Source organism: Nerophis ophidion, linkage group LG10 (genome assembly GCF_033978795.1).
Source record: "Nerophis ophidion isolate RoL-2023_Sa linkage group LG10, RoL_Noph_v1.0, whole genome shotgun sequence".
In the NCBI taxonomy this organism is placed as follows: domain Eukaryota; kingdom Metazoa; phylum Chordata; class Actinopteri; order Syngnathiformes; family Syngnathidae; genus Nerophis; species Nerophis ophidion.
Genome location: NC_084620.1, coordinates 2438087 through 2557980, shown reverse-complemented (window position 1 = coordinate 2557980; position 119894 = coordinate 2438087). Strand labels below are relative to the sequence as shown.

Genomic DNA, 119894 nt, shown 5'->3' with positions numbered 1-119894 from the left:
AAATTTTTAAATGAATTAAACTGTATTTCTAAATGTGTCCACTGGATGTCGCAATAACAATTCTTTGTATCTTTGTAGATCATGGGTGTCAAACTCTGGCCCGCCGTGTAATTTAATTTGGCCTTTGAGGCAATATCAATTTAGCATTAGAGCTGGCCCGCCAGTATTATACAGCGTCGGTGCCGCAGTAACACCGCATTCACCGCTAATACTCATACTTGCCAACCCTCCTAATTTTCCCGATAGACTCCCGAAGTTCAGTGCCCCTCCCGAAAATCTCCCGGGGCAACAATTCTCCAGAATTTCTACCGATTTCCATCTGGACAACTATATTGGGGGCGTGCATTTAAGGCACTGCCTTTAGTGTTCTCTACAACCTGTCGTCACGTCCGCTTTTCCTCCATACTAACAGCGTGTCACATAATATTTGTGGCTTTTACACACACACACACACACACGCACAAGTGAATGCAAGGCATACTTGGTCAACAGCCATACAGGTCACACTGAGGGTGGCCGTATAAACAACTTTAGCACTGTTACAAATATGCGCCACACTGTGAACCCACACTAAACAAGAATGACAAACACATTTCGGGTGAACATCCGCACCGTAACACAACAGAACAAATACTCAGAAACCCTTGCAGCACTAACTATTCCGGGAAACTTCCGGCAAACTGACCAATAATTAACGTTTTATTCATGCATTTTCTCTTGCTACGTCAAGGCTTGAATGTTTGGTTCATTCATTATTATTTTATTTTCAAATTTAGTATTAGCCTGTGATATTTACCTCAGAAGATTGCAAATTTTATTTGATAAGCCATTGATATTCTTTTAATTATTATTATTATCATTATTATTTGAAACTGGATTTTGCATGTCACTAAAGTTATATAAGCCTTGCTTGTTCAATATTTAATGCAAATCTTGTTTGGGTCCTTATTAAAAGGTTAATTTGTTCAACCTTGGCCCGCGGCTTTGTTCCGTTTAAAATTTTGGCCCACTCTGTATTTGAGTTTGACACCCCTGTTTTAGATGATGCTACATATATACAAAATAAACCACATGATGTTGGTGCACCAGTCGAGGAGAATGAGCAAACTACAAAAATAACATCCTGTAATTAGATTTTGATAACATTCTTTAATCTTGATGGATTGAAAATTAACACCAATGAGTTGACTGATGAACATTATCACATCATTTATTCAGAAAATATAAATAACGACAAATAAATTATTAACCGCAACATGTAAGTGTAAAGTAACCACAACATCATTATGATTTGTATATTTTTGCTTGTTCTATTTTAAACAAAGAAAACAATCTGAAGTTGTCTTTATTTTGAAGTTATCGTGCCGTGATTTTTACCAGTCCGGCCCACTTGGGAGTAGATTTTTCTCCATGTGGCTTCCGATTTCTAAAATGAGTCTGACACCCCTTATCTAAATCTAACGATCTAAACTAACTAAACAGGAGTCTGTTCCAAGTTAGTATTGCTATGCTTTTATTTTATTTTATTTGTAATCTTATTTTTGCATTGAACAGAAAGGGATTTTTTTTTATTGGTGAGTAACTGGGCAGTAGGTATGCCACGGCTAAGCGATAAACAATACGATAGATAGATAGATAGATAGATAGATAGATAGATAGATAGATAGATAGATAGATAGATAGTACTTTATTTATTCCGTCAGGAGAGTTCCTTCAGGAAAATTACAATTTTCAGCACAATCCCATTCAAGATCAGACAAACATTACAGGGAGACAGAACAGGATCGCTGACGGGTCTGCCGGCTTCCAGCGCCCCTTACAAAAAAGATGACATACAGGTAAACAAGGGGGGTGGGAGGGGGGGAGAAAAAAATAGAAGATTAAAATAAAATTAAAAAATCGGTCTTAGCCTAGGCCCTGGAGTGGGGGTGCAGACTGAGGCCAAGGGAAAAAATAAAAAAAACCAACAACTAGACATGTAACGATTACTCCTAATAATGATAAACCATACTAGCCAAACCTCCCGATTTTCCCGAGAGACTCCCGAATTTCAGTGCCCCCTCCCGAAAATCTCCTGGGGCTAACATTCCCCCGAATTTCTCCCGATTTCCACCCGGACAACAATATTGGGGGTGCTTTAAAGACACTGCCTATATCGTCCTCTACAACCCGTCGTCACAATTTATGTGACACACATAAGTGAATGCAAGGCATACTTGATCAACAGCCATACAGGTCAGAGGGAGTGTGGCGGTACAAAAAACGTTAACACTGTTACAAATATGCACCACACTGCGAACCCACACCAAACAAGAATGACAACCATATTTCGGGAGAACATCCGCACCTTATCACAACATTAACACAACAGAACAAATACCCAGTACCCCTTGCAGCACTAACTCTTCCGGAACGCTACAATCTACACCCTTGTTACCTCCAAACCCCGTCCCCGACCACAACCACCGCCAATTTCCCGAATTCGGAGGTCTCAAGGTCATACTTGCCAACCTTGAGACCTCTGATTTCGGGAGGTGGGGGGCATGGTCAGGCGTTGGGGGAGGGGTGTGGTTGGGAGCGGGGTATTGTTGGGGGCGTGGTTAAGAGGGGAGGAGTATATTTACAGCTATCCATCCATCCATCCATTTTCTACCGCTTATTCCTTTTGGGGTCGCGGGGGGGGGGGGGAGGCGCTGGTGCCTATCTCAGCTACAATCGGGCGGAAGGCGGAGTACACCCTGGACAAGTCGCCACCTCATCGCAGTATGTGTAGAAATCTTTATTCATAATTGAATCCATTGTTTATTTTTCAACAAGTTTTTAGTTATTTTGATATCTTTTTTCCAAATAGTTCATGAAAGACCACTACAAATGAGCAATATTTTGCACTGTTCTACAATTTAATAAATCAGAAACTGATGACATAGTGCTGTATTTTACTTCTTTATCTTTTTTTTTTCAACCAAAAATGCTTTGCTCTGATTAGGGGGTACTTACTTGAAATAAAAAAAATGTTCACAGGGGGTACATCACTGAAAAAAGGTTGAGAACCACTGCTCTAAAATCCGTAGATGTTTTTGTCATATATGCATGCACAGTAGATGGCAATATTGTCCTGCATTCGGGCGGAAGGCAGTGTACACCCTGGACAAGTCACCACCTCATCGCAGACCCAACACAGATAGACAGACAACATTCACACTCACATTCACACACTAGGGCCAATTTAGTGTTGCCAATCAACCTATCCCCAGGTGCATGTCTTTGGAAGTGGGAGGAAGCCGGCGTATTTTTGTAGTCTTTGGTATGACTCGGCTGGGGGTTTGAACTCTCGACCTACTGATCTCAGGGACACTCTAACCACTAGAACAGTGTTTTTCAACCTCTTCTGAGCCAAGGCACACTTTGTTCATCGGAAAAAATCCCGAGGCACACCACCAGCAGAAAACAATGAAACTCAGCAGCCGATATTGACAGTAAAAAGTTGTTCTCGCAATTGTTGGATATGAATTTAAATCATAACCAATCATGCATCACTATAGCTCTTGTCTCAATGTAGGTGTACTGTCACCTCCTGTCACATCACACTTATTTAGACTTTTTTGGTGTTTTCCTGTGTGTAGTGTTTTGCACTCCTATTTTGGTGTTGATTGTCATGTACGGATGTACTTTGTGGACGCCGTCTGCTCCACACGCTGTAAGTCTTTGCTGTCGTCCAACATTCTGTTTTTTGTTTACTTTTCAGCCAGTTCAGTTTTAGTTTGGTTTTGCTTAGCCCTCCCTAAGCTTCAATGTATTTTGTTTATTTTTGGTTTAAGCATTAGATACCTTTTTACCTTCGCGCTGTCTCCCATGTCGTCTGCGAATTGTGATCACGACAAACCATGTTCCCGACATCTACAAAGCAATTAGCTACCTTCTGCCACCTACTGATACGGAAGAGTATTACACGGTTAAACGGCCAAGCTCTTGACAGCACAGACAATAATTACTGGTTTGCAAAAAATATTTTTAACCTAATTAGGTGAAATTTCATAATTTTCCACCGCACACCAAACAATATCTCACAGTACACTAGTGTGCCGCGGCACATTGGTTGAAAAACACTGCATTAAGCCACTGAGTAAGAAAAAAAAGTTAGACAACCACTGATTAAGACCGGTCGTCATCTGTGAGGCGCAGGACTCATCCATTCTACTCAGGTTCATTCACAGTAAAGCGTCATATACGGGGTTGTTCCCACAGAGTCGAACCCGGGTCACCTGACGGCGAGGCGTAAGCGCTCACGTGCTGCCAGCAATGAAACCATAAACCATTTAGGGCAGGGGTTTCAGACACGCGGGGACGATATTTTGCGGCCCGCGCCATGATATAGTGGGGCAAAAAAGTATTTAGTCAGCCACCGATTGTGCAAGTTCTCCCACTTAAAATGATGACAGAGGTCTGTAATTTTCATCATAGGTACACTTCAACTGTGAGAGACAGAATGTGAAAAAAATATCCAGGAATTCACATTGTAGGAATTTTAAAGAATTTATTTGTAAATTATGGTGGAAAAATTGTATTTGGTCAACCATTCAAAGCTCTCACTGATGGAAGGAGGTTTTGGCTCCAAATCTCAGGATACATGGCCCCATTCATTCTTTCCTTAACACGGATCAATCGTCCTGTCCCCTTAGCAGAAAAACAGACCCAGAGCATGATGTTTCCACCTCCATGCTTCACAGTAGGTCTGGTGTTCTTGGGATGCAACTCAGTATTCTTCTTCCTCCAAACACGACCAGTTGAGTTTATACCAAAAAGTTTTATTTTGGTTTCATCTGACCACATGACATTCTCCCAATCCTCTGCTGTATCATCCATGTATCCATTTTGGGATAAACTCAACTCGTCGTGTTTGGAGGAAGAAGAATACTGAGTTGCATCCCAAGAACACCATACCTACTGTGAAGCATGGGGGTGGAAACATCATGCTTTGGGGCTGTTTTTCTGCTAAGGGGACAGGACGATTGATCCGTGTTAAGGAAAGAATGAATGTTGCCATGTATCGTGAGACTTTGAGCCAAAACCTCCTTCCATCAGTGAGAGCTTTGAATGGTTGACCAAATACTTATTTTCCACCGTAATTTACAAATAAATTATTTAAAATTCCTACAATGTGAATTCCTGGATTTTTTTTTCACATTCTGTCTCTCACAGTTGAAGTGTACCTATGATGAAAATTACAGACCTCTGTCATCATTTCAAGTGGGAGAACTTGCACAATCGCTGGCTTACGAAATACTTTTTTGCCCCACTGTATGTAGATTTAGTGTTAGTGCGAGTTTTATATGAATGCCGCTTGACAGCGTCATATTTGTCATACTTTCTATAATTACCAACCCTCCCGAATTTTCCGGGAGACTCCGGAATTTCAAGGCAATCATTCAAGGGTAATCATTCCCGTGAACATCTGTCAGTTTTCACCAAAACAACAACATTCAATGGGTGCCGTGTTGACACTGCCTTTGACGCCCCCTACAACTTGTACTACCAGCGTACCATTCCAGACATTTCTGTATTTTGGCTTTTATGAACACAAGTCATAGCATCCACCTTCTCATCAAACATACAGCATACAGTCTCAGCCACATGTTCTGTAAGGATTCTGCAAACACGTGTCAGTGACTGCAAAACATACTTACAGGTCACACTGAGGGTGGCTGTATAAACAAGTTTAACACTGTTACAAATATGCGCCACACTGTGAACCCACACCAAACAAGAATGACAGACACATTTCGGGAGAACATCCACACTGTAACACAACATGAACACAACAGAACAAATACCCAGAATCCCATGCAGCCCTGACTCTTCAGTGCTACAATATACACCGCGTCGGTCGAGGTGGAGAGTTAGGGCTGCAATGTGTTCTGGGTATTTGTTCTGTTGTGTTTATATCTTGGTACAGTGCGGATGTTCTCCCAAAATGTGTTTGCCATTCTTTTTTGGTGTGGGTTCACAGTGTGCCGCATATTTATAACAGTGATAAAGTTGTTTATACGGCCACCCTCAGTGTGACCTGTATGGCTGTTGATCGAATATGTCTTGCAGTCACTCACGTGTATCCACCAAAGTGTCTTACCAGGCCGGCACACTGTTAATATGGTGTTAAGTCGAAAGCGATGGCATGTTGACTGGGTGAAAATCAGGACAAATACTTGGTCAACGTTTACCCCGGGTAATTGTCGGGAGATGCACTTAAATTCCGGAGTCTCCTGGTAAAACGGGGAGGGTTGGCTAATATGCTGCTGGGGTGGGAACGCCGTTCAAAGAAGGTGAATTCATTAAAAGGTGCATGTTAGATTCTTTAAGAAATATTTTCTTGCAGCCCAGCCTCACCCAGTGTCTGCACCTTGTAGCCCCCAGGCAAATTGAGTTTGAGACCCCTGATTTAGGGCAAAGTCAATGCTTGGATGAGTTTGGTGTGGAAGAATACACCCCACACACACACACACACACACACACACACACACACTCCACGTTTACACTTCCTGGGTCAATACTTATGTCTACATGTGACACACTTCACGGTGGAAACACGGTTAGTGCGTCTGCCTCACAATACGAAGGTCCTGCAGTCCTGGGTTCAATCCCAGGCTCGGGATCTTTCTGTGTGGAGTTTGCATGTTCTCCCCGTGACTGCGTGGGTTCCCTCCGGGTACTCCGGCTTTCGCCCCCCCTTCCAAAGACATGCACCTGGGGATAGGTTGATTGGCAACACTAAATGGTCCCTAGTGTGTGAATGTGAGTGTGAATGTTGTCTGTCTATCTGTGTTGGCCCTGTGATGAGGTGGCGACTTGTCCAGGGTGTACGCCGCCTTCCGCCCGATTGTAGCTAAGATAGGCGCCAGCGCCCCCCGCGACCCCAAAAGGAAATAAGCGGTAGGAAATGGATGGATGGGTGACACACACACACACACACACACTTACAAGCCTTATCTATACTTGTGTGTGTGTGTGTGTGTGCAAAGTGAAAAAAGAGATGACGTCTTCGCCTGCAGCCATTCACCCCTCCAGAGCTTATGTGTGTGTGTGTGTGTGTGTGTGTTCATTCATTAAAACACACACTGGCAGCCTGGCAGTAGTGTGTGTGTGTGTGTGTGTGTGTGTGTGTGTGTGTGTGTGTGTGTGTGTGTGTGTGTGTGTGTGTGTGTGTGTGTGAGAGAGAGAGACAAGCCGCTTGATGCATTATGGTTTGTAAAAATGTGTGTGTAGGTGGGGGCTGGGGGGAGGGGGGGGGGGGTAAGCATCCTTGGCTATTGTCTCAAGTGCATTACATCACCCCCCCCCCCCCTTTTCCCCGCAATGTCACGCACGCACACAATCACCTTGAGCGTCCCACCGAGCACAATGTAGGTCAATTGCGCGCGACACTCAGACACACAAACGCGGGCACAGCTCACCTTTTCTCCCTGCGCGTTCACGAGGCTGACGACTGCGGCTTCCACGTACTCGCCCCCCACCACAAAAAAAAAAAAAAAAAAAAAAAAAAGGGTCTGCCCACCACCACCTCTCCTGCCCCCGCGGTGAGACAGTCGGTCAGTCAGTCAGTGGTGGGACCGCGCGGCCCCCCCGCGTCACCGCCGCCGCTGCAGCTGCTGCTGGCATGGTCGCGAACACGCGCGCGCGCCCGTGCGCCACCAAGCCCACGACATTTGGTTTCCGGTGCTGCGCGCACGCGCGGCGGTCACGGCGTCATGGCGCGTTCGGTGCGCTGGAGGAAGGAGAAGAGGAGGAGGAGGAGGAAGAGGAGGAGGACTAGCCGGGAAAGACCATCGAGGGGAGCAGCGTGGGGGGGTGGCGGCGAGGGAGGGGCGTCTTAAAGTTGCAGCTGAGCCTTTTTTCCTCATTAAAGCCGCCACCAATCAGGGGGAGGAGCTTAAGCACACCTGCGCGCGCTCATCCCAAACTAAAGGCCTACTGAAAGCCACCACGCAGTCTGATAGTTTATATATCAATGATGACATTTTAACATTGCAACACATGTCAATACGGCCGCTTTAGTTTACTAAATTATTATTTTCAATTTCCCGCGGTAGGGGTGGGCAATATCGCAAATTACCGGCCAGTATCGCCGATACCGATACCGATACCGGACGTTTCGTCATCTGATGGGGGTGGGGGGGACTTCGGGGTATCGATACTTTTGAAAAACAAATTTGTACTTTTGCCTTTATTAATTGACTATGATAATATTACAACACAGGACGACGATTTAAGTCCAAAAATAAAATATTTATTACAAAAGTAATATCAATAGCAATAAAGTAATGCAAATAAGGTGCAAACAACTACTGAACCTGGCTTGTCGCCTCAAAACACACAAACACTTAAGGTAAATAACAAAACTCTAGTTATTGAACAAAGTTGTGAACATGAACACAAAACAAAAGAACTGAGAAATTCAAATAAAAAAGTAAATAAATAAATGATAAATGGGTTGTACTTGTATAGCGCTTTTCTACCTTCAAGGTACTCAAAGCGCTTTGACACTACTTCCACATTTACCCATTCACACACACATTCACACACTGATGGAGGGAGCTGCCATGCAAGGCGCTAACCAGCACCCATCAGGAGCAAGGGTGAAGTGTCTTGCTCAGGACACAACGGACGTGACGAGGTTGGTACTAGGTGGGATTTGAACCAGGGACCCTCGGGTTGCGCACGGCCACTCTACCACTGCGCCACACCGTCCCTAATTGATAATATCAATTACAATAAAGCAGGGGTCAGGAACCTTTTTGGCTGAGAGAGCCAAAAAGCCAAATATTTCAAAAAGTATTTCCAAAAGAGCCATCTAATATTTTTCTTAACACTGAACACAACTAAACGTGTGCATAAGTAAGACCAACATTTCTAGGGTATAAGAGGTCTCCTATTCTTTGTAATAACATTGTTATTCTGAAGCTAATTCTGGAGGGGGCGTGGCCTGCGGGCCTGCAGCGAACTGGGGTGTGCCAGGACAGGCCTCGAAATCAGCGACAGGTGTGTAGATGGTCCACTTGGGCCTTGTTATCTAATCACCTGTCGCTCTGTTATAAGCAGCAGCCAGTAGGAGAGACGGGGTTGGGGCTGGAGCCAGAGCGTGAGCGAGAACGAAAGACAAAAAGACAATTGCTGCACACCAACTGAGAGACTTATTGAAAAATAAAACAATATTGTAACCCTGAAACAGGCTCTCATTTTGGTGCTTGGTGGTCTGATGAACCCCCAGAGGGGTAAGCCCCACACTAACCAATAGTAAATAAATAACTTCTTACCATTACGCAACTTTTTGAACAGGTGCGGTAGGAAACGGATGGATGGAATAAAAATTCATGAGAATGTTTTATATTTTGAACGTTATTTTTAACACTGATTACAAGTGGAATTATTCATTACTTATCGTGTTAAGCAATGTTAGTTAAGATTTATCCGAGAGTCAGATGCAGTCATCAAAAGAGCCACATCTGGCTCTAGAGCCATAGGTTCCCTACCCCTGCAATAAAGTAAATAGTGCAAATAAGGTGAAAACAAATACTGAACTTGGCTAGTCGCCTCACAACACACAAGAACTTAAGTAAAAAAGAAAACACTAGTTATTAAACAGTTGGAAAAATAAACACAAAACAAAAGAACTGAGAAATTCTTATTGTTATTTTAGTGCAATAAAATACTTTACAGTTTACAACCAACACATTAAGTCGCACTGGAAACGCACGCGTGTGTGTGTGTGTGTGTGTGTGTGTGTGTGTGTGTGTGTGTGTGTGTGTGTGTGTGTGTGTGTGTGTGTGTGTGTGTGTGTGTGTGTGTGTGTGTGTCCGAGTGAACCTCGGAGCGAATTATACTGATGTGTGTGCGCGAACGCACCAAGCGTCATGTTAATTGTATTTATTTTATTTTATTTTGGGTTGAAGATGAATTTTTAAAGTGTTTTTAAATCTGGTCCGCGAGCCATCACTAGGGAGGAGGGTGGAGTGGTGAGGAGCGCTGCGCTGTGCTCACATTTTTTTTTAAATCGGAGTGATTCGCTTAATTTGGTGAAGTATCGATACCATCAAGCCAGTATCGATACCATACCGATACTCACCAAGTATCGATACTTGGTATCGATACGCCTAGCCCTATCCCGCAGAGTTCCTTGTTGAAAACGTCGCGGAATAATGATGTTTGTGACGTCTCGTGTTGTAGCGGACATATTAGCCCAGCACCACACACGGCTAAAGGCAGTCTGTTTTTATCGCATAATTACACAGTAATTCGGACATCTGGGTTGCTGAATCTTTTGCAATTTGTTCAATTAATAATGGATAATATAAAGAATAATGCTGTTGGTGGAAAGTGGTGGATTGCAGTTGCCTTTAGCACCGAGACACGGCCGGTGTTTCTTTGTTTGTTGTGAAGCTTTCAATCAATCAATCAATCAATGTTTACTTATACAGCCCTAAATCACTAGTGTCTCAAAGGGCTGCACAAACCACCACGACATCCTCGGTAGGCCCACATAAGGGCAAGGAAAACTCACACCCAGTGGGACATCGGTGACAATGATGACTATGAGAACCTTGGAGAGGAGGAAAGCAATGGATGTCGAGCGGGTCTAACATGATACTGTGAAAGTTCAATCCATAATGGATCCAACACAGTCGCGAGAGTCCAGTCCAAAGCGGATCCAACACAGCAGCGAGAGTCCCGTTCACAGCGGAGCCAGCAGGAAACCATCCCAAGCGGAGGCGGATCAGCAGCGCAGAGATGTCCCCAGCCGATACACAGGCAAGCAGTACATGGCCACCGGATCGGACCGGACCCCCTCCACAGGGGAGAGTGGGACATAGAAGAAAAAGAAAAGAAACAGCAGATCAACTGGTCTAAAAAGGGAGTCTATTTAAAGGCTAGAGTATACAAATGAGTTTTAAGGTGAGACTTAAATGCTTCTACTGAGGTGGCATCTCGAACTGTTACCGGGAGGGCATTCCAGAGTACTGGAGCCCGAAATGAAAACGCTCTATAGCCCGCAGACTTTTTTTGGGCTTTGGGAATCACTAATAAGCCGGAGTCCTTTGAAGGCAGATTTCTTGCCGGGACATATGGTACAATACAATCGGCAAGATAGGATGGAGCTAGACCGTGTAGTATTTTATACGTAAGTAGTAAAACCTTAAAGTCACATCTTAAGTGCACAGGAAGCCAGTGCAGGTGAGCCAGTATAGGTATATATGTATGTATATATGTATATAAAAGTATATACAGTATAGGTATATATGTATGTATATATGTATATAAAGGTATATACAGTATAGGTATATATGTATGTATATATGTATATAAAGGTATATACAGTATAGGTATATATGTATGTATATATGTATATAAAGGTATATACAGTATAGGTATATATGTATGTATATATGTATATAAAGGTATATACAGTATAGGTATATATGTATGTATATATGTATATAAAGGTATATACAGTACAGGCGTAATGTGATCAAACTTTCTTGTTCTTGTCAAAAGTCTAGCAGCCGCATTTTGTACCAACTGTAATCTTTTAATGCTAGACATGGGGAGACCCGAAAATAATACGTTACAGTAGTCGAGACGAGACGTAACAAACGCATGGATAATGATCTCAGCGTCTTTAGTGGACAGAATGGAGCGAATTTTAGCGATGTTACGGAGATGAAAGAAGGCCGTTTTAGAAAGCTTTAACACAGAGCGGTCAAGCGAACATGTTTCTCTACGTCAACAAGCAAGTTTTTGGATGGGAAAATTGTGATATTAAGTCGGCTCTTACTGGAGACCTCAGTGGATTACGCGACCTCCTCCTGCAGCTCAAAAAGGCAGCTGTGATCTTGGCTCCTCGCAGAGACACTGGCGTTCACCGCAGCCATCCGACTTTCAGGTATGACTTTACAATCTCATTAAAACACTATTAAAACAATAAGCAGATAAGGGATCTTCCAGAATGATCCTTGTAAATGTGTCTAATTACATCTGAAACGCCGCCTGGAGCCGTCGCCTTTTCTTTTTTTTCCTAGTACTTCACTCTAAACCAGGGCTCGGGAACCTTTTCGGCTGAGAGAGCCATGGAAGCCAAATATTTCAAAATGTTTTTCCGTGAGAGCCATATAATATTTTTTTAACACTGAATACAACTAAATGCGTGCCTTTTTAAGTAAGACCAACATTTTAGAGTATAGTAAGTTTCTTATTCTTTTTAATACAATTGTTATTCTAAAAGTTAACCAATAATAAATATGATACTTCTTAACATTAACATCTTGAACAGGTGCGATAGAAGTGAAGTGAATTATATTTATATAGCGCTTTTTCTCTAGTGACTCGAAGCGCTTTACATAGTGAAACCCAATACCTAATTTTTACATTTAAACCAGTGTGGGTGGCACCGGGAGCAGGTGCGTAAAGTGTCTTGCCCAAGGACACAACGGCAGTGACTAGGATGGCGGAAGCGGGGATCGAACCTGCAACCCTCAAGTTGCTGGCACGGCCACTCTACCAACCGAGCTATACCGCCCGGATGGTTGGATTAAAATGCATGAGAATGTTTTATAATTTGAAGGTTATTTTTAATTACTTATCGTGTTAAGCAATGTCAGCTCAGATTTATCTGAGAGCCAGATGCAGTCATCAAAAGAGCCACATCTGGCTCTAGAGCCATAGGTTCCCTACCCCTGCTCTAAACGTCCTCATCCACGAATCTTTCATCTTTGCTAAAATTAACGGGGAAATTGTCGCTTTCTCGGTCCGAATCGCTCTAGCTACTGCTGGCCATGATTGTAAACAATGTTCAGATGTGAGGAGCCCTACAACCCGTGACGTCACGCGCATATCGTCTGCTACTTCCGGTAAAGGCAAGGCTTTTTTATTAGTGACCGAGGCAAGGCTTTTTTTTATTAGCGACCAAAAGTTGCGAACTTTATCGTCGATGTCTCTACTAAATCCTTTCAGCAAAAATATGGCAATATCGCGAAATGATCAAGTATGACACATAGAATGGACCTGCTATCCCCGTTTAAATAAGAACATCTCATTTCAGTAGGCCTTTAAGTTTCTTTCGAACACGCAAGCATACAACATAATACGTCACAATTTCCAGTTTCTCTTTTCAACATGTTTGAAAAGGAGTAGGATGAAGCAGAGTTTATTTAATCCTGCCCCTATTTGGAAAAATACCGAAAAACTTTTGGTACTGGTACTAAAATATTGGTATCGGGACAACACTAATACAGACACCCCGAGCACCTGCTGGCAACCCACTGGCAGAAATGTAGATCGGCGTCTATGGGCTGAGCCAATCCGTGGCCACGATACTAAACAGCACTCTTTTGTCTCATCCAGGGGCCAATACTACCTTAGTATGGATATTTTTAGACCGTTTGTATGCTTGAAATGCTTGATTTAGGGCAATAATATTTAAATATGTTGTTAAAAACTGTGATTATGGTAAATGGGTTACACTTGTATCGCGCTTTCTATACTCAAAGTGCTTTGACACACTATTTCCACATTTACCCATTCACACTGATGGCAGGAGCTGTCATGCAAGGCCCTAACCAGGACCCATCAGGAGCAAGGAGGAAGTGTCTTGCTCAAGGACACAACAGACGTGACGAGGTTGGTAGAAGGTGGGGATCAAACCAGGAACCCTCATGTTGCTGGCACGGCCAGTCTCCAAACTGCACCACGCCGTTCCCTATTAGGGTGAAAGGAAACTGTACACAAAGAAAATACAAAGAAAAAGCAAAACAAAGTCACCCTTCTCGATCTGTGTTTTTTCTAGTGAAGTACTGGAAAAAATAAATAATAATGAAGTACTTCCTGTAGTATATTTTCCAGTAAAGTAACGAGTAAAAAAAAGCATTTTTGGTCAAAAAGAAATATGGGTCTACAGCTGAGGGCTTTTCTCTTTTAAAATAGGCTTGAAGACCTTTTTATTCAGAAAGATATATGATGATTGCTAATTACTTTAGTATAGTTTTTAATCTTGTTTTTTTGTTTGTACTGAGTATGTTTGTCTCCTCTTTTCCCTTTTAAACTTTTTAACTTTGAAACAGATTGAGACATTGTTTGATGTAAAGGGCGTTAGAAATAAAATACAGTGTTATTATTATCAATCAATCAATCAATGTTTATTTATACAGCCCCAAATCACAAATGTCTCAAAGGACTGCACAAATCATTACGACTACAACATCCTCGGAAGAACCCACAAAAGGGCAAGGAAAACTCACACCCAGTGGGCAGGGAGAATTCACATCCAGTGGGACGCCAGTGACAATGCTGACTATGAGAAACCTTGGAGAGGACCTCAGATGTGGGCAACCCCCCCCCCTCTAGGGGACCGAAAGCAATGGATGTCGAGCGGGTCTAACATGATACTGTGAAAGTTCAATCCATAGTGGCTCCAACACAGCAGTGAGAGTTCAGTTCAAGTGGATCCAAGACAGCAGCGAGAGTCCCGTCCACAGGAGACCATCCCAAGCGGAGGCGGATCAGCAGCGTAGAGATGTCCCCAACCGATACAGGCGAGCGGTCCATCCTGGGTCTCGACTCTGGACAGCCAGTACTTCATCCATGGTCATCGGACTGGACCCCCTCCACAAGGGAGGGGGGGACATAGGAGAAAGAAAAGAAGCGGCAGATCAACTGGTCTAAAAAGGAGGTCTATTTAAAGGCTAGAGTATACAGATGAGTTTTAAGGTGAGATCAGTATTATAATAATCATTATTATTATAATACAAACTCCTCAGGATAAAAAACAAACGCAAAAGACTAATGCTGCAAATGGGGAAAAGGAAAAAAACACCCTATCAGGTGACTACCTCTTGAAGCTCATCGAGAGAAGGCCAAGACTGTAATCAGAGCAAAGGGTGGCTATTTTGAAGAAAAAAAATTTTTTTTTTTTGTTAAGTACTAAACTCCACATGTGTTCATTCATAATTTTGATGCCTTCAGTGACAATCTACAATGTAAATAGTCATGAAAATTTAAAAAAACACATTGAATGGCCTGTACTGTATAGCCATCCATACATTTTCTACCGCTTGTACATTTTGGGGTCGCTGGAACCTATCTGAGCTGCATTCGGCGGAAGGCGGTGTACACCCTGGACAAGTCGCCACCTCATCGCAGGGCCAACACAGATAGACAGACAACATTCACACTCACATTCACACACTAGGGACCATTTAGTGTTGCCAATCAACCTATCCCCAGGTGCATGTCTTTGGAAGTGGGAGGGGCCTATCCCCAGGTGCATGTCTTTGGAGGTGGGAGGAAGCCGGAGTACCTGGAGGGCCTCACACACCATAATGCAAACTCCACACAGAAAGACCCAGAGCCCAGGGATTGAACCCTGGACATTGGTATTGTGAGGCACATTAGTAACCCCGGTTTCACCGTGCGGCCCAATACATACAGTATATATATGTTTTACAGGCGTACTGAAACCAACTACTACCCACCAAGCAGTCTGATAGTTTATATATCAATGATGAAATATTACCATTGCGACACATGCCAATACGGCCAGTTTAGTTTACTAAGTTGCAATTTTAAATTTCCCGCTCCTCCATGGCTTCCCTCAGAGACACTGGCGGTCACCACACCCCTCCAGCTTTCAGGTATGACTATATAATCTCACTAAAACACTAGTAACACAATAAGCAGATAAGGGATTTTCCAGAATTATCCTAGTAAATGTGTCTAATAACATCTGAATCGCTCCCACTGCCCGTGTCTCTTTTTTTTCTTCTAGTCCTTCACTCTCACTTTCCTCATCCACGAATCTTTCATCTTCGCTCAAATTAATGGGGAAATTGTCGCTTTCTCGGTCTGAATCGCTCTCGCTGCTGGTGGCCATGATTGTAAACAATGTGCAGATGTGAGGAGCTCCACAACCCGTGACGTCACGCGCACATCGTCTGCTACTTCCGGTACAGGCAAGGCTTTTTTATTAGCGACCAAAAGTTGCGAACTTTATCGTGGATGTTCTCTACTAAATCCTTTCAGCAAAAATATGGCAATATCGCGAAATGATCAAGTATGACACATAGAATGGACCTGCTATCCCCGTTTAAATAAGAACATCTCATTTCAGTAGGACTTTAAAGGTGTCCATGCCTGGCAAACTTATTTAATAATAATAATAATAATAATAATAATGGATTAGATTTATATTGCGCTTTTCTATTGTTAGATACTCAAAGCGCTCACAGAGAAGTGGGAAGCCATCATTCATTCACACGATGGTGGTGGTAAGCTACATCTGGAGCCACAGCTGGTAGACTGACGGAAGCGTGGCTCCCAGTTTGCACCTACGGCCCCTCCAACCACCACCAATCATTCATTCATCATTCATTCACTGGTGTGAGCGGCACCGGGGGCAAAGGGTGAAGTGTCCTGCCCAAGGACACAACGGCAGCGATTTGGATGTCAATAGGTGGGAAGCGAACCTGCAACCCTCGGGATTCTGGCACAGCCGCTCTACCCACTACGCCATAGTTCCTTCAACATAAAAACATTTCTCTAATTTCTGGTGCTTGTTTTTGCAATTTGCAGCATTTTCCTTTTGCATTTGTTTTATGGCACGTGTGTGTTAGGGTCATTTCTGTGTTTGGAGCCCGGCTATCATAGTTATGAAATTCAAATATGATTTTATTTCTATAAGTTAACAAAATCATCAGTTATTTTGACATTCTTTTCCCAGCGTATATATTCTTAAGTTCTCCCTGTAGTGCCTTTTAGTACCCCCGGGCGCTCACTGAGCTAAAGTCTTACGTGATTTGCTGACGTTTGGACTCCAAGTTTTGTTTTAGTTCCTGCAATTTTATCTGATTTACTTTAAGACACGTCTGTGTCCACATGTGTGTGTCCAGTTGCCATGGTAACCACCCGCTGACCAGCCAAAATGGTTTGAGCTTGAAGACAAAAAGCAGTGCTTGTGTGTGTGTGTGTGTGTGTGCCACTGTCCGTGGTGCTGAAAGCTACATGCTAACACTATTAGTTTGACACATTGGCTAACTCAATGCAACCAAATGATTTTTGTTGACATTAAAGTTGTGTTTACACCCACTCATCACAGTATTTGGTACATAGGTGTCTCCATACTCACACCAACTTTAATATACATAAAGAGAAAATGTGTTGCATAGTCTGTGTACCTGCAAAGACTTTTTGTATGCCATGTTTTTCAACCAATCTTGCTCCAATATTTCAAACGTCCATCCATCCATCCATCATCTTCCGCTTATCCGAGGTCGGGTCGCGGGGGCAGCAGCCTATTTCAAACGTGCACAGTGTATATTGCGTTATTTCTTAGTTAACATTGCATATTCTGTCTTTTTTATTCTACTCATTTACATTTTTTAAATGGGAGTATTTTATATATATTTTCCCCCAACACCTTTCCTTTATTCTTCACTGCTTAATTAATAAGCATATTTCTTTATATATATATATATATATATATATATATATATATATATATATATATATATATATATACACAGTGTAACAATATTTAGGGATATATTTTGTTACTTTCTGATATGATTAGCATTCTATTCATTCATTATTTACTCATACCTACTGATTTTTTTTTAATCTTAATTTTAACATTTAGGGACGGCATGGCGCAGTGGAAGAGTGGCCGTGCGCACCGAGGGTCCCTGGTTCAATCCCCACCTAGTACCAACCTCGTCACGTTCGTTGTGTCCTGAGCAAGACACTTCACCCTTGCTCCTGATGGGTGCTGGTTAGCGCCTTGCATGACAGCTCCCTCCATCAGTGTGTGAATGTGTGTGTGAATGTGGAAGTAGTGTCAAAGCGCTTTGAGTACCTTGAAGGTAGAAAAGCGCTATACAAGTACAACCCATTTATCATTTATATATATTTCTTTATATATACAGTGTAACAATATTTAGGATACATTTTGTTACTTTCTGATATGATTATTTGTTAGCATTCTATTCATTCATATTTTATTCACACCTACTGATTTTTTTTCAATCTTAATTTTAACATGTTCGTTGCTTTTTAAGGGGCGGTGTGGCGCAGTGGAAGAGTGGCCGTGCGCAACCCGAGGGTCCCTGGTTCAAATCCCACCTAATACCAACCTCGTCACGTCCGTTGTGTCCTGAGCAAGACACTTCACCCTTGCTCCTGATGGGTGCTGGTTAGTGCCTTGCATGGCAGCTCCCTCCATCAGTGTGTGAATGTATGTGTGAATGTGGAAGTAGTGTCAAAGCGCTTTGAGTACCTTGAAGGTGGAAAAGCGCTATACAAGTACAACCCATTTATCATTTCACGTATCATTGCACATAATGTATTTTTTAAATCAACTGTTGTATCTATTTTACTACAGTAGTTAAGACTTATTTTTTTTAAATTGATCAATAATTACATTTATTCTTAAGTATATTTTCATCATCTTTGTTTCAACTTTATTTTTGAAACTACTAATTAAGTACTTCCTCTTTTTTCAATCCTTAATGTTTATGAATAGTGCATTCGTGTTAAAATGTTTACTTCAGTATTTTTTATTTATTTCTTCTATATATATTTAATATACAATACACAGGTTGTTTTTCGTAACATTTTTATTTGTGTTATTCCTTTTTTTGGATTGCTTTTAAAGGGTCTTTGTCGGAATCTCAAGTTTTGTCGACTGCTCGTCAGCCAGCTGGTAATCAAAGAGAGAAGGGGAGTGTTATTGCTGCTGGATCTAATAGAAACGTTATACTATACGTGCTCATTGCAAATATCGACATGAAATCAGAAGTGATGGCGTTAACAAAGGGGGGCTGTATGTCCCTAAAAAGTGTACGCACAGGAAATAATTAAATTAATTAAAAAAATTTTTTTAAAAAGCTGACAAACTACATCCTTTACAGCTGACATTTCCACAGGTAAAAAGAAAAAAGGGCTAACTGTGCAAAAGGCTTTGGAGTCTTGATGAGCTTGGACTGGAAACAAAGCAGCATCTTCACCAGGTTTCTTACGATAAGAAGACAAGCTCAGGTACAACTCCTGTTGCATGTGGTGCTCCTGATTGGCCGGAGCCGGGTTCCAGTTGCCAGGCAACCATGCAGCCGGGGCCTCTTGTCGACAGACGGACGTTAATGAAGGAAAAGGGTTGGGCCGGGCCGCTTTTTTTTTGTTTTCATGCCTCGCACGTCCTCCTGCCGCTGCGCACAGGTACATGCATCTAGAGCCCTTGTACTTCCTCCTGCATGTGTGTGTGTGTGTGTGTGTGTGTGTGTGTGTGTGTGTGCAGGAGACAAGAGCTCCCGCCGGGAGCATTGATGCAATCATGTCTCATCGAGGCCGACCCCCTGCTCTGAGTGGGGATGCAAAGACGCACACTGCAAACTTGATTGCCGCTTAGTTGGTAAATACAATCTGCTATTTTGTACGCGTCTGACCAAACAGGTGGGAGTGAGACATTCTGACGCCGCCGTGTGTCATCAACACACATCAATAATTCACACGATGCTCCATTCCAGCAGACAACTGGTTATGAGAAGAGGGGTTGGGGTGGGGAGGTATACCTAGGACAAGTCACCACTTTATCGCATGGCCAACATAGATATCAATCAATCAATCAATCAATCAATGTTTACTTATATAGCCCTAAATCACTAGTGTCTCAAAGGGCTGCACAAACCACAACACAAACCACTACGACATCCTCGGTAGGCCCACGTAATTAATAATATATCCATTTTCTACCGCTTATTCCCTTTTGGGGTCGCGGGGGGCGCTGGCGCCTATCTCAGCTACAATCGGGCGGAAGGCAGGGTACACCCTGGACAAGTCGCCACCTCATCGCAGGGCCAACACAGATAGACAGACAACATTCACACTCACATTCACACACTAGGGACCATTTAGTGTTGCCAATCAAACTATCCCCAGGTGCATGTCTTTGGAAGTGGGAGGAAGCCGGAGTACCCGGAGGGAACCCACGCAGTCACGGGGAGAACATGCAAACTCCACACAGAAAGATCCCGAGCCTGGATTTGAACCCAGGACTGCAGGACCTTCGTATTGTGAGACAGACGCACTAACCCCTCTGCCACCGTGAAGCCCTATTAATAATATATAATTATATATAATTAATTATATGTAATTATGTACAACTAAATAGTATAGGAAGTACATATAATTATATATACTTCATTATATATAATTCATTATATATAATTATAATGAATTATATCATGTAATTATATACAATTAAAATTGGAAATGATTTAAAAAAAGGATAGTTATATTTGTATTACCTTTATAATTTTTTTATTTTCAAAACTTAATTTCAATTTGTTTATTGTGTCTTTTTACCCAACATTGTCTTTTACAAGCTCCTGTTTTATCTATTTTACTTCTTAAAACATTTGGTAAATTATTTTTTGATTTGTATTTATTCATATTTCCGAATCAGAATCAGAACCATTTTTATTTGTCCGTTCCAACATGTACAAGACACATCAGAACTGAAATTACATTTTCGGCACAGTCCCGCTAAGAGCAGACATACGTTACAGGGAGGGGGGACAAGACTAGACCGCCGACGGATCAGCCGGTTACAGCGCTCCTTAAAAAGATAAGAAAAGGGTGACATTAGGAAAAGGGGGGAGTAAAAAAATATCAGTCCAAGGCTAGACCCTCAGCAGAGGTTTAGTCTGAGTCCAAGGAAAAAACCTCACATAGCATGGCACACATTAAACATTCATATATCACAGCAACTTGCAACAGAGGGAGGGGTGGGTTTGAGGAGGCCCGCTGTCGCTCTGTGGCGCCGCTCAGCCATTTCACAACCCCAGAGGAGATAATCGTTGGTGAGGGTGTTGATTTAAGGGTCGGGGTCATGTGTGTGTGTGCGTATGTGGCCAATTAACGTTTGTTTTAAATACAAAAATAAATCTTATTTTACCTTTTTTTTTAACTTAACTCTGTTAAGCATGAGTACTGTTTTATTTGTTTTACTCATTCAAACTTTAAAAATGTTTTATTGATGTTTCTATTTATTCTTATTTTTTTCATTTAAATACAAACCCTGTTTCCATATGAGTTGGGAAATGGTGTTAGATGTAAATATAAACAGAATACAATGATTTGCAAATCCTTTTCAACTCATATTCAATTGAACGCACTACAAAGACATGATGTTCAAACGTATAAACTTTTTTTTTTTGGGCAAATAATAATTAACTTAGAATTTCATGGCTGCAACAAATGCCAAAGTAGTTGGGAAAGGGCATGTTCACCACTGTGTTGCATCACCTTCTCTTTTAACAACACTTAATAAACCTTTGGGAGCTGATGAAACTAATTGTCGAAGATTTGAAAGTGGAATTCTTTCCTATTCTTGTTTTTTGTAGAGCTTCAGACGTTCTCCGCTGTCGTATTTTACGCTTCATAATGCGCCACACATTTTCGATGGGAGACAGGTCCGGACTGCAGGCGGGCCAGGAAAGTTCCTGTACTCTTTTTTTACAAAGCCATGCTGTTGTAACACTGGTCTTGCTGAAATAAGCAGGGGCGTCCATGATAACATTGCTTGGATGACAACACATGTTGCTCCAAAACCAGCATTAATGGTGCCTTCACAGATGTGTAAGTTACCCATGCCTTGGGCACTAATACACCCCCATACCATCACACATGCTGGCTTTTGAACTGTGCGCCTATAACGATTCGGATTATTATTTTCCTCTTTGTTCTGGAGGACACCACGTCCTCTGTTTCCAAATATAATTTGAAATGTGGACTCGTCAGACCACAGAACACCTTTCCACTTTGCATCAGTCCATCTTAGGTGAGCTCGGGCCCAGCCAAGCCGGCGGCATTTCAGGATATTGTTGATAAATGGGTTTGGCTTTGCATAGTATCAATCAATCAATCAATGTTTACTTACAGTATATAGCCCTAAATCACTAGTGTCTCAAAGGGCTGCACAAACCACTACGACATCCTCGGTAGGCCCACATAAGGGCAAGGAAAACGCACATCCAGTGGGACGTCGGTGACAATGATGACTATGAGAAACCTTGGAGAGGACCGCATATGTGGGCAACCACCCCCTCTAGGGGAACCGAAAGCAATGGAAGTCGACCGGGTCTAACATGATACTGTGAAAGTTCAATCCATAGTGGATCCAACACAACCGTGAGAGTTCAGTCCAAAGTGGATCCAACACAGTAGAGAGAGTCCCGTCCATAGTGGAGCCAACAGGAAACGTAGTAGAGTTTTAACTTGCACTTACAGATGTAGCGACCAACTGTATTTGCTGACAGTGGTTTTTTGAAGTGTTCCTGAGCCCATGTGGTGATATCCTATACACACTGATGTCGGTTTTTGATGCAGTACCGCCTGAGGGGTCAAAAGTCCGTAATATCATCGCTTACGTGCAGTGATTTCTCCAGATTCTCTGAACTTTTTGATGATTTTACGACCGTAGATGGTAAAATCCCTAAATTCCTTGCAATAGTTCGTTGAGAAATGTTGTTCTAAAACTGTTCGACAATTTGCTTACAAACTGGTGACCCTCACCCCATCCTTGTTTGTGAATTACTTAGCATTTCATGGAAGCTGCTTTTATAGCCAATCATGGCACCCACCTGTTCCCAATTAGCCTGCTCACCTGTGGGATGTTTCATATAAGTGTTTGATGAGCATTGTTCAACTTTAGCAGTATTTATTGCCACCTTTCCCAACTTCTTTGTCACGTGATGTTGGCATCAAATTCCAAAGTTAAAGATTATTTGCAAAAAAAAAAAAAAAAATGTTTATGAGTTTGAACATCAAATATGTTGTCTTTGTAGCATATTCAACTGAATATGGGTTGAAAATGATTTGCAAATCATTGTATTCTGTTTATATTTACATCTAACACAATTTCCCAACTCATATGGAAATTGGGTTTGTATATGTGATGTAGTTTTTTATTCTTATTAAATTTGCTAAATAAAAAAACCTTTTCACATGGTCATCCTGAGGTATTGTCGGTAGAATTTCAAGGAAAAAAATGAATGTATTCCATTTTGTAACATAAAATGTGTAAAAAGTGAAGCACTGTGAATACTGTGTTTGTTTATGAACAGCACAGTTCTGTTCAAATGTTTACAGCAGAGTTTAATCATTTATCTTCCATTTGTTCTTTAGTCATTATGTATATCCATCCATCCGTTTTCTACCGCTTAATCCCTTTCGGGGTGGCGGCGGGCGCTGGCGCCTATCTCAGCTACAATCGGGCGGAAGGCGGGGTACACCCTGGACAAGTCGCCACCTCATCACAGGGCCAACACAGATAGACAGACAACATTCACACTCACATTCACACACTAGGGACCATTTAGTGTTGCCAATCAACCTATCCCCAGGTGCATGTCTTTGGAAGTGGGAGGAAGCCGGAGTACCCGGAGGGAACCCACGCAGTCACGGGGAGAACATGCAAACTCCACACAGAGAGATCCCGAGCCTGGATTTGAACCCAGGACTGCAGGAACTTCGTATTGTGAGGCAGACGCACTAACCCCTCTGCCACTGTGAAGCCCTCATTATGTATATATATTTTTTAATTTATTTGAACATTTTTCTTTAAAATGGCACAAGTTGGGCTTCACGGTGGAAGAGGGGTTAGTGCGTCTGCCTCACAATACGAAGTTCCTGCAGTCCTGGGTTCAAATCCAGGCTCGGGATCTTCCTGTGTGGAGTTTGCATGTTCTCCCCGTGACTGCGTGGGTTCCCTCCGGGTACTCCGGCTTCCTCCCACCTTCAAAGACATGCACCTGGGGATAGGCCCCTCCCACCTTCAAAGACATGCACCTGGAGATAGGCCCCTCCCACTTCCAAAGACATGCACCTGGGGATAGGTTGATTGGCAACACTAAATTGGCCCTAGTGTGTGAATGTGAGTGTGAATGTTGTCTGTCTATCTGTGTTGGCCCTGTGATGAGGTGGCGACTTGTCCAGGGTGTACCCCGCCTTCCACCCGATTGTAGCTGAGATAGGCGCCGGCGCCCCCCGCGACCCCAAAAGGGAATAAGCGGTAGAAAATGGATGGATGGATGGATGGATGGCACAAGTTATGTACAGTTATCTTTTACTCATACCTTCCTGTGAATAATGCTAAATTGTACATTACATTAAGAATATAATAGAATGGATTAACATGTAGACATATTCATCCTTTAAATCTATAAAAGCCAACAATACATATTCTGTTATTCATCTGCTTCTTCCTTCTTCATGACAACATGGTGTTAACATTGTCCAAAAAACGCAAAACGTAGACTCCGAGGTGACTGTACCTTTTTGGAGCTTGGAAAAGGTACAACATGCTCCAAACACTGTGCATCTCCGTGGCAACAAATATAATCCAACAAATACCCATCCCACTCAGATCCACAGGTGCAAGCCTTCAGATTGCCAATGACTCTTCCTGTGAAGAACATAACAGAAAAAAAAAAAGTCAATAAGACGACAAGAGAGAAGCTAACAGCGCCGTTTGTCCAGCTTTCCGACGTTCCTTCCATGTGTGTTGAGCTGCTCCATGACTTATTCATGGTGACTTCCTGCTGGAGACACAGGAAGGAAGACCCGGGTGCAGATCGATTAAAGCCGGAGGGAAGAAAAGCTTTGCGTCTACCGGACTTTTATTATTTATCTCTTTTCATTCGTGGAGAATCAGCACCTCCAAGTCCGAGTCCATGGTTCTCGCCCGGAAAAGGGTGGAGTGCCATCTCCGGGTTGGGGAGGAGACCCTGCCCCAAGTGGAGGAGTTCAAGTACACAAGTGAGGGAAGACAGGCGGATCGGTGCGGCGTCTTCAGTAATGCGGACGTTGTATCGATCCACTGTGGTGAAGAAGGAGCTGAGCCGGAAGGCAAAGCTCTCAATTTACCGGTCGATCTACGTTCCCATCCTCACCTATGGTCATGAGCTTTGGGTTATGACTGAAAAGACAAAATTACGGGTACATGCGGCCCAAATGAGTTTCCTCCGTCGGGTGGCAGTGGTTCTTAACCTGGGTTCGATTGAACCCTAGGGTTTCGGTGAGTCCGTCTCAGGGGTTCGGCCGCGGAGGTCAAGACACACCCAACTCATCGTGTGAATAAAAACTTCTCCCTATCAGCCTATTATGGATACACCCAAACAATGTTCTCTCTGTTTTCCATCTACTTTGCAGGTGTGTAATTTGTTGTGGTCCATGCACAGTTTGACACGATGGCGAGGCATAATGGATGCCTGTTGCTACCCCAGGGATGCAAGAGGACCAGGACAGGCAGGAGTTGCAGGTAAGATTAGATTTAATACAAAAACAAAAATAATACAGGTACAAAATGCAAAGAAAAGGCGTGCCGAATGCACGGAGAGCTATGCTAATAATTAGCAACGAGAGCAGAGTATCAATCAATCAATCAATCAATGTTTATTTATATAGCCCCAAATCACAAATGTCTCAAAGGACTGCACAAATCATTACGACCACAACATCCTCGGAAGAACCCACAAAAGGGCAAGGAAAACTCACACCCAGTGGGCAGGGAGAATTCACATTCAGTGGGACGCCAGCGACAATGCTGACTATGAGAAACCTTGGAGAGGACCTCAGATGTGGGCAACCCCCCCCCTCTAGGGGACCGAAAGCAATGGATGTCGAGCGGGTCTAACATGATACTGTGAAAGTTCAATCCATAGTGGCTCCAAGACAGCAGTGAGAGTCCCGTCCACAGGAAACCATCTCAAGCGGATCAGCAGCGTAGAGATGTCCCCAACCGATACAGGCGAGCGGTCCATCCTGGGTCCCGACGAGCGGTCCATCCTGGGTCTTGACTCTGGACAGTCAGTACTTCATCCATGGTCATCGGACCGGACCCCCTCCACAAGGGAGGGGGGGACATAGGAGAAAGAAAAGAAGCGGCAGATCAACTGGTCTAAAAAGGAGGTCTATTTAAAGGCTAGAGTATACAGATGAGTTTTAAGATGAGACTTAAATGCTTCTTAAATGCTTCTACTGAGGTGACATCTCGAACTGTTACCGGGAGGGCATTCCAGAGTACTGGAGCCCGAACGGAAAACGCTCTATAGCCCGCAGACTTTTTTTGAGCTCTAGGAATCACTAATAAGCCGGAGTCTTTTGAACGCAGATTTCTTGCCGGGACATACGGTACAGGAATAGAGGTGCAGAGCGCACGCTAAGCTAAGGCGAGACTTAGCAATAGTGATTACAAAAATAAGAACCAACGTGCGTGTTGCAAGTAGCAAACAAAACAGCCAGGAGGAACTAAGGTAGCAGGTGGTCTTAAATACAACACAAATAATTCAAAACAGGTGTGTGTAATGAGTCCATGCAGGAGGCGTACTTAGGTTGCCATGGTGACAATACAAAACAAGGAAGTGCGCTAACAAACGGGATCGGTAGAGTCCAAAACATAGGACAATACAAAAAGGACATAAACATGCTAGAGATGTGTGATCCGGAAGCCGGATCACAACACAGTTCATTTTGTGCACCAGTAAAAAAAAACATAAAACTCTTTCTTGAATTTGAAAAAAATTTTTATTTTTATTTTGTGCTAAAGAAGGGGTTCAGTTAATGCGCATCTGAAACTGGTGGGGTTCTGTACCTCCAACAAGGTTAAGAACCACTGCCTTAGAGATAGGGTGAGAAGCTCTGCCATCCGGGAGGAACTCAAAGTAAAGCCGCTGCTCCTCCACATGGAGAGGAGCCAGATGAGGTGGTTTGGGCATCTGGTCAGGATGCCACCTGAACGCCTCCCTAAGGAGGTGTTTAGGGCACGTCCAACCGGTAGGAGGCCACGGGGAAGACCCAGGACACGTTGGGAAGACTATGTCTCCCGGCTGGCCTGGGAACGCCTCGGGATCCCCCGGGAAGAGCTAGACGAAGTGGCTGGGGAGAGGGAAGTCTGGGTTTCCCTGCTTAGGCTGCTGCCCCCGCGACCCGACCTCGGATAAGCGGAAGATGATGGATGGATGGATGGCATTCGTGGTATTGGCTGAGCGTTTTCTGTGTGGTGCAGTAACGAGCAGTCATCTGTTTGCGGGAGCAACGCCTGAGCTAATTAGAAGTCCGAAAAACGGGGGGTTTAATGTGTACTTTTCTCGTAAAGTTACATTCTAAAACACACAAATATCCCAAAAATCCTTTGCCAGTTAGCGTGTTGTTAAAAATGTTGTTTTTTCAATTGGAACCCAAATAAACAGGAAACTGGTCATTAAAGGCCTACTTACACCCACTACTAGCGACCACACAGTCTGATAGTTTATATATCAATGATGAAATATTAACATTGCAACACATGACAATACAGCCTTTTTAGTTTACTAAATTGCAATTTTAAATTTCCCGCGGATTTTCTTGTTGAAAACGTTGCGGAATGATGACGTGTGGGCGTGACATCACGGACTGTCAGGACATACTAGCGCAGCACCATTTGCGGCTAAAAGTCGTCTCTTTTCATCACACAATTACACAGTATTCTGGACATCTGTGTTGCTGAATCTTTTGCAATTTGTTCAATTAATAATGGAGAAGTCAAAGTAGAAAGATGGAGGTGGGAAGCTTTAGCCTTTAGCCACACAAACACACGGTGATTCCTTGTTTAAAATTCCCGGAGGTGAAGCTTTACTATGGATCAGAGCGCTCAAGTGAACATGGATCCCGACCACTTGTCAACCGGCAGGTTTCGGTGAGAAAATTGTGGTAAAAAGTCGCCTCTTACCGGAGATCAGCTGAGCTTGTGCCGTCCATGCAGCTGCCGTCGACTTCCCTCAGACACTGGCCTCAAGACACCCGTGGACACACCCCTCCGACTATCAGGTACTATTTAACTCACTAAAACACTAGCAACACAATAGAAAGATAAGGGATTTCCCAGAATTATCCTAGTAAATGTGTCTAAAAACATCTGAATCCGTCCCAATGCAATCGCCTTTTTTTTTAAACTTTATTTTATTTTTTAAATTTTTTTTCTAATCCTTCGCTATCAATATCATCATCCACGAATCTTTCATCCTCGCTCAAATTAATGGGGAAATTGTCGTTTTCTCGGTCCGAATAGCTCCTGCTGCTGGAGGCTCCCATTATAAACAATGTGAGGACGTGAGGAGCCCTCACACTTGTGATGTCATCGTCTGCGATTTCCGGTCAAGGCAAGGCTTTTTTATCAGCACCAAAAGTTGCGAACTTTATCGTGGATGTTCTCTACTAAATCCTGTCGGCAAAAATATGGCAATATCGCGAAATGATGAAGTATGACACATAGAATGGACCTGCTATCCCCGTTTGAATAAGAACATCTCATTTCAGTAGGCCTTTATTAACCAGTAAAAAGGAGTTAAATTGTATTTTTCAACAGGAAGTGACCATCAAGGCGTCGCCCTACAAACAAGAGCAATCACGGCAGCTGGTGATTGACAGGTGTATGGACGAGACAGACGCAAATTGATTGATTGCAAACAAGGAAAGGCGATGGCGCCCGCCCCGTGGGGGCCTCGTTTTGATCCGTCGTAAATCGTGGCGGACGTAATGGCCCTTTAAATCACCCGAGGCCGCCGTGTGTAGTGTCAGCGCGGACGCCAAAGCCTCAACTCCATCGTAGCCCGATGAGCGTCGCTTTAACAATGGCCGCACATGCACGGCGGCTGCTAGGGAGGGGTTGCCTAGCAACTAGTAACGGGCCGAGGTGTTTATCTTTACCCGCCGAACACGAGAAGAAGCTGGGGCCTTTTCTTTAATTGGCTCTTCAAGTGAAGATACTGCATCACGTAAATCAAGACGCCTTGGCGACTTTACACTCCCAGCGCCGCCTGATGGTGATAAAACTCCACAATCGATCAGCACCTCATCATTTATAACATATTCCAATCCAAACATGGAAGACGGACGGCTTCATGTTTTTTTTCATACACTATTCAGACAAAAGTATTGGGACATAACTCCAAATCAGTGAACAAGTGGTATTTTTTTTTTGTTTGTTTAACTGCTGCATGGTCCTTTTTTAAATGCCGGATTTTGCTGCTGCTTTTGAAAAAAGTTAATTTAAAAAAAAGAAATGCACAAAATCTGCGATGAGGTGGCGACTTGTCCAGGGTGTACCCCGCCTTCCGCCCGATTGTAGCTGAGATAGGCGCCAGCGCCCCCCCCGCGACCCCGAAAGGGAATAAGCGGTAGAAAATGGATGGATGGATGGAAATGCACAAAATTTCGACAAAGCTAACAAAAAAATGCTTCATCTGCACGGACGTGTGCACAGTTTGGAAAACCAATATTGATGTTTACTCGTTTTATTAATTGGGAGTTGTTAGATACCGGTAATTGACGCACAATCTTCTTGCGAGTCAAAATCCAGCACTCCGTTCAACGGGTCCTGTTCCCTCGGCGCGGACGGTCTTCCCGGCTGCTTCACCGACGCAGGCTCTACTCAGCTGGATGGTGACGCAATTAGCCTAGTCCTAAGACCAAGTCTAAAACCCCCAGATCCCGCTGTATAATGATAGCTCGCCTCTAATCTTGGCTCTTGTTACTGACTAGGTTAAATTCCAGGGCCGTGGAAAGGAATAGCCTTTCAGGACATATTGAGTGGACTGCATTAGAGTGACCCTTCAGAGCTAGATGTTGGAGACATATAAGTCCTTTCATTCATTCAATGTTTATTTATATAGCCCCAAATCACAAATGTCTCAAAGGACTGCACAAATCATAACGACTACAACATCCTCGGAAGAACCCACAAAAGGGCAAGGAAAACTCACACCCAGTGGGCAGGGAGAATTCACATCCAGTGGGACGCCAGTGACAATGCTGACTATAAGAAACCTTGGAGAGGACCTCAGATGCAAACCCCCCCCCCCTCTAGGGGACCGAAAGCAATGGATGTCGAGCGGGTCTAACATGATACTGTGAAAGTTCAATCCATAGTGGCTCCAAGACAGCAGTGAGAGTCCCGTCCACAGGAAACCATCACAAGCGGATCAGCAGCGTAGAGATGTCCCCAACCGATACAGGCGAGCGGTCCATCCTGGGTCTCGACTCTGGACAGTCAGTATTTCATCCATGGTCATTGGACCGGACCCCCTCCACAAGGGAGGGGGGGACATAGGAGAAAGAAAAGAAGCGGCAGATCAACTGGTCTAAAAAGGAGGTCTACTCAAAGGCTAGAGTATACAGATGAGTTTTAAGATGAGACTTAAATGCTTCTACTGAGGTAGCATCTCGAACTGTTACCGGGAGGGCATTCCAGAGTACTGGAGCCCGAACGGAAAACGCTCTATAGCCCGCAGACTTTTTTTGAGCTCTAGGAATCACTAATAAGCCGGAGTCTTTTGAACGCAGATTTCTTGCCGGGACATACGGTACAATACAATCGGCAAGATAGGCTGGAGCTAGACCGTGTAGTATAATACTTTATATCAAGGACGAGGTGGTACAAAGGGGCTTTAAATCTTCTTTCTTTATATGGTGCTTTTTATTGCAGGCTCGATGGCATAAGCATTGCACAGCGACAATTAATCATTCACAAACATGAAAAAATATAACTGAAAATACCGTAATGATGTAATAAATGGCTAATCAATGTGTCTCTAATTCAGTTCAAATGGGTCTTACTGTGCAAGGTCCTTTATGTCATGATCTGCTCCTCGGATCATGTCATATTCTGGTTTTGATTCCGTTTTGTATTACATCTGGTTAGTGTTTTTCTTCCTTAGTTCCTGGTGGCACTTCCTGTTTGTTCCGTTTCCATAGCTACGCATTGGTGTCTCCTGCCTTTTGTTTTTGACGCGCACCTGCCTGGTAATTATTCTCCTTATTTAAGCCTGCCTTTTCTGTTGATTCGATCTCGCATCCTAGTAGTTTCTGTTCTGTGCAACAGGTGACGACGCTGTTTCCAAATTGTGGTCAAAAACTATTTCTTGTACTTGCTAGCTTCCACGCTATGCTTCTTTGTTTGTTCCCCAGCTCACATGCTAGCTTTTTTAGTTCCTTCTAGCTCCCATGCTAGTTCTGTTTTTTTGCCTTTAGCGCCTTGTGCAAGTTTTTCTGTTCCTAGTCTGTTTTTTAGAGTATAAATAAATCATAAATCGTAAACCGAAAACCGCACGGTCTCAAAAATGGGAAAAGTACAAAAGAAAACCCGAAAATCAGACTGCCCCAAAAAGGGGGAAAAATGTAAAAGAAAACACGGAAAAAAAGGAAAACCAAAAGATCCCAAAAAGGTCCCATGCTAGTTCTGTTAGTTTTGCCTTTAGTGCCTTGTGCAAGTTTTTCTGTTCCGAGTCTGTTTTTTAGAGTATAAATAAATCATAATTTCTTACCTTCACGCTGCGTCCAATCCGACTGCATCCTTGAGAGAACAAACCCGCACCACGATGCCAGCTCACCGTCACAATTTGGGGGATGTTCCCAAAAAGAGGAAAGCTCGAATCGGTTCCAAAAGCGGAAAAACATCAAATAAAACACGGTAAACCGAAAACCGCACGGTCCCAAAAATGGGAAAAGTACAAAAGAAAACCCGAAAAATTAGCTGCTTTATTTTCATGTACATTTTGAGTGTCCCATTCAGTAAAAAACTGTAAAATTCCATTACGTTTTTTAGGTGGTCTGTCATTACTTTTTTAGAATTCTATTAGACATTGTGACATTTGGTATTAGTGTTCCTGAAAAAAAGAGACCCCAACACACATGTACTGTGTTGCACAGCAGATTTTTACAGCTAAATGTGTCTATATCAGTTATACACACATAAACATTGGCCCCCACAGACACGTTTTTTTCTCTCAATTTGGCCCCCGAGTCAAAATATTTGCCCAGTTCTCTAACATCACATTGTCAAAATAGTGTTTAATAAAAACAAACACCACCAAAGGCTCTCTTTTCGCCCGCTGTGTGCTCTGTCGTCCACAAGTTGCAGACATTCTCCAGGTTTGCAAAGTTCCTGTCCATCGTCAACTTTCATTTATGTTGCATTCATTCAGGACATCGCGGAACTGTTGAGCTTGATTTATGGCGGTGATTTTTGTCACTAAATGAAAGACGATGAGAGATTATCATCACACTTGGAGCTCTCTAACATGAGACAAGAAAGTGCTAAATGTTTATATAGTACATTACCCAGAAGGCTTAGCGCTGTGGACAAGCAGGGGCAGCTACGAAGAACAGGGGGGGGGGGGGGGGGGGGGGGGGCTTAGCCCCCAGGAGGTTCCTGTGATGCTCGCACTTTCACTTGCAAGATCTTTTCGCTCACAACTTTTTGGCACTGGATTAGATTTACACAACACTGAATACATCAAAATAGTTGATAGTGGAAGAAAGCTTTAGTCCTCTTTAGTGAGACACATACTGTAAGTCCAAACACATAAGGACAGTGTTGTTGCATGGAAAAGCTGGCAGGCAACTTGCAAACAAGGAAACATTGCAGAGATGATAGCAGTGTAAACCACCTTGCACAGCACTACAGAGTTGACCTGAAAACATAGGCGGTTCTGGTGGAAAGAAACTTTCTTGCCTGGAAAACAGGGGCTGGATGTCCACCCAAAGATACAGTGGGGCAAAAAAGTATTTAGTCAGCCAGCGATTGTGCAAGTTCTCCCACTTCAAATGATGACAGAGGTCTGTCATTTTCATCATAGGTACACTTCAACTGTGAGAGACAGAATGTGGAAACAAAATCCAGGAATTCACATTGTAGGAATTTTAAAGAATTTATTTGTAAATTATGGTGGAAAATAAGTATTTGGTCAACCATTCAAAGCTCTCACTGATGGAAGGAGGTTTTGGCTCAAAATCTCAGGATACATGGCCCCATTCATTCTTTCCTTAACACGGATCAATCGTCCTGTCCCCTTAGCAGAAAAACAGCCCCAAAGCATGATGTTTCCACCCCCATGCTTCACAGTAGGTATGGTGTTCTTGGGATGCAACTCAGTATTCTTCTTCCTCCAAACACGACGAGTTGAGTTTATACCAAAAAGTTCTATTTTGGTTTCATCTGACCACATGACATTCTCCCAATCCTCTGCTGTATCATCCATGTATCCATTTTGGTATAAACTCAACTGGTGGTGTTTGGAGGAAGAAGAATACTGAGTTGCTTCCCAAGAACACCACACCTACTGTGAAGCATGGGGGTGGAAACATCATGCTTTGGGGCTGTTTTTCTGCTAAGGGGACAGGACGATTGATCCGTGTTAAGGAAAGAATGAATGGGGCCATGTATCGTGAGATTTTGAGCCAAAACCTCCTTCCATCAGTGAGAGCTTTGAATGGTTGACCAAATACTTATTTTCCACCATAATTTACAAATAAATGCTTTAAAATTCCTACAATGTGAATTCCTGGATTTTGTTTCCACATTCTGTCTCTCACAGTTGAAGTGTACCTATGATGAAAATGACAGACCTCTGTCATCATTTTAAGTGGGAGAACTTGCACAATTGGTGTCCGACTAAATACTTTTTTGCCCCACTGTGTGTTGTCTGTGCACAACCTCTTTGACTCAGAATGTTTGCACACACAATATTTTTTTTTTTTGCTTACAATTTGTTTGTTTTTTACTTTATAAGAACTAAACAGAAAATATTGAAGAAATCGTAAACTAATTTAAGGCATTTAGACCACAGGTGTCAAATTCAAGGCCCACATGAAGGCCACACCTGGCCAGTCGGGATGGGTGATATGGACTATCTCAATAACCTGCCATTAATGGTGAAAATGATAAAAGTGAAGATAAAAAACACCCAAAGAACTCCACCTTTTTGACTATGAGTCTGTCAATGCATCCAGTTTTTAGAGCCCCCAAAACACAACTCTAAAATAACTCTAAAAGGCCTACTTACACCCACTACTAGCGACCACGCAGTCTGATAGTTTATATATCAATGATGAAATATTAACATTGCAACACATGACAATACGGCCTTTTTAGTTTACAAAATTGCGATTTTAAATTTCGCGCGAAAGTATTATGCTAAAAAGTCGCGTGCGCGTGACGTCACACATTGTAGAGGATATTTTGTTCCAGCACCGTTCACAGCTATGAGTCGTCTCTTTTCATCGCATAATTCCACAGTATTATGGACATCTGTGTTGCTGAATCTTTTGCAATTTGTTTAATGAATAATGGAGACGTCAAAGAAGAAAGCTGTAGGTGGGAAGCGGTGTATTGCGATCGCCTTTAGTAACACAAACACAGCCGGTGTTTCATTGTTTACATTCCCGAAAGATGACGGTGAAGCTTTACTATGGAACAGAGCGGTCAAGCGAACACGGTTGGATTGGACCACACACACAAAGTACAGTGTATTATGTGTTTTAATAAAAAACAGAGTACCATTCTGTACTCTGAAGGCTATCTATGTCATGTGCTACTCCAGCATCAATTTGCGTCCTCCTGACCGTCAGCGTCGGGTTCATAGCAGTATGGCTCTATCCCTTGTTGCGGTTGGGCCTGGCCAAGTGGTCACGCCACCCCCACGGCTGCCACAGCGCCTCTCACAGCATCTTACCTATCTGAATCGCTCCCTCGCTGCCCTCTTTTTTTTTTAATATCTATTTATTTTTCTAGTCCTTCACTCTCACTTTCCTCATCCACAAATCTTTCATCCTCACTCAAATTAATGGGGAAATCGTCGCTTTCTCGGTCCGAATCGCTCTCGCTGCTGGTTGCCATGATTGTAAACAATGTTCAGATGTGAGGAGCTCCACAATATATGGCAATATCGCGAAATCGTCAAGTATGACACACAGAATGGACCTGCTATCCCCGTTTAAATAAGAAAATCTCATTTCAGTAGGCCTTTAAACTACATCCATTAGTTTAAGTAGCGGTAGTAGAATGCTTTGCTGATCATACGGTATGGAAGTTATTTTTCTGTCAGCAATATTATACACAGTATTATTATTAGTTTTACATTACAAATCAATCAGATACTGTTGTGACGCGACTTCAGTGTGAACTCTCCCGCACTCCAGTCGCATAATAGAGAATTAATTGAAATAGTGGGATACAAAATAATTAAATGGTAACTGGGTTATGCTTGTATAGCACTTTTCTACCTTCAAGGTACTCAAAGCGCTTTGACACTACTTCCACATTCACACACTGTTTGCGGGAGCTGCCATGCAATGGCCTGACCACGACCCATCAGGAGCAAGGGTGAAGTGTCTTGCTCAAGGACAAACAGACATGACTAAGTTGGTAGAAGGTGGGGATTGAACCAGGAACCCTCAGGTTTCTGGCACGGCCACTTTCTTAACTGCACCACGCCGTTGAGTTAGTTGACTTATTAGCAGAAACAGGCGAAAATAATGTTTAAGGAACTCACATCAACCAACGTTCCACCACTGATCCCCAACACGCTCTTCAGAGCAGACATCGAGGCAAATATCCCAAAAACTGTGGGAGACATCTCCTTTCATAATCTTCTCAGTGGTTCAGAAAATGTTGAGTTTGATTGCACAAAATCCTAAAAATTTCCACAAACGCGCCAGTACTGAGACGACTAAAAATGAAGCAGGTTTACTTCAGTTTACACTGCAGGATGCGCAACGTCATGACGCCACGTCTGTATTCGGGTCAGTTTGCATTCACATTTGAGTCTGGACACATTTTTTGTAATGTGAACGACTTCATAAAAAGATCAGATTTGACCCAAAAAATCCCACATCTGAGGTCCTCTCCAAGGTTTCACATTGTCATCCCACTGAGTTGATCTTTTCCTTGCCCTGATGTGGGATCTAAACCGAGGATGTCGTCATAGCTTGTGCAGCCCTTTGAGACACTTGCGATTTAGCGTTATATAAATAAACATTGATTGATTGATTGATACTTATGGAACGGATTGGATAATACACCCTGACAAAATGTCTTTTAATGATTTATAATCATAATGAATAATGACAGATTATATCATTATTTATTCAAACTCATATTCCTGCACATCCATATCAAAAGAAAAAACATAAATCACACAAAATTATCTAGGGGGGCTTTAAAATAGGGCTAAAGACACCAATGGTTGTGTCATTAGAGCAGATCTGGGCAAAATACAACCAGTAACAATTTTTGTTTCCAAATACTTTTTTTTTTAGACCTTTAACGTTAAAATTGTAGTGGGCATTATGATGTGCAGTACAGTTTTAAACTTAAAGGCCTACTGAAATACAATTTTCTCATTTAAACGGGGATAGCAGGTCCATTCTATGTGTCATACTTGATCATTCCGCGATATTGCCATATTTTTGCTGAAAGGATTTAGTAGAGAACATAGATGATAAAGTTAGCAACTTTTGGTCGCTAATAAAAAAGCCTTGCCTGTACCGGAAGTAGCAGACGATGTGCGCGTGACGTCACGGGTTGTGGAGCTCCTTACATCTGAACATTGTTTACAATCATGGCCACCAGCAGCGAGAGCGATTCGGGCCGAGAAAGCGTCGATTTCCCCATTAATTTGAGCGAGGATGAAAGATTTGTGGATGAGGAAAGTGAGAGTGAAGGACTAGAAAAAAAAAAAGACTAGAGGGCAGTGGGAGCGATTCAGATAGGGAAGATGCTGTGAGAGGCCCAGTGGCAGTCGTGGGGGTGGCAATACCACTCGTCCAGGCCCAACCGCAACAAGGGATAGAGCCATACCGCTTTGAACCCGACGCTGACGGTCAGGAAGACGCTGCTGATATTGAAGCTGGAGTAGCACACGACATAGATTGCCTTCAGAATACAGAATGGTAAAATTGTATTTATTAATACACATAATACGATGTACTTTGTGTGTGTGGTCCAATCCAACCGTGTTCGCTTGACATCTCTGTTCCATAGTCAAGCTTGACTGTCATCTTTCGGGAATGGAAACTATAAAACACCGGCTGTGTTTGTGTTGCTAAAGCCGGCCGCAATACACAGCTTCCTACCTACAGCTTTCTTCTTTGACGTCTCCATTGTTCATTGAACAAATTGCAAAAGATTAACCAACACAGATGTCCAGAATACCGTGGAATTTTGCGATGAAAACAGACAACTTAATAGTTGGGCACGATGCTGGCAAAAAATGTCCTCTACAATCCATGACGTCACGCGCAGGCGTCATCATACCGAGACGTTTTCAGCAGGATTTTTCGGCGGTAATTTAAAATTGCACTTTAGTGAACTAACCCAGCCGTATTGGCATGTGTTGCAATGTTAATATTTCATCACTGAAACTATCAGACTGCGTGGTCTGTAGTAGTGGCTTTCAGTAGGCCTTTAACATAGGTCTTTAAATATAAAAAGTATTTTAGTGGTTGGAATCTGAGCTTTTGAGTGATGTACAGGTTAGTACGGTAACATATGGTAGATAGCAAACGCAATCAGGGACTGGTTGTCAATGGCAACTCCCCCCCCCACTATAAATACATTTTATCGCTTATAATTTCTTAGAGACTTTCGGAAAAAAGATCACATTTTCCAACTGCATGATTTAGTGTTGAGTGACTGATGTGTACAATTAGAACAGGGGTAGGGAACCTATGGCTCTAGAGCCAGATGTGGCTCTTTTGATGACTGCATCTGGCTCTCAGATAAATCTTAGCTGACATTGATTAACACGATAAGTAATTAATAATTACGCTGGTAATCACAGTGTTAAAAATAACCTTCAAAATATAAAACATTCTCATGCATTTTAATCCATCCATCCGTTTCAACCGCACCTGTTCAAAAAAATAACAATGTTATTAAAAATAATTAGAGACTTATTATACTCTAAAAATGTTGGTTTTACTTAAAAAAATGCACGCATTTAGTTGTATTCAATGTTAAAAAATATGATATGGCTCTCACGGAAATACATTTTAAAATATCTGGCGTTGATTGGCAACACTAAATGGTCCCTAGTGTGTGAATGTGAGTGTGAATGTTGTCTGTCTATCTATGTTGGCCCTGTGAGGAGGTGGCGACATGTCCAGGGTGTACACCGCCTTCCGCCCGATTGTAGCTGAGATAGGCGCCAGCGCCCCCCGCGACCCCAAAAGGGAATAAGCGGTAGAAAATGGATGGATGGATGTTGTTCAGGGCTTCACGGTGGCAGAGGGGTTAGTGCGTCTGCCTCACAATACGAAGTTCCTGCAGTCCTGGGTTCAAATCCAGGCTCGGGATCTTTCTGTGTGGAGTTTGCATGTTCTCCCCGTGAATGCGTGGGTTCCCTCCGGGTACTCCGGCTTCCTCCCACCTCCAAAGACATGCACCTGGGGATAGGTTGATTGGCAACACTAAATGGTCCCTAGTGTGTGAATGTGAGTGTGAATGTTGTCTGTCTATCTGTGTTGGCCCTGCGATGAGGTGGCGACTTGTCCAGGGTGTACCCTGCCTTGCGCCCGATTGTAGCTGAGATAGGCGCCAGCGACCCCGAAAGGGAATAAGCGGTAGAAAATGGATGGATGGATGGATGGATGTTGTTCATGGCTCTCTCAGCCAAAAAGGTTCCCGACCCCCGAATTAGAAGGAAAAAGGAGCACTACACAGCTGGAATTGAAAACAGGCAACACTGCCCTCTTGTGCGTGTCCAACAAACTGCAGCCGGCTTGCAAAGACAAAACAAATGCAAGAATCAGCCACAAAAATAGGATTTTGTTCATTTCTTTCATGCACAATAACATGAATGGAACTGAACAAAAATAAATCAGCCCTTCTTCGACATTTATAGTCACGTGTTTTGGTTTCAGCGTGTTTTTCCTAACCCTTTGTGGGCTCTCCAACATGAACTTGGCAAGCTGTGTTGTTGTGAGGCTGTAACTCGCCGGGAGGGGGGGGGGGGGTTAGGGGGCACAGGTCACCCACTTGTCCCAAGTCCCGTGATGCAGGAATGCAGGCCTCTATGCACGCACTAATACTGCGCTACGGTCCAGAGATAAAAGTAGGAAGGTGTACTGTACTTGTATGAGTGTTGGATATGAACACGCTGTTGTGATGGAATGAAGCTGACATGCATTCAATGGTCAGATATGGGGAGGGGGGTGGGGGGGGAAAGGGACAAGCAATGGTGGGGTCTCGCTGGATCTCTTGCTGGGTTTCACGTTTGTGCAGCTGCCTCCACATCAAGGCCCCCTCCCCTTTCCCTTCTTCTGTGCACAAAACAAGTAAGCGTCCAGCCTATAAACGAGCATAATTACTGGGAAGACTGCTGGCTTTGTTACCCCTTTTGGGTCAGGGTGGGGCGTCCAGGCAGCCAATCAGAGAACGAGGGGGTCTTTTGGTGTTTTTGCTAGACTTTCCTTCCAGCGCAAGTTTCCAAAAGAGGCAGTGAAATCCAAAGGAGGAGGTTGCATACTAATTGAGTAAAGTAGGGGGTCGTTTGGGGGGGGGGGCGTGCGGCGTATACGACCGGGACCAGGATGGACGTGAGGCAGGCAAAGGAGGACGGCGAGCCGCAAGCGAAGGAAGAGGAGGCGGTGCACCTGCGCAGGGAGATCGGTCTGGTGCCCGCCGTGTCCTTCGTCATCGGCACGGTGGTGGGCAGCGGCATCTTCATCGCCCCCAAGGGGGTGCTGATGAACAGCGGCAGCGTGGGCCTCTCCCTGCTGGTGTGGCTGCTGTGTGGCGTGCTCTCCTTGTTCGGTGAGATACTCCATCCATTTTCTACCGCTTATTCCCTTCGGGGTCGCTGGTGCCTATCTCAGCTACAATCGGGCGGAAGGCGGCGTACACCCTGGACAAGTCGCTACCTCATCGCAGGAGATACTTTATACACTTCTCCTTTGGCTTGTCTCACTTCCTGTTTACTTTCCGATTGTGATGGCCGCCCGTTTAGGCGGCAAACTCCAATATTGTAGTTGTGCTTGTGGTTAATTGCACACTTCTGCTATGTCCTTATTAACACAAACTGCACTGAACTTCACTCACTTCCTGTTTTCTGCTAAGTATGTATTTGTGATTTCAGCCCGTTTAGGCAGCAAAGTAATTATCTTTGCATCAACTGCGTTTTCTGTTTGCTGAAAGTTGCGAAATGTATTACGCCTTCATTTACAAACAATTTACGAAAACAGCCACGTACAAAATTTCTGTCGCCTTCTGTTCATGTTTTGGTTTCAGCTGCAGCCTTTTTGGGCAGCAATTTACAAGGATTAGACAGGTACTGAACTCTTTTACCCCTCTTTTCGGCAAACTGTCTGTACAAAAAAAACCCAGCATAAGACTTTTTACACTTTTTGTTCAGGATTTCATTTCAGCTGCAGCCCGTTAAGGCAGCCCTTTAACAAGATTTGACCCTCAGCCGGTTGTTGACAAGTACTGAACTCTTTTACCCCTCTTTTAGGCAAACAGTTTGTACAAAATAACTCAACATCAGACTTTTTTCACATTTTGTTCATGTTTTTTTTAGACTGGCAACCCGTTTAGGTAGCAGACTAGCAGAAGTAGATCCTGCGTCGGTTGTTGACAAGTATTGAACTCCATCATCTTTCCTTTTAGACAAACATTTTGTAGAAAGCAACCAAAAACAATATTTCCTCTTCATGTTTTTATTCCAGCGGCATCCCGTTTAGGCAGAAATCTAACAGGATTTGAGTCACTTCCGGTTATTGACAAGTATTGAACTCTGTTACCCTTCTTTTAGGTAAACTGTACGAAACAATAACTATACTTTTTTCATTTACTCTTCATGTTTTTATTTCAGTGGCAGCCCGTTTAGGCAGCTAAAAACAGGATTTTGCCCTTTCTGCCGGTTGTTGACATGTACTGAACTCTGTTACCCCTCTTTTACGCAAACCGTACAAAACAAATCGACATAATACTTTTTTCATTTTTTGTTCATGTTTTTTTTAGACTGACAACCCGTTTAGGTAGCAGACTAGCAGAAGTAGATCCTGCGTCGGTTGTTGACAAGTATTGAATTCCATTATCTTTCCTTTTAGACAAACATTTTGTAAAAAGCAACCAAAAACAATATATCCTCTTCATGTTTTTATTCCAGCAGCAGCCCGTTTAGGCAGAAATCTAACAGGATTTGAGTCACTTCCGGTTATTGACAAGTATTGAACTTTGTTACCCTTATTTTAGGTAAACTGTACGAAACAATTACTATACTTTTTTCATTTACTCTTCATGTTTTTATTTCAGTGGCAGCCCGTTTAGGCAGCTAAAAACAGGATTTTGCCCTTTCTGCCGGTTGTTGACATGTACTGAACTCTGTTACCCCTCTTTTACGCAAACCGTACAAAACAAATCGACATAATACTTTTTTCACATTTTGTTCATGTTTTTTTTAGACTGGCAACCCGTTTAGGTAGCAGACTAGCAGAAGTAGACCCTGCGTCGGTTGTTGACAAGTATTGAACTCCATTATCTTTCCTTTTACACAAACATTTTGTAAAAAGCAACTAAAAACAATTCTTCCTCTTGATGTTTTTATTCCAGCAGCAGCCCGTTTAGGCAGAAATCCAACAGGATTTGAGTCACTTCCGGTTATTGACAAGTATTGAACTTTGTTACCCTTATTTTAGGTAAACTGTACGAAACAATAACTATACTTTTTTCATTTATTCTGCATGTTTTCATTTCAGTGGCAGCCCGTTTAGGCAGCTAATAACACGATTTTGCCCTTTTTGCCGGTTGTTGACATGTACTGAACTCTGTTACCCCTCTTATAGGCAAACTGTACCAAACAAATCGTCATAATACTTTTTTCACTTTTTGTTCATGTTTTTATTAGAGTAGCAACCCGTTTAGGTAGCAGACTAGCAGGATTGGATCCTTTGCTGGTTGTTGACAAGTACGGAACTCCGTTACCCCTCCTTTTAGGCAAACGGCTTGTACAAAACAACCCAACACAATACTTCCTCTTCATGTTTTAATTTCAGCAGCAGCCCGTTTAGGCAACAATCTAACAGGATTTGAGCCTTTTTCGGTTGTTGACAAGTATCGAACTCTGTTACCCTTCTTTTAGGCAAACTGTTTGTACAAAATAACCCAACATCAGACTTTTTTCACATTTTGTTCATGTTTTTTTTAGACTGGCAACCCGTTTAGTTAGCAGACTAGCAGAAGTAGATCCGGCGCCGGTTGTTGACAAGTATTGAACTCCATTATCTGTCTTTTTAGGCAAACATTTTGTACAAAGCAACTAAAAACAATTCTTCCTCCTCATGTTTTTATTCCAGCAGCAGCCCGTTTAGGCAGAAATCTAACAGGATTTGAGTCACTTCCGGTTATTGACAAGTATTGAACTTTGTTACCCTTCATTTAGGTAAACTGTACGAAACAATAACTATACTTTTTTCATTTACTCTTCATGTTTTTATTTCAGTGGCAGCCCGTTTAGGCAGCTAAAAACAGGGTCTTGCCCTTTCTGCCGGTTGTTGACATGTACTGAACTCTGTTACCCCTCTTTTACGCAAACCGTACAAAACAAATCGACATAATACTTTTTTCATTTTTTGTTCATGTTTTTTTTAGACTGGCAACCCGTTTAGGTAGCAGACTAGCAGAAGTAGATCCTGCGTCGGTTGTTGACAAGTATTGAACTCCATTATCTTTCCTTTTAGACAAACATTTTGTAAAAAGCAACTAAAAACAATTCTTCCTCTTGATGTTTTTATTCCAGCAGCCCGTTTAGGCAGAAATCTAACAGGATTTGAGTCACTTTTGGTTATTGACTAGTATTGAACTTTGTTACCCTTATTTTAGGTAAACTGTACGAAACAATAACTATACTTTTTTCATTTACTCTTCATGTTTTTATTTCAGTGGCAGCCCGTTTAGGCAGCTAATAACAGGATTTTGCCCTTTTTGCCGGTTGTTGACATGTACTGAACTCTGTTACCCCTCTTTTAGGCAAACTGTACAAAACAAATCATCATAATACTTTTTTCACTTTTTGTTGATGTTTTTATTAGAGTAGCAACCCGTTTAGGTAGCAGACTAGCAGGATTGAATCCTTTGCCGGTTGTTAACAAGTACTGAACTCCGTTACCCCTCCTTTTAGGCAAATGGCTTGTACAAAACAACCCAACACAATACTTCCTCTTCATGTTTTAATTTCAGCAGCAGCCCGTTTAGGCAACAATCTAACAGGATTTGAGCCTCTTTTGGTTGTTGACAAGTATCGAACTCTGTTACCCTTCTTTTAGGCAAACTGTTTGTACAAAATAACCCAACATCAGTCTTTTTTCACATTTTGTTCATGTTTTTTTTAGACTGGCAACCCGTTTAGGTAGCAGACTAGCAGAAGTAGATCCGGCGCCGGTTGTTGACAAGTATTGAACTCCATTATCTGTCTTTTTAGGCAAACATTTTGTACAAAGCAACTAAAAACAATTCTTCCTCTTCATGTTTTTATTCCAGCAGCAGCCCGTTTAGGCAGAAATCTAACAGGATTTGAGTCACTTCCGGTTATTGACAAGTATTGAACTCTGTTACCCTTCTTTTAGGTAAACTGTATGAAACAATAACTATACTTTTTTCATTTATTCTTCATGTTTTTATTTCAGTGGCAGCCCGTTTAGGCAGCTAATAACAGGATTTTGCCCTTTTTGCTGGTCGTTGACATGTACTGAACTCTGTTACCCCTCTTTTAGGCAAACTGTACAAAACAAATCGTCATAATACTTTTTTCACTTTTTGTTCATGTTTTTATTAGAGTAGCATCCCGTTTAGGTAGCAGACTAGCAGGATTGGATCCTTTGCTGGTTGTTGACAAGTACGGAACTCCGTTACCCCTCCTTTTAGGCAAACGGCTTGTACAAAACAGCCCAACACAATACTTCCTCTTCATGTTTTAATTTCAGCAGCAGCCCGTTTAGGCAACAATCTAACAGGATTTGAGCCTCTTTCGGTTGTTGACAAGTATCGAACTCTTTTACCCTTCTTTTAGGCAAACTGTATGAAACAACAACTACACTTTTTTCACTTCCTCTTCATGTTATTATTTCAGAGCAGCCCGTTTAGGCACCTAATAACAAAATTTGGTTTTGTTGCCGGTTGTTGACAAGTACTGAACTCTATTGTCTGTACAAAAGAACCCAACACAATATTTTTGTCACTTACTGTTCATGTTTTAAGTTCAGCAGCCAGTTTAAGTAGCAGACTACATGAGATCCTCTGCTGCTTGTTGACAAGCGCTGAAATTCCATTACCCCTTTAGTTACGCAAAATGTGCAAAAGGATCCAACAAAAAATGTTGCCCATTTCCTGTTTATGTTGTGGTATCAATGGCAGCCCATTTAGGCGGAAAACTAGTAGAGTTTGTCTCAATTGCACCATCTGCGTTGTATGTTGACAAACGTATTGTGCCTCAATTTACGAACTATTTGTACAAAACAACCCCTCACAAAACACCTGTCATTCCTTGTTGTTGTATTGGTTTCAGCAGCAGCCCATTTAGGCAGCAAACTAGCTGGATTGACACTTCTGCTGGGTGACAAGTACTGAACTCTATTATGTCTTTATTTGCAAAAACTGTTTGTACAAAACAATCACACGCACAACCTGTTTTGGCTTCATTGGCAGCTTTTTTAGGTAGCATACTGTGCTAGTAAAACCCCTGCACAAAAGATGCTCATTAACTGTTAATTGTGTGTTAGTTTGATTGACAGACAATATAGGCAGCAAACTAGGAGGGTATGGATTGATTATGTCCCCTGATGGTTGTGAAATAGTTTATTGTCTGAATTAAAAACTATTTGTGCAAAACAACTTGGCGATAAAATTATCTCCTAGCGTTTGGATTTCAGCAGCAGCTCGTTAAGGCAACAACTAGTTGGATTTGTATCACTTGTGCTCTCTACCAAGCCATGAAACCTGTTTTGTTCTATATACATAAAATATTTGTTCATCACAAATCTAACAAAACATGACTCTGTTTCGATCTGTTTTGGATTTAGTGACAGCCTGATTAAGCAGTTAACTAGTTGGTGTTGAATAAGTTTTACCATCTACCAAGTCATGAAACCCATTTTCTTATACCGTATTTCCTTGAATTACCGCTGGGACGCTAATTAATTTAAAACCTCTTCTCACTCCTGCGATTACCAAAGGCATGCGGTAAAAGTAAGCATGCGCTGATTATTTTAAAACCTCTTCTCACTCCGGCACTTACCAAAGGCATGCTGTAAAAATTCTAGTGTGATGTAAGGATACCATCATAAAAAGCACATTTAATAAAAAAAACATTATTATGGTTTTACCTTTACTTTTAAATGAAGTCCATGCCAGCTCCTTCTGATCAAAAGCATCGATAACTTTTTTATAGAAGTCTTCCTTATCTTTCTTCAGTTTTAAAAGTCTCTCTGTCTCGATGGAGATCTTCCTTTATTACCTCCTGCTTTGATTGAAAGTCCAGTTTAGAAAACTGCTATCAGACCGCTGCTATCAGTTAGCTCGGCTCCTCCTCAAGTGCGGGCGACAACAGAATTATCCTTGTACAACTCCCCTTCCGTTCTGCTCTGTGGGTGATCTCTTTATCCCACCGCTGCCACCATGAAGTGTTATTGTATAAATAATACACTGGGTATTTAGGACTGGAACATGCTTTATTTCAGCCACGTTGTTTACAAAGCCAGTATAGGAGGGTTACATCTTAAAAGGTCCGCCGTGCACCCCCCGCGTCATATCCGTCCCAGCACATATCACGTCACTCATTGTCACTTTTTCTGCAGCCGAGTAGTAGCAAGAAGGATCACTAGCGCCCTCTACCACCAGGAGGCAGGAGTCATTTAATGACTCATATTTGACACACGCAGCTACGGTATGTTAATAAAACATAGCTGCTTACTGTTCTTTTTAGCAAACCGGTATTCAATAGCTTGGACTTTAAATCCTACTGAACAACTCTTAATCTTCTTCCCTTTTATGCGATTTCAAATTACCGGTAGTGAAATCAGCCTCCTCCATTTTGAAAATGATGGCTGGGGAAGTGTCACTCGTGACATCATGTGTTTGACCCGGCGGTAATACTAAGCATGTGCTAATTATTTTAATTATTAATTCAAGGCAGGCGCATACCATATGCCAGGCGGCAATTCAAGGAAATACGGTATTTCCGGAAAGTATTTGCGTACGAAAATCTCACTCAAAACGTTGCTCTGTTCTTAAAGGGGAACATTATCACAATTTCAAAAGGGTTAAAAACAATAAAAATCAGTTCCCAGTGGCTTGTTGTATTTTTTTTCAAAATTTTACCGGTCCCCGAATATCCCTAAAAAAAGCTTTAAAGTGCTTGATTTTCGCTATTTGCGATGCGACTATCCATTTCCCTGTGACGTCATACAGTGCTGCCAATGTAAACAAACAACGGCGAATACCACAGCAAGATATAGCGACATTAGCTCGGATTCAGACTCGGATTTCGGCGGCTTAAGCGATTCAACAGATTACGCATGTATTGAAACGGATGGTTGGAGCATAAAAGTATTGAAGAAGAAACTGAAGCTACTGATCGAATAGATATTGACGCTATTCATAGCCATAGCATGGCCGAATAGCTGCGTTAGCATCGCCGGTAAAATGTGCGGACCAAACGATCAGGACTTTCGCATCTTTTGACACTGGAGCAACTTAAACCCGTCGATTGGTAAGTGTTTTTTTCGCATTAAATGTGGGTGGAAGGAAACGTAATATAGTTGCAAATGCATCTATAGGTTATCCATACATCTCTGTGCCATGTCTGCTTTAGCACCGCCGGTAAATAGCATGTTAGCATCGATTAGCGTAGCATGTTAGCATCGATTAGCTGGCAGTCAACATCAACAAAACTCACCTTTGTGATTTCGTTGAATATCGTTGCAAATGCATCTGCACGTTATCCATACATCTCTGTGCCATGTCTGCCGGTAAAATGTGGAGACACTCTGGTACATTCAATGGGGGTCTGGCGGCAGACACTTTCGCATCTTCGGGCCAGTGGTGCAACTTGAATCCCTCCCTGTTAGTGTTGTTACACCCTCCGAGAACACACCGTCGAGGCATGATGTCTCCAAGGTTCCAAAAAATAGTCGAAAAAACGGAAAATAACAGAGCGGAGACCCAATGGTTACAATGTGTTGAAAATGAAAATGGCGGCTGTATTACCTCGGCGACGTCACGTTCTGACGTCATCGCAAAAAGAGCGATAAACAGAAAGGCGTTTATCCATCCATCCATCCATCCATCATCTTCCGCTTATCCGAGGTCGGGTCGCGGGGGCAACAGCCTAAGCAGGGAAACCCAGACTTCCCTCTCCCCGGCCACTTCGTCTAGCTCTTCCCGGGGGATCCCGAGGCGTTCCCAGGCCAGCCGGGAGACATAGTCTTCCCAACGTGTCCTGGGTCTTCCCCGTGGCCTCCTACCGGTTGGACGTGCCCTAAACACCTCCCTAGGGAGGCGTTCGGGTGGCATCCTGACCAGATGCCCGAACCACCTCATCTGGCTCCTCTCGATGTGGAGGAGCAGCGGCTTTACTTTGAGTTCCTCCCGGATGGCAGAGCTTCTCACCCTATCTCTAAGGGAGAGACCCGCCACACGGCGGAGGAAACTCATTTGGGCCGCTTGTACCCGTGATCTTATCCTTTCGGTCATGACCCAAAGCTCATGACCATAGGTGAGGATGGGAACGTAGATCGACCGGTAAATTGAGAGCTTTGCCTTCCGGCTCAGCTCCTTCTTCACCACAACGGATCGGTACAACGTCCGCATTACTGAAGACGCCGCGTTTAATTCGCCAAAATTCACCCATTTAGAGTTCGGAAATCGGTTAAAAAAATATATGGTCTTTTTTCTGCACCATCAAGGTATATATTGACGCTTACATAGGTCTGCTGATAATGTTCCCCTTTAATTGTTTTGATATTCAGCGGCGGCCTGACTAGGCAGCAAACTAGTTTGTATTGGATTATTTGTGCCCTCAATTGGTGTTTCCAGGTACTGAGCTCCAATGCATAACGTAGCTTAATGTTGCTAACTTGTGCGTGGTGCCACGTGTAACTTTAGGCGCGCTGTGCTACGCTGAACTGGGCACCACGTTCACCAAATCCGGGGGCCACTACACCTATCTGCTGGAGACTCTGGGGCCCCTCCCGGCTTTCTTACGTCTGTGGGTCGAGTTCCTGTTTGTCAGGTGGGTCTTTCAAATTGCTGCATTGCGGGTCGCACGAACTAAACGTCTCCGCTCATGTCCAGGCCGGCCGTGGCCTCCTACGTGTCGCTGGCTTTCGGGCGCTATGTGGTGGAGCCATTCTTCACCCCCTGTGAGGCCCCTATGGCGCTCATCAGAGTGGTCAGCCTCCTCGGAGTAAGTGAGTAGCCCCAACCCCAACCTCGCTTCCATTCTATCCCCATGCAAAGATGCTTTTAAGGTTGCACTGTTGTGTAACCCTGCAGCCTTCGTTGTGGCCATCAACTGCTGGAGCGTCACCCTGGCGTCTCGCACCCAAGTCACCCTGACCTTCATCAAGACCTTTGCCCTGGTCCTCATTATAGTTCCTGGCATCATGGCGCTGACCAAAGGTGGGCTGCAAATGTCCAACACACCCTGACATCCTTCAAAAAATGTGGTCTCCTCGGCAGGGAAGACGGAGAACTTTCAGAATGGCTTTGAGATGGAAGCGCTAACTCTGGATAGGCTGCCTTTGGCATTCTACAACGGCCTTTATGCATACGGTGGATGGTGAGCGACCTTAAAAAACAAAAAACTAGCATAAAATGTATACTAATACCTTCTTTTTAGGTTTTATCTCAACTTTGTCACAGAGGAAGTCATCAATCCAAACAGGTACTCATTTTAGATCCTTTTGAGACCTTTGAAAGAATCTTAAAAGTCTTACATTGCGGCTCAGGACCATCCCGCTGGCCATCATTTGCTCCATGGTGACGGTGACCGTGCTCTACGTGCTCGTCAACGTGTCCTACTACACCGTGATGACCCCCGCCGAGCTCCTGCTGTCGGACGCCGTGGCTGTGGTCGGTGAAGACACTTTGCTAAAGCACACATGCACGACCCAGACCTAAGAAACACTACGATAACTTAGATGAGGCAATGTCAGTGGTAATTGCATGTGATTGCTCTAATGCTGAAGCTGAACTGAAATATAGAACAAATGGTAAAATTGTTTGAATGCTGAAGAGCTGACGCAGAATTGAATTGCTAGTAATACGTGAAAATGTTTTTAATGTTTAACATCAGAAGCTCTGCTGAAACGTAGCTTTAATATTGTTCGATGAGATACCTCATGTACTGCACAGCGGGGTCTCCTTCGGATTGTCTCTCTTCCTGTTTACGTTCCGATTTAGATGGCAGCCCGTTTAGGCAGCAAACTACAGTACTGCAGTTGGGCCCGGGTTAATTGCACCTTTCTGCTATGCCACTATTAACACTAACTGAAACATAGCTTGAATCTCGAAACAGTAAATGTATTTTCTAATGGATTGAAATTAACAAGCCACATAACTCTTAGGTGTAATGCCTGCAGAATTAGCTTAAAAAATGAAACATACTTCCAAGAGTCCGACCGTCCCAAATAACGAAACCTGTGTTTTTAGCTTTAAAAGTAAAACATTACAAAAATGCAAACATTTTAGCATAAAATATTAGCATGCTAACAGGGGATCAGTTAGCATATACACAATTCATAATTATTAGGTTGAAACATAAATAATTAGCTAAAATACTAGCATTAAACGTTAACATGCTAGGGTTAGCTTGCTAACATGAAAACAGTTGCCTTGGGGCATTCACACAATATTGCTTCCAGACAACCAAAATGTATCCATCCATCCATTTTCTACCGCTTATTCCCTTTGGGATCACGGGAGGCGTTGGTGCCTATCTCAGCAACAATCGGGCGGAAAGCGGGGTACACCCTAGACCAGTGGTTCTCAACCTTTTTTCAGTGATGTACCCCCTGTAAACATTTTTTTAATTCAAGTACCCGCTAATCAGAGCAAAGCATTTTGGGTTGAAAAAAAGAGATAAAGAAGTAAAATACAGCACCATGTCATCAGTTTCTGATTTATTAAATTGTATAACAGTGCAAAATATTGCTCTTTTGTAGGGGTCTTTCTTGAACTATTTGGAAAAAAAGATATAAAAATAACTAAAAACTTGTTGAAAAATAAACAAGTGCTTCAATTACAAATAAAGATTTCTATACATAATCATCAACTTAAAGTGCCCTCTTTGGGGATTGTAATAGAGATCCATCTGGATTCATGAACTTAATCATAAACATTTCTTCACAAAAAAGAAATCTATAACATCAATATTTATGGAACATGTCCACAAAAAAAATCTAGCCGTCAACACTGATTATTGCATTTTTTTTTTCAGTTTATGAACTTACATTCATATTTTCTTGAAGTATTATTTAATAAATATATTTATAAATGATTTTTAAATTGTTGCTTTTTAAAAAAAATCTCACGTACCCCTTGGCATACCTTCAAGTACCCCCAGGATTACGCGTACCCCCATTTGAGAACCACTGCCCTAGAAAAGTCGCCTCCTCATCACAGGGCCAACACAGACAGACAACATTCACACTCACATTCACACACTAGGGCCAATTTATCCATTTAGACCAATTCTAAATCCAGACTGTGATCCTAATCACCCCAAAATTTAACTACTTGTTTCTTATTCAATTTCTGACACTTCCTGAAAGTTTCATTGAAAACTTCAACTTCCATTCACATTCATGGACTGGAACTGGAATTTGGGAAATATTCTCGGTCGGCCAGTCTGTTCTCATGAGGTGTACCTAATGTTGAGTCCGCCGTGTTGTTCCTCTGCAGACGTTTGCCAACCGTGCGCTGCAGGGCGTGTCTTCTGTCATCCCCCTCCTGGTGGCGCTGTCCTGCCTGGGAGCCCTCAACGGGGGCTTCTTCTCATCACCCAGGTCTGCTGTTGTTAAACATGAATATCAGCACAGGACAGATGGAGGAGGGTCTTACATACATGTTGTGCTGCAGGATGCTGTTTGTGGGGGCCAGAGAGGGTCACTGGCCCCCCATCTTCTCTATGATCCACATCCGCAGACACACACCACTGCCTGCTGTGTTGCTACTGGTAAAAGCACTTTTAATCCTTAGGAGTCCAAAAACCGGTTTATCTGGGTTTGTCTTTTATTTATTTTTTTGGACATCCTTTAAAATAACCCAAACACCTTAAATCTAACTGGTGAATATTTTAGATTAGATAACATGTGTAAATAGGCCTTCTTATTATGGAGGATCAAATGGGACATGAATAAATAAATTGTTAAATACCTGATAATGTGTTTTCAATTAATCAAAATTGGAAAAAAATAAATACATGTGGTATTCAACATACCATTATAGATATATAATCAATCAACATACAAAATACATGTTTTCAATATTTAATTATGTCACAATTTTCTTTTCCCCCACAATTCAATAACTTGTTTCATGACATGATTATTTTACGATTAAAAAAAATATTCAATACACCTGAGTGTCAGTGCTTTATGAATGTATTTTATCCGTTAAACTTACCCATCAAAGTCCATGGGCTGGGCTAACTCAAATATAGTCGCTATAGTAGTTGGAAGGATAAAATCAATTCTTGGAGGCCACAAATAAAAAAAATCATGAAATAATTAACGAAAGTGTGAAACAATTAAATCATGACCTAATTAATTAAACCATGAACTCATCAATAAATAGTGAAATGGTTAAATCATGAAACAATCAATGAATTAAAACAAACTAGGGGTTAGTGCGTCTGCCTCACAATACGAAGTTCCTGCAGTCCTGGGTTCAAATCCGGGCTCGGGATCTTTCTGTGTGGAGTTTGCATGTTCTCCCCGTGAATGCGTGGGTTCCCTCCGGGTACTCCGGCTTCCTCCCACCTCCAAAGACATGCACCTGGGGATAGGTTGATTGGCAACACTAAATTGGCCCTAGTGTGTGAATGTGAGTGTGAATGTTGTCTGTCTATCTGTGTTGGCCCTGCGATGAGGTGGCGACTTGTCCAGGGTGTACCCCGCCTTCCGCCCGATTGTAGCTGAGATAGGCGCCAGCGCCCCCCGCGACCCCAAAAGGGAATAAGCGGCAGCAAATGGATGGATGGAATAATTATTGAAAACATGAAATGATTAAATAATTAATTAAATAGTAAAATAATTAAACTGTTAAATAATTAAAACGTTCTAATTATAGTCGTAATATAATAATGACAAATGTAATTACATATTTATCAAAAAAAATGTTCAATTTTTATTAATTAATAATACATTTCAATCATTATTTAAAGATTTATTTCTGAGACTTTTTTTTGACTCTCCATATCTTTTCAAGTTGCATTTATAAAATGTATTATTTAAAAACTCATGCACAGACTAAGCAAACAAAGTTAAATGGAGACAAATAATTATAATAATTTTAACTTCAAAGCCTGCCAAGGCTACTTCTCAACAAATATGTCCTCTTTAATGAAAAAATAATACGAAAATAAAAGTTTTTGTCCACTTGATGGCAGTTTTGACTTACCTTCCACTTCCTCTCTCTGCAGCCAAACAGCCTCTAATGCTTTGATTGATGGCAAGTTTTATCCACCAATAGGAAGTTGCCATTCCTGCACAAAGAGCAAATTGAAATTAGAAGAAACATAACAACAAAACCAAGGCGACTACAATTGCTCGTTTCTGGTTTTACACCATTTAAAGACTCCTTGACTTTAGACGAGAGTTGAAAGGTAGCATCTGTGTAGCTGCGTCATCATTGGACTCCTGAGAGCTGAGAACAAAAAGCAGATCTATGAGAAGTATTATGACGTGTCTCCAGTACCCTTTAGTGGCGCTCATGTTGATCTCTGGAGAGATCCAGCATCTCATCAGCTTTGCCTCCTTCGCTCGCTGGTTCTTCATCGCCCTGGCGACGCTGGGGATGCTCATCCACCGATACCGCTTCCCCTTGCTCACTCGGCCTTTCAAGGTGAGACCGCTTTGGCACTGCGTCATCATCCAGAACTTAGCCGTCACCTTTTGACACTCCAGGTCCCCCTGGTCATTGCCGTCACCTTCACCGTGGTCTGCTTCTTCATCGTGGGCTTGTCTCTGTACTCGGACCCTTGGAACACAGGGCGCAGTTTCGCCCTCACGCTGACCGGGGTCCCGGTGTACTACATGACGGTCCACCGCCGTCGCTTGCCACCCAAGTGGAGACGGATATTCAGTGAGTGGTTTCGTACTATTGTGTGCAGGGGGAGCTAATACAGAGTAAAACAACCAATACCGTGGTACAAGCTTACATTTTTTGGGGAGGTTACGAGCCACCCCACTGCTATTTGAACAATGGATGTCACAGTAAACCCTGAAAGATCCAGCCAAAATATATTCCATATAATTATCTTATAGCTCGAGATTGACATAACTATGTTTTTCCAACCATGGGAAGAAAGAAAGTGAGTAGGCACTGTAAAAAAAAAAAAAAAAAAAAAAGTGTGAAACTTTACGGTAAAAGCACATTTTTACCATAAAAATAACAATAGTACCATTTTTCAATGTTCTGTGTATAAACCATTGAAAGTTTTAAACAGGTAAGATCTCAGTTTTGTTGTAAAATTATAAAAAAAAATACCCAAGACCTATTGTGACATCAACACATTGTTTTGTTCATGTAAATATCAATGACAGTGCTGAAAAGAAGTGTTTTTTATATATTGAATTAAAGAAAGACATAATTTTGGGGAGGTTACGAGCCACCCCACTGCTATTTGAACAATGGATGTCACAGTAAACCCTGAAAGATCCAGCCAAAATGTATTCCATATAATTATCTTATAGCTCGAGATTGACATAACATTGTTTTTCCAACCATGGGAAGGAACAAAGTGAGTAGGGACGGCGTGGCGCAGTGGAAGAGTGGCCGTGCGCAACCCGAGGGTCCCTGATTCAAATCCCACCTAGTACCAACTTGGTCACGTCCGTTGTGTCCTGAGCAAGACACTTCACCCTTGCTCCTGATGGGTGCTGGTTGGCACCTTGCATGGCAGCTCCCTTCGTCAGTGTGTGAATGGGTAAATGTGGAAGTAATGTCAAAGCGCTTTGAGTACCTTGAAGGTAGAAAAGCGCTATACAAGTACAACCCATTTATTTATCATTTATAATTAAAATCATTACAGTCTGTAACTAGCTAAATTGGTAAAGCAGTTGGAGCATAACACTGTTAGTCTGCACCATACTGAAGCAGAATGAGTCGATAATGCTTAAAAGAATATCTAAACTGCTGACATTTATCCGTTATATGGAAAAGCCGCTGATGGTGTGTTTGACGAAAAAGCAGCAGGAAGGGGATGCCGCAAAGATCCACTCTTGTAGGGAAATCCTGTACATTATTAAGTTACTTCATAAAAACTCTGTAGTTGTTTCTACTAAATTGTATTGTATTGTTTTTGTACAATATTTCTTATCTAAAAGTTGTTCTTTATCAAAAGGCAAGTTACATGGTAAAATTGTGCTTTTTGGGGGGTGCTAAGCATAACTTTCTTGAGGGATACCATTTTGATGAATAGTTGTGTGATGCAGTATGTACCCCAAGGTACCATTGCATGTATGTTATAAAAATCAAGAGGACATGAATATAAAGATTAGATGCGCTCACAGTTTTCCGCTCTCTTTGTTCCCAGATTACTGCAGCAAGCAGCTTCAGATCCTACTCGAAGTGGCTCAGCAGGAGGTGAAGACCTACTGAGGACACAGAAGACACAATCATTTTTATTGACAATACATTTTCTTTGACATTGAAATTGTTAAATGTAAAAAAACAACTGTAAATTGGCGTTATGCAATCCCACAAGCCACCATTAACGAACACGACACACAATTGTGCTTGAAAGCGCAGACGCCAACACATTTATTGTACGACGTTTAAAAAACAAAGGACAGAATTATTTAGTGTTTCCAGGTGTCACTGCATGGATTGTTGCACTAGTACGAGTCTGTAAGTGGAGTTCTGTTCTGTCACCCTGTACAATGGGTCTTAATTTTCAACGGGTTCGTGCTGAAAATTAAATCTTGTTGTACTCGTGCACTGACAATAAAAGATCCATCTATTGATCTAACCATCCATCTATTGCTAATATATTATAATATGTAGTAGTAATAGGAGTATTTTCTTTTTTAAATATCTTCTTGCTAACAAACCTGCACTGCCTTCTAAAGTCCCATTCCAGAACTGACCCCTGGAAGCATCGTGCTGGTTTTTTCACACCATAAAGAAACAGAATTAAATAAGACCGTGTGCAAATTAACATACATCCATTCATTTCCTACCGCTTGTCTCTCTCTGGGTCGCGGGGGTGACAATTACACAAACTATATCCTCTATTGACAAAGGAACAACAAAAAAGTGTCATTAAGGCAGTTTTCCCCCCAGACAAAAAGTGACTAAAGGTTGAACCACAAGTGAAGAAGAGCAAAGCTGGAAGCATAAAAGTTAAATATGGATGACGCGACAGTTATGTATTATCGTCTTTGCGGTTCTTCGTGTAGTAAGTCAAGCTACTTGAGCTGAGGGATGATGTCTGACAGGCTGACGTCAGCCAACTGCAGGTTGTCGTCCTCCAGGCCAAAGCTGAGGTCCACCAGGATCTTGCTCAGGCTGTCATCCATGGTGTCCAGGATGAGACCCTCGGTAAGTGAGCATTTGGAAGGCGTTGCGCCGCCGGCCAGGAGCAGCTCTCGGGAGCAGCCGCTTTCCCGGCACTTGCTCGGCGAGGTGGCCGGGGAGCAGAAGATGCCCCAGTCCTTAAAGGGGGTGCTGTTCAGGCTGAAGGTGGTGTAGTCGTGCATGGGCGTGACCGCGGGGCCGATGGGCGTGCGGATGGGGCTGAAGTCCAGAACACTGCAGCCTTCTTTCCCCAAGGGGGTGACCTTCCATGGCTCGGCTTGGACGCCGGAGGGGGGCTTGCTGGGCGTGGAGGAAGTCAGGCGGCTGCGGCTGATTTTTATGGGGGTCTTGTAGGAGAAGTGCCGGTCGGGACTGCGATGCTCCTCTGGGTCTGGATCGGCGTCCTGCTCGTCCAGGAGGGTGGGCGAGGTGGCGATACCGGAGTCAAAGTCAGAGCGTTCCGAGTAGATGAGGACGGGCTCGTCGTGCAGAGAGTGGACAAGATGTTGCTTCCGTCTGGACACCTTTGCAGGTTTCTCTGCCAGCGCTTTGGGACCCTTTCGCTTGACGGCAACATTCAGCAGCTCAGTTATCTCCTCTTCTCCGGACACTTTGCTGCATGGAGCGTCGCCATGGTTGCTCTGCGACACCTGTTGGTCACATCAGTAATCACATCATTGATGATTACTTGAACTCTTGCAGAGAAAAAAATTCACCTTGGGAGCTTTTCTTGAACTCTTGGCTTTAGGAGGACTATAAGGAGGCGGCGTGTGTGCTGTCGAGGAGGAGGAAAAGGTTTTGACAGGGAGCTGGATGGGGACTATGTTGGAAGGTGTTGGAAGGGGCAGAAGCTTCATCCGCCTCTCTGAATGTATACGGGGGGAAAAAATCAGAGCGAATATACATTTAATAAATAAATACGTATATTTCTCTTAGTACAATACAGTAACAATGGATGTGTTTGAAACATAGTTACCGTAATTAATTTGTAAACTGTGATTAATAATTTTTTACATTACAATTTGACATCTTTCATATTTTTCACTGATGTCACTTGACTCACCAACGCCAGTCTGGCATCTCCTGTCCTCATCAACTGTTTGCTGCCATGAAACAAAACAAACAACCAAGCAGCGTGCATTACTTTTTACACTCGACAAAGGAGGGATGTTCACATCTTTAATACGACAATACACCACTTTAACAAGAGTCCATCCATCCATCCATTTTCTACCACTTGTTCCCTTTGGGATCGCAGGGGGCGCTGGTGCCTATCTCACCTACAATCGGGCAGAAGGCGCTGTACACCCTGGACAAGTCGCCGCCTCATTGCATGGCCAACACAGATAGACAGACAACATTCACACTCCATTCACACACTAGGGCTAATTTAGTGTTGCCAATCAATCTATCCCCAGGTGCATTTAACAAAAGTCATATAAAGCAAAAAAGTATTGTCTTACCTGTTGGGGGAATGAAGGCATGGGCCTGGCATAAGGGGTGGGCACAGGGGCACAGCCGGGCTGCGGGAGAAACGGTACGGAGGTCAGCGTGAAGCAAATGACAAGACAGGACATTTTATTCAACATTGGAGGATCTTACAAATATCACCAGTTTTTAAGAACACAAAGTACAATCGCTCCTCGCCAGATCACGCGCCAAGGTTTGCATCTTGACTCATTTGCAGATATTCTAAAGCATTGTCTACAAAATTATGCATTTTTAATTATGAAAAAAATAGGAATCAGAGCGAGCTGATCATCATCTCGGCTACTGATTGGCTCAGCTTCAGGTAGCAAATCCATATTGGCTTAAACGGATAAAAAGAGTGTAAAGCTAACTAAGTGGGTGTTATTTCATGTCCGGATGGATCTCATAACGTAAATAGTTTAAAAAAATACTTGAGCTATGAAATATTAAATATATAATTAATATTTCCTACTTTGCGTAAATTCCTGTTAATCAATTAACAGTGATGAATGAGGGTTCTTGTTCTTAGGGGCGGCATAGCTCGGTTGGTAGTGTGGCCTTGCCAGCAACTTGGGGGTTCCAGGTTCGATTCCCGCTTCTGCCATCCTAGTCACTGCCGTTGTGTCCTTGGGCAAGACACCTTACCCACCTGCTCCCAGTGCTACCCACACTGGTTTAAATTAAAGTTAAAGTACCAATGATTGTCTCACACACACTAGGTGTGGTGAAATTTGTCCTTTGCATTTGACCCATTGCCTTGTTCACGCCCTGGGAGTTGAGGGGAGCAGTGGGGAGCAGTGGGCAGCAGCGGTGCCGCGCCTAGGAATCATTTGTGGTGATTCTAATTCACTTCACTGTAATAAAAAAACAAGACTGATGATGTGGGAGATGGCGTTGTTAATTACTTCGTCCAGTGGAGGTTGATTAGTACAAAAGAGTAAAACTACATTTTAAAAAACAGTATTTTTAATTATTAAAACAATTATTGTATACATTTTTAAAATACAGTCCCTCCAAAATTTTGCGGTCTTTTTTTTTGGATTGTTGGCCTAAAATACCTGAACTTGCGGCAAGTTTTTCAAAAAGTTGCGGCAAAAGTTGCAGTCTTTTGAGGCTTACTTTTTTAAATATTTCATTAATTTATTATCCTTATATTGTAACCTTGACCTCAAAAAGCACAGAATTGCAACACAAATTGGAAAACAAATACTGTACTCCATTTTGCTCGTTTTATACTGCACACTTAAAAGTAAACACTAGATGGCAGTAAAAGCAAATACTCAGGGCTGAATGTGAAATTAATGTACAGTAATTTTCTAAACTAAAACTAGTACTAATTATTTAATATTACAGAAAGAAGCAGCACCGAAGACATCCTTTGGCGGTGCTCTGCTTGGTCTTCCAAAAGTAGCAGGCATTCTCCATGTTTTACATTTTAAAAGTTTTTATCGATCTTTAACATTTATTGATATTCCATATATTCACCACAATGCATTAAAAGCATTTGTGAACTGTTGAAAGTGATCTATTGTGTTATTTTTTGTTGGTAAATGAAAGACAATGAGAGATTATCATCCCACATCAACAACTCTGTCTTGTAAATTGTTTCTTTTGTCGGTCAGCATCGCAAATGAAAATCTGTTCCTAATTGCCTAATTCTGCAAAAGGTAAGGGATAAATAAACATTTTAGAATCTGTTTACTTTTAACAGTCCTCTTTCAATGCACTTTGCTTTTTGTTATTAATGCAAGTTGTTTTTATTGTTGAGCCTGTCAAAGGAGAAATTCTGTATGTGTTGGAACAGACAATAAAGTGTATCTATCTTTCTAAACTTGGAAATCAACAGGCCAGTGTGTGGTTTAATGTTTCTATACTACATTACCTAGAAGGCTTTGTAGAGTCGTTGACAGAAACCGGATGTGCAGTAGGTCTGAGCTATTGAGAGGGCGACAATTGTGCGGCTTAACTTAGTCGTAAAGAGATGATATATTGTTCTATGTTTTTGTTCTTGCTTTGTTTACACAAGAAAAAAAGATGAGTTTTGATTAGAACATTGATATGCTCGTTTGAGAAGACCTTAGAGGCAAATTCAATTGGCGAAAATTGGCTAAAAATGTGCGCAAAATTGGATGGGACAAAGTAACGAGGGAGCTTATCATTTGTGAGAATTGGTGCGAAATTCTGTAGGTACTGAACGTAAATATCTCTAAAAAGAAAATATTCTTAGATATATTCTAAATAAAACAAAATGTGCCAAACTTGTTGCACCAGATTAAAAACATGCATGTAGAAATACACTGTGTGCACATTGACTTGGCAAATGAGTATTATGAACAAATGATTTCTCCACCTGTTTTCCAACTCCAGGCTGTAAAAGTTGAATGAATATTGGGTTTAATATGGAAGTGCTTATGTGTGACGAGGGAGGGCATGGCCTAACAAGATCAACACCCTACATCAGTGTCAAACTTAAGGCCCGGGGGCCAAATTTGGCCCGCCATATTAATTTATGTGGCCCGCGAAAGCCTGGAAATAATGTGTTAATAAAATGCCTAACTTATTCGGTGGCCTAGTGGTTAGAGTGTCCGCCCTGAGATCGGTAAGTTGTGAGTTCAAACCCTGGCCGAGTCAAACTAAAGACTATAAAAATGGGACTCAATACCTCCCTGCTTGGCACTCAGCATTAAGGGTTAGAATTGGGGGTTAAATCACCAAAAATTAGACCCGGGTGCGGTACCGCTGCTGCCCACTACTCCGAGCCCTCACCTCCCAGGGGGTGAACAAGGGGATGGGTCAAATGCAGAGGACAAATTTCACCACACATAGTGTGTGTGTGACAATCATTGGTACTTTAACTTAACTTTAACTAATCTTTTCTCACTAAATATGTTTGTTATATCCCTTTTGACATTAAAAATCATGCATCGCATGCAATTGCATATCTTTTAAAATTCAATATTATCATAAATCTAAATATTATTTTATCATGTATCCCAAAAATAAATGTAAATATCTTCTTGACTTATGATTCCAAAACAAGTTATCAAATTGTCGACTGTAAAATAGACAATACATTTTACTGTTAAACTCCGCTGACTGAGTTTTTTTTACCATAAAATCAACTTTAGTAGTGTTTTTTTTCCATATGGAGTAAGACACTAAAACACTAAAAAACAAAAAAAAAACATTAAAAAAGATTTTACGGTAAAAAAAAAACCTGTCATCTCTGATGATGGAATTTTACCGCTTAAAACAGTGGTATTGTTTTACATTACATTCCATTTAATACATTTTTTTTATATGCTGTAAAAACCCACTGCTTTTACTGTAAAATTCTGGAGACTGAGCTGCCAGTTATTTAGGTAAAATGTTTATATTTTTTGCAGCCTATGTAAAAAAATATATTGTTATTGTATTTTATATATATATATATATATATATATATATATATATATACACATGTATATTCATATATTAGTCATTGTAAAACGTGGCCCTCTGAGGGCAACCATAACTGCAATGTGGCCCTCAATGAAAATGAGTTTGACACCCTTACCCTATATCGAGGTGTACAGAATTGTTTGAGATTCATTTCCTCATGCTAAAAATAAGTGGAACCTTTGATTTTGCCGACATTTACCAAACCATATAAAAGGTGGGCTGCACAAAAACTGAGTCACTACTGTGTGACTCTGCCTACATATTCTTCCGCTGCGCACACGGAACTAAAGTTGTTTTCACTTTTTACAGTGTAAATAATTTGTGAGAGTGCATTTTTTACCATGAAACCCCACAACACAAGGTCTACCTGTATGTCATTGTCCATTTAGTGTGTCTACCTTGTACACCTGGTTCAGGGTGAGACCTCTGTTGGCTTCCGGCCGAATGGTCCAGAAGGAAATTTTGCCGTTGGGCGTGGGCTTCCGTAGAAACATGTTGTGAATGGAGAGGTTGTGACGCACGGAATTCTGGAAAAAGCAACACAAAAACTGAGTGAGTGCTTCAGACCACTAATTCCTCGTTATAGAAGTTGTCACTCACCTTCCATCCGTGCATCCGAGTCTCATCCCTAAAGAAGAGGAAATGATCCTGGAGCCACTTGTAGATCTCGCTCAGCGTCATGCGTCCGTCCCTGCGGCTGTTTATGGCAAACTGGATCATGGTCATGTAGGAGAACGGTGGCTTCTCGCACTCGGGCTCCTCGGGGGCGGCGTCTGCATCCGAAAACTGTGGGAAGACAGGAAGTGGACACGGTGGCGTCATCAGTGTCTTTCTTAACAAGCACACTTAGATCCCACAGTTGACCTGAAGAGTCTTTTGGTTTTCTTTATTGACATCCGTAGCGTCATGTCCGGCTAGAAAGGCATCGCTCCTTTCCAGCCACTGCATGCTAGTAAGGCTGTCATCAAAAGGGACGCCACCCTCTTCCTTTTTAACTGCAACACAACAAGAAGCAAACATGAATGCGACAAGCTTGAGCGTGCCAGAAATGAAGCAATAAAGTCCCTACATTGTTTGATTTCAATGGAAGCAGTACCATGCGTGGAGTTTAGTCCACTTTGTTGCTGTTTGGCTGCACTCCCCGTAAAGTCATCCACCGTCTTAGCCTGGTAAAGACAGCCACTGTCCAGGGCGCCACTCTCCCCCAGAAGAATGAACTTGTTACGGCCCTGGGCGCCGCGCTCTTTGCCTTTCAAAGTGAGAGCCTTGATGACGCTCTGCAGGTCAGCCCTTTTGGGAATGATCACCACCTGCGTGTTGGGCAGGCTGGGGTGATCCAGGATGCGGATGCCGTCAGGGAAGGGCTGAGTGGAAGGTAACTTTGCCGCCTCCTTGGGGCTTCTTGATGGTGGGTCATTTTGCTGAAAGGGCAGCTTTCTTCTTTTGAGGATCAGGGGTCTTCTGGGGCTCCGTCTCATTGTCAAAAAGCTGCTCAAAATGTCGCTGGATGTCTGCAACTGTTCCCAATTAGCTTGCACACCTGTGGGATGTTCCAAATAAGTGTTTGATGAGCATTCCTCAACGTTATCAGTATTTATTGCCACCTTTCCCAACTTCTTTGTCACGTGTTGCTCGCATCAAAGTATACAGTTAATGATTATTTGCACACAAAAAAAAGGTTTATCAGTTTGAACGTCAAGTATGTTGTCTTTGTAGCATAGTCAACTGAATACGGGTTGCAAATTATTGTATTCCGTTCACATTTACATTTAACACAATTTCCCAACTCATATGGAAACGGGGTTTGTAAATGAGTTTAATTGTCTCCTAATGACGAGCTAGTCTGCCATAAGAACATATTACATACTATTCGTATATAAACATTGCTAGCTCGCTCGCTAAGCGTCTGGCATTTATAACGTCACTTAAACATTGTGTTTGTTGTAACCACCATGCTATTATGGCACTAATCACACAGGTTCAGCCATTTATTAAATATGGTACTCATTATTAGTTTCGGCCTTGTTGGCGTTGAAGTCAAAGCAGAGTTTAGCTAGATAGAAAGCTAGTATGCTAACCAACCGCTAAATATTAAGACAAACCTTCATATATCCGTGATGGCCGCGTCTCCTGGCTGTATTCTTGCGAATCCTTTCGTCGGGGAAATCATATTAGGTGCAAAATAAAACAAAAAAGTCGCAGTTTTTAATTAAACGTATTTTGAATTTTGGCGCTGCGGGTGCAGTGCCTCTGATGTAGCACCTGGTCACGTGGAAGAAACTAACCAATGGTAGCAAAGCCTCGGCGACATGCTAGCCAATCGGGTGCATGACTGACGGCAACCAGGAAGTATATTGTTCGAAAACTCCGGAGAGAGTCAACAAAAGCAGCTTAAAGACAGCAAAACAGAAAGTAAATGTACATTATAAGCATGTAACACTCACGATGTTACAAAAGAAGACCATATTCAAGGTGAGTTGGTGATTACGTATAAATATCCTCTGAAGAGTGTCGTTCTTTCACAATATGTGTACCGGAAGTGTGCAGAACAGGGAATACAGTATTTTCTTGAATTGCCGCCTGGGCGCTAATTAATTTAAAACCTCTTCTCACTCCTGCACTTACCAAAGGCATGCGGTAAAAGTAAGCATGCGCTAATTATTTTAAAACCCTTACTCACTCCGGCACTTACCAAAGGCATGCAGTAAAAATTTGAGTGTGATGTAAACTTGGACCTTAAATCCTACGGAATACCTCTTAATCTTCTTCCCTTTATGCCATTTCAAATTACCGGTATTGAAATCAGCCTCCTCCATTTTGAAAATGATGACAGGGGAAGTGTCACTCGTGACGTCACGAGTTTGACCAGGCGGTAATACCAAGCATGCGCTAATTATTTTGCGAAGACAGTTTGACCCGGCAGTAATTCAAGGCAGGCGCATACTATAGGCCCTGCGGCAATTCAAGGAAATATGATTAATGTACTAACAACATGACATTTGCATCCCGACAGGTCTTCTAATATGATTTCCATTAATGCCACGCAAAAACTCAAAGACAGCGAAGCCTCCGTTGCTGTTCGTGGAGCAGCCTCTGTGCGACGCTGGACTGCAGTCTGGTCCTGAGGTGCGGGCTGCCATCCATCCTAAGGAGTATTTCACAGAAGAAGGCAACCGCAGCACACATCTGCACTCTTGGGTAATGTTGTGACATGCATGCATCCAATCGATGTGCATACCAGCAGAATTGTGTGTTGGTCCATCCATGCGGGACTGGACGCTGGCCGAGAGTTGGTGGGCGGCCGAGGACGGAGTCGACTCTCTTGGTTGCTTTGTTGGGTCTGCTTCTGTCCATTTCCTAATGAAACGCTTGGCCTTTCTCAGTGAGTCTGGACTGAATATTTTATTTAATTTTTTTTGTCTCTTACCCATACTTTTTGCCAACCTTGAGACTTCCGATTTCGGAAGGGAGGGTGGAGGGGCGTGGTCGGGGGTGGGACGGATGCGTGGTTGGGGACGTGGTTAAGAGGGGAGGAGTATAATTTACCAACTCGAGTATTTCATATATACACTGTATATATAAATATATATATATGTATGAAATACTTCATCCGTCCATCCATTTTCTACCGCTTATTCCCTTTGGGAACGCGGGGGGGTGCTGGTGCCTATCTCAGCTACAATCGGGCGGAAGGCGGAGTACACCCTGGACAAGTCGCAATCTCATCGCAGGGCTTACACAGATAGACAGACAACATTCACACTCACATTCACACACTAGGGCCAATTTAGTGTTGCCAATCAACCTATCCCCAGGTGCATGTCTTTGGAAGTGGGAGGAAGCCATAGTTCCCAGAGGGAACCCACGCATTCACGGGTAGGACATGCAAACTCCGCACAGAAAGATCCCGAGCCCGGGTTTGAACCCTGACTACTCAAGACCTTCGTACTGTGAGGCAGACTCACTAACCCCTCTGCCACCGTGAAGCCCATGAAATACTTGACTTTCAGTGAATTTTAGCTATATATATTTATTTTATTGTATATATATAAATAAAAGAAATAGTTGAATTTCAGCCGGCACCTATCAAATAAACAGTAATACAACACAGTTGTTCTACTAACTGTACTGTGCTTGCTGGTTACTAAAAAAACCACAACACTTACCTTTCACTATTTGAGTAACCAATCAATAAAGTACAGGGATCAATAAAGTACATTCTATTCTATGCACAGTAGATGGCAGTATTGTCCTGTTTAAGAGGGTCACAACATTGCTGAGTCAGGTAAGCATGGAGCTGGAGGCGGCGTGGCTTCCAGCTCCGCCTGAATTTGAGGAGATTTTCGGGAGAAAATTTGTCCCTGGAGGTTTTTGGGAGAGGCGCTGAATTTCGTGAGTCTCCCGGGAAATCCGGGAGGGTTGGCAAGTATGCTCTCACCCCTTAAACTCCCACACCCCCTTTTTTTGTAAAGGGCGCCGGAAGTTGGCACTCCCGTCTGCGATCCTCTTCTGTCTCCCTGTAATGTTTGTCTGCTCTTTAATGGGATTGTGTTGAAAATCTTAATTTCCCCTCTGGGATTATTGAAGTATTTCTGATTCTGATTCTGATAATAGTACATCCCTGCAGCCTCGTTGTTTACTCTTTTTTTTCTTTAAGGTCACCTCACAGTTTGACACTTCAGTCGCACCACGAGGGAGAAGGAGGAGGAGGAGGGGGAAGTGCAACTCAGTCACCAGCATTCTTGACGCTTGCAGCCAACTGCATAGGAAGACTAGCAGCGTGTGCAAGTTTCCCCCGTTGTCGTTCAAGTCCGGGTCAAAGGGGCAGCACCGCGCTCAGCAGGCCGCCAGCAACGCGGCGGTTTTCGAAGGAAATGGTTTGGAAAACACTGCAGCGTGCCAGAAGATGACAAAGAAAGCGGTGACAAAAAGGAAGAATGTGAAGGCTACTTTTGATGGTGGCGCTTCCATGGACAGCATCTGCACGCCACCCCATGTGAACACTCCTAAAGTAACGCGAGAAGACAATCGCTCCTTGTCGTTTACTCCTTCTGTGCACTGGATACTGGCTCAGCCGCACTCTCCACCACGTCGTCAAAAACCTGACGTTCTCGTGCCGGACACGCCGGAGCGGCACTACGGCGTGAAAGTGACATGGAGGAGAAGGACAGATCTGATGTCGTTGCTCAAAGAGCGAGGCCTGCTGTCAGAATGTGACATGCTTATTGGCGGCTAAACCATCTGGTTACTTTTGTACAAAATTATTGGCTTGACACGAAATGGAGGATTTGTTTTGGTTCAATTTATTCATCATGTGTGATTTTGAGCGTGACACTGCACATCCATCCATCCGTTTTCTACCACTTAGCGTCTGGCAAAACCTAATGATTGATAAATCAAGTGTATAGTTAAAGTTTTCTGCAAGTAACATGGATTTATAATTATGAGTCACTGTGTAACATCAGTGTAACAATAAGTTGAACATTTATCACATTTGTATCATGTAAACAACATGGAATAAACCCACTTTGCATTACCAGGAATTGATTAACGTGGACCCCGACTTAAACGAGTTGAAAAACTTATTCGGGTCTTACCATTTAGTGGTCAATTGTACGGAATATGTTTAGTTTAGTTTATTGTTCTTCGGTCAATGGTCAACAAAACAAACAAACAGTTGTACATTCATAGATTGAAAATAAAAGGTTGCAGACCGAAAGGGTTTAGGCTGAAGTTGAACACTTATTGCGCCTAACCCTATAAACCAGGGGTGCCCACACTTTTTCTGCAGGCGAGCTACTTTTCAATTGACCAACTCGAGGGGATCTACCTCATTTATATATATCATTTATATTTATTTATTTATGAAAGAGACATTTTTGTAAACAAGTTAAATGTGTTTAATGATAATACAAGCATGTGTAACACATATAGATGTCTTTCTTTCACAAAGACAAGAATATAAGTTGGTGTATTACCTGATTCTGATGACTTGCATTGATTGGAATCAGACAGTAATGATGATAACGCCCACATTTTCAAATGGAGGAGAAAAAAAGTTGTCCTTTCTGTACAATACCACATGAAAGTGGTTGGTTTTTGGCATCTAATTCATCCAGCTTCCATACACTTTACAAGAAAAACATTGGCGGCAAATTCCGTAGCTTGCTTGATTGACATTCACGGCACCCGAGGGTCTTGTGAGATGACGCTGGCTGCTGCCAGTTCATTATTATGAAAAAATGACAGAGAGGAAGGCGAGAAACACTTTTTATTTCAACAGACTTTCGTGCCGTCCCTTCCGTCAAAACTCTAAAGGCCGACTGCACATTTCCTATCTTCACAATAAAAGCCCTGCTTCATCCTGCCTGCGCTAACAAAATAAGAGTCTCGGAAAGCTGGCGTGCACAAGTGATGTGCACGCCAGCTTTCTGAGGGATCGCTTGTGCACGCCAGTTTTCCCAGACTCTGTATTTAGTTAGCGCAGGCAGCATGAAGCAGGGCTTTTATTGTGAAGATAGGAAATGTGCAGTCGGCCTTTAGAGTTTTGATGGAAGGTACGGCGCGAGAGTCTGTTGAAATAAAAAGTGTTTCTCGCCTTCCTCTCGGTCATATTTTCATAATAATGATCTTGCAGCAGCCAGCGTCATCTCACAAGACCCTCCGGTACCGTGAATGTCATTTAAGTGACGTCTTGGTGAAGCTTGATGATCACTCATTTTTAGGTCTATTTTTTTTAAAAGCCTGGCTCGAGATCGACTGACACACCCCCCGCGGTTGACTGGTAGCTCGCGATCGACGTAATGGGCACCCCTGCAATAAACAATGTCAAGTACAAAATGAACTTCCGAAAATTATGAAATGTCCTTTGTACAACATATTATGAATACACATTACGCACAACATGAACGTAGTTCAATTATATGCACAGTAAAGGAATGTGAAAAATCCTTGCACATGCATTAAACCTTTGCACCAATTATATACTATATATACAAACAATTATACTTCCATTATTATTTATATCCCACGGTTGGTTTTTAATTGACATTAATCATAGTATTAACTACAATGTTGATTCAAGAGTGATATATTTTTTCACGACATTGGTCTTAAAGTGTTTTTTAAATGTGTGAATGGAACTGGAACATTTTAAGGAATCATCCAAGCTGTTCCACAGTTGAACTACCCTAACAGAAACACATCTACTTTTTAAGCTTGTTCTTATTTTTTCTTTCTGAAAGAAACCTGAACCTCTGAGGTCATAGGGATTCTCTCTGGGTTTGAACCTCACCTGTAGACACCCAGGCAGCATGTGGTTATGAGCTTTGTAAGTCACAATAGTAGTATTGAGGTCAACAAGATCGTGCAGTTTTAATGTTTTTAATTTAATGAACGGATTTAATTAAAGGCCTGTTGAAATGAGATATTCAAACGGGGATAGCAGGTCCATTCTATGTGTCATACTTGATCATTTCGCGATATTGCCATATTTTTGCTGAAAAGATTCAGTAGAGAACATTGACGATAAAGTTCTCAAATTTTGGTAGATAGTAAAAAAGCCTTGCCTGTACCGGAAGTAGCAGACGATGTGCGCGTGACGGCACGGGTTGTGGAGCTCCTCACATCCTCACATTGTTTACAATCATGGCCACCAGTAGCGAGAGCGATTCGGACCGAGAAAGCTACGATTTCCCCATTAATTTGAGCGAGGATGAAAGATTCGTGGATGAGGATAGTGAGAGTGAACGACTAGAAAAAAAAAAGACGAGGGCAGTGAGAGCGATTCAGATGTTATTAGACACATTTACTAGGATAATTCTATAAAATCCCTTATCTGCTTATTGTGTTACTAGTGTTTTGGGGAGATTATATAGTCATACCTGAAAGTCGGAGGGGTGTGGTGACCGCCAGTGTCTCTGATTGAAGCCACGGAGGAGCCAAGAAAGTCACAGCTGCCTCTTTGACAGCTGCAGGAGGAACAACACAATCGCCGCTCATGTTTACGGTAAGAGCCGGCTTATTACCACATTTTCTCACCGAAACCTGTCGGTTGACATGAGGTTGCGTAATCCATTCAAGTCTCCGGTAAGAGCTGACTTAATATCACAATTTTCCCATCCAAAAACTTGCTGGTTGACGTAGAGAACCATGTTCCCTTGACCGCTCTGTTCCATATTAAAGCTTCACAACAAACAAAGAAACACCGGCTGTGTTTGTGTTGCTACAGCCGGCTGCAATACACCGCTTTCCACCAACATCTTTCTTCTTTGTAGTCTCCATTATTAATTGAACAAATTGCAAAAGATTCAGCAACACGGATGTCCAGAATACAGTGTAATTATGCGATTATAGTAGACGACTTATAGCTGGGATCGGTGCTGGATCAAAATGTCCGCTACAATCCGTGACATCACGCGCACTCATCATACGCGTCATCATACCGCAACGTTTTCAACAGGATACTTAGCGCAACATTTAAAATTGTAATTTAGTAAACTAAACCGGCTGTATTGACATGTGTTGCAATGTTAAGATTTCATCATTGATATATAAAATATCAGACTGCTTGGTCGGTAGTAGTGGGTTTCAGTAGGCCTATAAGCAGATAAGGGATTTTCCAGAATTATCCTAGTAAATGTGTCTAATAACATCTGAATCGCTCCCACTGCACTCGCCTTTTTCTTCTTCTAGTGCTTCACTCTAACTTTCCTCATCCACAAATCTTTCATCCTCGCTCAAATTAATGGGGAAATCGTCGCTTTCTCGGTCTGAATCGCCCTTGCTGCTGGTGGCTATGATTATAAACAATGTGACGATGTGAGGATCTCCGGTACAGGCAAGGCTTTATTAGTGACCAAAAGTTGCGAACTTTATCATCGATGTTCTCTACTAAATCCTTTTAGCAAAAATATGGCAATATTACGAAATGATCAAGTATGACACATAGAATGGACCTGCTATCCCCGTTTAAATAAGAAAATCTCATTTCAGTAGGCCTTTAATGTACTGTACTGTGCAATCTACTAAAATAAAAAAAATCTTAGTGAACAAATGATGCATTGCAACACAATAAACATTAGAAAAAATACACTATAACAATCTGAAAACCTTTGATTTATCTCACAGCGTCAAAAAAACGTTATCTTTGTGACTGAGAAACGATTAAAAAAAACATTAATGCAAGCACTTTTACGACAAAAAAAAAACGCGCACCGAGCCCGCCCCCTTTGGGTAACATCCACCAATCATACGCGACGTAGCTTGAGCGCCCACCAATGGCGGCGTGCCTTGTTGGTGTGTGTGGTAACTAAGGACGGCGTTGCTGAGTTTTCTCGGCGGAAAAAAAAGTGGACGGGAGGATCTTCCTTAGCAACCGTGGATAAACATGAGTTATTACAGCATCAGGTGAGGGAAAACACTTTCTTTCTAATCACTTGTAATATGTAATAATCCTCCTTCGTGTGTATTGTTAAACAAGAAACTCGTCGCCGAGGCTCCAAGCTTCACTTGGGACCCCAAAAAGTTGTCCCGTCGACGGTAACTTTTAGCCCCGGGGGGGGGGGGGGGGGGGGGGCTAGCGCTAGCTGCTAACGGTAACAAACTAGCTTATTGATTAATTGAAACTTGTATTAGTAGATAGCACAGTTCAGTACATATTACGTACAATTGACCACTAAATGGTAACACCCCAATAAGTTTTTCAATTTGTTTAAGTCGGGGTCCACGTAGCTAACAACATTACACAGCGAACAACATCCATCCATTTACTACCGCTTATTCCCTTTGGGGTCGCAGGGGGCGCTGGTGCCTATATCTGCGACAATCAGGCGGAAGGCGGACTACACCCTGGACAAGTTGCTCACCTCATCTCTGGGCCAACACAGATAGACAACATTCAAGGCCTACTGAAATGAGATTTTCTTATTTAAACAGGGATAGCAGCTCCATTCTATGTGTCATACTTGATCATTTTGCGATATTGCCATATTTTTGCTGAAAGGATTTAGTAGAGAACATTGACGATAAAGTTCGCAACTTTTGGTTGCTAATAAAAAAGCCTTGCCTGTACCGGAAGTAGCAGACGATGTGCGCGTGACGTCACGGGTTGTGGAGCTCCTCACATCCTCACATTGTTTATAATCATAACCACCAGCAGCAAGAGCGATTCGGACCGAGAAAGCGACGATTTCCCCATTAATTTGAGCGAGGATGAAGATTTGTGGATGAGGATAGTGAAGGACTAGAAAAAAAAAAGGCGAGGGCAGCGGCGATTCAGATGTTATTAGACACATTTACTAGGATAATTCTGGAAAATCCCTTGTCTGCTTATTGTGTTACTAGTGTTTTAGGGAGATTATATGGTACCTAAAAGTCGGAGGGGTGTGGCCACGGGTGTGGTGACCGCCAGTGTCTAAAGGTGGGAGGAGGTAAGAGAGTCCGCAGCTCCGCTCATGTCTACGGTAAGAGCCGACTTATTAGCACACTTTTCTCACCGAAACCTGCCGGTTGATATGTGGTCGAGAACCATGTTCGCTTGACCGCTCTGTTCCATAGTAAAGCTTCACCTTTGGGAATGTAAACAAGGAAACCCCCGGCTGTGTTTGTGTTGCTAAAGGCAACTGCAATACACCGCTTCCCACCTACATCTTTCTTCTTTGATGTCTCCCTTATTAATTGAACAAATTGCAAAAGATTCAGCAACACAAATGTCCAGAATACTGTGTAATTATGCGATTAAAGCAGACTTCTTATAGCTTGGATCGGGCTGGAAAAAAATGTCCGCTACAACCCAAGACGTCACGCGCACATGTCATCATACGCGTCATCATACCGATGTTTTCAACAGGATACTTCGCGCGAAATTTAAAATCGCAATTTAGTAAACTAAAAAGGCCGTATTGGCATGTGTTGCAATGTTAATATTTCATCATTGATATATAAACTATCAGACTGCGTGGTCAGTAGAAGTGGGTTTCAGTAGGCCTCTCACACTCACATTCACACACTAGGGACCATTTAGTGTTGCCAATCAACAACTTGAGTTAATAACTGAAAAATAACCCCCACACATTCTTAAAAAGAACAGTTTACAGAAAGACTGTAAGAACTAATGTAAAAACAGATTCTACAGCATAACGTTATTAGAATTTACATCTTGTGTTTTTTTTCCCCATCCATTTCCCGTTTGTTCACATTAAGTAACCAATGTTGCACCACACTACACTAAAGGGGGCATTGCAACGTTACAGTAAATAATGCACGTTTGGACTCGCTCTTCTCCTATGTTTTGCTTCTTTCTACATTCCGATGGAACTTTGTCATGAATCAACGTGCCTAAAAGTCCATCTGTGCATTATTCAAAGACTTTAAAGAAATTAACATTTCTATTGTATATATATATATATATATATATATATATATATATACACACATATATATATACATTTCTACTATATATATATATATATATATATATATATATATATATATACCGGGTTTTCCACTCATTTATTTGTGGCAGCCCGCCACGAAAGAATTACGGCCGCCACAAATAAAAAATAATTATTATTATTATTTTTTTTTTTTTTCGGCTTTTGACTCGCTTGACCGCTCATAAAAGCAATGGCACTTTGTCTGTGAATGGAGCTTGTAGTTACATATTACATAAATATGTAAATATTATATAAATATGTATAAAAATATGTACATAAAGTGTTGTAATTATATTCCAACTCCGCGTTCTTCTTGGTCATATATATATGGGCTTCACGGTGAGAGAGGGGTTAGTGCGTCTGCCTCACAATACGAAGGTCCTGAGCTCAGGATCTTTCTGTGTGGAGTTTGCATGTCCTCCCCGTGAATGCGTGGGTTCCCTCCGGGAACTCCGGCTTCCTCCCACCTCCAAAGACATGCACCTGGGGATAGGTTGATTGGCAACTAGTGTGTGAATGTGAGTGTGAATGTTGTCCGTCTATCTGTGTTGGCCCTGCGATTAGGTGGCGACTTGTCCAGGGTGTATATGCCTTCCGCCCTATTGTAGCAGAGATAGGCACCAGCGACCCCAAAGGGAATAAGCAGTAGAAAATGTATATATATATATATATATATATATATATATATATATATATACATATATATATATATATATATATATATATATATATATGTATATATATATGTATATATGCAGCTGAGATAGGCTCCAGCGACCGCCCGCGACCCCAAAAGGGACAAGGGGGAGATAATGGATGGATGGATGGATGGATATATGTGTATGTATATATGTGTATATATATGTATTTGTGTAATTATGTATGTATGTAAATACTACATATATATACATAATATGTATGTATGTATGTACACATACATACATACATACATACATACACACACATTATTAGTAATACAGCTGTGGCAAAATGAATTACATGTACTTCTTCCTACTCCTTTTCGACATGTATGCGTCACTGTAATCCTGGGTTTGTCATGTCTGACACATCCATTCATCCATCCATTTTTCTACCGCTTGTCCCTTTTGGAGGTCGCTGCTGCCCACTGCTCTACTCACCTCCCAAGGGGTGATCAAGGGTGATGGGTCAAATGCAGAGAATAATTTCGCCACACCTAGTGTGTGTTTGACAACAATTGGTACTTTAACTTTTTAAGTAGGTTTTAAGGGCTATGGAAATAAACTTTGATTGATTGATACAGTGCAGTAGCCTTCAGATGATACTCATAAGCGTATCAACCAATAGCTTGATACCCCATTAATATTACATACATAAAACAGTTTGCAATGTTACCAGACTGGAATGATACTCTGTTGGCCATCAGACTCCTCCGCCCAGATTATCATCTGATGTTCAACTGCCTGTCTGGTATTGCCAATGTGAGCAGGACAGGTGGTCTAAAAGCCTGTCTTTGACTGCCTGCTTGGTATGCACAGTGTTAACAATATTTACTGTCATGCCCCCACATAGTGTTTTGCACTTGATCATATTTACAGTATTTGTAAATTCCCACATACTGAGGATGCAGCGGGCTACTTTGATATTTTTCTCAATCAATCAATCAAAGTTTATTTATATAGCCCTTAATAACAAGTGTGTCAAAGGGCTGCACAAGCCACAACGACATCCTCGGCTCAGATCCCACATCAGGGCAAGACAACCGGGAGGTTATATGATGCCTTGGTCTGTTAGACAATCTTCACACTGCAGGTCAACTCTGATTTTTTTTTACATCCAAATGTGACCTGTACAAGATTATGCCAATGCAAACTGCAAGCTACAATTACAATGTTTTCAAATCCGACTCATGCAGCTGTAAATCGGATTATATATCTGATTTGAATGCCGCCTGACCATTCTGGTCGTGTTCATCGAGCACACGTGTCAAACTCATGGTCTGGGAGCCAGATCTGGCCTGTCCCCATGGTTTTTATGTGGCATGCAAAAGCCTGGAAATAATGTCCATCAATAAAGTCCTTTTTTTTTTTTTAACATATTTTTTTTGTTTTTTTTGACAGAAAAACATGCATGTGCTGCATAAAATTGCATATTTCTGGATAAAAACAACAACAACAGTAAAAATGAAAAAAGAGCAAAACTTGTGATGCAATGACAGAAAAAAGCTGACAATTTGATACTAATACTTGAGGGGTGTCCAAACTTGCTTACTGAAAAGTCAAAGTATGTGGCGACCATTAAAAAAATATATTTGGTAAATAAATAAAAAATACTTAAAGACAAATGTTAGGGTCAGCTTTGTGTTATAAATGACAGCGTATTATTATTATGATTAGTTATTAGTATCAACATCTCAGCCTTTTCTCATGACAATATATATTTTTGCTCTTTAAAAAAACAAACAATTTTATTGTTTGAACAACTATATAAAACATTAGATTTCACAAAAATCATAACCTGCATGAAGAATGTAGCCTTAGCTAGTTAGCAAAGTAACTCAAAAAGTTATTGGCGGTTTTTAATTCATCTTTAGGGAAATGTCAGAAATGGGATAAGCTACACATACCGGTAATTAGAATTTGGGGGTGATGTAAATGATTTCTACCATGTTCCCTTGCATTTTAATATATTCCCTTGCATTACGCTACGAGACTCCTCTGTGTGTTTATGCTCACATACCCCCCCTCCACCCACAGATACAAAGACAGTGGATGGTACGGGTCACTTTGTTTATTTCATTTCGCTCTAGCTCCAAAACATAACGGTAGATTTTAATGAAACTGTTACTTTACACTGATGGGTAAACTTCTTCACTCCTTTTCAAGTATGTAAAAAAAAAAAAATAGTCCAATGCTCATTTGTTTCCATTTTTATTCTCCATTGTTTTCATTTTGTTATAATGGCTGTTAAGTCAATAGCACTGTATTGGATCAGGCTTGCTCTTGTTTTTTTGCATATTTGAAATAAGAATATATCGATCAATCAAACTGTTAGAAAATGTTTGACATGGGATAATGGGACAAGTGATTACATTTTGAGGGTAATCCAAATCACCATTTGCCTTCAGGATTTTTTAAATGGTTAGTTAGTTTATTGGGAGTTAGAGCCTGGCAGATGTCTGTGCTCTCTCAGGGTGTTTTCTTGTTATATATATTTTTTTGTCAGGTAAAAAGATAAAAAAAAAAATTAAAATGTTTTATCATTAGTATCAATATTTCAGCATTTTTTTTTTTTTTTTACATTACAATTACTGCAAATGTGTCTATTATTACTCTTTCTTGTCCGCTCCTTTCCGTCATTTGTTTTGGATTTACTTCAGCAATTACTCCCACCGGTGAGGCCATTCCGCTCCCTTGCTGTTCATCAGCCGACTTTCATGTCATTTGTACGCCATCCCCGAGGACAAACACTCACAAACAGGCTCCCACGTTGTCGCTCTTACGCGTGAAGGAAACTAAAATAGAGGACAGAAAGTTCTGGTTTCCTAGCACCGAGCTTGCTGTCTTTTTAGAATAGGAATCATACAGGTGAGTGTTAGTTGGAACATCTCACTCACAGCCGGTCAGTTATGGAGGCTATTCCAAACCCTATGGGCTGTCAACATAAAGCAGTCATCGAGCATCTTTGGATAAGTTGTAGCAAAAGTAGTCAGGAACAGGAAGTCCAAAAATTCTTCCCTGGAGAACATCCACACCTTGACTTTTTCTGGCCGAGCATTTGTGCATTGTGTGAAGTCATGGCAACGACCCCCTCCCCCGGGTGGGACCTCGCGTACTAGCTGTCGCCCGCATACGAGCGAGGGATCTCTCAGGGAGAAAACTCTGGAATGAGGATGGAGTCGATGAAGAATGGTGCCTCACAGCCGGTCTACAGCCGCTGGTCTTACAGGTAGAGCGCATCATCTCATGCGCTTGAAAGAAGCGCTTGTTTTGATTTTGGGGCAAACTGGGTTGTCAGTAGCATGCATCAGATTTTCTTAATGCTGTCAAGTGAATTATGTGAGTAAAGATGAGTCGACGTTTGTTGCTTTTAACTGTTGTAAGCTCAGCTTGCGCTTATGTCTCTCATTGTGGCAGCGATATCTTTTTCTCCAACTGAGAATTAAGGATGGAATCTAATTTTATGGCCTGCAGCAGACCTTTGTCACTTACGCGCCATTGTGAATTAATTAAACCGCCAACAAAGAGACCTAACAGGGAATTTAACAGTACTAATATGACCAAATCTGCCTTTACGAAGATAACGCTTAATTTTGACTGTATCATACTGAAAAATGTTTTCTAATTGTTTTTCATTATTTAGCTGTGCGAATAGAATACATGAAAACAAACATCCGTCAGATGCCCAGGAACTGTGACAGTCTTTGTTCTCATGGTTTTAGTTAGTGTTGGTCCAAAACTGTACAAGCCAAAAAAAGTAAATGTTCAGCTTTGTCGCAGCACTCGTATTAGACCGCAGGTGTTGGACTGCTCACGATAATTGGACAATCTGTGATCTTTGGCGGCAAAGTGAGAAGGCGTCCAATTACAGAGCAGCTAAAAAAGCGTCTAAGCCGTTGTTAATTGTTTCTAAATGAGCCGGAGCGGCAATCTCCATGGTTACCTCTGACCGTTTTCTCACCTAAGCTTTATGAAACATTGATTAGCCAAGCCTGTGATCATGTGTTGTTTCACCAAACTCTCTACCTTCTCTTCTGCTCTTCCCTCCGACACCAAATTGCGGTTTTCCCCCAACCACGAAGACCCCCCAGCTCCACCAGCTTCTCGTCCAGCTCGACAACAACAAGGTAAACAATGACAACACCTTTCCTTCAACCCTTTCACTTTGTCACCAGCACCTGTTCTTACCATAGTCCTTAGGCGAGAAGCTGTCGTCTTCAAGTACAAATTAATCAATGTTGTCTTAACACAGTTGAATATGTGCAGTAAATACAAACGCTAAAGCATGTCATGGAAGAAGAGTCAACATCAGAGCCCTTACACCCTGCTGTTGACCTTCTGACCGTAACCAAGCAACACATGGCCTCTTGCCCTCTTGCCCTCTGAGAGGCGTCCACCAAGAATTCCGGTCAGCATTACCTGGTACAGGCACTCGCGTGCCCCCCATTCTTAATACCATTTGACTTAAGAAAAGTGCTATACAAGGAAAATCCAATTACTATTTACCCGGGCTGTGAATTTTTGGGCACCACACAATTTGATTCGATTCTTTGAGGGTAACAATTAAATTCAGAATCAAGTCTTGATTAATAAATGAATAAATAAATAAATAAATGGGTTGTACTTGTATAGCGCTTTTCTACCTTCAAGGTACTCAAAGCGCTTTGACACTTCTTCCACATTTACCCATTCACACACACATTCACACACTGATGGAGGGAGCTGCCATGCAAGGCGCTAACCAGCACCCATCAGGAGCAAGGGTGAAGTGTCTTGCTCAGGACACAACGGACGTGACGAGGTTGGTACTAGGTGGGATTTGAACCAGGGACACTCAAGTTGCGCACGGCCACTCTCCCACTGCGCCACGCCGTCCCACGAAAATCAAATCAACTATTTATGGAGCAAACGATTCAAAACGATTCTCGATTCAAAATCAATACTTTTTTCAAAAACACTGGATGCCGGTTCTATAATTAACTACATTCCTTTATAAAATAGATAAACAGCTTTGATCAATTTCTACATCACCGGTACTTAAAAGAAAACTGGTTTTATCTCATAAAATTCTACCCAAACATTTAATAAAGTCAAATAAAAAATAAGGCAACATGACAAGTATCCAACACTTTTCTAAAGTAAATCTCTACAGCAAATATGGGCATCTACAGCAACAATCTAATTTGCCTGGTTGGACTGGAGAGATTACAAAAAAAAACAAAAAAAAAACTATTTAACAAATGTTATTAGATTTTTTTGTAATCGATTACATATTTTTACAAATAAGCATTGCAATTCATTTGAAAATCTATAATATATGAGAATCAGCACCTCCAAGTCGGAGTCCATGGTTCTCGCCCGGAAAAGGGTGGAGTGCCATCTCCGAGTTGGGTGGAGACCCTGCCCCAAGTGGAGGAGTTCAAGTACATAGGAGTCTTGTTCACGAGTGGGGGAAGAGTGGATTGTGAGATCAACAGGCGGATCGGTGCGGCGTCTTCAGTAATGCGGACGTTGTACTGATCCGTTGTGGTGAAGAAGGAGCTGAGCCGGAAGGCAAAGCTCTCAATTTACCGGTCGATCTACGTTCCCATCCTCACCTATGGTCATGAGCTTTGGGTCATGACCGAAATGACAAGACCCCGGGTACAAGCAGCCGAAATGAGTTTCCTCCGCCGGGTGGCGGGTCTCTCCCTTAGAGATAGGGTGAGAAGCTCTATCATCCGAGACGAACTCAAAGTAAAGCCGCTGCTCCTCCACATCGAGAGGAGCCAAATGAGGTGGTTCAGGCATCTGGTCAGGATGCCACCCGAACGCCTCCTGAGGGAGGTGTTTAGGGCACGTCCAACCAGTAGGAGGCCACGGGGAAGACTCAGGACACGTTGGGAAGACTATGTCTCCCGGCTGGCCTGGGAACGCCTCGGGATCCCCCGGGAGGAGCTAGACGAAGTGGCTGGGGAGAGGGAAGTCTGGGCTTCCCTGCTTAGGCTGTTGCCCCCGCGACCTGACATCGGATAAGCGGAAGAAGATGGATGGATGGAAGGATATATATATATATATATATATATATATGGGGATAGGTTGATTGGCAACACTAAATTGGCCCTAGTGTGTGAATGTGAGTGTGAATGTTGTCTGTCTGTGTTGGCCCTGCGATGAGGTGGCGACTTGTCCAGAGTGTACCCTGCCTTCCGCCCGCTATATATATATATATATATATATATATATATATATATATATATATATATATATAGTAGGTGTGTGGGAAAGGACACGTTGGAAAGACTATGTCTCCCGGCTGGCCTGGGAACGCCTCGGGATCCCCCGGGAAGAGCTAGACGAAGTGGCTGGAGATAGGGAAGTCTGGGCTTCCCTGCTTAGGCTGCTGCCCCCGCGACCCGACCTCGGATAAGCGGAAGATGATGGATGGATGGATGGATGGATGTGTGGGAAAAAAATCGATTCGAATACGAATCAAATACGTTGTGCGATTCGGAATCGATTCTCATTTTAAAAAAATCCAACAAACCACTACACAGCAATACCATAACACACTGTGTCCAATATTTTTACAAAGATAAAATAAGTCATATTTTTGGTTCGTTTAATAATGAAAACAAATTTACATTATTGCAATCAGTTGATAAATCATTGTCCTTTACAATTGTAAAAGCTTTTTTAAAAAAATAATCTACTATTCTGCTTGCATGTCAGCAGACTGTGGTAGATCCTGCTGAAATCCTATGTATTGAATGAATACAGAATCGTTTTGAATCGGAAAAATATCGATTTTGAATCGAGAATCGAATCGAAAAAAATCAATATATTATCGAATCGTGACCCCAAGAATCGATATTGAATCGAATCGTGGGACACCCAAAGATTCGCAGCCCATATTTATATATCCATCCATCCATTTCTACCGCTTATTGCCTTTTGGGGTCGCGGGGGGGCGCTATATGTATATATATATATATATATATATATATATATATATATATATATATATACATATATATATATATATATATATATAAAAGCTTAAGTATGTTTGGAATAAAGATACTCTAAAATGTATGAACTTTCTGAAAGATTTAAATTACTATTTTTCATGATAATGTCTAATTCTAAGAAACAGGAATGGGCAATAAATGCATTTTCCTAGTGGTCCAGGCAGTTTAAATTAATGTTTTACATTATATCAATGACATCAGATCAATGTATAAGATGTAAAAAAAACAAATGTTATACTTAATTTTATCATGTATCCATTTTATTTCCCAGGGAGGCAATTGGCACTGATTTGGTAAAATGGCGCAAGTACAACGTGTTGACAGCAGGTGCATGATGGGAATGTTTCTTCTCTGTCCTGCAGTGGATTTGAAGATCACAGCAGCATCATGCAGCAGAAGCTGGAAAAACAGGTGTGGAGCTAATACCGAACTCTTATTAAAACTCTACTGGGCTGACTGAAGAGAACTAGTAGTTAGTTTGGTGCAAGTATTTGCTACAGACTGGAGTAGCAGAATGTGTTATAAAATACATTTTGGTGCCACAGAGGTCTTTGCTGGAGCAGAAGCAGCGGAGGAAACGTCAAGAACCCCACATGGTCCAGCCCAACACGGAGGCCCGGCAGCGGCTGTCCCGCATGCGGCACGGCGAGGAGCAGGCTCCGCTGGTGGACTCCTATCCTCGCAATGCTGGCGACATCAACGTGGACGGTAATCGCAGCACAGCGGACAACTGCAGCTGGGAACAATCCGATTTGTAAACTGTTTCTGTCCTCGGCAGTAGGTATTGATGGACCGGCAGCTGTTCTGGGACCCAAAACTCCCAACAAGGGAATAAAAACCAAAGTCGCGTTGGTGAACAAGGCCCAGTGTCTGTCCTCGCAAAAGAGCCAGCCCCCTCCTCCTCCTTCTCCTACTTCAGCGGCAGGGGAAGCGGAGAAGGTCGCAGACAGACAGACGTTGCTGGAGCCCAAAACGGTCATCCATGAGCTACTGCTGAAACAAGGTGAGGCTTGGAAACTGCTGGGCGCAACCATCTAACAAGGACGTGGAAAGCCTCTGTGTAAAGTTAGCAGTCACGACACAAAGACGAAGCTCTGTTGTGTTTGCGACACTACAATCGATTTTTAAATGCTTTCTAATTCAGACATGGATAATTATAAAATCATTTTAGTAATTGTCAATAATCGATAAATCATTTATTATTGTAAAAGTAGTGCAGGCAATTCTAAAATTTGGCTGACTGCAGCGAGCCACCTCAGCGAGAGGTCGGACCAGCTCCTTTATTATAGGGCACTTATGTTCAAGTTTTGCACACATTTCGATGAGCTTAATAAATGTGATGGGAATTTTTAATTACATTTCTGTTTTTAAAACTTGGAAGTGATAAACGCTTACTTAGTGAAACCTAAAAACGGCATCAATATGTATATATTAAAGATGCATAAATAATAGATTTTTAATCGGATCGTGGCTCCTGAATCATATCTAATATAATCATGATGTGGCCAAAGGTTCCCACTTCTAATGCAAACCATGTAGGATCAAGATGAAGTACCAAGTACCATATTTTCCGCACTATAAGGCGCACCGGATTATAAGGCGCACCATCAATGAATGGCCTATTTTAAAACTTTGTTCATATGTAAGGCGCACCGCATTATGAGGCGCATAGAATAGATGCTACAGTAGAGGCTGGGGTTATGTTATGCATCCATTAGATGGAGCTGCGCTAAAGGGAATGTCAACAAAACAGTCAGGTCAGTCAAACTTTATTAATAGATTACAAACCAGCGTTCTGACAACTCTGTTCACCCCCAAAATGAATAAACAGCAGTTTTATTATTTTCCCCGGTTCAATAAACACGTAAAAAACAGTCAGATACTGTTACGGTAAATCAAACGTTAGTGCAATCACAATATAGTAACACTCGAAATAGTGCAAAGCAATAATATATCAATAACTCAACGTTGCTCAAATGATAATGTCACACAACACAACACACAAAATAAACACGAAAAGCTTACTTTAATAAATTATTCCTCATCCACGAATCCCTCAAATTCTTCTTTTTCAGTGTTCGATTCAAACAGTTGGGCGAATACGGCATCCGTCTCGTCGAAGTTGTCATTAAACGAGTCAGTGTCCCTGCTGTTAATGTTAAATTCTCTCGCTGCTGCTCTATTCCCGTGTTCTACTTTGTGACTGATCGCCTTGAGTTTAAACACTGCGTTGTAAGCGTGTCTCTTAATAGTAGCCATTTTGGGCTCTTTACATAAACACACAGAAAAGGCACGCCTCATCTATCCCAGCATGCACCACGCGCTTCTTCTTCTACGAGGGAAAGTGATGTCGACAGCTGCTTACAGTAGTTGCGAGACCTGTTGTGGCTCAATATTGGTCCATATATAAGGCGCACCGGATTATAAGGCGCACTGTCAGCTTTTGAGAAAATTTGAGGTTTTTAGGTGCGCCTTATAGTGCGGAAAATATGGTAGTGCAGCGTTGGACTGGGAGCTGTACATAGAGGGCTACTCAGTACATACATACACATTTAATTTTGGGTCGTAAAGTAATCATTTTCATGCATAAAAATGAAGTGAAATATATTAATATAGTGCTTTTCCCTAGTGACTCAAAGCCATTTACATAGTGAAACCCATAATCTCAGTTACATTCAAAACAGTGTGGGTTGCACTGGGAGCAGGTGGGTAAAGTATCTTGCCCAAGGACACAGCGGCAGTGACTAGGATGGTGGAAGCGTGGTTGGGACCTAGAACCCTCCAGTTGATTGCACAGCCTCTCTACCAAACAAGCCACGCCGCTCGGCTATATTTTTTTGTTTATTCAGCCGCAAAAATAGCAATACAACAACCACTAAATGAGACCAAACCCAATTAGAGCACGATGTTCAGTATTGTGGTCACTAATTAGTTCAGCTTCATTTAGATTTTCCTGAAGGAACTCTCCTGAATAAATCAATAAAGTACTAGCTATCTATCTATGCAACATTACTATATTGGATTGTAATTGTGTAACACTGTAAAGGGGACTAAAGGATGTTATTCCATGTCTAGAGCAATGGTTTTCAACCTTTTTTCAGTGTTGTACCCCCTGTGAAAATGTTTTTAATTCAAGTACACCCTAATAAGAGCAAAGCATTTTTGGTTGAAAAAAGAGATAAAGAAGTAAAATACAGCACTATGTCATCAGTTTCTGATTTATTAAATTGTATAACAGTACAAAATATTGCTCATTTGTAGTGATCTTTCTTGAATTAGTTGGAAAAAATATATAAAAATAACTAAAAACTTGTTGAAAAATAAACAAGTGATTCAATTATAAATAAAGATTTCTACACATAGAAGAAATCATCAACTTAAAGTGCCCTCTTTGGGGGTTGTAATAGAGATCCATCTGGATTCATGAACTTAATTCTAAACATTTCTTCACAAATAAAGAAATCTTTATGGAACATGTCCACAAAAAACCTAGCTGTCAACACTGAATATTGCATTGTTGCATTTCTTTTCACAGTTTATGAACCTACATTCATATTTTGTTGAAGTATTTTTCAATAAATACATTTACAAAGGATTTTTGAAATGTTGCTGTTTTTAGAATATTTAAAAAAAAAATTCACGTACCTCTTGGCATACCTTCAAGTACCCCCAGGGGTACGCGTACCCCCATTTGAGAACCACTGGTCTAGAGCACTCTCATTTGGTTAAAACACATATTTAGAAGGTTGTAAACAGGTTGTTTACGTTTTAACTATGAAAATATTTTATTTATAATAAATTATTTGTACTTCACAGATATTCATTAATCAAAGTTATATTTGGAACCAATTGACAGCAATAAACAAGGGACGACTGTAGTACTTTACAAGCATTTACTTATTTGTGTCCGCCTGCCATAGATACATTTAGACCGCTACGAACAAATTTGGCCCTGTCTGAGTGGCTTGTAGTTACAATTCAAGACAGCAGATGGCATCATTGCTCCGCATAATCAGAGGTTTGTTTGAGGAAGGTGGTCTTTAATTTTTGTGAGCAGTCCTTTCCGGCTGTGCTCACAAGTGTTCCTCCTGTGCTCGCTCAGGGCTGTCAGGCAGCATGAACTTTGACGAATCCAGCGAGGACAACGAGGACGAGCGTCCGCAATCACCGACTCCGAACGTGGACGCCATAAGGCCCGCCTCTGCCTCCAGCGCCAAAGACTTTTTCCCGGAGGTAGCTGGCAGCTCGCCTTCTTCCCGCAGTTCGCCTCTGGAGGTGACAAATTTAGAGGAGTTTGTTTTGGTCCCAGCCCCGCGCGGCGCTACCGTCAAATGCCGCATCAGCCGCGACAAAAAGGGCATGGACCGCGGCCTGTACCCCACGTACTACATGCACATGGAAAGGGAGGACGGCAAAAAGGTAACCGTGCGGCACATTCGGTCGGCATTCTGCTGCTTGACTCCACAGTCTTCTTTGTCTCGCTGTCCTTAGGTGTTCTTGTTGGCGGGCAGGAAGAGGAAGAAGAGTAAGACGTCCAACTACCTCATCTCAGTAGACGCCACCGACTTATCACGAGAAGGAGAGAGCTTTATCGGCAAACTGAGGTATGACTCAACGAGGAGTTGATTAATCGCATTCTCGGTTGGTAGAGCGGCCGTGCCAGCAACTTGACGGTTGCAGGTTCGATTCCCGCTTCCACCATCCTTGTCACTGCCGTTGTGTCCTTGGGCAAGACACTTTACCCACCTGCTCCCAGTGCCACCCACACTGGTTTAAATGTAACTTAGCCATTGGGTTTCACTATGTAAAGCGCTTTGAGTCACTAGAGAAAAGCGCTATATAAATATAATTCACTTCACTTCACTCTAAAGCAGTGGTTCTCAAATGGGGGTACGTGTACTCCTGGGGGTACTTGAAGGTATGCCAAGGGGTGCGTGAGATTTTTAAAAAATATTTTAAAAATAGCAACAATTCAAAAATCTTTTTAAATATATTTATTGAATAATATTTCAACAAAATATGTATGTAAGTTTGTAAACTGTGAAAAAAAAATTCAACAATGAAATATTCAGTGTTGACAGCTTGATTTTTTGTTGACATATTCCATAAATATTGATCTTAAAGATTGATTTTTTTGTGAACAAATGTTTAGAATTAAGTTCATGAATCCGAATCAGAATCATACATACATTATTAATCCCCAAGGGGAAATTAAAATTTCCAGCACAATCCCATTCAAGGTCAGACAAACATTACAGGGAGACAGAACAGGATCGCTGACGGGTCTGCCAACTTCCGGCGCCCCTTACAAAAAAGGTGAGATACAGATAAACAAGTGGGGGGGAATGGGAGAAAAAAAAAAAGAATAAAATAAAATAAAATAAAAAAATCGGTCTAAGCCTGGGCCCCTGGAGAGGGGGTCCAGACTGAGGCCAAGGAAAAAAAAAAAACTCATAGCCATAGTACACATCCCTCTTACATGTGTGTAATGAATCCAGTGAATCCAGGTGGATCTCTATTACAATCCCCAAAGAGGGCACTTTAAGTTGATGATTACTTCTATGTGTAGAAATCTTTATTTATAATTGAATCACTTGTTTATTTTTCAACAACACTACAAATGAGCAATATTTTGCACTGTTATACAATTTAATAAATCAGAAACTGATGACATAGTGCTGGATTTCACTTCATCTCTTTTTTTAAACCAAAAACGCTTTACTCTGATTAGGGGGTACTTGAATTAAAAAATTGGTCACAGGGGGTACATCACTGAAAAAATGTTGAGAACCACTGCTCTAAAGTGCTTCCTGTGGGTTCCCCGCCAGGTCCAACCTCATGGGCACCAAATTCACAGTGTACGACAACGGCACAAGTCCCTGCAAAAACCCTGCGGCGATGGTAGAGGGTTGCAGCACTCGACAGGAGCTGGCCGCTGTCTGCTACGTGAGTGACACACGCAGGCCAGATTGTATTCACTCACTCTCCATCTGCCTTCTCTCCACCGCCGTGTAGGAAACCAACGTGCTGGGATTCAAGGGACCCCGTAAGATGACCGTGGTAATCCCAGGCATGAACGCCAACTTTGAGCGGGTGCCCGTTAGGCCCCAAAACGTGAGTACGCCGCCCCCTTTTGTGGACTCCCATTTTTCTCTTTTGCATTTGTACTCTTGGTGCAGGAGCAGGAGAGCCTGCTGAGCCGCTGGCAGAGTCAGTCCCTGGACAACCTGATCGAGCTGCACAACAAGAATCCCGTTTGGAACGACGACACGCAGTCCTACCAGCTCAACTTCCACGGGCGCGTCACGCAGGCTTCCATCAAGAACTTCCAGATAGTCCACGACAATGACCGTGAGTGTCCCTCGCAGATGTTTAAAGGCCTACTGAAATGAGATTTTCTTATTTAAACGGGGATAGCAGGTCCATTCTATGTGTCATACTTGATCATTTCGCGATATTGCCATATTTTTGCTGAAAGGATTTAGAAGAGAACATCCACGATAAAGTTCGCAACTTTCGGTGTTAAGAGAAAAGCCCTGCCTCTACCGGAAGTCGCAGACGATGATGTCACATGTGTGGGGGCTCCTCACATATTTACATTGTTTTAAATTGGAGCCTCCAACAAAAAGTGCTATTCGGACCGAGAAAACGACAATTTCCCCTTTAATTTGAGCGAGGATGAAAGATTCGTGTTTGAGGATATTTATAGCGACGGACTAGAAAAAAAAAAGATAAAAAAAATAAGTAAAAAAAAAACGTGATTGCATTGGGGCGGATTCCGATGTTTTTAGAGACATTTACTAGGATAATTCTGGGAAATCCCTTATCCTTTTATTGTCTTGTTATTGTTTTAGTGAGTTAAATAGTACCTGATAGTCGGAAGGGTGTCTCCACGGGTGTCTTGACGCGCAGTGTCTCAGGGAAGTCAACGGCAGCATGGAAGCTCAGCTTTTCTCCGGTAAGAACTGACATTTTAACCACAATTTTCTCACCGAAACCTGCAGGTTGACATTTGGTAGGGATCCATGTTGGCTTGACCGCGCTCTGATCCATGGTAAAGTTTCACCTCCAGGAAATTTAAACAAGGAATCACCGTGTGTTTGTGTGGCTGAAGGACAAAGCTTCCCAACTCCATCTTTCTACTGTGACTTCTCCATTAGTAATTGAACAAATTGCAAAAGATTCAGCAACACAGATCTCCAAAATACTGTGTAATTATACCGTTAAAGCAGACGACTTTTAGCTGAGTGCTCATATTTCCTTAAAACCCGTGACGTCTTGCGTACACGTCATCATTACACGACGTTTTCAAGACGAAACTCTCGGGAAAATTAAAATTGTAATTTAGTAAACAAAAAAGTCCGTATACGCATGTGTTGCAATGTTAATATTTCATCATTGATATATAAACTATCAGACTGCGTGGTGGCTAGTAGTGGGTTTCAGTAGGCCTTTAAGTCTCCAACAGCTGAACGTAGCTTCACCTGTCTTCTCCCTCCGCTTTCAAAAGTCGACTACATCATCATGCAGTTTGGCCGAGTGGCCGAGGACATCTTCACTCTGGACTACAACTACCCCATGTGTGCCCTTCAGGCCTTTGCCATCGGCCTGTCCAGCTTTGACAGTAAGCTGGCATGCGAATGAACTGCGAATCGGACGTCGCCTCCTCCCAAGACAGGCTAGGTGACACAGGCGGGTGAAGTTACGTTGTCACGCTAACTAACAATGCTCGTCCGCCATATATTTGTTCTCATGTACGCGACTTCAGCAAGTCAACACTTTTAAACAATTACCACCACTGTGTGAGGGTGAAATTTATCAACCTGACATCGCCCGTCAAGAGGAACAGTCGGAGACACCACTCTGGTAGCATCTCACTAGTATCGTAATGTTTTCATATCAGTCTAGATTTTACCACCATTTTCTCTTGTGTGGGAAGTGCATTATGGACTTTTTTCTTTTACCTTGCGACTTACAAGACGCCATTGCAAAATTGCACATTGATAGATGAAACATCTTGTGAATAAAACAGCTCAGCATTATATTGCCTTGCAAAGGACACACATTTCAAGGATTCAAAAACAACAATAAATCATTTGGAACAACAGCGACTTTAATATAGTCAGTAACTTACATGTTTTTTGCTTTGTTTTTTTAACACGTGCAAGCAGTGTATAAAATAGCTTTTGAAAATAAAAAAAGTGCATTATGAAGAAAAGTTTTATGGAAATGATTTTGTTTCCATGTGCAAAAGAGGTCAGTGAACCCAAGTACTTTTATTTTTATATCACTGATACAGCCTGAAATAAAATGTCCTGTACATTAAAGTGCTTCACAGTACATAATTGTACCTCAGTGTACAAGTTTAATTGCTTCTGTGACCCAGGTCATACCTCAAAAATGTGTATTACGAAACAGCGTCGCCCAATAAAATTTATTTGATAAGAACTGTATAAAAAAACAATAGAACAGGGGTCACCAACGCGGGGCCCGCGGGCACCAGGTAGCCCATAAGGACCAGATGAGTAGCCCGCTGGCCTGTTGTAAAAATAGCTCAAATAGCAGCACTTACCAGTGAGCTTTTTTAAATTTTATTTATTTACTAGCAAGCCGGTCTCGCTTTGCTCAACATTTTTAATTCCAAGAGACAAAACTCAAATAGAATTTGAAAATCCAAGAAAATATTTTAAAGACTTTGTCTTCCCTTGTTTAAATAAATGCATTTATTTTTTTACCTTGCTTCTTATAACTTTCAGACAGACAATTTTAGAGAAAAAATACAACCTTAAAAATTATTTTAGGATTTTTTTAAACACATATACCCTTTTACCTTTTAAATTCCTTCCTCTTCTTTCCTGACAATTTAAAATGTGAAGCCCACCAGGCTGCACCAAACTTTTGGTGCCTTGTTGACACAGAAAAGTACAGTGGTTTATGCGCAGCAGCTAAGAAGGTTGCAAGCCTGTTTGCTTCAACTTATCTTTGTGAATTAGCCTTTTTTGACATGAACTTCATCAAGAACAAACACAGAACACGCCTCACTGATGCACATCTTCAAGACTCACTCAGAGTGGCAGTGTCAAGTTACACAGCAGAGTACAACACACTAGTTAACAGCATGCAATGCCAGGCTTCCCACTAACTGACAAAGAAACAGATAACAGATTTGGTGTCCAGTTCAAAGTGTGACATGATTTATTTAAAAATTTGAGAGTTGACTTTTGTATTTTACATGAGTTATTATTTGTACAAACATGGTGCAAAGTAATTCATGATTTGTTAAAAGATGTTAGTGGTTAGCTAGTTAAAATGTGATACTGTGATTTCACAAGACTGTCTTAGAAGTGATCATTTGAAAATGTTCAATTTGAAAAATGTGCACTTAGAGAAAATATAAAAATAAAGTGTTGCATATTGATATTTATCTGTTTCTATATATATTTATTGTGAGAAATCATTAAGATGATCAGTGTTTACACAAAGATAAATATCATTAATTATGAATAATAACAGAGTTAAAGGTAAATTGAGCAAATTGGCTATTTCTGGCAATTTATTTAAGTGTGTATCAAACTGGTAGCCCTTTGCATTAATCAGTACCCAAGAAGTAGCTCTTGGTTTCAAAAAGGTTGGTGACCCCTGCAATAGAAAGTATTACAAACAACTACATTAGTGCATGTGCCTCACAATACGAAGGTCCTGAGTTCAATCCCGGGCTCGGGATCTTTCTGTGTGGAGTTTGCATGTTCTCTCCGTGAATGCGTGGGTTCCCTCCGGGTACTCCGGCTTACTGCCACCTCCAAAATCATGCACCTGGGGATAGGTTGATTGGCAACACTAAAATTGGCCCTAGTGTGTGAATGTGACTGTGAATCTTGTCTATCTGTGTTGGCCATGGCGACTTGTCCAGGGTGTACACCGCCTTCCGCCCGAATGCAGCTGAGATATGCTCCAGCACCCCCCACCACCCCAAAAGGGATAAGCGGTAGAAAATAGACGGATGTATGGATACATTAGTTTTCTGAAGTAATGTACTAACAATGTACAGCATTTACCTTGCAGAGTGGACTTCTACAGTACGTCTTCAGGCTGCTTCTACGTCAAACACACCATCAGCAGCTTCTCCATGCTTTCATGGATAAATGTTCACAGTTTGGATATATTGTCGTATTGGCTGGCGTGATCTACTCATTCCACTTTAGTATGGTGCAGACTGGCAGTGACCCGCTCACACTGCTGCTTTTCATGATTTCGTTCCTTATTTCAATGATTATCTTCCACTTCTTCTCAGCTCTGTCCTTCACTCTTTTTTTCTTGACCATGGTTGAAAAAAGCAAGTCATGTCCATATCTAGCGATGAGCTAATGTTAGCCAGTAAGTCCGGCTGTTTTTGTCGAATCTTACGAGGTTCACTGTGGCATTCGTGACGCCAACTAACGGTTGATTTGTACATTCTGAAAATGTACAAATCATAATGTTGTTGTTTTTACACTTACACTTTGCGGATAATAGTATTCCATCTTTAGTGGTCTTTATACTTTCTGATGGTTTGGCTTCTCCAAGTTAGGAGTCCTTTATTTTTTTTGACCTAGGCTCCTCCAGGGAACTGCAGACCTGTATAATGAGGCTTGCTTGTTACAAAGCAACTTTTGGTTCAATTAAGCGTCTCCGACGTCTTCTTTTGATGCAGCTACACTGCCGTGGCATCCTTTTGTCCGGACGAGGATGACAAGACCAGAAATACACTTCAGCAGGCTTGCTTAGCTTTTAGTTTAGTTAGACTGACCAGACGTCCCCTATTCCCCGGACATGTCCTCCATTGCGGGTCTGTCCGGGGTAGAGATGCGCGGTTTGCGGTCTCCTCCGCGGAGTCCGCGGGTAAACCGCGGGTCGGGCGGTTGACATCACGAAAAAATAGATTTTAATTAGATTCGGGCGAGTGGGGGTTGAACCATCCGGAAATATTTGATATGCATGGTTCTGTGATCGGTATCCTTTGCCATTCAAAGTGCCATTCAAGACCCGTGTCATAAAGCGAAGAAGACAATAAGAGACGCTATTATTCTCCTGAATGACTGCCGGTAGTCACCCAGATAATATGTATTAGTGCGTGCTATGAAGCCATTGGCTTTGTCGCCTACTACAACATGTACGACCTGCTTGTCAGTCCAGCATCATGTTGTGTGTGGCTTCCGCGGCAACACGCACACGACTGCAAGGCATGCTGGGTGACACAGAGTACACTAATGGTTGTGATATAAACAATTGTAACACTCTTAGTAATATGCGCCACGCTGTGAAGCCACACCAATTAAGAACGACAAACACATTTCGGGAGAACATCCTCACAGTAACACAACATAAACGCAACACAACAAATACCCATAATCTTTTGTATTCATGACACTTCCTGACTATTTTATACACCCCGCTAGCAGCAAACCCCACCACCCCCCATGCGTCGGTAAGGTGGGCGGGGTTGGGGGCGCAGGGGTGTAAAATATATTCAGGCAGTTTCACGGATACACAGGATTATGGGTATTTGTTGTGTTGCGTTTATGTTGTGTTACTGTGAGGATGTTCTCCCGAAATGTGTTTGTCAATCTTGTTGGGTGTGGCTTCACAGCGTGGCGCATATTAGTAAGTGTTAAAAGTTGTTTATATCACAACCGTCAGTGTACTCTGTATCACCCAGTATGCCTTTCAATCCTGAACGTGTAATTGCGGAAGCTGCACACAACAGGGTGCCGGACCAACAATCAGTTCGTACATGTTGTTGAAGGTGTCTAAGGCAATGGCTTCACAGCACGCCCATATTCTTGCAAATAGGATCAACGTTATTGGATAGTTGCGGGAGCGATAGCGGCTCCAATTGTCATCATTACTCTGTGAAACAGGTTTAAATAGCTCTGTGAGTGGTAAAGGTGGACAACCTCTGATGTATTTCAGCGGGCGGTTGGCGGGCGGGTACGGTCCTGATAAAATGTTGGTTCGGGTGGACGGCGGGTGGATGACGACGTTGGTGATGCGGATGATATGATGCCTATCCGCGCATCTCTACCGGGCGGGGTTTCTTAAATGCCTCGAATGTCCGGCGTTTTGTGTCAAGGTTGCGCGTATTTTCAATGTTAAGAGGAGTTCAAATCAAAACAAATTGTGAAGTTGTGCGCACACGGCAACATTCGGGAAGGAGGGGCAGAGATAAAAGAGCGAGAGACAGAGGTAGTTAATTGAGTGTTAATCAAGGCATTCTTGGTCAACAGCCATACAGGTCACACTGAGGGTGGCTGTGTAAACAACTTTAACACTGTTACAGTTACCCACTACACCCTACCCCATGTCCCCAACTCAACCCCGATTACGTCACATCAAATATTCCACTTTGAAAAATACTTTTGGTGGAAGATTTTGAATATTTTGTGTTTGCCATAAAAAAAATGTTGTTTGACAAAAAAGGGCGGAAAACAAAAATAAAAAAAATAACATATTGAAATGAAGAATAGATCTGAAGTTGAGGTAGACTCCAGAGATTTAAGCGGTAAATATAAGATGCATGTCTGCCCTGGCACACCATTATCATCATTTCATGACCAAAGCAAAACAACTTTTTCACTTTTTACACTTTCATACTGAATAAATAAATCTACAACTTATTAAATAAAAACACAGAACAAACTACCAGCAGCGGTAAAGTTTAGATCCATGAAGGAAAGAAGAAACTGAATGAAGGTTTGTAACTGAATACATTTACATATGCGTACAAATTTGTCTTTTTTTATATAATTCTTTTTTTAATGAATTAAGTAACGTGTATGACAACCTTTTTCCAAAACAACATAGAATGTGAGCTAACAGGAAAATGCATACGTTTATCATGTTTTCAAAACTCTTACAAAAAGGTGGCACCCCAAAAATTTACTGTGGGACCCCATTTTTATGACTTGATGGGGTCCATGGGACCCCATTTTGAAAATTTAGCGCCAAGACTGCTGTCAACAGAGGAGAAAGATTGTAAGATACATCCTCAGATGCACGTGTGTCCTCTTTTTGGGATTTAGGAATATGGTAAGCCTAGTTTAGTCACAGCAAACACCCCATAGCCCCAAAATGGTTTCATTTACTGAACTTTGATCAATTTTGGCAGTGTAGCGTTGAAAGTTCTGCTAGCGTTTAGCAGGCGCGGCTAATTAAATCTAATAACTGCAAAGCGCAAGGTCTTAGAGCTTGATGACGATTAAAGACAGCAAAGGGTGGACTTCTTTATGAAAGTGGGCGAAGTCTGTCTTTAATGCTGTGTAAATGCTAGTTTTTTTTCATCTTATGTATTATTTTACTCGCTTTTTTAGTACAGTAATGGATTAAAAAAAAAAACTTAACAGACTTGGTTTAGGGCATAATATTGTCTAATGCAAAGGACCCATCACTTATCTCATGTAGAAAGTCCATTTTCTGGCTTGCCAATAGCCAAGGATCCATCCATCTATTTTCTACCGCTTATTCACCTTTAGGGTCACGGGGGGCGCTGGTGCCTATCTCAGCTACAATCGGGCAGAAGGCGGGGTACACACTACATGAGGTGGACAAGTCACCACCTCATCGCAGGGCCAACACAGATAGACAACATTCACACTCACATTCACGCAGAAGGAAACTGACCAAAATATATTAAATATCCATATTAGATAATAATAGTCTTTTGCTACATTATATGTGTATGTGTGTATATATATTTATATATATATGATAGACACATGTATACATACATATACATACAAACCCTGTTTCCATATGAGTTGGGAAATTGTGTTAGATGTAAATATAAACTGAATACAAATGATTTGCAAATCATTTTCAACCCATATTCAGTTGAATATGCTACAAAGACAACATACCGTATTTCCTTGAATTGCCGCCGGAGCGCTAATTAATTTAAACCCTCTTCTCACTCCTGCGCTTACAAAAGGCAGGCGGTAAAAGTAAGCATGCGCTAACTGTTGAAAACCTCTTCTCATTCTGGCAATCACCAAAGGCATGCAGTAAAAATTTGAGTGTGATGTTAGCTTGGACCTTAAATCCCACTGAATAGCTCCTAATCTTCTTCCCTTTATGCAATTTCAAATTACCGGTATTGAAATCAGCCTCCTCCGTTTTGAAAATGATGACAGGGGATGTATATGTGTGTGTGTATGTGTAAAATGTGTACATAAAACATTGATGTTTTGAAGTTGTATAAAAGGTCTTTGAAGGTTACAAATGGTCACGGCCCTTAAACGCATCTTGCAAGCGTTTTAATCTTTAGGATCCTCCAAAAAAATAATACATCTGTTCTGGGGATAGGTTGATTGGCAACACTAAATGGTCCCTAGTGTGTGAATGTTGTCTCTCTATCTGTGTTGGCCCTGCGATGAGGTGGCGACTTGTCCAGGGTGTACCCCGCCTTCCGCCCGATTGCAGCTGAGATAGGCGCCATTGATTAACGTGGACCCCAACTTAAACAAGTTGAAAAACTTATTGGGGTGTTACCATTTAGTGGTCAATTGTACGGAATATGTACTGTACCGTGCAATCTACTAATAAAAGTATCAATCAATCAAAAGCCCCCCGCGACCCCAAAAGGGAATAAGCGGTAGAAGATGGATGGATGGATGGATGGATGCTTGTGCCTCATAAGGATTGTGTAACAATAGGCACAATTCCAAAATAAGTGCATTTAAAAACAATCCATATATTTGATCAAACTGGCACTTTGCAATACTTTTATAATTGACTTCATTTTATACTTACTACAAATACATCAAAATATAAATATTACATTTTTGTATATAATAGTAGAATTTTATATGAATTTAAATACAAAAACAGTTGAATCTTTTTTTATATAAATTTAAATACAAAGTCGAGTATTAATGTTTTCAATCAATACTCCCAACAGTCAGTTTTTGTAGGTGCATCAGTAACGTGCAGTTAATGATATAATAGTAAAAGTCTTGAACTGAAACTTGTAAGAAGTACTTAAGACAGTGGTTCTTAACCTTGTTGGAGGTACCGAACCCCACCAGGTTCATATGCGCATTCACCGAACCCTTTAGGTAAAAATAAATTTTTTTTTTTTTTTTTTCAAATTCAAGACAAAGTTATGTTTTTGGTAACACTTTAGTAAAGGGAAAATATTCTAAGCAACAAAGAATTTTGTCATGATCTGTGGTCTGGATCATGTTTTTATTTTTTGGACTCTTAGTTCCTGTTTGAGCTCCCTTGTTTTGTTTGGTTACCATGCCGACTTATGATTTTCACCTGCCTCTGGTGTTCGGACCACACACCTGTTTCTAATCAAGACCCTTATTTAAGCCTGTCTTTGCCTGTCAGTCGGCATGGCGTCATTGCTTGTTTTCATGCGATACCACAGTTTGTGTTGCTCGATTCATGCCGTGGCCACGTAAGTCTAGTTTATTTCTTGCCACAGTTTCGTGTTTGTTCGAAGCCATAGTTTATGTTTGTATGTTTCATGCCACAGTTTTGTGTTTGTTCCACGCCATAGTTTGTTTGTTTACCTCAGGGGTGTCAAACTCAAATACAGAGCGGGCCAAAATTTAAAACTGAACAAAGCCGTGGGCCACGGTTGAACAAACTAACCCTTTAATAGGGACCCAAACAAGTTTTGCATTGAATATTGACCAAGCAAGGCTTATATAACTTTATAGTGACATGCAAAATCCAGTTTCAAATAATAAAAAATATCAATGTCATATCAAATTAAATAAAAACACAAATTTAATGCCTTTTTTCGGCGGCGGGTTTGAGTTGGGGCGGGGTTTGGTGGTAGTGGGGGTGTATATTGTAGCGTCCCGGAAGAGTTAGTGATGCAAGGGATTCTGGGTATTTGTTGTGATGGGTTTATGTTGTGTTACGGTGCAGATGTTCTCCCGGAATGTGTTTGTCATTCTTGTTTGGTGTGGGTTCACAGTGTGGCGCATATTTGTAACAGTGTTAACCTTGTTTACACGGCCACCCTCAGTGTGACCTGTATGGCTGTTGACCAAGTATGCCTTGCATACACTTGTGTGTATGAGCCGCATATATTATGTGAGTGGGCCGGCACGCTGTTTTTATGTAAGAAAATCGGACGTGGCGACATGTAGAGAACGCCTAAAGCAGTGCTTTTACGGCCTGCCCCCAATATTATTGTCCGGGTGGAAATTCGGAAGGGTCACTGAACTTCGGGAGTCTCCCGGGAAAATTGGGAGGGTTGACGAGTGTGAGTATTAGCGGTGAATGTGGTGTTACAGCGGCGGGCCAGCTATGTTAATTTGATATTGCCTCAAGGGCCAAATGAAATTACACGGCGGGCCAGAGTTTGACACCTATGGTTTACCTCATGCCCTGCAAAGATTTATCGAGTTAATAAATATGTTCCTACCCGCAAACTTTGTCCAGAATAGTCCGTTTGCATCCCGGGAGAACAAACCACTGAGTAAGCTGCGACCCCTCCGTCATGACAGAATGATCATAAGTCGACATGGTAACCAAGCAAAACAAGGGAGCGCAAACAGGAACTAAAAGAGTCCAAAAATCTAACAAAAACATAATCCAGACCACAGATCAAGAGCAATTTAGAGTTATTTGGACCCAAGGGCAGAGGTAGGAAACCTATGGCTCTAGAGCCAGATGTGGCTCTTTTGATGACTGCATCTGGCTCTTGGATAAATCTGAGCTGACATTGCTTAACACGATAAGTAATGAATGATCCCACTTGTAATCACTGTGTTAAAAATAATGTTCAAAATATAAAACATTCTCAAGCATTTTTAATCCATCCATCCGTTGCCTACCGCACCTGTTCAAGAAGTTGCGTTAATGGTAGGAAGTTATTTATTTACTATTGGTTAGTGTGGGGCTTGCCCTCCTGGGAGTTCTTCAGACCACCAAGCACCGACATGAGAGCCTGTTTCAGGGTTACAATTTTGTTTTATTTTTCAATAAGTCTCTCAGTTGCTTTCCAGCAATTGTCTTTTTGTCTTTCGTCCTCGCTTGTGCTTTGGCTCCAGCTCCAACCCCGTCTCTCCTCCTGGCTGCTGCTTATAACCGAGCGGCAGGTGATTAGATAACAAGGCCCGGATGGGCCATCTACGCACCTGTCGCTGATTTCGAGGCTGATCCTGGCAACACCCCGCTTCGCTGAAGGCCCGCAGGCCACGCCCCCCTCCACAGTTAGCTTCAGAATAACAATGTTATCACAAAAAATATTATATGGCTCTTTCAGAAATACATTTGAAAATATTTGGCTTCTTGGCTCTCTCAGCCAAAAATGTTCCCGACCCCATATTTTAAGTAATAAAGACTTAATTTAAAGTTATTTGGTTAAGGTTAGGGTCAGGGTTATAATAAGGCCATGCCAAATAGGGATTAATAAGTACTTGATGATATGTTACTAATTTGCATGTCAATAAGCAACTAAATAATGGTGAATATGTTCCCCATACTTCAGTGTTACCATGTTTTTTTTTACTGGTACACAAATCACCTTGTTCAAACAACAAAACCAACACAGTGCATAAACTCACAACAAATTACACACCTGCAAATCAGTCAGCTGTTGTCGTATCCGTAATACACAGATAGGGAGAAGTTTGTATTTACACGATGTGTCGGGTATGTTTCGACCTCCGCCGAACCCTTGAGGCTGACTCACCGAACCCCTAGGTTTCGATCGAACCCAGGTTAAGAACCACTGACTTAAGACCTTGAAACAAGGCAAATTGAGCTAGGTACTCAAAAAGTGTCGACAATGACTTTCACTAAGACTTCAACAGGCTCCAGCTTGATGGGGCAGCGCTGACAGCCCACCCAGAAGTAAGGGTACAGCCTCTCTGTGGGGACAAAGTGGAAGGTGTAGATGTGGGCTTTGTTATGGCCGTCGAAGAAGGACACGCACCCGTTGTCGTAGTCCAGCTGCACGCGGATCTTGCGCAGGTTTTTCTTCAGCGAGAGTTTGGTCAAGGGGGACGTGCCCGCTATGTACATCTGCTGGTAGAAGTAGAGCGTCAGGTAGCCGTTCTTCAGCACCGGCGCCTCCTTCTGCTTACGCTTGACCGACTCCTTAGCCACGCCCACCACCCAAGCAATGTTGGCGCCCACGTTGACGTCCCACACGTGTTTTCCCGACGTGAAGCCCTGGCGGCCCAGCACCACAGTGTCGGGGTCGAATCTCTCCGGGGTGTCGGGCAGCATCTGGCGCTTGTCGCTGTCGCTGACGCTGGTCAGGTCGTGGGAGAGGACGAGCCAGGGGGCGGCCGTGTTAGGGTCCAGGACCACGGGCGCTAAAGAGTACATCCTTTTTTACAGCTGACTTTTTTGTTAGTACGTTAAAAACCCCCAGAAAACACTCACTGTATTTGACGATGTGTCGCATCTTTTCCCACACGTGGAAGCTCAGCGAGCCCAAGTATTTGGCCTCGTCGATGAGTCCCCCCGTCACCGGCGGCGCCTGCTTGTCAACCAGGCTGACATCACTGAGGATGGCAGAAAAAAAAAAAGAAGAAAAGAATGACGGCTTTGAGACAGTGAAGGAGCCAGGAGACCAAGAGCCATATTTACCAGGCTGTTGCTGGCATTGAGCGGTTTTCTTTCTGAAAAATCCAAGAGTGTGGTGTTAGCGAGGCGTCACAAGCTAGCATGGACATGTTTGTTGACGTTTGGAACATCAGGCCCGACGGCTTTGTAGAGCTGGGCCGATATTCCAATAAATGAAGTAACCGAACGATAAATGAAAACGGACTTGTTGAGTCATACTTGCCAACCCTCCCGGATTTTCCGGGAGACTCCCGAAATTCAGCGCCTCTCCCGAAAACCTCCCGGAAGAAATTTTCTCCTGGAAATATCCCGAAATTCACGCCCCCTCCAGCTCCATGCGGACATGAGTGGGGACAGCCTGTTTTCACTTCCGCTTTCCTGTTATATAAACAGCTTGCCTGCCCAATCACGTTACAACATCTACGGAGTGTTAATAAAAAAACTGCACACACAAGGAGACGAAGCAGAAGAACGAGGAAGTTACAGACAACATAGAATGATTCTATGTTGTCTGTTGCCATCTCCTGGTGAATGTTGGCTATAGCGTTATGGGTTTGCTTTTTGATTGGCCAACGATTTACGTGGTGTTGTGCACCTGACGGCAAGTGACACTTGCCAGTACGGCACGCAAATGGCAGAACAAAGGTTACTCAAATAGTGAAAGGTAAGTTTTTTTTTGTTTTTTTTTAATAACCAGCAAGCACAGTACAGTTAGTAGAACTGTGTTTTTATTACTGTGTATTTGATAGGTGCCGTCTTAAATTCAACTATTTATTTTATTTATATATAGAATAAAATAAATATATATAGCTTGAATTAATTGAAAGTCAAGTATTTCATACATATATATCCATATATATATGTATATATATACATATATATACATACACATATATATATACACATATATATATACACACACATATATATATACACATATATATATACACACACATATACATATATATATATATATATATATATATATATATATATATATATATATATATATATATATATATATATACACACACACATATACACACACATATACATATATATATATATATATATATATATACAGAAGAACTTTGAACATGTCACGAGGGAGGTGCTGGACATTGAGTCCGAGTGGACCATGTTCCGCGCCTCTATTGTCGAGGCGGCAGATCGGAGCTGTGGCCGCAAGGTAGTTGGTGCCTGTCGGGGCGGCAATCCTAAAACCCCTTGGTGGACACCAGCAGTGAGGGATGCCGTCAAGCTGAAGAGGGAGTCCTATCGGGTCCTTTTGGCTCATAGGACTCCGGAGGCAGTGGACAGGTACCGACAGGCCAAGCGGTGTGCAGCGTCAGCGGTCGCGGAGGCAAAAACTCGGACATGGGAGGAGTTCGGGGAAGCCATGGAAAACGACTTCCGGACGGCTTCGAAGCGATTCTGGACCACCGTCCGCCGCCTCAGGAAGGGGAAGCAGTGCACTATCAACACCGTGTATGGTGCGGATGGTGTTCTGCTGACCTCAACTGCGGATGTTGTGGATAGGTGGAAGGAATACTTCGAAGACCTCCTCAATCCCACCAACACGTCTTCCTATGAGGAAGCAGTGCCTGGGGAATCTGTGGTGGACTCTCCTATTTCTGGGGCTGAAATCGCTGAGGTAGTTAAAAAGCTCCTCGGTGGCAAGGCCCCGGGGGTGGACGAGACCCGCCCGAGTTCCTTAAGGCTCTGGATGCTGTGGGGCTGTCTTGGTTGACAAGACTCTGCAGCATCGCGTGGACATCGGGGGCGGTATCTCTGGAGTGGCAGACCGGGGTGGTGGTTCCTCTCTTTAAGAAGGGGGACCGGAGGGTGTGTTCCAACTATCGTGGGATCACACTCTTCAGCTTTCCCGGTAAGGTTTATTCAGGTGTACTGGAGAGGAGGCTACGTCGGATAGTCGAACCTCGGATTCAGGAGGAACAGTGTGGTTTTCGTCCTGGTCGTGGAACTGTGGACCAGCTCTATACTCTCGGCAGGGTTCTTGAGGGTGCATGGGAGTTTGCCCAACCAGTCTACATGTGCTTTGTGGACTTGGAGAAGGCATTCGACCGTGTCCCTCGGGAAGTCCTGTGGGGAGTGCTCAGAGAGTATGGGGTACCGGACTGTCTGATTGTGGCAGTCCGCTCCCTGTATGATCAGTGTCAGAACTTGGTCCGCATTGCCGGCAGTAAGTCGAACACATTTCCAGTGAGGGTTGGACTCCGCCAAGGCTGTCCTTTGTCACCCATTCTGTTCATAACTTTTATGGACAGAATTTCTAGGCGCAGTCAAGGCGTTGAGGGGTTCCGGTTTGGTAACCGCAGGATTAGGTCTCTGCTTTTTGCAGATGATGTGGTCCTGACGGCTTCATCTGACCGGGATCTTCAGCTCTCACTGGATCGGTTCGCAGCTGAGTGTGAAGCGACCGGAATGAGAATCAGCACCTCCAAGTCCGAGTCCATGGTTCTCGCCCGGAAAAGGGTGGAATGCCATCTCCGGGTTGGGGAGGAGACCCTGCCCCAAGTGGAGGAGTTCAAGTACCTAGGAGTCTTGTTCACGAGTGAGGGAAGAGTGGATCGTGAGATCGACAGGCGGATCGGTGCGGCGTATTCAGTAATGCGGACGTTGTACCGATCCGTTGTGGTGAAGAAGGAGCTGAGCCGGAAGGCAAAGCTCTCAATTTACCGGTCGATCTACGTTCCCATCCTCACCTATGGTCATGAGCTTAGGGTCATGACCGAAAGGATAAGATCACGGGTACAAGCGGCCCAAATGAGTTTCCTCCGCCGTGTGGCGGGTCTCTCCCTTAGAGATAGGGTGAGAAGCTCTGCCATCCGGGAGGAACTCAAAGTAAAGCCGCTGCTCCTCCACATCGAGAGGAGCCAGATGAGGTGGTTCCGGCATCTGGTCAGGATGCCACCCGAACGCCTCCCTAGGGAGGTGTTTAGGGCACGTCCAACCGGTAGGAGGCCACGGGGAAGACCCAGGACACGTTGGGAAGACTATGTCTCCCGGCTGGCCTGGGAACGCCTCGGGATCCCCCGGGAAGAGCTAGACAAAGTGGCTGGGGAGAGGGAAGTCTGGGTTTCCCTGCTTAGGCTGTTGCCCCCGCGACCCGACCTCGGATAAGCGGAAGATGGATGGATGGATATATATATATATATATATATATATATATATATATATATATATATGAATGAAATACTCGAGTTGGTGAATTATACTTGTCCCCTCTTAACCACACCTCCTCCCCACCCCCGACCACGCCCACTCGAGTTGGTGAATTATACTTGTCCCCTCATAACCACGCCCCGGCCCAAAACACGCCCCCAACCACGCCTCCTCCCCACCCCGACCACGCCTACCCACGTAAAGTTGTTCACCTGACGGCAAGTGACTCTCGCCAGTACGGCACGCAAATGGCAGAACAAAGGTTACTCAAATAGTGAAAGGTAAGTGTTGTTGTTTTTTTTAATAACCAGCAAGCACAGTACAGTAAGTAGAACAACTGTGTTTTTATTACTGTGTATTTGATATGTGCCGTCTGAAATTCAACTATTTCTTTTATTTATATATATATAACAAAATAAATATATATATAGCTAGAATTCATTAAGTCAAGTATTTCATACATATATACATACATATGAAATACTCCAGTTGGTGATTTATACTCGTCCCCTCTTAACCACGCCCCCCCGCCCAAAACACACCCCCAACCACGCCTCCTCCTCACCCCCGACCACGCCCACCCCCACCTCCCGAAATCGGAGGTCTCAAGGTTGGCAAGTTTGCGTTAAGTTTTGCAGTGCCGATAATGGCCGTGTTCATGTGCTGTTATGAGCTGCACGAGACACAGATACATGCTCATGATCCCTGGTAAGGAGAACCGCTGTAAATCTCCCGAAAAACCGTGTTTGATAACCACACGTTGATAAAATGACAGATCTTGTAACGCAAGGATCGGCAACGAAAAATGTTGAAAAAGCCATATCGGACCAAAAATACAACAACAACAAAATCTGTCTGGAGCCGCAACAAATTAAAAGCCTCATTAAGTGTTATAATGAAGGCAACACATGATGTAAGTGTCTATATTACTTCTGACGCAAATCTTCCTTGACAGAAATGTGGTATTTTAATTTTGATTCTACACATTTTTGCAATATTTGAAAACATTAGTAAAATGGAGGCTTCTCACAGGATGAGATCCATCCATCCATTTTCTACGGCCTATCTGTGTTGGCCCTGCGATGAGATGGCGACTTGTCCAGGGTGTACCCCGCCTTCCGCCCGATTGTAGCTGAGACAGGATGAGATAACTTCTGGAATTTACAGGCTCAGAATGGCCAAAAGGTACAGATGTGTGTGTCCAAGTTTAAGGAAATGACAGACTATCTTCTTCTAAGGTTTGTTCCAATCTGTGCAAGATGGGTAATGTTTGCTGTGGTCTGGAACAACATGGCACACAAACAAGTATCAGAAATGCGGCCAATATTACATCCAGATAATGTGTCATGAGACATGCAAATATAAATCAAACACACAGAGGACATCAGTAAAGGAAATCAAATGAGCTCAAAAATACCTACAAACGAGGCATGATGATGCAATATGTACATACAGCTAGCCTAAATAGCATGTTAGCATCGATTAGCTTGCAATCATGGATTGACCAAATATGCCTGATTAGCACTACAGCAAATTGATAAAATCAACAAAGATCACCTTTGTGCATTCAAACACAGCATACAACGTTTGGTGGACAAAATGAGACAAATGTGGCAACATCGGAGAAAGTTGTACATGTCAACAACTTTGAGTTCAAAGATCGCTGAAATGAGGACAAAACGGTGCGTGCCAAATACTCTCATCAGTGAAGCCTGTATAACTTAAACCAGGGGTGTCCAAACTTTTTCCACAGAGGGACGCACACGGAAAAATGTAAGCATGCGGGGGCCATTTTGATATTTTTCATTTTCAAACCATAACAAAATATATGGATATTTTTTTTTTAATCCTTAGGGCTCCTGGGCAGCATAGAGGGTCTCAGTCACTAAAATGTTAAAAATAAGGAAAATTATTTATTTTTTTTATTTAATGCTTACAGTAAATCTCTATATTAACTTGAGGTTGATATAAAGTAAAACAAATACGGTTTTATGCCTTTTCTGTCAAAGACAAATTTGTTTTTTATAGTAAAACTGAAATATGCAGTATTTCCATGGATAAATAGTATTTTATTGATTCCCTCAGGAGAGTTCCTTTTATTTAGCAATTAAATCCCTCAAAGATCAATAATGCAGGACACCATTGATGTTAATTATTTATATTTTTGAGTAATCACAGTGAAAAGTTAAATAAAATCCTACTAAATATATTTGAGATCCGAAAAGTTCCCCACTCATAAAGTGATACATTTTTATTAGTTGTTTTTTTCCTTTAACATTTAAATTTCAATATTTTAACACTTAAATTTCAAGATCAACTTCCGATGTATCTGTCGATTTTAAGTTCAAACTATTATTTTGTTTGTTTTGTGCTCTTTTGTCAAAACTTTGATATTTTTATATGGCAACCACACAACATATGCAATATTTTTTCCACATAAAACATTTCAAAGTGATAATTTTCAAGTAATAATTTATTATAACAGATTTTTTTGTCCTTTTTTTTTTTTTTTGAGCAATGGAAAAAAAAGAAAATAAAGACAAAAGGAAATAAAAAACTGCCTTTGTGTCAACATTGCCACTTTTTCTCATTTCCATTTCATCTCATTCCACTTTTTAAAAATGTTTTATTTTTATTTTTGCAATACTAGCAATTTTGCAATTTTTGCAGAATGTGTGGCGGGCTGGTAAGCGATTAACTGCGGGCCGCAAATGGCCCCCGGGCCGCACTTTGGACACCCCTGACTTAAACAGTGGAATTTCTAACAATTAAGAAGTTTTATGTCATGTTATCTTCCAACAAAAACATATTCAAACAAAAGAGGTCCAGGGAGCCACTAAAGAGTTTCGGGTTGCTGACTCTTGTTCTAGAGCTAGCTTTTCTAGCTAGCTTTAATGCTAACACGAAAACAATACCACGATAATAAAGATAACCTCTATAATTTCGGTCACAATAACTTTATTTAGCCATTGTATTTATTGTTTTGGTTGTGTATATTCGGGTGTCACCCAAACCCTCAACAGAAACACAACCTATTTTATTGCTTTAGGTTGTGATTTTTAATCAAATGCAAAGATTTGTTAACAGTTATTAACTTGGATATTTAGACATTTGCATTCCAATAATACCGTTAACCTTGCACTGTTAAACTGTTACACCTACTCAGTGGACTAGTGGTTAGTGTCCGACCCGAGATCAGTAGGTCGTGAGTTCAAACCCCGGCCGAGTCATACCAAAGAGCCAAAAAATGGGACCTTTTACCTCCCTGCTTGGCACTCAGCATCAAGGGTTGGAATTGGGGCTTAAATCACCCGAAATGATTCCCGGGCGTGGTCAACGCTGCTGCTCACTGCTCCCCTCACCTCAAAGGGGGTGATCAAGGGGATGGGTCAAATGCAGAGGACAAATTTCACCACACCTCGTGTTTGTGTGACAATCATTGGTACTTTTAACTTAAACTTAAAATATAAGAGGGGAGAGCAGTTGAAATTGCATACTTGCAGTATTATTATTGTGTGCAATAATTTGCAATACATTTTCATAACATGGTCACTACTGCCTAGTTTCTCTTGTTATATTCTTATTTTTACCGTTATATTTTTATTCTTACTGTTGCTTTTTATTCTTTTTGTTATATTTTGTATTTAATTTCCATGTACACCCCCATTATTCCATTATTTATTTTTACTTTTAAAGGCCTACTGAAAGCCACTACTACCGACCACGCAGTCTGATAGTTTATATATCAATGATGAAATCTTGTTGCGGACTCTTTTGCAATTTGTTCAACTAATAATGGAGACGTCAAAGAAGAAAGATGTAGGTGGAAAGCGGTGTATTGCAGCCGGCTGTAGCAACACAAACACATCCGGTGTTTCCTTGTTTACATTCGGGGCAGTATAGCTCGGTTGGTAGAGCGGCCGTGCCAGCAACGGGGGTTGCAGGTTCGATTCCCACTTCCGCCATCCTAGTCAATGCCGTTGTGTCGTTGGTCAAGACACTTTACCCACCTGCTCCCAGTGCCACCCACACTGGTTTAAATGTAACTTATATATTGGGTTTCAATATGTAAAGCGCGTTGAGTCAATAGAGAAAAGCGCTATATAAATATAATTCACTTCACTTACATTCCCGAAAGATGACGTGAAGCTTTACTATGGAACAGAGCGGTCAAGCGAACATGGTTCCCCATCGGCAGGTTTCGGTGAGAAAATTGTGGTAATAAGTCGGCTCTTACCGTAGACATGAGCGGAGCTTGCGTCATTCCTCGTGCACCTGTCAAAGAGGCAGCTGCGGACTCTCTTGCCTCCTCCGACCGGCCGCCCCCGAACGTGGGAGGCTTCCACCGTGGAGGAGGGGGAAAAAAAGCTCAGCCCGCCTCCAACGGCTGCCTTCGCTTCGCCTCGTCGAGAAACGTGGTTTCCCCTCAGAGACACTGGCGGTCGCCACACCCTTCCGACTTTTAGGTACGACCATATAATCTCACTAAAACACTAGTAACACAATAAGCAGATCAGGGATTTTCCAGAATTATCCTAGTAAATGTGTCTAATAACATCTGAATCGCTCCCACTGCCCTCGTCTTTTTTTTTTTTTATTTCTAGTCCTTCACTCTCACTATCCTCATCCACAAATCTTTCATCCTCGCTCAAATTAATGGGGAAATCGTCGCTTTCTCGGTCCGAATCGCTCTCGCTGCTGGTGGCCATGATTGTAAACAATGTGAGGATGTGAGGAGCTCCACAACCTGTGACGTCACGCGCACATCGTCTGCTACTTCCGGTACAGGCAAGGCTTTTTTATTAGCGACCAAAAGTTGCGAACTTTATCGTGGATGTTCTCTACTAAATCCTTTCCGCAAAAATATGGCAATATCGCGAAATAATCAAGTATGACACATAGAATGGACCTGATATCCCCGTTTAAATAAGAACATCTCATTTCAGTAGGCCTTTAAAACAGTGGTTCTCAAATGGGGGTACTTGAAGGTATGCCGAGGGTACGTGAGATTTTTAAAAAATATTCTAAAAATAGCAACAATTAAAAAAATTATTTATAAATATGATTATTGAACGAATGAATAGTTTATTATTGAGTTATTGAATAATACGTCAACAAAATATGAATGTAAGTTTATAAACTGTGAAAAGAAATGCAACAATGCAATATTCAGTGTTGACAGCTAGATTTTTTTGTGGACATGTTCCATAAATATTGATGGTAAAGATTTCTTTATTAGTGAAAAAATGTTTAGAATGAAGTTGATGAATCCAGATGGATTTCTATTACAATCCCCAAAGAGGTCACTTTAAGTTGATGATTACTTCTATGTGGAGAAATCCTTATTTATAATTGAATGACTTATTTATTTTTCAACAAGTTTTTAGTTATTTGTATATCAGTATCTTTTTTTCCAAATAGTTCAAGAAAGACCACTCACTCCAAATGAGCAATATTTAGCACTGTTCTACAATTTAATAAATCAGAAACTGATGACATAGTGCTGTGTTTTACTTCTTTATCTTTTTTTCAACCAAAATGCTTTGCTCTGATTAGGGGGTACTTGAATTAAAAAAATGTTTACTGGGGGGGGTACATCACTGAAAAAAGGTTGAGAACCACTGCTTTAAAATATAAGAGAGCAGAGCAGTTGAAATTGCATACTTGCATTATTATTTTTGTGTTCAAAAATGTGCAATTCATTTTCATAACATGGTCACTACTGCCTAGTTTCTCTTGTTATGTTCTTATTTTTACTGTTATATTTTTATTCTTGTTATATTTTGTATTTTATTTTCACGTATACCCCCATTATTTACTTTTTAAATTCGATCTCAATTCTGTACACTGCTGCTGGAATTGTAATTTTCCTGAGGGAACTCTCCTGAAGGAATCAATAAAGTACTATCCATCCATTATCTCAGTACTTAATTTGGTGTCAAAATAATGTTGACAATAATATCGTTTATCTGCAATAATTTGGAGGTCAATACATCGACAAGCAAAATGTGTTATCAACCCAGGACTAAGGGTTTGCAGCAGCAGTTAGTGGTCGATGGCTAGCTCCAACCCTGAACCAAGTTACCCCGTCAAAGCACAGTCTCCCTTTCTTCGTGAGCTTTTGCAAAGTTGCTCTGAGCCTCAGGCTTCCTCACCTGAAAGACGGCGATGCCAGTCATAGCCAGCCTGTCCTCCAGAGCTTTTATGGACACGCACGCAGACTCCAGGCTGGTGTTGGCCTTGTTGATCTTCTGCGTCATGGCCCGAGCCTTCTCCTCCACCTCCTTCTGCAGCATCACCATGCGGGCGTCTTCCTCGGCCCGGAGGAACCTGCGCAGGCGGTCGAACTCGTCACGGGTGCACTTGCGCACGTACTGAGCCTGGACCTGGAAGGACAGGAAGAGGCGTCAAGGGTTGGGGGTGGTGGGGCTGGGGGCTTTGGGGTGGTGTCGCCACCTGAATGTGTGCCTTGGCGTCCTCAAAGCTTCCCTTGGTTTTCTCCAAGGTGTCCTTCCTCTGCTTCAGAGAACATAGTTCTGCCTTCAGTCTGGCCTGAAGAGAAGAAATAATCCCCAAAAAATGTGAGGCCGACAATTTTTTTTTCTATTTCGTCAAAGGACCATAGAAAATAAATTCAGCTTGGGTATACTTTTAGAGTAGTCAGTGTGAAGCTTACATAGCAGCATACATTTACTGTCAACATGCAGCTGTTGATGTCTGACAATCAGGCATGCTTTACAATGCCACAGTGTATGTCGGAAATCAATGTTAGCCTCAATGAACCGTAGCTCTTCCAAGGCCATTTTACCGTGCAATGTTGAAAAAAGCCATACTGGACCAAAAATACAAATAACTAATCTGTACAGAGCCACAAAAAATTAAGAGTAGTCGCAAGAAGGATCACTAGCGCCCTCTACCACCAGGAGGTGGGAGTCATTTAATGACTCATATTTGACACACGCAGCTATGGTATGCTAATAAAATCAATCAATCAATCAATGTTTATTTATATAGCCCCAAATCACAAATGTCTCAAAGGACTGCACAAATCATTACGACTACAACATCCTCGGAAGAACCCACAAAAGGGCAAGGAAAACTCACACCCAGTGGGCAGGGAGAATTCACATCCAGTGGGACGCCAGTGACAATGCTGACTATGAGAAACCTTGGAGAGGACCTCAGATGTGGGCAACCCCCCCCGCCCCCCTCTAGGGGACCGAAAGCAATGGATGTCGAGCGGGTCTAACATGATACTGTGAAAGTTCAATCCATAGTGGCTCCAAGACAGCAGCGAGAGTCCCGTCCACAGGAAACCATCTCAAGCGGATCAGCAGCGTAGAGATGTCCCCAACCGATACAGGCGAGCGGTCCATCCTGGGTCCCGAGGAGCGGTCCATCCTGGGTCTCGACTCTGGACAGTCAGTACTTCATCCATGGTCATCGGACCGGACCCCCTCCACAAGGGAGGGGGGGACATAGGAGAAAGAAAAGAAGCGGCAGATCAACTGGTCTAAAAAGGAGGTCTATTTAAAGGCTAGAGTATACAGATGAGTTTTAAGGTGAGACTTAAACATAGCTGCTTACTGTTCTTTTTAGCATATTCAATAGCTTAGAGCTAAAATCCTACTGAATAGCTCTTAATCTTCTTCCCTTTATGCGATTTCAAATCAGCCTCCTCCATTTTGAAAATGATGACAGGTGAAGTGTCACTCGTGACGTGACGAGTTTGACCCGCCGGAAGTTCTAGGCATGAGCTAACAAAAATAATATTTTGCGAAACGAGTTTGACCCGGCGTTAATCCTGAGCCGGCGGTAATGCTAAGCATGCGCTAATTATTTTGTGAAACGAGTTTGACCCGGCAGTAATTCTAGGCAGGCGCATACTTTATACCCGGCGGCAATTCAAGGAAATACGGTATTTCGGATACAACACATCTCAGACGGCAAGAGAACTTTCGAATGACCCGGTCAACTGTGGTTCTACTTCCCGAAAAACTTTGTCCATATGTCGAAGTGGAGACAACGAGAATGCGGGCTAGCATGGATGGGATAAAAAAATGTAGCGTGTGCTTTGTGTTACCTGGCAGTCGAATGAAGACTACGGAAAACATCCAATGCATTTGGACTGGCAAAGCAGACTGTATCAGTTATTGTCCGCCATCTCATAGTCATCATTGTCACCGACGTCCCACTGGGTGTGAGTTTTCCTTGCCCTTATATCGTAGTGGTTTGTGCAGCCCTTTGAGACACTAGTGATTTAGGGCTATATAAGTAAACATTGATTGATTGATTGATGTATGTCACGGACTCAACGTCTAGGTCCAGAGTACATAAAGTCACCAAAAACGAATGGACAATGAAGGTGAAGGCAAAACAGTGAGGAGTGTCCTGACCAGATGTCTAGACCCCTAGTTTGATTGTTGTATATTGTTATTTATCACATTGTTTACTTTTACATGTCCATTAAAGATTTGATTAATTTATGACGTCTCAGGTGTGATCCACTACAATAGGGCCCCACAACACAATGGGTTCCAGTTCATTAAAATACCACTACACTGGATATTGTTCAGATAAGTTAAATTTAATTTAAGAACTTGCACACAAAGCAACACTGGAGGTGACTATGACGTGCGCATTTTCTGCACATGCTTTTACTATGTTGCCCACATATGCGGTTCTCTCCAAGGTTTCTCATAGTCATTATTGTCACCGACGTCCCACTGGGTGTGAGTTTTCCTTGCCCTTATGTGGGCCTACCGAGGATGTCGTAGTGGTTTGTGCAGCCCTTTGAGACACTAGTGATTTAGGGCTATATAAGTAAACATTGATTGATTGATTGTGAATGATAGACAACATTCCCCAAAAAAGTGCAGTTCCCCTTTAAGGGAAAATATAATAGAAAGTAAAATATGATATATTATAGTCTGAGTAATAGTTAATGAAAAATGTGTCAAAATCACGCCATTATTGTCACAAATGTGATAAGTATGCCCTGCGATGAGGTTGCGACTTGTCCAGGGTGTACTCTGCCTTCCGTCCGATTGTAGCTGAGATAGGCTACAGCGCCCCCCGCGAGCCCGAAGGTAATAAGCGGTAGAAAATGGATGGATGCGTAAGTAGGAGTACAATGTCTTGCCTACAGTCAAGCAACATAGTCTGGAGTCGGCAGGGAGCTGTGGTTCAAACATGGATTCTAGGGTTGTGGGAAAAAAGTCAATTCAAATTTGAATCGCGATTCTCACGTTTTGCGATTCAGAATCGATTCTCTTTTTTTTTTTTTAAATCGATTATTTTTTTTTAATCTAATTTTTTTTTTTTTTTTAAATCAGTAGAAGCATTTAAGTCTCACCTTAAAACTCATTTGTATACTCTAGCCTTTAAATAGACTCCCTTTTTAGACCAGTTGATCTGCCGTTTCTTTTCTTTTTCTTCTATGTCCCACTCTCCCTTGTGGAGGGGGTCCGGTCCGATCCGGTGGCCATGTACTGCTTGCCTGTGTATCGGCTGGGGACATCTCTGCGATGCTGATCCGCCTCCGCTTGGGATGGTTTCCTGCTGGCTCCGCTGTGAACGGGACTCTCGCTGCTGTGTTGGATCCGCTTTGGACTGGACTCTCGCGACTGTGTTGGATCCATTGTGGATTGAACTTTCACAGTATCATGTTAGACCCGCTCGACATCCATTGCTTTCCTCCTCTCCAAGGTTCTCATAGTCATTATTGTCACCGACGTCCCACTGGGTGTGAGTTTTCCTTGCCCTTATGTGGGCCTACCGAGGATGTCGTGGTGGTTTGTGCAGCCCTTTGAGACACTAGTGATTTAGGGCTATATAAGTAAACATTGATTGATTGATTGATTGATTGAAATCAATCCAACAAACCAATACACAGCAATACCATAACAATGCAATCTAATTCCAAAACCGAACCTGACCCAGCAACACTCAGAACTGCAATAAACAGAGCAATTGAGAGGAGACACAAACACCACACAGAACAAACCAAATATAGTGAAACAAAAATGAATATTATCAACAACAGTATCAATATTAGTTATAATTTCAGCATAGCAGTGATTACAAATCCCTCATTGACATTATCATTAGACATTTATAAAAATAATAAAAAAGAACAATAGTGTCACAGTGGCTTACACTTGCATGGCATCTCATAAGCTGGACAACACACTGTGTCCAATGTTTTCACAAAGATAAAATAAGTCATATTTTTGGTTCGTTTAATAGTTAAAACAAATTTACATTATTGCAATCAGTTGATAAAACATTGTCCTTTACAATTATAAAAGCTTTAAAAAAAAAAAAATCTACTACTCTGCTCAGTGTTTTTCAACTAAGTGTGCCGTGGGAGATGATGTGTTTTCACCTATTTGGGTTAAAAATATTTGATGAAAACCAGTAATTATAGTCTGCAAAAGATGTGTTGTTGTTGAGTGTCGTGCTGTCGAGAGCTCGGCAGTGACCGTGCAATACTCTTCCATATCAGTAGGTGGCAGTCGGTAGCAAATTGCTTTGTAGATGACGGGAAGTGTGGGCAGTGTGAAGGTAAACAATTGTTTAATGCCTAAACCGAAAATCAACAAAATACGAGTACCCCTTAAGAAAAGGCATTGAAGCTTAGGGAAGGCTATGCAGAACGAAACTAAAACTGAACTGGCTACGAAGTAAACAAAAATTGAATGCTGGACGACAGCAAAGACTTCCTGTGGAGCAAAGGCGGCGTCCACAATGTACATCCCAACTTTACAATGTCCCCACAAAGAAGGATAAATACGACTGAAATATTCTTGATTGCTAAAACTAAGTAAATGCGGGAAATATCGCTCACAGGAAGACATGAAACTGCTCCAGGAAAATACCAAAAAAAGAGAAAAAGCCAGCAAAATAGGAGCCGAGACAAGAACTAAAACACTACACACAGGAAAACTAAAAATGTGACAGGTGGTGACAGTACACCTACTTTGGGACAAGACCTATAATGCTTGGTTATGGTTTAAAGTCGTATCCAACAATAGCGACGACGACGTTTTACTGTCAACTGAGATTTTTTATTTCATCAGTTCTGCTGGTGGGGTGTCTCCGGATTTTTTCAACGCAAAAAATGTGCCTTGGCTCGAAAAAGTTTGAAAAAGACTGTGCTAGCATGTCAGCAGACTGGGGTAGATCCTGCGGAATTTCTATGTAGTGAATGAATACAGAATGCTTTTGATTGGGAAAAATATCGTTTTTGAATCGAGAAATCGCGTTGAATCAAGAAAAAAAACGATTTTATAATCGAATCGCGAGCCCAAGAATTTAATATTGAAGCGAATCGTGAGATACGCAAAGATTCGCAGCCCTAATGGATTCTAATAAGTATTTTTTAATGGTGAAAAGGAAGGTAAAGGTGATGGAGAGGTGTACTCACCCATGTGCCGCCAGTTGTTCAGAAAACCCCTATGCATGTTGGCAGTCACTTTCCAAGCTGCACACTGACTACTCTAATACTGTAACGCCCTACCTCAGGGGTGTCAAACTCAAATAGAGAGTGGGCCAATATTTCTAACGGAACAAAGCCGAGGGTCAAGGTTGAACAAATTAACCTTTTAATAAGGATCCAAACAAGTTTTGCATTAAATATTGAACAAGCAAGGCTTATATAACTTTATAGTGACATGCAAAGTCGAGTTTCAAATCATCCATCCATCCGTTTTCCACCGCTTGTCCCTTCTGGGGTCGCTGGAGCCAACCTCAGCTGTATTCGGGCGGAAGGCAGGGTACACCCTGGACAAGTCGCCACCTCATCACAGGGCCAACACAGATAGACAACACTCACATTCACACATTAGGGCCAATTTAGTGTTGCCAATCAACCTATCAATAATAATTGAAAAATATCAATGGCATATCAAATACAATTTAAATAAAAATTGGGGGGGGCGGGGGGGGGGGGGGGGTTGGTGGTAGCGGGGGTGTATATTGTGGCGTCCAGGAAGATTTAGTGCTGCAAGGGGTTCTGGGTATTACGTGTGTTACGGTGCAGATGTTCTCCCGAAATGTGTTTGTCATTCTTGTTTGGTGTGGCTTCACAGTGTGGCGCATATTTGTAACAGTGTTAAAGTCGTTTATACGGCCACCCTCAGTGTGACCTGTATGGCTGTTGACCAAGTATGCCTTGCATTCATTTGTGTGTGTTAAAGCCGCAGATGTTATGTGACTGGGCCGGCACGTTGTTTGTTTGGCGGAAAAGCGGACGTGACGACAGGTTATAGAGGACGCTAAAGGCACGCCCCCAATATTGTTGTCCGGGTGGAAATTGGGAGAAATTCGGAAGAATTGTTGCCCCGGGAGGGGCAGTGAAATTCGAGAGTCTCTTGGGTAAATCGTGAGGGTTGGCAAATGCGTTGTTACAGCGGCACCCCCCCATATAAACCCGGCGGGCCAGCTCTAATCTTAATTTGATATTACCTCAGGGGCCAAATTTGGCCCGCGGGCCAGAGTTTGACACCCATGTTATAGTGACATGCAAAGTCGAGTTTCAAATCATCCATCCATCCGTTTCCCACCGCTTGTCCCTTCTGGGGTCGCTGGAGCCAACCTCAGCTGTATTCGGGCGGAAGGCAGGGTACACCCTGGACAAGTCGCCACCTCATCACAGGGCCAACACAGATAGACAACACTCACATTCACACATTAGGGCCAATTTAGTGTTGCCAATCCACCTATCAATAATAATTGAAAAATATCAACGGCATATCAAATACAATTTAAATAGAAATTGGGGGGGGGGGGGGGCGGGTTTGGTGGTAGCGGGGGTGTATATTGTGGCGTCCAGGAAGATTTAGTGCTGCAAGGGGTTCTGGGTATTACGTGTGTTACGGTGCAGATGTTCTTCCGGAACGTGTTTGTCATTCTTGTTTGGTGTTGCTTCAGAGTGTGGCGCATATTTGTAACAGTGTTAAAGTCGTTTATACGGCCACCCTCAGTGTGACCTGTATGGCTGTTGACCAAGTATGCATTTCATTCATTCGTGTGTGTTAAAGCCGCAGATGTTATGTGACTGGGCCGGCACGTTGTTTGTTTGGCGGAAAAGCGGACGTGACGACAGGTTATACAGGACGCTAAAGGCACGCCCCCAATATTGTTGTCCGGGTGGAAATTGGGAGAAATTCGGAAGAATTGTTGCCCCGGGAGGGGCAGTGAAATTCGAGAGTCTCTTGGGTAAATCGTGAGGGTTGGCAAATGCGTTGTTACAGCGGCACCCCCCCATATAAAACCGGCGGGCCAGCTCTAATGTTAATTTGATATTACCTCAGGGGCCACATGAAATTTGGCCCGCGGGCCAGAGTTTGACACCCATGTTATAGTGACATGCAAAGTCGAGTTTCAAATCATCCATCCATCCGTTTCCCACCGCTTGTCCCTTCTGGGGTCGCTGGAGCCAACCTCAGCTGTATTCGGGCGGAAGGCAGGGTACACCCTGGACAAGTCGCCACCTCATCACAGGGCCAACACAGATAGACAACATTCACACACTAGGGCCAATTTAGTGTTGCCAATCAACCTATCAACAATAATTGAAAATATCAATGGCATATCAAATAAAATTTAGATAAAAATTGGGGGGGGGTTTGGTGGTAGCGGGGGTGTATATTGTGGCGTCCAGGAAGATTTTGTGCTGCAAGGGACTCTGGGTATTACGTGTGTTACGGTGCAGATGTTCTCCCGGAACGTGTTTGTCATTCTTGTTTGGTGTTGCTTCACAGTGTGGCGCATATTTGTAACAGTGTTAAAGTCGTTTATACGGCCACCCTCAGTGTGACCTGTATGGCTGTTGACCAAGTATGCGTTTCATTCATTCGTGTGTGTTAAAGCCGCAGATGTTATGTGACTGGGCCGGCACGTTGTTTGTTTGGCGGAAAAGCGGACGTGCCGACAGGTTATAGAGGACGCTAAAGGCACGCCCCCAATATTGTTGTCCGGGTGGAAATTGGGAGAAATTTGGAAGAATTGTTGCCCCGGGAGGGGCAGTGAAATTCGAGAGTCTCTTGGGTAAATCGTGAGGGTTGGCAAATGCGTTGTTACAGCGGCACCCCCCCATATAAAACCGGCGGGCCAGCTCTAATGTTAATTTGATATTACCTCAGGGGCCAAATGAAATTTGGCCCGCGGGCCAGAGTTTGACACCCATGTTATAGTGACATGCAAAGTCGAGTTTCAAATCATCCATCCATCCGTTTACCACCGCTTGTCCCTTCTGGGGTCGCTGGAGCCAACCTCAGCTGTATTCGGGCGGAAGGCAGGGTACACCCTGGACAAGTCGCCACCTCATCACAGGGCCAACACAGATAGAAAACACTCACATACACACATTAGGGCCAATTTAGTGTTGCCAATCCACCTATCAATGATAATTGAAAAATATCAACGGCATATCAAATACAATTTAAATAAAAATTGGGGGGGGGGGTTTGGTGGTAGCGGGGGTGTATATTGTGGCGTCCAGGAAGATTTAGTGCTGCAAGGGGTTCTGGGTATTACGTGTGTTACGGTGCAGATGTTCTCCCGGAACGTGTTTGTCATTCTTGTTTGGTGTGGCTTCACAGTGTGGCGCATATTTGTAACAGTGTTAAAGTCGTTTATGAGGCCACCCTCAGTGTGACCTGTATGGCTGTTGACCAAGTATGCTTTCATTCATTTGTGTGTGTTAAAAGCCGCAGATGTTATGTGACTGGGCCGGCACGTTGTTTGTTTGGCGGAAAAGCGGACGTGACGACAGGTTAGACAGGACGCTAAAGGCACGCCCCCAATATTGTTGTCCGGGTGGAAATTGGGAGAAATTCGGAAGAATTGTTGCCCCGGGAGATTTTCGAGGGGGGGCAGTGAAATTCGAGAGTCTTTTGGGTAAATCGTGAGGGTTGGCAAATGCGTTGTTACAGCGGCACCACCCCAGCTCTAATCTTAATTTGATATTACCTCAGGGGCCAAATTAGTCCCGCGGGCCAGAGTTTGACACCCATGTTATAGTGACATGCAAAGTCGAGTTTCAAATCATCCATCCATCCGTTTCCCACCGCTTGTCTCTTCTGGGGTCGCTGGAGCCAACCTCAGCTGCATTCGGGCGGAAGGCAGGGTACACCCTGGACAAGTCGCCACCTCATCACAGGGCCAACACAGATAGACAACATTCACACACTAAGGCCAATTTAGTGTTGCCAATCAACCTATCAACAATAATTGAAAAATATCAATGGCATATCAAATAAAATTTAGATAAAAATTGGGGGGGGGGGGGGGGGGGTTTGGTGGTAGCGGGGGTGTATATTGTGGCGTCCAGGAAGATTTTGTGCTGCAAGGGACTCTGGGTATTACGTGTGTTACGGTGCAGATGTTCTCCCGAAATGTGTTTGTCATTCTTGTTTGGTGTGGCTTCACAGTGTGGCGCATATTTGTAACAGTGTTAAAGTCGTTTATGAGGCCACCCTCAGTGTGACCTGTATGGCTGTTGACCAAGTATGCTTTCATTCATTTGTGTGTGTTAAAAGCCGCAGATGTTATGTGACTGGGCCGGCACGTTGTTTGTTTGGCGGAAAAGCGGACGTGACGACAGGTTAGACAGGACGCTAAAGGCACGCCCCCAATATTGTTGTCCGGGTGGAAATTGGGAGAAATTCGGAAGAATTGTTGCCCCGGGAGATTTTCGAGGGGGGGCAGTGAAATTCGAGAGTCTTTTGGGTAAATCGTGAGGGTTGGCAAATGCGTTGTTACAGCGGCACCACCCCAGCTCTAATCTTAATTTGATATTACCTCAGGGGCCAAATTAGTCCCGCGGGCCAGAGTTTGACACCCATGTTATAGTGACATGCAAAGTCGAGTTTCAAATCATCCATCCATCCGTTTCCCACCGCTTGTCTCTTCTGGGGTCGCTGGAGCCAACCTCAGCTGCATTCGGGCGGAAGGCAGGGTACACCCTGGACAAGTCGCCACCTCATCACAGGGCCAACACAGATAGACAACATTCACACACTAAGGCCAATTTAGTGTTGCCAATCAACCTATCAACAATAATTGAAAAATATCAATGGCATATCAAATAAAATTTAGATAAAAATTGGGGGGGGGGGGGGGGGGGGTTTGGTGGTAGCGGGGGTGTATATTGTGGCGTCCAGGAAGATTTTGTGCTGCAAGGGACTCTGGGTATTACGTGTGTTACGGTGCAGATGTTCTCCCGAAATGTGTTTGTCATTCTTGTTTGGTGTGGCTTCACAGTGTGGCGCATATTTGTAACAGTGTTAAAGTCGTTTATACGGCCACCCTCAGTGTGACCTGTATGGCTGTTGACCAAGTATGCGTTTCATTCATTCGTGTGTGTTAAAGCCGCAGATATTATGTGACTGGGCCGGCACGTTGTTTGTTTGGCGGAAAAGCGGACGCTAAAGGCACGCCCCCAATATTGTTGTCCGGGTGGAAATTGGGAGAAATTCGGAAGAATTGTTGCCCCGGGAGATTTTCGGGAGGGGCAGTGAAATTCGAGAGTCTCTTGGGTAAATCGTGAGGGTTGGCAAATGCGTTGTTACAGCGGCACCACCCCAGCTCTAATCTTAATTTGATATCACCTCAGGGGCCAAATTTGTCCCGCGGGCCAGAGTTTGACAGCCATGCCCTACCTTAACGTCCTCAATGGCCTCGCTGACAGGACAGCAGTCGTGCTGTTTGTGTCTTTTGGACTTGGAGCAGACCACACAAATGGGCTCCTGGTCGACGAGGCAGAAGAGCTTGAGCTCCTCCCGGTGAAGAAGGCACATTTCCTTGGGCCCGCAGGACAGCTCGCCGTCGCCGTCGCCGTCCTCGTCGACGCCGTCCTCCTGGATGAAGGACTCGCACAGGTTCTTGATGGTCAGGGAGGGCACCGGGTCGTCCCACGACGGGCTGCGGCACAACGGACACGACCTGAGCTCGGTCTGGAGGGCCCAGTGCTGCTTGAGGCAGGGGCTGCAGAAGCTGTGGCTGCACTTGAGGACCACCGGGTCCGTGAAGATGTCCTGGCAGATGGTGCAGGAGAGGTCCGCCTCGGGCAGAGACAACCTGGAGGCCATCGGTGCGGGTAAGTACCAACCGCGCTGACTCGGCATCTGTCGCCTTTAGACTTTTATCATGCGGAATGACGTTCAAAGTGTTTACAAGTCGCCACAACCACTTCCGGCGCGCCAATTAAGGGATTAAAGAGGACTGAGGAAAGACTCGTCATCATCGTCGTCGTCTCTTCAAAGGTCCCCCACTAAAACAAATATGGTGACGGCGGGCACTAGGACCATGCTCACACTCAGCAGAATGGGGGTGGCTTATATGTCTTTTTGGACACACTTTAAAGCATGGGTGTCAAACTCTGGCCCACCGTTTAATTTTATTTAGGGTCCGAAGTATGTTAATTATTCAAATGTAGGTCTAAGTCAGACCTACATAGTGGTTTTTGTTTCATGTCTCTCTGACATTCCTACCGGAAGTTACAAGCAGTTTTGTCTTTGTTTTCTTCCTAGGAGCAGTTTGTCTGTGTTGTATTCCTAGGGGGCGCTAGAGCACAATTTTCGCAATAAAGTCAATTTTTGCCTCTTTGAACTGAAATTTGACCCCCTTAAAATGCTTCAAAACTCACCAAACTTGGCACACACATCAGGACTGGCAAAAAATTCGATGTAGTGAAAAAAACAAACCTTAAAACTCAAAATTGCACTCTATTGCAATTTTTGAATAAAACACAGAAAAAACTGCTCCTAGGAAGAGGAAACAGATCAAACTGCTTGTAACTTCTGGTAGGAATGTCGGACAGACATGAAACAAAAACCTCAATGTAGGTCTCACTTAGACCTACATTTTGACGATTGGCATCTTTCAGTTAAAATCAACAGGAAGTTGGCAATTACCCCTTCAAAATAAAAGTTTTGTAAAAAGCTGTCACCTTTTTCCAGACAAAACTGCTTGTAACTTCTGTTAGGAATGTCGTAGAGACATGAAACAAAGACCTCTATGTTGGTCTGACTAAGATCGGGACTCGGGACACGGCGGCGGCGGCCAACGTTGCTTGCAGCTTTAATTTTATTTGGCCCTTCAGGCAATATCAAATTCACATTAGAGCTGGCCCGCCGGTAACACCAAATTCACCGCTAATACTCATACTTGCCAACCCTCCCGATTTTCCAGGGAGACTCCTGAAGTTCAGTGCCCTTCTCGAAAATCTCCATGGGCAACCATTCTCCCGATTTCCACCCGGACAACAATATTGGGAGCGTGCCTTAAAGGCACTGCCTTTAGTGTCCTCTAGTATAGCTCGGTTGGTAGAGCGGCCGTGCCAGCAACTTGAGGGTTGCAGGTTCGATTCCCGCTTCTGCCATCCTAGTCACTGCTGTTGTGTCCTTGGGCAAGACACTTTACCCGCGTGCTCCCA

The 119894-nt window shown here is 42.6% G+C and overlaps 6 protein-coding genes across 12 annotated transcripts in view; 3 read left to right on the top strand and 3 right to left on the bottom strand.

Annotated features, from left to right (window-relative positions):
• The window catches only part of ppfia2 (PTPRF interacting protein alpha 2), a 197312-nt gene extending 189772 nt beyond the window's left edge, over nt 1-7540 (bottom strand). For all 3 annotated transcript variants that reach the window (XM_061912019.1, XM_061912018.1, XM_061912022.1), the window contains exon 1: nt 7449-7540. The gene's annotated coding sequence lies outside the window, so the exon portion shown is untranslated. The remainder of the gene's footprint in view (nt 1-7448) is intronic.
• Nucleotides 7541-39336: 31796 nt separating this feature from the next.
• On the top strand, nt 39337-55283 carry si:ch73-352p4.8 (cystine/glutamate transporter). The gene is made up of 12 exons (XM_061912016.1): nt 39337-39661; nt 48005-48131; nt 48194-48309; nt 48395-48520; nt 48581-48680; nt 48741-48785; nt 48850-48973; nt 50804-50907; nt 50981-51077; nt 52817-52966; nt 53029-53206; nt 54660-55283. Exons 1-12 carry the CDS (start codon nt 39439-39441, stop codon nt 54722-54724), a joined length of 1455 nt encoding a protein of 484 aa, XP_061768000.1. The 5' UTR covers nt 39337-39438; the 3' UTR covers nt 54725-55283.
• foxm1 (forkhead box M1) lies at nt 54857-62957 on the bottom strand. Of its 2 annotated transcripts, none has more exons than XM_061912014.1 (9): nt 62656-62957; nt 61623-62093; nt 61418-61548; nt 61154-61339; nt 60952-61080; nt 57106-57165; nt 56706-56745; nt 56359-56507; nt 54857-56295 (listed from the first exon to the last, which is right to left on the bottom strand). In XM_061912014.1, the coding sequence occupies exons 2-9, from the start codon at nt 62029-62031 to the stop codon at nt 55534-55536; spliced, it is 1866 nt and encodes a 621-aa protein (XP_061767998.1). In that variant the 5' UTR covers nt 62032-62093; nt 62656-62957; the 3' UTR covers nt 54857-55533. The 2 variants fall into 2 exon arrangements, with proteins under 2 accessions (XP_061767998.1, XP_061767999.1); XM_061912015.1 differs by having other exon boundaries at nt 61650-62093; nt 62656-62953.
• Nucleotides 62866-66092, top strand: rhno1 (RAD9-HUS1-RAD1 interacting nuclear orphan 1). The gene is made up of 3 exons (XM_061912017.1): nt 62866-63025; nt 63567-63751; nt 65211-66092. Exons 2-3 carry the CDS (start codon nt 63590-63592, stop codon nt 65787-65789), a joined length of 741 nt encoding a protein of 246 aa, XP_061768001.1. The 5' UTR covers nt 62866-63025; nt 63567-63589; the 3' UTR covers nt 65790-66092.
• Nucleotides 66093-69846: 3754 nt separating this feature from the next.
• On the top strand, nt 69847-88023 carry tulp3 (TUB like protein 3). 4 transcript variants are annotated; one of them, XM_061912013.1, is made up of 12 exons: nt 69915-69961; nt 76769-76813; nt 79968-79989; nt 80059-80107; nt 80242-80404; nt 80475-80699; nt 83799-84115; nt 84188-84300; nt 85525-85642; nt 85712-85810; nt 85876-86047; nt 87207-88023. In XM_061912013.1, the coding sequence occupies exons 4-12, from the start codon at nt 80084-80086 to the stop codon at nt 87338-87340; spliced, it is 1365 nt and encodes a 454-aa protein (XP_061767997.1). In that variant the 5' UTR covers nt 69915-69961; nt 76769-76813; nt 79968-79989; nt 80059-80083; the 3' UTR covers nt 87341-88023. The 4 variants fall into 4 exon arrangements, with proteins under 4 accessions (XP_061767994.1, XP_061767993.1, XP_061767996.1 ...); XM_061912010.1 differs by lacking the exon at nt 79968-79989 and having other exon boundaries at nt 69847-69961; nt 80478-80699; XM_061912009.1 differs by lacking the exon at nt 79968-79989 and having other exon boundaries at nt 69847-69961.
• A 9153-nt stretch (nt 88024-97176) lies between these two features.
• Nucleotides 97177-118740, bottom strand: LOC133559987 (zinc-binding protein A33-like). Its single transcript, XM_061912006.1, has 6 exons — nt 118120-118740; nt 107909-108004; nt 107608-107838; nt 98291-98322; nt 98084-98205; nt 97177-98013 (listed from the first exon to the last, which is right to left on the bottom strand). Exons 1-6 carry the CDS (start codon nt 118582-118584, stop codon nt 97466-97468), a joined length of 1494 nt encoding a protein of 497 aa, XP_061767990.1. The 5' UTR covers nt 118585-118740; the 3' UTR covers nt 97177-97465.
• Between the last annotated feature and the right edge of the window lie 1154 nt (nt 118741-119894).

Bases quoted from the DNA above. Each gene is read 5' to 3' on its own strand.
- tulp3 (XM_061912009.1), top strand. From the start codon at position 69,942: ATGAGTTATTACAGCATCAG. The intron at 85,811-85,875 runs GTGAGTACGCCG...CTCTTGGTGCAG, and splicing joins TGCCCGTTAGGCCCCAAAAC to GAGCAGGAGAGCCTGCTGAG. The intron at 86,048-87,206 runs GTGAGTGTCCCT...CGCTTTCAAAAG, and splicing joins GATAGTCCACGACAATGACC to TCGACTACATCATCATGCAG.
- rhno1 (XM_061912017.1), top strand. From the start codon at position 63,590: ATGCCACGCAAAAACTCAAAGACAGCGAAGCCTCCGTTGCTGTTCGTG. The intron at 63,752-65,210 runs GTAATGTTGTGA...TTTTTCTTTAAG, and splicing joins GCACACATCTGCACTCTTGG to GTCACCTCACAGTTTGACAC.
- si:ch73-352p4.8 (XM_061912016.1), top strand. From the start codon at position 39,439: ATGGACGTGAGGCAGGCAAAGGAGGACGGCGAGCCGCAAGCGAAGGAA. The intron at 50,908-50,980 runs GTCTGCTGTTGT...GTTGTGCTGCAG, and splicing joins GGCTTCTTCTCATCACCCAG to GATGCTGTTTGTGGGGGCCA. The intron at 52,967-53,028 runs GTGAGACCGCTT...TTGACACTCCAG, and splicing joins TGCTCACTCGGCCTTTCAAG to GTCCCCCTGGTCATTGCCGT.
- foxm1 (XM_061912014.1), bottom strand. From the start codon at position 62,031: ATGAGACGGAGCCCCAGAAGACCCCTGATCCTCAAAAGAAGAAAGCTG. The intron at 56,508-56,705 runs GTGAGTCAAGTG...GTATACATTCAG, and splicing joins GAGATGCCAGACTGGCGTTG to AGAGGCGGATGAAGCTTCTG. The intron at 56,296-56,358 runs GTGAATTTTTTT...TGATGTGACCAA, and splicing joins GTTCAAGAAAAGCTCCCAAG to CAGGTGTCGCAGAGCAACCA.
- LOC133559987 (XM_061912006.1), bottom strand. From the start codon at position 118,584: ATGCCGAGTCAGCGCGGTTGGTACTTACCCGCACCGATGGCCTCCAGG. The intron at 107,839-107,908 runs GTGGCGACACCA...CTGTCCTTCCAG, and splicing joins ACGCCAAGGCACACATTCAG to GTCCAGGCTCAGTACGTGCG. The intron at 98,323-107,607 runs GTGAGGAAGCCT...TGGATTTTTCAG, and splicing joins CTGGCATCGCCGTCTTTCAG to AAAGAAAACCGCTCAATGCC.